Source organism: Limanda limanda, chromosome 14, assembly GCF_963576545.1.
Source record: "Limanda limanda chromosome 14, fLimLim1.1, whole genome shotgun sequence".
NCBI lineage: Eukaryota > Metazoa > Chordata > Actinopteri > Pleuronectiformes > Pleuronectidae > Limanda > Limanda limanda.
Genome location: NC_083649.1, coordinates 9,678,190 through 9,822,368, shown reverse-complemented (window position 1 = coordinate 9,822,368; position 144,179 = coordinate 9,678,190). Strand labels below are relative to the sequence as shown.

The following is a 144,179-nucleotide window of genomic DNA, read 5'->3' as shown; positions in this document are numbered from 1 at the left end:
TTTAGTCTCTCCTCCTTTGTCCCTAATTCTTTATCCCCCTTTTATCCCTTTGGTCCATTTACTAATTTGTTCACCTTTAAATGTGTCCAGGTGTCTGCCTTCCCGATTGCATTCTTCATCAATCCATATCAAAACCATTCATTCCCCCCCTTCCGAATTCTTTTAATGGCTCTTCCAGCTTCTCTCGTGCTTTCCCTCCCCTCCCCCCCGCTGTCCTTTTTTCCCCCTTAAATCCGACATGCCCCCTAGTGTGCACTCCCGAGTCTCATTTGGGGTAGTGAGATTATTCACAGACTTTTAAATTGAAACTATTGTTAAATGTGGAGGGAGCATCGCTTCATGTGCTCGTCATTACTGAAATTCTTCAAGCTGTCTTTTTTTAGTGACCTGGTTTGGAGATGATTCATAGATGAACGTGTGAAAAAACCCTGTTTGGTAAAACTGGTATTTTTTTCCTGTCAAATTGAACAGAAAACGTTCTGTTTTATAGCACATTATATAAAGCCACATTATGCCGTGGCCTGTTACACAGAAGGAAAACATTATGACAGGCCGTATATATATCGCCAGGAAAGAAAAGCTGTTTAATTAATGTGAAACAAAAATCAATCTTTCTCATACAGCAAGATCAACAGGGATTATTTAGGTTTGCTTTCAGCTTGGTCATGCAAAACCACCCACCACTGGGAAACAAACAGCTTTTACATAAGATCGACTGCGTAGCCTTTGGCAAAATACTCGTGGATCAGTGATGCTATGGATTATGCTGAACTCATCGACAAACTATACCCCATGGTAACCTAAACTGTACGAGGTCTGCGATGTCTTCAGAGCTTTTTTGTTTCAGTCTAGCACAAATTAGCGGACTGTTTTTCCACTATGTTGTGGGTGGTAAAGGAAAACTTATTTCAACCACAATCTTTCCCTGAGCGTAACTGTGAATGCCTCAGTGTAACCATTAAAAATGATGCTGTCATCTACAATAAGATATTTAGGAGGCACAGTTGAAAGGATGCGGTTACTCATAATAAGTCTGAGTCATGAGGACTAATGATATGTACTAAATAATAACTGTGTTTGTTGTTACAACCATGACAATTAGGCTCCTCTAACATTTAAAAAGTACTTATTCACATCAAACAGGGTTAAATAATGCATTGGCTGGGTGCTATTTTCAGTAGCAGTTCGTTAGCAACACAATAAAATTAATCAGTTTGTTTTAAATATAACAAAACAGACGATCCCAAACCACAGAAGGACCATAATACTGATCATGATATACTGAAGACCATACATCATTGTTTTGTGCCTTTTTCTGGACCGGGTGTGCAGTGGCCTTAAGAGTCCATCATATTTGTTTCGTTTTATCGGAGTGAGGCAATCGGGAGGCGCTGAAAGTGTTCAGGCAGACGAGGGAACCAGTCAACCAAAGCAACCAATGCCTTGACCCTGTGACACAACTGTCCGGTCAAGGCTCATCATTCACTCTGAGGTTTGTTCAGAGGGAAGGGTTATTCTGGTTCTGTATTTCAGATCGACCACCTTCTCGATATCATTCTCTTCTTAGACACTATTGAAATTGCACTGTCCTGGAGAAACCATATTTCATTCGACACAGCATAGTTGGTCTGTTTGGTTAGAACACACACACACACACACACACACACACACACACACACACACACACACACACACAGACACACACTGATCACTGAGACAAAACCAACCAACCATATATCCATGAATGTATAAATGTATAAATGTATCCATCCACTCATCTATCCCGTCCTCGTCCCATCATCCATCCACCCACCCATCCACAGGGCCAGCCAGCCATAGCTAGCCATCTGTTATTTTCTCTCTCTCTCTCTCTCTCTCTCTCTCTCTCTCTCTCTCTCTCTCTCTCTCTCTCTCTCTCTCTCTCTCTCTCTCTCTCTCTCTCTCTCTCTGTCTCTCTATCTCTCTCTCTCTCTCTCTCTCTCTCTCTCTCTCTCTCTCGCTCGAAGCCGGATCTTGTGAGCAGTGTGCTTTTTTATCCCCAGACATTCTGACAGAGAGAGAGAAAACCTTGGAAGAAGACTTTATGTAAGCAGTTCATTAGCTTCTCTGCTTTGGACCCCCCACACTCACACGATAATCGGAACTGTTGCCATGGTGAGAAATTAGACTCTGAAAAATATCCATTTGACATGCAGACAGACAGACGAAACTCCAGCCAGACATGCAACGCAACTGTGAACCTGGTTTGTTTGGAGCTGCAGAGGTGAATGCACTGCTGGGCAGAAAATGCCAGACTGTTGATTAAGAGGACAAATTAAAAGGAGCTTTATTTTACTGCTCTTTTTAAACTGTCATTGTATCCATAGGAGTCACATCCCACTCTCACGTTTGGGAACCCAGCACTGGGTTATGATGGAATTTGATTCCACAGCAGAGGGCTGTTACTGTACCTTACCTGTCACTTGCAATGGAAAGCAGTAAGCAGTGGTGGTTGAATAAGATGGAGAGGGGGATATTCAGCCACTGGGACATTTCACTGCTTTCCACTCATCTTTAAGTTGCTGAAGTTTTTCCATAAGTAAAGGATCCAAATACTTTTTGAAAATTTGGTTTACAGGACCCAAATTTCTGACATGTAGGAGCAGTGAAGAGTATTTATTAAATATCCAGGTTTACAGTTTGTGGTAGGCAGGTAGACAAACATTAGGAAAAGCAAACAAAGTAGAAAACAGCACTAGCACAAGGCAAGACGAACAACGACAAGTTGGAGGACAGGCAAAACTGGGGAGACAAATGGATGAACTGACTGGGAGCACAGGCCTCAGGCTGGTATGACGGCTGGCGCCAGAACATTCGGCTGCAGGTTGGTGCCGGCCCCACCACAGGGAGACCACTGTGGTGGGGCTAGGTGACGATGGGGACTAACGGCTGGAGGCCAGAAAGGACAGGAATGGATGAATGGGAAACAGAAGCTGGATTGGCTTATTGGAAACTGGTGATCAGGAGCTGGTAGCCGGCATTGAGGCTCAGATTTGGGATCAGGACCTGGTGTCAGCTGGACCACTGCCCAGAGATCAGGACTAAATGTTGGCCAGACAGTCAACAGAGAATCAGCAACAGCAATTAGCCATGACCCCCATCAATGGAGCAGAATGGACATAGGGTGGGACCACCAACACTGGAGAGTAATAGATGTTGGCTGGGACCCTTGATGAATGAGCAGAGTGGATGTTGGCCAGGGTCTGGCAGGCTGTCAACGGGGGTGCTGGGCGGATGAGGCTGTGGAGTTCTGGACAGCTTGAAAATGTAAACGTGACATTAGTTTAGGGGTATTAGTTACACGTTGGCCTATAGTTAGGACTCTGTTAGTAGCAGAATAAAAGTGTGATTGCTTGTTTAGATAATATTCAATCACTAATCAATTAGGTCCACATGAAGTGTCTTTCCTCAAACGGTCGCATTGGTTCATGTAGGTGAAGTTAATAAGGCCCGGATGCTCAGACAGAGCTGGTGACCTTTATCACCCATGGCACAGAAACACTCCAGAAAAGCCAGATTTCTTTCCTTCAGCAAAAATGACAAATTCAATAGTCCCCTTTCTTTCTGACCTTTTCTTTTACCTAAAAGGAAGCATTGTTTGTTTGCTACAGTTGATCAGAGCCGGTCCAGTGAACACTGAGTGGGCATGTCTTCTTCTCACTGTTTCTGTATTCTATTAACACGTTCCTCAGAATTGGATTCCAGGGAAAGTGAACAGCATAAGATGTTGCTGCTCGGGCGAGAACACAGATCCTGTGTGGCCATAACAACAGCAGCTGGTACGAGGTGTGGGAGAACCGAATCGAAGTTAGCTGAGGAACAGATGGACCAGCTGGTCTCTTCTGGTGGGTTACCATGGTAATGTGGGTTTGACCTTATTTATGTCTAATATTTTGACCACCACCACACCATATATCAGATTCTTTCTTTAATAAGATAAGGCCTATATCTCCATATTTATGCACACTTGTACTCATATTGATATCCACTTAAATGCACATTACTCAGCCTTCAACAAGCACACACACACACACGCTTTTGCCTGTGCGCCTACACACATACTGTATGTACACACCTTTTTCAAGCAGAATCAGGCAGCACCTGCTGAGTCTGGAGTTGCTGTTGCCTTTCCTCATTCAGTTTGCTTTCTAAACCCAGGGGAGGTCTCCCGTGTCCCTCATTAGCATAGGCTCTGTCCACAGCAGGTAGCCTGCCATCAATCTTCCACTTAAGATATGCAGACACGAAAAAAAAAAAAAAAAAACATAACACAGAAGACAGTAGGTCCATTTTACACTTCATTTGCAGTCTTTGTGGATTTCCGTGAATGGATTTAAACGAATTTGCTTTTTTCACGTAATCCTGGTGGTTTTGTGGCTTTGTGTACAGAACGGGACAAAGTACCTGTAATAAAAGCTGGTTAGAGTGTCACCTCTGGCCAGGCAGCGATAGCATTTAACTCTACGGTACATGTTAGTGCTTCATAAAGTCATAAAAGAGCCATTAAGTTCTATTCTTCACACCGATAAAGGATTCCTGTGGCCACACCGCTGATAAAGCGGGTGTATTTAAATAGCCTGTTATACTTTAACTGTTGTTATTTAATGAACTTCCAGCTCTTTATCTCAGTGATGATTACCTCTTTTTTTCATTCTTACTTTACTGGTACTAAACTCTCTTTTCCCTGCATCCTTGCTCCATTCCTTCTCAACACGCCTTCTTAATGGCTGCAACAAAAGACTCCCTAAGAAGTAAAAAGCTTAATACATTGATTTGAATTATTTCAATGGAGTTCTAACTTCTAATAGGGCAGGGGGTTTTCTGCCAATTTAAACTTAATTTAAAACCATTTCACCTCTTGTTCTCATGGATCTGTGACCACTGATGTGCTTGAATGCAAAAATCATGGCCCCTTATATACTGTTGGGGGCTGTAAATTCCTTACATAGCTGTTTATATACTTTATATATACTCTTTATTTACTGTAAGTGCTGGACAGATTAGAGGATGTGTGTATACTTTTACCTATTCCACATGTTATTATGCTTGTACCAAAGTTATATACATTTATATGTATAAATATTCAAACTATATCCAAACCAATACATTATCTATAACACATCAGCCACTTTCTTCCCTGTTGTTGTATGGATTAATAGTCAAGTGTGCCCATGGTACTGTCTATCTCCAGTATAATCTAGATGTTGAGGTCACACCAAGCTGCTTAATAAAAGTGGTTTCTCTGTAAGTACAGATCGGCTTTTACGTCATGTGCGCCATCTCTCTCTCTCTCTCTCTCTCTCTCTCTCTCTCTCTCTTTCACTCTCTCTCTCTCCACCTCTCTCTCTCTCCACCTCTCTCCCTCTCTCTCTCACTCTCCCTCTCTCCCCTGCTGTAATCCTCACAATGAATGTCTTCTGCCTAAACTGCAGTTCCAGGAGAGTAACACTGTGCTTTACACTCTGAATGAATGTGGGATTATTTAGGTGCACCAGTTAGAGGGCAGGAACAGAGTTAATACATAACATCCCCGGGACAAGACAGTTTGTTGCGTGATGGATTGCAACCTAATGAAAGGTATCTCAGTTAATCTGTTCATGTATGTAATGTTGAATTTTATAAAATGATTTTATTAAACCACGTGGCGCCACCAACTATTCCTAAGGAAACATACAAAATGTGAGTGATAAATGAAATGAATGAAATCAAATACTTAATACTGATAGTAGGTCTTTTTGGCTTCATCGTTTAGGATCAATAATACCAATCAGGCTTAAATGCTCCCATCCTCACCAGCTCTGTGATTCTTCTCATTAAGACCAAACTGGGAGTCAGCCATCGGCACCGTGGAGCTTGACACATCGTCAATGTGACCTGTCTCTGTTGACACATATTCACAGTAGCAAGCTCTGTCTTTGCCTGGAATATATCATAGAGAAGCATTTCATTTGATTTAGCTTTTCCTGTTTGTGGTAGAGCAATTCAAATATATGTCCTTTTTTTGGGTTTGTCACCCGGTTGCTGCTACCTTGTGTCAGAGAACATTTGTATAAAAAGTTGAAACTTCACTGGGGTCACGCCGCTGGCCTAATTTGAGTCTTGACTCATGGTGGGAGGCACCGGGACGTTATTTCAAGGTTCAATTAACAATGAGTGGCATCCTGTGGTGCCTCTGGTGTGAGTGTGAACAAGCAACACATGCAATATCAGAAAACTAAAAAAGAGCCTTACAAATTCAACAGTCAATATAATTTAAAATATTTCTGTTATCATGTATTTTATATGTTTAAAATGTTTTCTGGAGCAACTTTTCTCCCCAGTATGGTTAAGTTTGCAGGCAGAAAAAGAAAAAGCAAGAATATCGTTGTGGTTTCCAATCCTGAAAATAAAACCTGACACATTGACAAGTTTTAATAAAACATATATATATATATAACACAGGCTATACAGGGGCTGGTGAGAGCAGATGTGTCCCTGTAATGTCAGTGAGTTGACAGGCTTCTGTTGCCATGATGTGATTTATACAAATAAATGTCCATTTCTATGACTAACTGTGAACAACCTCTGGAGGAACTTCGTCCACCTCTTCACGAGTTTTAGGATCAGTTTTTTACACTTTACCTCACAAGCATCTGCAAGTTTGATGCATTTTTACATTATTCAAAATGTGTAAGGTTGATTATACAGTTGTATTATTTTGCCTCATTTGCAGCCTAAAACAAACACAAAGCCAAGTTGTTCATCTGTAACGTCTTGTTTAAAGAAGATGCTTTTGACGAGAATTCAGTTCACCAGTCACCCAGGACTGCATCTGTTAATCTTTCCCCATAAAAACTCTTCGTACAAACTGCAGCAACTTTCATATTCAAACTATAGACTTCAACTCAAATGAATCTGATACACCCTGTAACCAAATGTTATTTTGTTACCCCGGCATTCACAAGCTATTTATAATACTTTAGTTTTAATTAATTGACAAAGGGGCTTGCTGAACCAATATTTGTTAATTGTGCTCTCAGAGTAAAATGTATGAAACATGAATCGCCCAGGGAGCAGATAAATTAAGGTTTTTCACGTCTCCTCGATGGCAGCACAGTCTTGTATGAAAGGTGTTTGTGAAAGGTGGTGAGAAAGTAAGAACCGAAATAGCAAGTCTGAATGTTGACTGAGAGCTGCGGAGTGTCAGGAAAAGAATGGCGAGAAAGTGAGCAGCACACACACAAAGACACAGATGCGTCGTGAGTTATTGGTTCGGAGGAGAGTACGAGCAGGATGCAGAGGCATGTGCAGAAGTTGAGATGTGACCTTTCACCTGGCAGCGTGGGAGACCCAGCCGCTGGTTCCCTGTCATCTTCTCCACGAGCTGCAACTGACCCCGTGCGATAAGAAAAAGAAGTGGTTGCTATGGTATCAAGAGATATTTTAATGATATGCTCGGGGGCGCTGCTATAGAGAGACCAGTTTAATGTTGCCTAAGAGTGCACAGTATCTCCATGGCTGCACGGCAATAGGTTATAGGAACTGCTCCGAGTGATTAGAACAATGCTTTGTTGGAATTGGGGCCCAGCTGCTGGTGCATATTGCTTCACACTCTGTATGGATATTGCACAGAATATCATCTAGACAAGAATATCAGCTGGTTACACTTAATAAATGTAGGAACATAAATTTAATACAAACACCAATTTTATTGCAAAGCATTAAACATATATATTTTCCCTTGACACCAGATTAATGGGGTTTGCCAAAACCATCACATCACTTTCATACCGACAAACAAACACAGATGCTGTTTGCCATGTATTTTAAAATGATTGTATTTTCTAAAGCTGGACTTATAATTAAGGATATTATATAAGGGCTAATCATTTTAATTATGAGCTCTTCGGCTATATGACAGCGCCTGGATGTGCCTGAAGACATTTCTCATACCAAACTGTTACATATCATGGCCAAGATGACTGAGGCTATTATTATTATTCTCAGTTTACCAGAGGCTAAGTCCAGTTTATTAATCATGGTTGAAAGAATACTTTTATTAATGTGTTTTATATTTTGCAATCAGAACTTGTAAAGGCATATATGTCAATATTAGAAGAATAAACAGCAGAGCAGCCTATGTGACAACATGAGTCACAATTGCAATGTGTTTATTGATTCACATGGTGTTTGTGTGAAAATAAGAAACTGGAATGGAGCAACAATTGCTTCTATCAGTTTGCAAAAGCACCATCAGTTTGATATATTGTCTCTACAGCCTCAGCTGAATGTCAGACTTGCTGCCTCAACTCAAATACGTGTTGAACGCTTAGAAGTTTAGCACAAACTTAGAAGTGCTCTCCTGCTGCCTGACTCGCATGCAATAAAGAATGTGTAGCTCGTGTTTTAATAAATGGAGCCTGGTTCAACTTTGTAGTGATCACCTGATATAATATATTCGTAACATGCACTGCACAATGATAATTATTCCCTATATCTATTACTATGCCTGAAGAGAACAACGGACACATTTAAGAGTTATAATCTATTCAAAGTCTATATTTTGGATCTGACTGGAATCCTGAAATTCTCCTCATTTTCCCAGGGTGGTATTTCCATTCCAGGAGTGTGTGGAGCTCTGGAGTGGATTGAAAGAGGTCGTCTGTCACTGATTCTCTGGTTATTTTTAACCGTCCCCCGTGTGCAGGTCTAATCAGAACAGGATGTTCCTCATCAAATCAAACAGGAAATATATTTTCATGAGACGTGACTGGGTCTGTACATAGGCCCCACCGTGATGGAGCAGACTGAGCTGAATCACACAGGAGGGTTTCTGGGGCTAAACGCAGACCATGGTTGAGTTTTGCAAATTCTACACTAATGGTTTAGAATTGTGAAGATTTAATAATTAGTTTCTTTTTTTGTTATTTCATAATGGGGCGAGAACCCAAAGAAAAAGTCACATTTTAAATTCTATGTTGAGTTAATTATATTGATTCTTTACACAAGTAACTGAAAATTCAAATTAGGAAAATGCAGTTTAATTCCCTTTATTACTAGCACCCCCCCAGTATTAGGACATTTAGGACAAGAACATACAAGTCTTCATGTATGACGCCAATTCTCCCCGCTGGTGTATTATCAGTGTTTTCCTTCTGCAGTGGCCAAAGATTAACTCCAGGGGAAATTCCCATGTTTTTGAAGGAAACCATTTGTAAGACTCATAATTGATGCTGTCATCAGTCTAAAGAGGAAGCTCTCCCTTTCTTCCAGGTGAAGCCCTGAGAGTCACTCAGGTGTGATGAGTTCCTTCAGATATTTGTGTCACTGAGTATTTTCTCCCTGGGTCGATGAGACATCGACTGCATAAGGACCACAAGCCTCACCGGATCAATGATCTTCAAAGCACTCTCAGGCCCATATGTTTTCCAAATGCACGTATCAGCCGCTGAGATGGGATAGCGCCATTCAAGACACTCTGCTTCAGGGGGAAACCTCAAGCGTTGTTTCATACACTGTACTGCGAATAAGCAGCAAATGGAATTTGAGATCGGCGTGCATGACACCACATTACATCCTTCAGAGGAAAAAGGAGATGGAACGAAATGAGATGCGATTCAGCCGGCACCTCCGAACAAAACACCAGCGCCAGAGTTTCTGTGGTTCTGTCACACAGACACAGAAAGAAGCCTTGAGTATGTTTCCCATCTATGTGAGTCTCTATGTGTTTCTTCTCAAACATCTGTCAGTCACAAGCGAGCTGGAGTTCTGCTCCTGTGCCCCTTTTCCTTATTAATTTTTTCCAATCCTCTGTCCCCCTCCCTCCTTTTACTTCTTTATAAATCACTCCTTCTGTTTTTCTCTCCATCCACTAGTTAGTTTCCTCTCCTACTTTTCTCTCGCCTTTTTCCATCTTTGCATATATCCTCATGTTTCCCTCTGCCTCCGCCCCGTCTCACCCGGGTTGACGTTGTGGAAAGTTGATGAATCACACTGCATGTGACGAGCTGGCATTTGAGCGAATCTCATGGAGTTAATATGGTGTGTGCTGACAGCGCTGTGAAAATCGTTACCAGTGGAGGGGCGCTGAGACACAGCAACGCCCGCACTCACTCTGCTGGCTGTGTGTGTGTGGGGAGCATATGTGTAGATGTGTGTGTTTGTGCGTGTGTGTGTGTGTGTGTGTGTGTGCGTGTGTATACCGGATTTTTTTCCTGGCGGTCAAAGGTCAGCAGAATAAGCCGCCCTCCTTTGTCTCTGCCTACACGTATCATCCTTGTTCTAACACCTATTCCTCCCAGAGTTGCATCACCATGACTGCAGAAGCCGAGCACCTTCACAGGATGAATTCAAGTGATACATATAAATTGGGCTTAAGAGAAAAACAAGATACAGTTTAGGTGCTTAAAAGGGTCTTCACTTAATGATTCTATCTGGGTAACTTTAAATTCTTCTGAGTATAAATTTCACTTTAACACAGTAAATACTGAGCAATACTTTTGCATTAAAAGAAAAACTTGTTTTTAAAGCCTTAGACATGAGATACTCTTTAACCTTGCACTACAGATTACATTGTCATATTTATTTCATTGTAGACACTTAAATGTGTTGTTTTATTGTTTTGTTTCTTCAGTTTGATAACTTTGACTTCAATTAAGTACTATTTTTTTTTAATTGTATAATTTATTATAAATAACACATTATTAATACAAATTGAAATGTTTTCCTCGTTGTATACTATGTATTCAATTTAATAAACAGGTTTTGAGTTCCTACGGTAAACTAAATGATCAATACATCTTGACACCAAGATTTATGCAACGTTATTGAGACAGATTATCGTGCTTCACGGTTGCTTGACACAAACATGACAAATGTTCTCGTTATATTTGTTTATCTGTGTAACTCAATTCGAGCACCGATTAACCATCAAATGAGTTTTGCATTTCATTAATTTGATGATTATCTCTGACTTGTGAGTATTTGTCAGCTTTCGCATTGGAATAAATCCGTCTGCTGTGATTCTGTGCATTTCAGTGCTGCGTGCGTGCTCACATACACACATGCAGCGAGACGTCAGTCAGCGAGTGTACGTGCGGTGACAGCGTGTGCTCAAACTGTGATTCTTTTCTCTGTGCATGTGTAAAAACATATGGTGAGTCAGTGTGTAGGAGTCGAGTGCCAGCGCGTGTGTGGGAGGAGGGAGATGGGATAGGAGGTGATGGAGAGGAGAGGGAGAGGATTCAGGTTGTGCACCAATAGGTGGCACTCTACCCTTTTGTGATTGGCTATGGTGACCCAGACTAAGAGAGGTCTGGAAGCACATGCGTTTGCATCAGAATAGAACAGGAAGTTGGATGATAAAATGTCCTTTTTCGCCTTCTTTCTTTCAGATCTCCGGTTATTTCTGCCTGCCGGCTGCTCTTAGTGTGGAGGAATGAAAGCAGAGTGAGAGGATGTGGGTTACACCACTCTGGGTGGATGAATGGAGACTTAACACTGCTGGGGTTAGAGACTCACGTTCCCTCAGGGCTAAATGCCTCTGTGGCAAAAAGCTCCGGCCGACGCAGGGCATGCACTCCTTGTGTACGTGTTCGTGTTTATATTGCAAAGTAAAAAAAAATGTTTGTTTGTGTGAGTAAGCGAAGTAGTAAAGCAACAAACGCTGCAGGTTTACTGAAGTGTAACCCATTCAGAGAGAGGAAACAGAATGAGTTAGTGAGTTACATAAACACGTGAGTCACTGACCACAAACGACACCTCATATCACATCATTACTATGATAATTGCAAGTAAAGGAGTCGTAGCATTCATGTGTGAAATGAGAATGATCATACTGTGCGGTGGATGATAACAAGTGAAAGTGGATCATTTAAAACAACTGTGAGCTTCCTTACAAAGACGTGGTACAGTAATTATCCAGAAATGTAATCGGGTTTATGGTTGTTGTTGTTTTTTTTATCCATACATGTCACACAACACAAATAGAGGCAACAATAATAAAAAGAACACACGGCTAAGGAGGCCTTCAGAGACTGCATCTTCACTATCTTACAACAAAGACTGTATTTGCAAAATCCCACTAGGAGCAGAGCCCAGCTTGTTACTTTAAAACACAGAATGGTAGTTTTACACAAGAAGACTTGGGAGGAGAGCAAAAAACGTAATTGTCTTTATTGAATACAGTAATATACAATTCTGTGGGAAAAGTGAGTAGGAGCTAATTTAGGCGATTTATTTGAAGGACTATATTTTATCTTCTTCATAAATTCTGGGGGGCAAAACACCTGAATATGCAAATAACTTTTTTAATGTTGCAACAAAGCAGGCTTTCATCGTGACAATAGAAACTATTAGAGAGCGACGTGTACACAGAGCACAGGGGGAGGAACTAAACTCCCACATTACAAAAGTTGTGGTTTGTCATTCAAACCAGTATGGCTAACGCAGATCATCAAGCAGGGTTATACAGTTGGAATACAAATAGCAACCTACAGAAATACTTAATAATATTCACAAAATATACACAAAGAAAATAACAACGATAAGCATTCATTGTCTTCTAAATTGTGTCCGCAGTTTCTAGGCGTAAGGACAGTGTGGAAACGAATTAGAACCCGGCTAAATGAAAGAATCGAAAAATCTCTTGCCTGTGGAATGACATGAGACGAGGTGACTGAAGACCGGTTTATGGCTGCAGTCACCATAGCGATGTACTTCTATATTCCTATGGAGTTCACAACCTTCTACATTCAACACCCCTAACAAGCAAATAAAGGGCTGGAGGTCATGCAAGTGCGCTTTTCCCAGTGGTGCGATGGAGCTGAGCAGCTAGGCTGGGGGTCAGAGGGCAGATCAAACGGGTCGCTGATAAAAGCAAATGAGCCCAGTCGTGTAAAAAAAAATACTGCACACACGCACACCCACACAACCACACACAGCTTATTTCTCTTTTACTATTCGACTGAAGTATGTCCTGCAGAAAACACACCACTCCTGGAGGTGGGAGGTCGTCAGTTTTTCCAGGGCTCCACTGGGTGGTAGAGCCGGCAGTCGTGTGGCGGCCTGAGTTCAGCTTTTCCCACAGCAGAGGCTGACACACAGGGCAACACGAGCTGAGGTGCCCTGTCTCTTCAGCCTCTGCCTCACAGACGGAGGGAGAGGAGGGTGATGAATGGAGCGGAGAATGAGGGAGGAAGGGTCACACAGTCTGACACCACTGTAATATTTGAGTCCCCTGGTGCACACATAGGGGGAGAAGTAACATGCGACAACAGGTCTTCAAAATGAACAAATCCTCTCTGCGCTCCACAAACTGACAACACAAGGCCATCGTTACACTTCATTCCAATGTTGACTCAACAAAGTTTCACAGTCGTGTGTCCGATAATAAGGTGAGATTTTCATTGTTAACCGTGACCCCTCCGAGTTTCAGTGGCGTAAACTAAACTTTGCCTTAGTCACATCATTAGCTGCCATGCACATAGATAAAGAAAGCGAACAATTTAAAATCCTTGGCACTGCTCAGTTTTTACAGATTTGTCAAATACGTACGGTCTTGTCTGGCGATAGAATTGCTTGCTTGCGACCAGACCATTAAAGCTTTGCAGCATCAGTTAATGGTTTGAAGCAACAGATCCCAATTTTGACTCTCCAACTAGAGTCTATATTACATTTATTGATTTCATTGCATATATTTATTCTTCCAAAAAAAAGAAGAAAAAATGATGTTTAAGATGACCAGTTGTAACCATGCACTATTGATCTATCACTGATGTTGAACCATGCTTCTCTGTTCACAAATCAAAGTGCTCATGAGATGTAAACATAATTGCATTACCACAAATGAAAAGATGAATTCCCCAAGTAGAATTAAACATAAAAATCATAATACTCTATTAAAGAAGTAGAAAACAAAACCACTTCGTCATCGAGAAAACAGGGGCCCTTTCCAGTCACTGTACAGTTGTTTTTTTATAGTCTGTGTGACAATTCTTTCAGACATCAGCTGAAGAACCAGAGGAAGTGCACAGATTCCAGGGCGTGTGTAATCCTTTGGCACACTCTGCAGGCTTTTCATTTACAAAAAAAGGTGCCTGTGTTAATAAGAGACACCTTTAATGAGAGCGTCCTCGTGGATGATGGATGTCATGAGGAAGCAAACACGCAGCTTATATTTAGACGCCACATGGCTTGAACATGTTACCCTCTCTACTTAATTGGAAACAGTGCATAATCATATGCAAATCCACCCAAGTGGATTATTAATGAATACGTTTTGGCATTTGGTATAATTGATGATGATAGCTTTAGCTTTCTGTTTAATGCAGGTTTTTCTTTTTTTTTTATGAAGAAGACCAGAAGCCAGAGCTTCCATCTCAGGAGATAATGATTTAACTCCAATTAAGATGATTACAATGGAAACAATTAAGATATAAAGAAAAATGTATCAGTGTTGGAATGAAAAGGCCTAAATCTCTCCAAAGACAGGTTACTGCCGAGATAACCTGATGCTTATGGTTTTACACATGCAGTAGATTACTTTCTGTCTTTCTCCTTTGTATGCAGGTAATGCATTTTTCAGGGTTTCTTCCCGAAATGGATCACAGCAGCTTTTAGCTGTAACGACTTAATTAACGCTACAGGACATAGAAACATGTTAATATGAACATTTCAGAAAAAAATAAAGAGTAGGTGATGTGTGTGTGTGTGCATAAAACGTCTATTTTTTTATATTTGCATGAGCACATTTCTCCATAATGTTACATACACGTGACATTGAATATTTAACCCGGGCCAATTTATCTGCAGTACACACTGTAAAAATATCTTTGAAGATTTAGCTCCACATCCTCTGTACTCCATCAGCAGAGGGAAATTAAACCCATGAACCAAAAAAAGAGTGTGTTTTTTTGAGGGGGGGAAATGAAGAGCGGAAGGATGAACAAAGAGCGAGAGAGTTCTTTTGAGTCGGTCACACTGACCGGAGTCGGGGCAACTGGTACACTCTCTGCCTCAGATGCCAGGGAGGGGAATGCGTCATTTTAAACACGTGCAAATTTTGTTGTTCTGCTCATTGCACGCACACAGAATAAAAAAATCACAAAAAGTTCTCTACCTCTGGTTCTGCAGCCTGGCTTTCTTAACTTTTACATACCAACCTCCCCCTCTCATCCACTTTAGCAGGGGACCAAGGATGGACATCCAACTTTTTTATCTCAAATACGTGGGGATGAAATGAGAGGGAACGAAGAGAGATGCAGTACCTGTTTGAAATCGTTCCAGAGCCTGGTTCCCACAGGCTGCGGGCTCCCGGGTCAGGTTGGCAATAGGAGCTGGTGCATCTGCCCTCAAAACACTCACTTTCCAAGATGTAAAAATAAAAACAATGCACTGAGGCGGCATGAAAGAGTGCTTGGCAAGCGTCTGTCATCTATTTATTGTGCATGTAGTATGTGTGCATGTAAAGTGTGTGTGTGTGTGTGTGTGATTTCCAGCAGGAGAGGTTTAGACGGTATCCCTGTTAGAGAGAAAGAAGAGAAACAGAGGTAGAATAAGTCAATGGTGATAGCTGTGTGTATCATGTGTGTTAAAGAGAGGCAGAGGGAGAAAGACGCGGCCCTAGTATCCTGCCTTACAGGTTTCCTCTTAGAATTATGGGATACATTTTAGCGTATTCAAGCATGTGTATGAATACAGACACCTACACATACTCCTACACCGTTTCACATCTGTCTACATCTGCAGGCACAAATGAGCACTGGTATGATGTAATACTGCGCTCCTGCTCAGCCTGGATGCGAAGGCTGGCAATCCGTTCCGGGCTGAATTTAAAATATGAATTTATTCGGTCCCCCTTGCTGCCAGAAATGTTCGCAAAAGATCTCATGAAACTTGTCTGGGAACCTCTGCCAGATAGTTCACACCTCCACCTCCTCCCCCGCCTGATGTGGTAATGCAGGAGATACTTTTGACACCACTCAGAGGCATTTCTCCTGCCAGAGGAGCTAGCTGCTGGCAAAATTAAATAACTAGAATAATAATGATAATGATAATAATGAATGTGAGATGTCTGTGGGTTTTTCGGTTGGTAGGTAGTCGAGAAAGGCAACTCGGGACGGAGTTGGCAAATAAGCTCAATTATGGCCAATTGTATTGATTTCGGAGATTTCCATCAATTCAATTTCTACAATGCATGCAGCTATTGCAATAATTATTTTTTTATATCTGGTATCTAATATATGAAAAGTTTCACCTGCATGTAACATATGCATGAGTGTGAGACTGTGTGGGAATCTTGGCTCAGCAAGAGGCACCATGGTCATATGCTCATTACTGTATCTTGACTTATAGAGCAATAATTTCTATTAATATTAATGCAGGACACTATATCGATTCCACTTGCTGGATTTTAATGAGCCATCTAAAACATTTGTGTCCATGTACAATGATAAAATAATACTTATTAATTGCACTTCAGGAATGGATCGGTCTAAATTGATTCCATAGCAACAAAGAAAATCAAATCAAGCTTTTTTCAAACATAACAAATCTTCCCAGTAGACTTAGAAACAGAGGCTCATATGAAATCGATGAACACTATAGTTTCATCGAACCACAGATATTTTTCTTTGTTTGATGCAGTAACACATGAGCAATAATACAACACAATTAAAATAATATTCTCATGAATACAAACACACACAATAATACACACCGCAGAAGAAGAAGAATCCATTGGCACAAAGTGCATGAATTTAACTATACTTATAGATTTCTTGCTGTTTTGCCTGTGAATCAATAAACAACACATTCGAAAACAAGAACTGTCGATATTATTCTTGTGTGTTGAGTTTTTCAAACTGTTAACTTATAAGAATTTGTTTTAATGATGCTTCCAAGCCAGGTAGAGAGATGTCATGCCTGTGCTGTTCTGTTCTGCAGTGTGGTCATTGTTCATTACACCTCTAGATTATTCGTAACTAATACTTTTATTTAGGATACTTAAAGGTTCAGTGTGTAGAGTTTAGTGACATCTAGTGGTGGAGTTGAATGTTGCAGCTAAATACCCCCTCACCTCACCCTCCTCTTCCAAACATGAAAGAGAACCTGTGGTAGCCTTCAGTTGTCATACAAACTCAAAAGGTGTTTAGTTTGTCCAGTTTGGGCTACTGTCAAAAACATGGCGTCCTCCATATAGACCCGCTCCTGCATTTAAATATAAAGGGATCATTCAAGAAGATTGAAAATATCACTAGGATTATTTTATATTCCATTTCTGCCAATAGACCCCTTTCACCTATATTTAACACTGGACATTTAAATAGTGAATAAGTCATAACTGCATCTGGAGTGACTGTAAGTGAGCCTCTTGCTTTGGGACTGGAATTACACCCTGTGACAGATTCACGTCGGTTCTTGCAGCGACTGAACTTGTGACTTTTCGTTGATGGGACCATTTCTCTTTAGACAAAGCTGCTCTGCCACATTAACTGTATTTTTTCCCAAGTCACCAGATTGCTCACACACACGTTTACAGAGGGAATAAACACAACAAAAAGACACACACATTCCTACACAGACATGATTCATCCTTGCTCTGATGTGGTCGGACGCTTAATGTTGAGTAGATGAGGTAGAGGGACAGCACTCTGCTTGTTGGGCTGTCCTGGCTTATATGAGAGAGGGAGCAGAGTACTGGCAGCTCACCAGGGGAAGCAGAGAGAGATGGGCGTGGAAGGGGGGGGAGAGAACAGACACAGGAGAGGGGGAAGTAGAGGGAGAGAGGGAGAGAGTGTTTCTGCAAGAGTGACACGGAGATAAAGTGAGAAATAGAGGAAGCAATTGAGTGTGAGGGATGGTAGGAGAGGGAGACACGGCATGTATATGTTAAGAGTAAGACTGGAGCAGAGAGCAGGTTTCTGGTGTGATAGCGATTTGTCTTATCGGGATTTTCCAAACGCCACATTGATGTTCATGTAAATTCAGGGACACGCGTGTGAGGAGTGCATCGATGCGAGCAAACACAAACGAGGTAACAGAGGCGGATGCAACAATTCCCACAAGGCCACCGAGAGAAATGTGATAGATAGGGGGGGTCGCTGTTTATATCGGTCTTCATTGCTTCCTGACTGAGTGGCCCGTAATTGAATGATCATTACACCAAAGTTATGGCCGCGGCCCCACATTCGAAAAAAAATAGGAATTGGGCTGGAAACGGCGTTTAGTGCCTTTGATTTATGAGCAACAATGAGGAAGTTGTTTTCCAAGCGTGGCACTCGGATGGGCAATAAAGAGGAGCAGAGCTTATCGCCCGCTGTACCTACTCTGACACACATACACCAGTCAGCTTGCCAAGCAGCCGGCAAACCAGTCAGCCAACCAGCTGGGACCCTCCATGGAAAGGAAGTGTTCTGTGCAAATTTGTTTCCTTCATGTCTCGCCCTGAATGGCGCTATTCATTTAGAATAGCCTCCAGTCGGTGGGCACTGCTGCCACGGCACATTTATACACTCGAGTCCTCCCAGAAGTAGACACACACACACTTCCACCTGCGTACACACTCTCACAAAACACACACTCCTTTCGTCTGGTCCGGCTCCTCTTTGCAGGAGGGCCCTCTCTAATAAAAGCAAAGTTAAAAAGAGGGACTAAGGGTTTGTCTACTACAGCGTCATCTGTTTTCAGTTGGGGTCATTGGAGCCGTGTATTTATGTCTCCGGTGTGAAAAGGACTGGACGCTTTCATTTGCTAGTTGTGATATCTGGTTTGTGTTGGATCTCACTCAGAATGAAGGGGTCACCAGTGTGGGTGGTGCTAAGTAAAGGCATTGATGAAATACAATGATTTAACTGTGGACGTGCAATTCTACGGCGTATTCAGCTATGTTCGATTGCTGCCTCCAAATGGAACAGAGCTGAGCCGCAGTACAAAGCATAAGGCTTCACACTTCAACAAACACATTATATTTCATTATTATCTTAACATAATGTGTTTACTCCAGTCAGCAGGGCTCTGGTAATGCACCTGGAATGATTCACTCATTGTCATAGGCTCACGCCACCGACTCACCCATACAGATCATTAAGTGGATGTGGATCAGATGAACAAGAGCACGCTACACCACACTGCATATTTAATATAAATGAAAGTCATATATTGAATTTGCTGACCCCCTTATTTCATGCCATTTTATTTGTAATCTCTTAAAAAAAAATGAATTTGCAGAATCTGTAGTCAAGGGAAAAGAGTTTGGATGCCCCCGAAATATTGGCACAAAGAGGGTGATAGACTCCAGATTCCTCCATTTTATGAAGAACTGATATATTTGGTAATTTTCCTTGACGTATAAATGACCAATACACCAACATGGATGGAGACTCAGCCGTTGGATCACCAGGCTCATTGGGGGCCGCAGCAGAGTCAGAGTGAACTCAACCGTAAATTCGACCAGGCAATCTGCAGCCACCATATCTGCTGACAGCTCAACATGCCAGATATCTTGACTTCTACACCGAGGTGAATGTGACCACAGCTGATCACAGTGACAAGCTGTGGTCGGACCGTTTATTTGCTCTGACCCATTACCACCTCTGGGAGTTTCAGCTGGCTGCCCTGGGGCCCTGTGTGTGATATCACCTCCTCTTTTCTTTCATCGCTCCCCCCACTCACTGCACTTGCTCAGTCATACAATGAATGCATCTGCAGAGCGTCCCTGTATTTAGAAACACACATTCATAAGAAGTGTGATCTCCTTATTTTAATTCTTGTTTCTTGTATTCTTGTATCACTGAGCCTTAAGGCCACGACTTCCGCTGCTTCCTGTCAATCCATTTGTCTGGTTCTGCTTGTTGCTCCCGGTCCCTATCAATTAATTGAAACAGTTAAGAGAGTGTCACAAAGAGGGTTAGTCACACGGAGCTATCCCAATGGCTGCAGACGCTGTCATGTCATCGGACTTGTCTCAGTTCAGGCCCCAGGGCTTTTCTCTTATTAGAGAGAGAGCAAGGTGGGGATTGAAAGAAGCTGAACCCACACAGCTGAAAAGCCTCAAGAGTGGGGGGGCACATTGATAGTGTGAACACTAATGCACACGCAGGCATAACCGTCTGTTTAGAAGAAATGGTTAGGACAAATCAAACACACACACACACGTACACACTTGAAAATTGATTTCTCTGTCATCAAATAAAACCATCGACAATCTGTCAAAGTGTCGAAGCCCAAAGGATCCAACGAGGTAATGAGAACAACTTTATGTCATCGTTATATTACTACGTGATTTCTTGACAGATTTTGTTTTGGTTTTTTTTTGCTTTAGACTATTGTGCATATCTGTTATCAATGACTAACTGAGGGTCATGTAAATAGAATTCACAATTTATCTAAAGAACCACTAGAGGGGTTTTGTTTGTTTGCTGATTCAAGTGATGTAAACTGTTTTGATTATTAAGCACTAAAATAGTTCAGTGGTACACTCTTGTTAGTGGTGTGGATTACAAGTAGAGTTGGGGCTTGAAGCTACTTCATTGATCTATCATATAAAAAAACTTTATCGCTATTTAACAACTGTAAGACAAAGATTTATCTAGTATCTTAAATCGCATTTTGTTGGCTGAGGATTGGAAATTCATATTAAATAAATGTCAGACTTCCAATGGTCCAATATTTTCTGGTTTTTGAGAAACCACAGTGGTTCGGACCAGTCAGTGTCCGATGTGTGAGCGCCTGCTGGAGGCTCCGGGCGTGTCTCAGAGGGAGAGGGCTGTTCATTCACAACAACAGCTGCTCATACATAGGTTAGCTATAGTGGATTCGGCCTCAATTGTATCAGAACTGGAGATTATTCCTTCATTGAAAGAAAAGCAAAGAACGGCACTGAAGGCTTTTCTCAATCAGGAAAATGATTTCTCTCTCCTATCCCGACTGGCTTTGGCGACTGCACTGACGGCGACGGACAGATGGTTTTTCCAATCACCTGCCAAGCATACTTTTTCCAAATAATTCCCAACTTAGTTCTCCCGGGTAGTTCAGTGAAATGAACCATCTGGTGAATCAGATTGATTTTCAAACTGAAGCACTAGAAATCTGAGGACTGTTGTTAGGACTATTTGCTGTTCCACATGGCATCGGGAGTGTGCTGTCATTCATTAGGTCAACAGCTTCCGACCAAACTGAAGCATCTCAAAAAACAGGATGGATGTGCTCAGTGCAGATCAACAAATATATCTTAGTAAAATGCATTTTGCATAAAAAAGATTACCGGACAATATTTTCTCTTTGAGTAGGCTGAAGTTAGCCTTTAGCACAGTTATGTCCTGGTACAGTCTTATAGATAGCTATTACGTCTGGTAATGTATGACCATTAGAAAGTATTCCAGTGTTGCCTGAATATCTGGTTTTGCAATTACATCTTAACTGCTTCATAAAGCCTATGATCACACTTCTGATATATTTAGAAATGCCGCAAGGCAGATAAATAGACTTCAGCTAAAAGTGTGACAGGTGTAGCTGCTGAATCTAAAGTATATCTCACACATGCATGAAAAGAACACGTATGATGAAGACACACACAGACACACGTGCGTACAAACCCTCCAAACAAAAGCTGCTAAACGAAGCCAAGTAAATCTGTAACATAAAACCTGCGAGTTACACATTTTATGTATTTGATTCTGAACCGCGTTATGTGCTTTGAAATGTGGCTTGAATTATTGATTCTTGTGCTCAGAATCTACACATATATTACACTCAGGATCAGTCAAACACACAGTATGTGCCCCAAAGTACTTGTATACAAACTGAAATATATATGTATGTGTATATAGGCTTTCACTGATTACATAAGTCCTGCTTTCCCCTCCTTTAACAATTAATTTTTATTATGTTAAATAATAAGCTTCCAAAAGGGTTTTTTGAAATCATCAACATCCACACCAACTGTGTCAATAAGCTTTGTAGACTTTGTTGTATTCTATGGCTCCAATTTAATATTGCATTGAGCTTTAGATAATCACAGTTACTTGTGTTAAACAAATTCTTCAGGAGTTAAAAGTCTGCCTCTGTTTCATTTCACCCAATTGTCAGTATCAACCCATCTGCTAGGTCCCTGAACGTACAGGCTGTTCTAAACAAGGTCTTCCTATTGGAATAATGGGCTACAACAAAGCTATTTAATGTACACACACATGCAGAAGGTGTGCATATGTTCCACTGTTTCCTGCCTGAGGTTGTGCGAGATTTAAACAAACTAATTATATTCTGTAAGGAGGAAGCTGCACAGAAACAGTCACGCCATCGCCGTCTGACTTATGCAATAAACACTGCCCTTCATGTTCTTTCGTGTACAAGAAAGCAAATGCTGGAATGGGTTGTAAGAACCATGCCATCTGTTCACCTGGACAACTCCATGGTGTCCTTGGTGAGATACACGATCCAGTAGACCAGGTTGAACGCGCCGAACGAAAGGGGGAAGAGGATGCGGGAGTATTTGTCGATGATGCTGGTGCCGGTCAGCATGGTGTTGTCCGGTACAGCTGAGCCCTGCTGCAGGAAGGCCTGGGCATTGACCGGTGGGTTGGGAAAGGTTTTGGCCGGGCGGTCGAACAGCGGAGCCGAGTTCATCCTCTTCTTCAGCACACTAGAGGAATCCACCTAGGAGAGGCACAGGGGATACAAAAACATAGAAACTGTGAAAAGAGGTTTCACATAAAAGAGAATATTGCATGATGTAATATGAGGGTATTAATAATAAAACTGGGGCTGTGCTGTTGTACTCTGACGCTCGTTACGCATTCGCACAGCTGTGAGTCTATCGGTGAGAAATGTGTGCGTCTGCAGAAAGCGACGTCTCGCATAACAATGAGGACCACAGTAATTAAGCTCAACAAAAGGAAATCAATGGGGTTTTTCCCTTTGATTTGATGTGATTTCAGTCAAGCTGCTTCATGAAGATTGATGCAGTTGTGGGAAAGCAAACCAAAGCCATCAAACACAAGAGGTTCGCAGCGTTTTGACACCCGGTTAATGTTGTGCCTCATCAACTTTCAGGAAACCAGTGTGGTCATCGGCACATGGCCGCTGCTCCGATACTTGTAAAACAGACATAGTATGTGTGGAGAGAGAAAAGGAAAAGCACATCAGGGAAATGGGTCGGGGAACAGCGTGCTGCCTGTAGGTATAGAGTGAAACTAAACAGAGAGAGAGCAAACCTCTTTCAAACCAAAGTAATTGTAGAAAGTCTAATATCGACAGGAGGACCACGGAAATAGACCTGACTGTAACTTCTATATCCTTTGATTTGTGATAATGTCGTCAGGAAATGAGCTATACAAACAATTAAAGAGAAACATTACTGAATATATTTATCATGTCCGGTAAGTCCTTATAATTGCAAGACGTACGATTATTCTCTATATTAGTTTTATTTAGATTTTCAAATGGATTTCTTACGGATATTTATGTGCTTATGCTCATTCGGTACATTTGCCAAGGCGAAACCAGAACCATAATTTAGAAATGAACCATACTTTTGCAGAGTAATGTTCAGAGTGTGATTAATAGTTCACCGACTGGTTCAGCCGCACTGTTGGACTCAATTCAGAACACGGTGGATTTTTTTCCAGACTAGAGTCTTGGAGCCAAAACGGATCTTGCGAGATTTGCGTTGGATTTGTCGGGCTACAGGATTACACGCCCCTCTACAGGTTGAGAAACTATTAAACTGTAACAATCCTCTGATGGAGGGGAAACCCTTCCAAAACGGCACAGAGGCCAATCGGAAATGAGATTAGATAAGTCCCTGAGTTCACAGAACTTGAAATATTTTCCGATGTAAGGGTTTCAACCAACAGTAAATGTGCAATTCTGAATTGTGCAGAATGTTTAATAAAAGATTACACTGTTATAAGTTTGACATTTCCTTGATGCTCAACTCATCAGGTGTTCTATAAAAGCTATGTCGAAATGCACAATTCAAAATATCATGTAACACGATAGGTTTGATTATGTTGAGCCAACCTTATTATTCCATTTGACAGTAAGCTGTCAAAAGCATAACCAATGACACATATAACGGAGGAAAAATTCCACATAGAGAATTTATGTTACCTCCGTCAAGGAGTTTATGTAAACACCTCTGTCCGTTAGTTTGTTTGTTGGTTCAGGGAAGAACAAATACAATTTTGGAGCAGATCGGAAATAGGGTGAAAATCCAGGAATTGTATTCCTCTTTAACATTGCAAGATCAGACGTTTTTCAACATTTACATTTTTTTCCCAAGGGAATGATTCATGCACCCCCACTCGCTCGCTATGCATCCAGCGGGGGGGGATCCCCTGCTGTGCTCACACATCGACTTCTCCTACATTTCTAAAGACATTATACACGGAGGTCAGGCGGATAAAGTCGATAGAACCTGCAGAGTGTCTCACTTGGACATTTGCGTTCACACATTCACCTCCTCCGTGCATGTCTGAAAGCAGCTTAGCAACCATGACAAGAGCTGGTCGAATTCAAAGTTTTCTTTTACATCTTTCCTTGATCTCATGATGTTTTAAATCGTGAACGAGGACAATTGGTGCGGAAATTAGATTTTTGGAACAAATACAGAATGTCTTTCTTCCTCTCTGAGTAACTATTGTAATGATATCGACCTTCACTGTGTTGTAGCACTTTGAGTTGCCAAGTGCGAGTGTGAAGAAGAGGGACGACAAAGAGGGAGAGGAAAAACGGAATCTGCACTGCGATTAAAACATTTAGATTTTCAATTCTCTTCAGGCGTCGTTAGTGTGAGACGTTTCTTTAAGGGACTGCAATCATCGGTACAATAATCATATATCTGCATTCTACTCTAGAATAGACACAATGGGAAATGTTTTTGGGTTTGAGTAATAATAGTAAAAACACATTGACAGAGGTAATAGCTGTGAGAGGTGATCTAACAGCTGATCAACCATAGAGTGTGTGCCCTGTGACCCTGAATGTCTCCTGCAGTCGTATCACTGTTTATTTGTAAGGTCAAAGTTAATTTGAGTATTGGAGGATTTGTGCTCGAATAGGAATTTGGCTGCTCTTCAAAATGTCAGCTACCTATCACTGTAATGGTTCCTACACATTGACCGCATTGTGGTGTGCCATGTGGTGTCCTCTGCTGTAGGTATGTACAGATAATCCGATACACAAGCTATTTTTGATAATGAAAACAGGCTTTTTCCTGGTCAAATCCTGCAGGGATCAGCTCCTCTTCTCTTTATCCAACTGCTCTACATTCCGACCGACTTGACCAGTGACTGACGGATGTATGGCCGGTGTTTAGGCGCAAATGTTCACATGTGGAAGCTGGGGAGTGGGAGTGGCTGTGTGTTTATGTGTGTTTAATACTGTGTGTTACACCATCACTGCGCACTACCACTATGCTTTGCATGCGAGTTCACGTCCGTGGGTGTTGAGTGGGTGTACATACGCTTGTGATTGAATATTGCGAGGCGGCGGAGATGGATTTCATGTAAATGTACTATTTGAAATCATGTATTTAAAGCAAGGCAATGAGTTTCCTCAAGATAGCTGCTGTAAGAATATTCACTTGTTGTTAAGGTGTTTTAAGAGAATAATAAAATACACAATAAGTATTAATATGTGTTACATATACGTAGAATCATGTGAAAGGTGGAATGAAACTAGTTGACCAGACCTAAATGTTAAACTCCACTCTTAACATGGAAAAAGCTTCAACTTGATGAACTCATTTATCTATAGCCACTAACTTGCTTTGTAACTTGATCCCATGGAACTGTAACATTTCTAGTGACAACACCTCTTTGCCAAATCAACAAAAAGATTAGGTCACTTAGTGATCCCCGAAGGAAGCATTGGAGAAATATCCAAACAGAGCAGTAGTGACTTCTTGTAAATATAAAACAATTGCCCGGGGGCGAAGTAATTCTTAAGACCAAATATTGGATTTAAACATTGATTCTGACCGGAGCAGATGGAAACACATCTGTTGTTTTATTAAAACAGCTTTTCGAGATGCAAACTGCTGCTGCTTGATAAAGTAAGGTTTTAATTTGTTTAAAATATGTGTAGGGAACACTGTGTGTCTGTGTGCTCTCCGGCAGAGGTCATTAATGATCCTCAGCTTTCATTATTGTAATGTGGAATAATGAAAGAATAATGAAAGAATGGCTCTCAGCAGATTGCAGACCTCCACCAAGGACCAATAGTTCCCTTAAGTTCAAACAAGCTGCAACCTATTTGCACACACTTATACATATCATCAAGATTTATGAATTATTCCCTGGGAAATCAGTGAAAATGTCAGAAAACAAGGTGACAAATACTTCTATGATCCTTCCTGTAGTTTTTGTGCAATCTACCAACAACCCATCAACAGACAAATGGTCTGAGGTGAAAACACAAACCCACGTGCGGCTGCAAGTACGATGCTGAATTAAATGTCAACAGCGATGTTTCCGGAGCTTGAAATTCATTCCATTCATTCAGTCTAATTATGGGGACACTGGGACGCCAGGACAAATGCATGAAAAATCCAAACTGTCCCAATTCAATCAGAGCGCTCCTTCAGCCAGGCAGCGATCACTCCTCTACCTGTGGCTGGGCCAATAAATAAAGTTCCCTTCTTTCTATCGCCCTCTCTTCTCCTTCATTTCCTCCCACGACTGCTTTATTTTCTCTTAATTTCCTGCACCACGCACTCCGCCACCCACTCACACACACACACACACACATAGACAAACACCATCGACAATACACCCAGCCCCCTCCTGCACTCACTGGTAAACAGCCCCTCCCCCTATGCAATGTCTATATTTGATTCACTAAATGAACCATTGAACTTGTGCTGCTCTGAGCTTCCTGGTCCTGTCGTGGTTTTACTTGACAGTCACAACAGGTCGCCGTGTTTTTAGAATCGTGACGGAGGAGCAGCTATTTCCAGCGATACACCATTGTTTTGGGTTTTTTCTCTCTTTCTTTTTTCTCCGTGTAAATGGAAAGTCTTCCCTCCTACATATTTGGTGAAAGCAGTCATTTTTTTTCCATGATGCATCCCTCCCACTCTCTCCTCCTCTCTGTGTAACTTTCCCTCATGCACACACACAAAAACAAAAGCACGCCGGCCCCTCGCGTTCCGTCTCCTCCATCTTCGCTCCACTCAAACGGACTGGGCCAGCTTTCTCGCCCCCCCCCCCCCACCCCCCACTCCCACCCCCACCCCACTCTGCATCAGCGTGGTGGCCGCCCTGCTGCTTGTGAGCCCGCAGTGATCTGCTGGATATTCCCTTAATCTATGGCTCTTACATAATCTGTAGCAACATCGTTCACAGAGCCACTGGCTGTCTCCTCGTGTCACTCTCTGTGGCTATCACACGGTTACAGGGCAGAATAGAGGACCAGGAGAAGAGCGATGGATGATAGATACACCGCGGATGGATGGATGGATAAGACATTGTATAGAGTAGATTGCACGAATGCGAAGGCCATCATTTGCTGCAGATTACATGTGTGCATATATATATATATACGTGCCTGTATGTGTTTGAGTGTGTGCTGCAGATTAAGTGGGGATGTGTGTCCTTGTGTGAGGGCAAGCGTGGATAAAGTGGAGATTGTGTCGTTCCAGTGCGAGTGTGTAGTTACATTCAAGAAAAAAAATAGAGACGCAAAAGAGGGATGGTCAAGAGATACTGGGGGGGTGCAGAGGAAGAGCACAGCAGGAGGTCACATAGATGAGGCAGAAAAAGAAGGATAATGTTGAATGTTGCATTTTTGCGTGTGTGTGTGTGAGGGGGAAGACAGGAAGGAGGGATGTGGGGGTTTGAATGTATGTGATGTAAATGAGATTATGGTTTTCTTTGCACGTGGGATTGCAATGGGAAAAGGAGAAGGGGAGCTGCAGAGGGAGCAAGTCAGAAAGTAGAGACAAGTCACACACAAGTCATGTAAACAGAATCTAAACCCCCTCGTCTGCTGAGTATTCGGTGCTTTGTGGAAATAATACCACGGACACAGCCGGGAATGACCTTCACCATTCGTCCTGAGAGCCACACAACTATCTCATTCATCGGAGCATGTGAAAGAAGCCTTAGAAAAGATTCCAGGACACAAGCAACCGAAGAAAAGAGAGTGATCGTCGAAAACAAACCCAGAGTGAACGGAGGCAAGATTTTAACCAATCGCAGTGTAAAAGAAAATGAACCACTGATTGATTCGATTTGTTTATTTGAAATCTAAAAAGATCATCAGGTGCATGTAACTATAAACTGGAACTTCCACATTCAAGCTGTGAGTTTAAAAATGTAAAACCAAGTGAGATAAGAAATATTAAACGCTTCACATCTCTGATAGATGAAAAATATTCTTTATTTGTGTTTTTATTAATATTTGTGTGTATTTTCATATTTCTTTCAGTAAGAATCGCAACTAAACTTACATCCCAGGCCATCTACGCTCTGGCCACATTTTCTGTCAGTTTATTTTTAACCTCTCCCATTGCAATGATGCTGGTTGTATCAAACATCACATTCCTTCTTTTCTGAGTCATAATTCAGCCAAACTGAAATCAATAATAAATCAAACACACGTTCTAATAGAAACTCTTACAAGTGATTGCAGTGAAACCATCAGCTTCATGTAAAACATCATAAGTCATGATGCAATTTCATCAAAACCCATCAAAAAAGAGTTTTTACACATTAGCTGAAGATTATTTATTTCTTTATTTTCTGTGGATTCAACTTTCTACACATGCGTCAATGTATTCTATTGTACAGGTAGTAATAGATCATTACTCTGACACCAGGAGTGTGGGGGGTAAGCTTACTGACGTTTTTCACAATATGCCTTTTATAATTTGGACATTTTAAGTAGGTAAGTTGTTTTTATTAGATGTTTGTAAGCTCGAACAGCTCAGAAAACGGGTTCTGACGTCATGATGACAAACTTCCAGCCACAGACTTAAAAGCTCTGAGTAGAGTCAAGCTGTTTAGCAGCTTATGTCTGATGTTAGGATGTTAATACATTCATTGTATTGTCAGGTTTTCATAAACTTTCCTAACAGTACTATCAAGAGTACTGAAGCTTCTCAGCTTGTGTTTCAGAACTTTAACAGTCCTGCACTTTGAGGTTTGCATATGTTTGCATATTGAGAAAGAGGGAAAAATGACTGGACTGGCAAATGCTTGGTTTTCTCTATCAAGTTTGGGAATGTGAATCGGCAGCAGGAAAGAAAAAGTTAAATCTGTGGATCCCGGATTTGTTCCTTTTTAGCTTCTTTCTGTTCCTATCATCCCTCTAAGTTCAGAAAACGTATTTAAACTGAATCGGTTGAACATTTGCATCTTCTCCCGGTTCCCTTTCCTAAACACAGAGGTATTACATTTTGCGTAACATGCTAAAACAACAAGTGTGAAACAGACTTACCGAGGAAACGTCTCCGTCGGTCCCCGTGGTCGCAGCCGGAGCCGCAGCTGCAGCCGCCGCCGCCTCCTGAGCCGCCACCTTCATAGCTGCTGCCTTCCGCAGCTCCCTGTTGGCTTGCAGGGTGGAGAAGTAGTTGACGGCCGCAAACTCAATCAGGGCGGAGAAGACAAAGGCAAAGCAAACGGCAATGAACCAATCCATGGCTGTGGCGTAGGAGACTTTGGGGAGGGAGTGGCGGGCGCTGATACTGAGCGTCGTCATGGTCAGGACGGTGGTGATACCTGCAAACAGGGACAGAGGTAAGTGGTCACAGGCAGTTTGTTGGTGGGAGCTTCTATTTCTCTCAAGTTAAATATACATATTATGAATATAAATGCGTTTTTTTTGCAGAGAGTTAAATAATAAAATCAGTATCTACAACATTTCTACTTCTATACTTAAAATCTATAGCCCGAAGGTTGGCTCTCTCCAAATTTCAAAATATTCCTTTCATCACTACGAACAGAGCTCCCCAGGAAACTACAACTTCTTCATTTATTCATTTTCCGTTTATTCTACATTTATATTTATGTGAGATCCAACAAATAACATATAACCTGTGAATAATCTTTCTTTAGAGGCGCACAAAGGCATCATACGCCTGCAGTGTTTATGTTAACTTAGGCCGATTGCCTCTTGGCTCTGAATTCATATTTAATGCTCAGATATGAGTGGTATCGATCTTGGAAGCGGATACGCATATTCTCTGAAATGTTTTCCTCCTGCCCCATCTCTGTGATGGGGCGGAAAAATATCAATGTCTTCTGAACATGGTTCTTAATGTTTCAGGGATGTTGGTATAATCTTTATGAAATAGCAGAACACAATTCTGCAACAATACTGCAAAGCATGAGCAGAGAATACATGGATGGATAGTAGCCGTTTGCAGGAATAATACAGTCACTGGTGTGTGTGTGTGTGTGTGTGTGTGTGTGTGTGTGTGTGTGTGTGTGTGTGATTCTTTCAATCCTGATATATATAACTCAAGGTCTGTAGGACCATTGGTCAATGAAAACCAAAGGCTTGATTGTGAGGGACCGCTGCAATCAGCTTGATTAGGACACAGACTCTAGATGCACACACACACACACACACACACACACACACACACACCACACTGTGCAATCTTACCCCAAAGTTCCTCAACAAAGCTTACAGATACATTTGCTAGCTCATGTTGAATTGTTTTTCCAATTCGTTCTTGTAGAGATATGACATATAATTTTGACAATCAGTTTGCAAATCATTATGCTGCTTTGTGAATCCACGATAACAGGTAAAGTGAATTGTCATAAAATAAATGTTCTTGCAAATTTACAATATTTTAATATTTTAGTGGCAAACAAAAGCTGCAGAATCTTCTTGGAAGTTACCAGTTCAACCATTTTACCAAGAATCACCATTTGCCAACAAACGCCTGTGATCCTTTCAGCTCTGCACAGATTGCAGCAGTGGTAGCACTCGTGCTGCAGCTGCAGTGATACAAAGCTTCATCGGAGGACTTGGCGTGCACTACAGTCGATCATTGACATGTGTGCTGAAAGTTATCAAGTTAAAAATAGCCTTTACAACATTGTGCATAAGCTGTTTATAGTATAACTGGGTAAGCTCTGTTCAATGGTTTATGTCGGGTGTCAGGACATTTCAGCTCTGCAAGGTTTGACCGACTTCACTACAGGGGACGAGAATCTGTTCACATCCGCACTGGCACATCTAACAAAGATCAAATATCTGTAAACTGTCTCGAGAAAACCATCCGGTGAGGTGAGCGCACAAAAGCTCCAAAGCATCGGCTAATATTGTGTTGATCTGTTGATCACATCATGAGCCTATGAGGAATAGAGCCGATAATGCAAGTGAGGAATGATGAAGATTATCGAAGAAAGAAAGAAAGTTGTGGGTTGTACCGGGGGAGAGGTTAGACAGTAAAAAGCATTTTTTGAACTTCCTCTTTAGATGGAGTAAACTAAGCTTTTCAGACGTCTGTAAAAACTTCCTCCGAACTTCTGGCCACGGCAAAGAAAATCAAGCAGTGTCTTTGTTTATAGACTCAAAGTAAAGAAAAGACTGAAGAAAGAAAAACACTGTTTAGATCCACGGCTGTTCATACCTTCTGTTAGTAACTGAGAGTGCTCCACAATATATTAAACATCTTTTAGTCTGTGTTGCTAAAATTCTGTCCTTATTAAGTCAGACAAAGATGCTGACAATCCACATCCCCTTTAATGGCCAATTAACAAAGTACGTATCTAATTCACTTTCATCAAGCTGAAGCATAAGGGGCCATTTAACACTGCTGTCCATGCTTTTACCAAATGTGCGCTGTAGCTGTGCACTTGCCATTAGGATCTCATGGGGGATTTAATGCACCCAGCAATATATCAAAAGCATTTTCCACGCGCCACTTTAGCAGTGGAAGTCAACGACTCTTAAAGAGAACCTCCTCCAGGAGCCCGGCCGGTGCCGACTGTCTCAAGCTCCAGCAGAAGTTAAATGATTGCGTAGGGGAGGAGGGATGAAAAGCTGTCAGGGTGGGAGGGAGAAGCACGAGAGTGAGAAAAGAAAGAAAAGAAGGAACGAGTGTAGGAGGGAAGGGGGATGAAGTATAAAGGCAGGATAGAAATTAAATGCTTTGGGGCATTTATGTGCTTTTATAGGGAAAAAGCAAGGTACAAATTAGGCCACACTCAATTAAGTCTGTGAGACTTGTGCTCAAGGGACTTTGAGCTCTTAGAGAAGTTGTTGACAATCCAGCGCACAACATACAATGGCTTAATGTACTGTCAGGGTCGAGCACATCTATGTAGCTACTTCTCTCCTCTTCTCTTTTCTCCTCTTCTCCTCTCTTCTCCTCTTCTCCTCTTCTCCTCTTCTCCTCTTCTCTCCTCTCCTCCCATCCTCAGCATTAATAAAACTTAGTTAGATAATGGATTTCTACAACACTTCCTGTAACTCCCGGATACTTTAAGAGCACTCTCACAAGACACTCTAAATTTAGACACAAACTATATATCGCAGTTTGAACATGATGCTCTGCCATTTGTGATGACAAATCCAATCTGATTTTGCCTTTTATCACCTCTTCTTAAATACCGAGCATCCCTGGCGTTCACCCAGAGCTCCTATTCAACGACAGCCAATCCAGAGATAAAGCCCTTTTTTTTATCGTAAATCCAATATTGAGCGAAATGGAAAACAGCAGGACGAGTGAGGTTAATGCGTTGCCACAGATGCGCTTGCCACATGGGGGCCTCAACTTCCACGCTCACGCTAATGATTGGTATCTCTTCGCCGAAGAAGTGCGCAGGTTAGCCCGAGCGCTGGCTGCCGTCCAATCACAAGTGCAGACCACAGAACCGTAATCGACAGGGGCCAGAAGTGTCACTCTGATCAGCTGCAGCTTGTTGGAATTTAACACGTGCGGAATCAAAAGTGTTTTCAACGGCCTAATTTGACCCATTTTTTCCCTCCTTTGTTTTCGTCCCAGTCTTATTTGTCTACCTCTTTTCTCGTAGCCTCTCTGTCTTTGTTCAGTGTCTCTCACACTCGCCACTCCTGAGGCTAGAGCTTGGTGGCAACTGTAGCGTGATGTAATGTGAGCAAGCGGAACCTGTGAGTGCTCGGAAGAGGGCCAAGTAAACATCCTCCCCCTCTCGGCCCTTCCATGACCAATTTCAAAAAGGGACATTTATTCCCAATTAATTCAGCTCCACCACAGTGGAGGAGGAATGGAGATAATGAGGAGAGGTTAAAACAGACGGTGATGCCTGAGTCGGTCTTTGTTTTTTCCTGCAGGAGACTGTATTTTAGGGGCCAATCTGTGTGGTTTTAAACCAATCTGCAGAAAATGCAGAACTACTTTAAGTTTCCCAAGCTAGAGTCACAGGGAGGTCAAGCAGTGGGTGGGGAGTCGATAAATAGAGAGATATTTTATTCACATTTTGGATACATGCAGTAAAGAAAGTTGAATTTAAAGAGCTTAAAACTTGTTGAGCACAAAGACTCATGCAACTCTTGCTAGACACTTTATTCTAATGGGTTGTGTAACACAGTTTTGAGCATTCTTGTTCTGTTTAGTGAACCGACTTGATTTCCCCCACACTATGCTACTCTTTTAGGTGATTGCAATCATGCAAAACGGCAACTGAAAAGACCGTTTTGTTGCAATTACCATTTCACCAGTAATGCACTGTGCAGTGCGTGTTCTCATCCTCGCTTTGCACTTGAGACTTTCGAGAATAGGCCTGTAACTTGCAATGGTATATTTATAGACCATAATGAGTACAGTGAGTTTAAAGAGAACTTACCGAACACAGTCCGAGCTGGAACTGATTCCTTGTTTATCCAGAAGGAGACTTGGGCCAAGATAACGGTCATGATACAGGGAATGTAGGTCTGGATCAGGAAGAAGCCCATCTTCCTCTGTAGGTGGAAGTGGACTGTCATGATGACATATTCACCTGAGAAAGAAAACAACAAAGACATGTGATCAAACATTGGAAAATAGAAGGACTGCCCCAAAACCTTTTTTTAAATGATGCTGATTAATTTATAACCGTTTCAATATTACAATAATTTGCTTTCATGTCTGAGTTATGTATTAAAAACTTCACATCTTTTTTTGTTGTCATCACAAGTCATCATATCACATAACCTCAGAAAAACCTGAAACCAGTCAATGGTGTTCACAATATCATCACAACAGCAACGTTATTGTCTCATTAAATACTTCACATTGGACCTGCAGAGAACTTCCTGGAGTGTTTTCTCACCTGTGTTGGACTTGAGCATCTCGCTTGAAACCGTCTGACCAATCAGGTCGTACTGCAGCAGACTGGAGGATTCCTGTGGCACCTCCACGGAGGAGAGAGGACCTTTCTTCCACGTGTACACAATCTCACTGATGGGGTAAGCATCTGGACGGGGGGATGAAGAACTGTGTTGAAATCATTTCATTAAAGAGTTTGTTCTTTATTTATTATATTCACAGCTGCAGAAAACCTTTGCATTTGATTGATTCAATCATTACATTCACTCTTTTGTTGGTCTGGTTCTCTTCATAAATATCGGATGACCAGGCAAAGGATTTGTTGGTAACACCAGATAACACATCCCACTTCTAACTGTGGAATTAAGAAGTAAGTAGGGGAAGCATTCAATTACAACCCACATAACCTATTCTTACCATTTAATTGAAAAAAATAACAATTACTAGGTTCCTCCTCCATCATTAAAGGTAAGCTACTGTTGATCTACTTTTGCTGGTTTGTTTAATTATTACATTAATTTCTTTCTCATTCTTACTCCTCAGGTGAGATAAGAAACTTTCTATAATTATGCACTTGAGGACAGTTTGTTTGTTTTTGACTCCACGCGACGTGCACCTTCAGTCGATTATGCTTGGCAGGGTCACATCTTCACCTGTTTATTTCATATCATACAATGCAGTCTTGATAATAAATCTCTACAGTGTGCATCTAATTATCTTACCATGATATATACCCTAATAAGGATAAGGTACTTTAGCTGCAATACTCTGCTTAAACACTATATGAGCAAAGTTTTTTTCACCATATTTTACCCTGTAGAAGTCTAGTATTTACATAAACAATTTATTTATCCCTTCCACTAACAGGCCCAGTTGTTTTTCCCTTGTTCCCCCATGGTTTCCTTCTACTGTACCTCGTGAGCTATTGTTTTTGTACCTGATTAATCCAACACTGTAAATCCGTGGATCGTATTACAAAGTGTGCATTGTGTATATATTTTTTTTTTACAGTTCATCTAATGCACCCCGTGTGAAACTTCAAATTAAAATCTTCCGAAGTCCTGTCAGGCCGTCAGTTAGGCAGTGACAGCGTGATCATTTGATAGTGACACCATCTGTCAGAGCAGTGAGGCTGAAGGGAAAAAAAACAAACTCACAACTCCCAAACTTGAGCGGGCAGGCATGGCCGTCCATCGGGAAGTTCATCAGACGCATCGGGCACTCTGCATTTATAGTTAATCTGTCAGAATAGATACGGGTTGAAAGACATGTTTGATTCATATTTGATTCACTGTTACCGCATTGGCTAAGAAATGATATGTTTTAGAACTGGATCCAGGCGCTTTGGCACAATGGCGAACACATTGTGCCACTGAACCAGAGACTCAAACCAGAGGTATCTAAAAATTGGAGGATTACTATGTAAAGATCAATATGTAATAGTCATTATTGTTATACTTCTTTCTGAAAGGAAACTCAGCACCTCTTGCAAAAGGTTACTAAATAAGAAAGTTAAGAATAAGGATTGAACAAAGCTGAACTAAATCAAATGTTTTAAAGCAAAGTAATTTAATATATTAATCTAATTATTTGAGAGAAACTGATTCTGTGCCATCAGTAACTCCGGGGACGTGGTTTTCCTTTTGGAACAAACTGGAGTCCTGTTTGTTTGAATTGCTTTCCAGGCCTGTTTTTTTCAGATGGCACATATCTTGTTTTTTTTGGGGGGGAATGGCCCTCCTCATTTCTTTTAATGTCTCGGATGCTTGTTTGTTTGATTTGCTATCCAGGTCTGTGCTCTGTTCCGGTGTTGGCTGGGTTTGGAGCTCACTGTCCAGCACTGTTACCTCATGGTGTACAGGATGGTTCCGTTCTGCATGATGCGGAACAGCTTGTTGGGGGTGGTCATGTTGTGAGAGATCGACCTCTTGCCATTCCGGAAAAAGGTGTCCGGCGTCCAGATCTTGCTGACCATCAGATTGTTGAGCCGCAGGATCTCAATGGGACCCTCGAATTTCAACCGCTCGTCGATCCACGTCTGACGAAAGAACACGTCCATGGTGTATTCCTGGAGGGACGAAGCATTTGTTTACTACTATGTGAACCACTCCTACCACTGGTGCTGCTCCTGCCGTTACTATCTCCACTACCCCCAGAGCGAATGGCAGATGGGTTTGTGAGCCATGGTTTGCTGGAACCTGCTGAAGAGAGCACTGGCAATGTGATGAGGTTTTTTTTTTTTTTTTTCTATTTCTGGAATGCTTCTATTATTGCTGCCAGTACTAGGGACATTTTAAAGTTAGGTTTATGCATTTCACAATCAAGAAATGTTACTTATTTTAAGAGCTGTTAAAATAGTGATTTTTTTAGATATTATGTGGGAGACAGACTTCTTCATAATAGCAATTATAATATGTGGTTTTATAAAGTTTAGTAAGTTCCTTCAGAAGATGATGCAATTTATACTGAAGCTCAAGCCTAAGATATATTTATCTTCTATGTTTTTATTTTTATTTTTATCCCTTATTATATTAACTACCAGGTCTAGAAATGAACCGACTGAATCATCTGATTGAGGTTGTGGTTGTGGTTGTTAACTATGAATGTAGATGACTTCACGTACAGCGTCAGCATACAGTCAACAATACCATCCTGGATGCTTTTAGATGAAATGGAAGCTCCTGCTGCTCTTAAGAGCCTTTTACACGCCTCTCTATAGAACGGCCACCAGCGTATCACATGGCCGTTCAAGTAGGCTTTAGATGCAATGAAACAGTATCTAAAGCCTAAAGCCTAAACAGTGTCGAGTACAACAGACGTACAGAGTTCAGCCTATCCCATGGCAGGAGTAGTCGGCCTGTCCTATCCCAACATCAGCCAGATCTCTCCCTCTCAGACGAGGGGGGGGGGGGGATTGTCAGCCAGATTAAAGTCCTAAGCTGCACTAATGACATCCTGCCCAAATGCTGGAATAATGAAGGCTAGGGTGACTTGAAGCTATATGAATTGAATCGCAGGGGAATCTGTACATAATGTCTTAAGTGTGTTGACGCGGACTCTGTAAACCAGTATTATAAAATCAAATGTGTGTACAGTAAGTGCACGTCAGTTTAGCCTCTGCATCCCGTATCAGTCTCAGAGGTCAGAGGGGCTTACGTACCATCTCGACATCTGACACTGGTCCAAAGCTGGTGACAAAGATGTCGGTTTTAACCTCTGTGACTGGACCTACAGCAGAGAAAAGGGAAAGGTTGCTTTGGCACAGAAACTAAATACAACTTTGGATTGAGTGGGTTATCATCTAAAATCAGGCATTATTATATTTTATAAAAAAAAATACATATAAAGCAGTTAAAGCTATATTGAATGTGCAGCTCATACACAAAGAAAAAATGCCACTGCAAATCACATTCATTTACAAACCTGAAAAGAACATGGCAGTGACAATAAGTAGACATTTTTTGTTCACTTGTAATTGTGTCATAATTGTGTTATAAAAAAAACATGTAATTATAGCAGCACAGAAGCCAAATGGACAATGACGCACACAACTGCTGGAGTCAAACTTTATCCACCAAAAAAAAAAGGGTGCTCTATTCAATCATGCTTGAGGTAACATTACATAAATAGTGATCTGACTCGGTCATTAGCATACCTCCAAATCCAGGTCGCAGTCTGTTGTCATAGCCATCCAATAATCTGTCCAATATACGCGTGATGTTATCCAAATAGATGTTGGAGTCACCGTTAGGACTCCCCCAAACACCGCTCGCACTCAAACTAAAGTACACAACGCACCGATGGAGAAAATCACGTCAGCACATTAGAAAAAAAAACAGTTACAGAAAAAACAAAGAGTTTCTCCAGCGCACATTCATCCACGGTCGTTTGGTCGCCGTGCGTAAAAAGTGAGGAGAGAACATGGAAGGGAGAAGAGTTGCCTCATACTCACCATGACAGGAAGAAGCAAGTTAAAATGAGAGCCATGCCTCGCAAACACCCCACGACGAGAAATCCCTGGTCAACTTTTAAAATCAGCATGGTCCATCATTTCAAAAGCATGATTGGAGGCGAGGGTCGCTCTTCTTTGGAGTTGTGAACCGTGCGAGGAGGATATCGCGCCAGTCCAGCACGACTTGACTTCCCCCTCTAGTGCGGTTGCGCCCGCCTCAGCCTGAATCCGCTCAGTTGGAAAAAAAAAAAGAAAAAAACCCTGAAGAGTTTTTAAGAGAGTGAAGAGGAGGGACGAGGGGGGGGACATTCACGTTAAGCGAGGAAGGGGTTTTCTTTTTTTACGCGCACAAGGGTCTCTGGTGTCTCATATTTGGAAAGAAAAAAATGTTTGTGCTTGATGGAAATATTGACGGTTTTACTGTGCGTGTTTGATGAAGAAGGTTGTAAGGGAGAAGCGATGAAGAGGAAGAGAAGCAGAGAGGGGAGGAGGCGAGGGGGGGGGAGAAGCTTGTGCAAATACAGGAACATCATATCAGTGGACTGTGGTGACACTTTGAATGCAGTGTACTTTTTGAAAATGATTTCAGCCGTGGCAGCTGTTGACACCTTTGTGTGTGTGTGTGTGTGTGTGTGTGTGTGTGTGTGTGTGAGAGAGAGAGAGAGAGAGAGAGAGAGAGAGAGACAGAGAGACAGAGAGAGAGAGAGAGAGAGAGAGAGACAGAGAGAGAGAGAGAGAGAGAGAGAGAGAGAGAGAGAGAGAACAGCGATTTGCAATGCAGAGACAGAAAATTGCTACTAGAGATAACACATGATGAACTATGATTCATATAGTGGTTGAGTGGAGTGGGCGGTGGATACATTTAGTGCAACTTCAAACTCACAATATCTATAGAGTGAGAGGGGGGGGACAAACACACACACACACCACAATGTCAAAAGTCAGCTGTATCCCCAGCGACACCAGTTTTTCTCTGTTGCACAAACACAATAGGAGAAATTGCATCATTTTCTCCCGGTGCTCATTAGAGGCGAGCCGGCACAGTGGCACATCCAGCAGTGAGCCTCGGCTAACGGGTTGCGACACCGAGCCAGAGCAAATGTTAAACCTTGTCAGCCAAGTACAAAAGTGGATTTGCTTTTTCAGTTGCTGTGGTTTAAAGGTTGGGGAGGGAAAAAAAACTGCTCCCATGTTCAATTATCAGCCGAGGAAAAGGTTGGCGGACAAATGAGAGAACAGGCACGTAGCAGATCTTTTGTGACTTAAAAGATCATTTTAACTCTCGTGCTAAGGACAACGCACCGAACCCCAGCTTGACCTTTCAGCTGGAGAAATAAATAAAAAAACATTAGAGCAATAGGGAAGAAGAGTCGTGGATCCAGTGTTTTCCGGCGTTGCAACTTCAGGGAGCGTTTTCTCTTTGTTATGTCTCCATTGATCAATGAACTAGAATACTTCATTCCAGCACAGCATTACTTTTTCATTATAAGTGGTATCATAGTCATGGTATCAATAATTCACGCGAGGGAAAGAATATAGGATATTCTTCTGACAGCATTAAAATGTGAAGAATGATTACGCAATCCACCCCATAAACTCTATTTTCTACTCAAAACACAAGTTATATAATGATCTCAAAACTACGAGTCAAATCGCGGATCGCTTTAACTTGAAGTGAATCGATTCTCGCTGTTTTTTTTTTGCTGTCCCGTGGCAGATTTATCTCTAAAATCACAAACAACACAGCAGATTTGCTCAAGTACACAGAAGGTAACCGGAATCTGTGTGTTTTATCGTGTTCGACACAAACAGAAGAACATATGTATTCCTCTGAGAAGTCGGTGAAATCGGATGTTATGGTGCAACACTACAGAGGAGCTGGACGCTTTGGCCTGTTGTTCAGGGACTAAGAAGCTTCATGAATCCTTGTTGGGTGTGCTGGGGATTAGACCCAAAGATCGTTTGATATTTTTCTTCTTCTTCTGTATTCTCAGCTGGCCATCCGGGTAGTGGAGGCAGGAGCAGGAGTAGGAGTACAAGAGGCAGGTGTAACATTATTTTAAATAGCAGTGTCGTGGGAATAGTGGAAGTGGGAGACACAGTAGTAGCAGTTGCAAAAAAAAAAAAAATATCATAGTGATGTTACGTGTTCCTGTAAAAAAATATTTCTACATTACATCATTTGATATTTGACCTTAATGCTGTGATCAACTTGATCTCGTCAACTGTGAGGTCATCTCATCTGACCGAGCGCGATGCACTGACCATGAACGGCCCCTGACCGGACTCACTTAGCAGGCCACTGGCCGAGGATGAGTCGCTGCTAGAACGAACCTATCCCGTTCATCACTGGTACAAATGTGCTTAGCATGCTATGCAATGGCAAACACACACACACACACGCGAGCAGAGGCACACACACGCGTCCACAGAGTCACACACACGCGTCCACAGAGTCACATGGCACAAACAGGAGTCATTAATCCACCTCTATAGCTCTAAGAATAAAGGCACGAACGCACCTAAACGTTATTAAAGCCTGTACAACATTCAGTGAAGCAACATTCATCTCTACTTTTCTTTAAATGAATCATGACTTATGAGTCTGCACTTGAATACATCTCCCTGTGCACTTGTCCGTCTGTTTACCCAGCGTGAGTTTAGTTGAGTATTGTCCTCCATGTTCAGGTTTGCAGGCTGATTAATTGCCTGACAGGCTGGCTAAACGGCCAGTTGATAAAAAGGCTGGCTGAGTACCTGAATGGCTGGATGACCGACCGACTGACTGACTTATAGACAGCTATTAAAATCGAATGCCCATCTTCCCTGACTGGTTCACTGTCTTCCTGTACACCGAGCCTTGAAGGAAGCCAGCTCCCCAGTCTCCCGGCCAATAAGTACAGCACAGAGCCCAGAAGCAGATGGCTGCACTGGCTCAAGCCGGAGCTATGGAAATGCCAATGATTATATGAGAGAGATATGAATCCTGCAACCTGAAAGTCGGTGGAGACGATGCCCGGCTCAGGTGACTCTTTCAAGTCCCGTTTATGTTTCTCCTGCCACAGCCAACATGTTCCAACATCTCATTCTCTCCCCAGCTCGTACCTGCTCTGTAATTGGTCATTAGGGTTTTAAAGCCCATGTCAAGTGAACAATGTTAAATTATGGTGGGCCATTATATCTAATAGACATTATTTCCACAAAATATAATCGCCGAGCCATTCGTTAGACTTAAGGTCTGCAAAGAGATGAAAAGGCGCGGTGATTGTGATGGATCACAATTAGCTACGCTTCGCTCCTCGAGAACAATTCACCTCGTATTCCAGGATGGGTAGCAATTCAATTGCGTCAATGCAGGAAGCACAATTACTTTGGGAAGATAAGGGAACATACTTCGAAATACAATGTCCTTTGACGGAGGGGGTGGGAGGGAAAACTTCAGAAGGAGTTTGTTAATTAGTTCCTTATTCAACAAAACAGGGATTTAATTAAACATTGCATGATATGTAACTCTGGGTTTGATTCCACGCAGCACATATTGCAGCCTCGTAGGCGGCTGCTTGCGGAGCTTGCACATTTGCCGTAAGAAACTTTCCAAAACTGGCTGACCTTTCCAGGGGAGAGGATCTGTCAGACGGCAAAAATCAGAGTGAGTGTGTGTGAGTGTGTGTGTGTTGTTGAGCTGTGGAAGTAATTCAGTGTTTTTCTGTGGGAAACACTGGACTGTCACTGACACATTGAACGTGATGGGAGAAGAAGAATCAGGTGCAGAAGCAGGATGTTTTATTCTGCAACCCCCCTCCACCGCTGAAGTGCTGCACACACGAGTCCAAGTTAAAATACTCGTACTGGTTCCTCTTAACCACTGCGGCACTTCATCGCATATTATTAACACCACGGAGGAAAAAAAAGCTTTGTCTAAACTCATTTCTGGCCACACCACAGTGCTTCTATAAATACACGATATCTCCCACGTGAGATAGACCCACTGTACTTCATGAGCCTCACCATGTGGTATCTATGGTAACCAGTTACAGTAGGAGAAACCGAGCTTCTCTGTGTGTGTGTGTGTGTGTGTGTGTGTGTGTGTGTGTGTGTATTTTTGCACTATTCTAAATGTCTTTAATAGGAATAGAAAGGTGATGAGTTCCTGGTCAGCGCTTTGACATGTGTGGGTTTGGGGTGAAGTAAGGATTAAGTTTGGGGGTGTAGGGTAAGTTCAGGTTAGCTGGTATGTGTGGGTCATGAAATGTAAGGATTCTATTTTAGTAGTGATAGAGGGTCCAGTGTTATATGTTAGAACATATGCTTGTTGGAGGTTTGGGTTGTTTATTTGCACCCGTTAGTGGATGGATGAACGTAAAGCCTGCACTTGTGAATGTGTCTGTGTCAGTGACCTTATTACTTGACATCCCATTTAACTTAGCAATTTTAAAAACTTTTGTAAAGTTTCTGATTTGAAAGTCTTTCTCCCTCCCTCTCAACCCCCTGAAAATCCCCACAAGCAAAACACTGTAACCACACAGCACTACTTTAAAATCTCTCCTCCTCAGACATGATGTGCTGCACCACCTCTAGTGGATTCGATGTCAGGAAAAAAAGATGAAAAAAAACGAGATTCCTCTGCAGTTTCCATGGATACCAAACCATATCATAGTAAGGTAAAATAAATGTTGATTATGAGGAAAGAGTTGTGCTCGCTGCCTCGGCTGACCTCTCGCCTGACTGCAGCCAAAAGCTTCGCGATGAACTGTGCTGAACAACTGCCAAGCGCCTGCAGAGAGAGAGAGAAAACAAGAAGTCAATCAAAAGGAAACAAACAACTTTATTGCCTCAAGGGCTTTGTTTGAACAGTAAATGGGGTAGAGCGGGTTGTCCACTAATCACGAGGTCGGTGGTTGGATCCCCAACTTCTACATGTTGAAGGGTCCTTAGGCAAGACACTGAGACAATGAGTGCTTTCTCTCCCTCCCTTCTCTCTCTCTCTCTCTCTCTCTCTCTCTCTCTCTCTCTCTCTCTCTCTCTCTCTCTCTCTCTCTCTCTCTCTCTCTCTCTCTCTCTCTCTATATATATATAGTGAGCACTGAGTTAGAGCACTCTATCACATCCTGTTCACTTACTGATGGAGCATGAATGTGTGTATGAATGTGTGTGCGAACGTGTGATTGTGAGTACAGCAGTGAGATTATAGTCGTCATTAAGACAACATAAGCAATAAATAAACGCTTTCTGTTTATCTTTTATGCAAATTACACCAAACAGTCAACACAGACAACTGAAACCCTCTTTATTTTATTTATTAATTTGCATGTGTAGGGTATATGTGATCCAACACAAATCCCCTACGCACATAATGGGAGCAGATGAAAACAAACGTGTTGGTAGAAAATCAATTTGTGCTGCAATTTTATTTTGGTTACTGCCTCAGCTCACATAGAATACTGCCGACAAAAACAGCAGGGAAAGTTAAGCAGCCGAAAACTGCCAACAGCCCGCAGTGAGATACAAACAAGACACAACACAAGCTGAAATGAACAATGATAACAACTCTCAGATAAGGACTCTGCCTTTAACAGTTGATATATTTAATGGAATCTGGTGCAGGGGGGCGAAGGATATTTTTAAATATATATATAGAATGTGTATGTTGGTTTTACATTACATTTCATTTAGCTGACATTTATTTGTGACTTGTGCTCTAATATTTAAATACTGCATATGCGGCACCCATTCATTTAAGTCTGTTTGTTCTTGCAACACAACTAGAATGTATTTATGTAAAAAATCTGTATGCTCAATATAATATATACACACCTTTCAAACAGTAAACTGCCAGAACCTACAGGAGACTCATACATCCTTTTAGTCAAATGCTTTTTCTTTCAGTGTGTATTTCTTATATAATACAGATGCTATATTGGTGCCCACTTTTTCAAACATTACTGTGCCATACTGTAATATTTCTTCTTCTACACATGTAGTAATAGAGGGTTAGTATTTAGTCTCTATGCTAACTTCTTGTAGCAATGGGAAAAAAACATCAATGTCAAGTCAAAGTCAGCAGGTGTGCAGAGGTGGCACTTGGCCGACTGTCTTCAAACTGACTTGATCCGATTAAGCTTGACCTGGTCTCACCAGCGGGTTGTCAAGGTTACAGTACACCCCCCTTAACTTCTAGTTAAAAAAAGAAATTAGTTATATTTGTCATATTGCACCACTGTCAAAAGGAACAATAAACACCTTGAGAAAAGAGTTTGGAACTTAAGGTCGAGTAGAAAGTGAAAAGTTTGAGAGTAGGTCTTAGTTTTTAATGGCCATCACAGTATCTCTTCTATAAGAGCAAGGCCTCTTTATCTGAATTGCTGACAACCCATGCTGAAACCAAAGTGACTCTTTGAGTGCAGGTCTCGCTGTGTTACAGCCGCTCTTGATCTTTGTAATCCGCAGGTGGCCCAGTGGAATGGCAACACCAGAGGCCAACTGCTGTGTCATCATCCTGTGTCACCGACTAAATCATCACTTCTGACGCCAAGACACCAAAAGAGGGGCTTCTGGCAGAGGCCCTCAAATAATCCTCCTATCCTTCCCTCCTTCGTTCCGCCCGTTCCAACTGTGGCTAAAGCTGACACTCGCCCCGGCCCCCTGTCAGCAGCTCTGGCAGCGATGATCAACGTCTGTCAGGGGTTACATCGAAAGACGGAGAGCGAGAAAGATGAGGGGCGAGGAACTGAGGAACGGACCAACTGTCTGCAGCCACGGGCCGAGAAGGACACCGCGACTTTGAAGATAGCAGGTGGCGCCTCCGCTGGTGGAGGGAGAGTAATGAGGCATAGAGGTTGGTTGATGGACTTGTGTTTGTCCAGCTTACGCCTCAGAGGTCACCACCACCACCGACGTGATGTTTTTAATGGGACAGGTGGAGATCCATGGCCAGCAGCAGTCCTCTGGTGGTGCCAGGACTTGTGTCCTATCCAGGGCCGAGGAATTTCAAACTGGTGAAAGGTTGTTCTGCCTTGAGTTAGTGAGCAGTGACGGATGGATGCCACACTGGTAGATAACATAGTGATCTATGAGGGATGGGGAGAAAGAACGGAAATGGTTGAAAGAGTCAGACCGTCAAGGCTTCTTTGCAGGAAGAAAAAAGTATAATGTATCTGGATTGGATGATTTATAAACGATTTGTCACTAATAAATACAAGTAGCTAAGGAGGAATTTGAAAACTCTGCTTGTTTTTCTACACCAGAAAAGACGAATAAGAGATTATATATAAACCAAAGGAATGTATCTGTGTAGGCTTCATTTACTGAACTGAGCCCTGACCTGAAGGTGCCAAACATATGTTTTATTAATTTAATCTTTTATGTTGACGATTCTGCAGTAAAATACATGTCTTACAGATCTGGATATATTCGCTGAACTTTGGGCACATGTCAAGTATAGCAATATTTTAATCAAATTTTAAATTCTGCTTTACATTGTGTAGTTTTATCTTTGATTGTTGCTCATTCAAATATTTAATGTCCTCAGATTTGACCAAAGGACGCTTCTTTGCAATGGAGTATTTTTATGTTATTGTATTGAAACAAAAATCTGCCCTTCACTACTGCACAACTCTGAGTATTCAGTACAAGTATTTCCTTCCTCAGTAATAAATAATATATTAATTATATCAATCGCTTACCTCATCAACTATAAATACACTTTCCTGGTCATCAGTGTTGGGGTTCTTGAATTCTCATTGACATAAATATTCTCCTTGTCAATAATTAGGAAGGCCATAATTCTAATGTGCCTTTCCCAGACCTTTAACAGAGCCCTCCTGTTAAGTTAAGGAGCTCTAATCAGGGATGTCATGGCTGTAATTGCAGTACACATAAAAGAGAAATACAGAGAGGCGTTTTAATTACAGGGAAAGACAGAGGGCATTTATTTCTTTTTTATTTCTAGCTGACAAATTGTGTTTGATTATACTATAAATGTTATGTACACGGCCGGTCAAAAGTTTGTGAACACCTCAGTTTTACTGATATGAATCGAGTGGGATGTTTCTGAAATTAAGACACAGAGCAGCCAAATACAATCCTTGCACTCACAGGATGTTTTACTTTTACCATTTGCCCAGTTCATCCCAAACCGGCTGCAGGGGGTTAAGGTTTGGATATTGTGCTGTTTCTGCCATCATTTGAAGCCACAGTCTGGTTCTGTTCTCCTAATGCTTTGTGTCATTATCTTGCTTTATGATGAACCACTGACCAGCCAGCCCGTCTTCTGCCGTTGCTGGTCTTTTTCTCAGCGATCTGACAGAAATACATCGTACCCTGCAGTCACAGTGTTGTGCTCTGATTGCATCAGAGCGGGTGCGAGTAGACAGTTTGAAAGTCAGCACCTTTAGGAACCGTTTGCATCAACTTTCAAAGCTTCATTTACGGCTGCAGGAAGGGACCGAGAGAAATTTGCATTCTTGTCTATTTTTAGGTGACATTTCCATTCATTGCAGGACTTTTAAATTACTGAACCATTAATCTTTTTATTAAAAAACGGGAAATTTAGAGTGCTGTAAAAAAATAAAAAAAATAAAATAATAAAAAAATAGTCTGTAGATTTAAGCATTTGTTAGTCATTTTTGATTTGACAGTGATTTGAGTACAAAATCAGCAAATTTGATGGATGGATGGATAGGTGGGTTAATATATATGTTGATATGATAGATAGATAGATAGATAGATAGATAGATAGATAGATAGATAGATAGATAGATAGATAGATAGATAGATAGATAGATAGATAGATAGATAGATAGATAGATAGATAGATAGATAGATAGATAGATAGATAGATAGATAGATAGATAGATAGATAGATAGATAGATAGATAGATAGATAGATAGATAGATAGATAGATAGATGGATGGATGGATGGATGGATGGATGGATGGATGGATGGATGGATGGATGGATGGATGGATGGATGGATGGATGGATGGATGGATGGATGGATGGATGGATGGATGGATGGATGGATGGATGGATGGATAGATAGATAGATAGATAGATAGATAGATAGATAGATAGATAGATAGATAGATAGATAGACAGACAGACAGACAGACAGACAGACAGACAGACAGACAGACAGACAGACAGACAGACAGACAGACAGACAGATAGATAGATAGATAGATAGATAGATAGATAGATAGATAGATAGATAGATAGATAGATAGATAGATAGATAGATAGATAGATAGATAGATAGATAGATAGATAGATAGATAGATAGATAGATAGATAGATAGATAGATAGATAGATAGATAGATAGATAGATAGATAGATAGATAGATAGATAGATAGATAGATAGATAGATAGATAGATAGAAAAAACTCCCTGTGGCCATTTCAAAGTCACATTCATGTCAGTACGAGTGGATGAAATGATGCCACTCTATTTTGGCCAGGAGCTCTGGCACATTGCCGCTGCGTCTCCACAGGGCTGGATGGATATCAGACAGTCGATCCGTGGGAGGCGTTACCTGCTGAGAACAGACCAGGTGCAAACTCCACAGAAAGACCACAAGCTGTAGAGGTTTATTAAGCACTGCTCCGTAATCCGCCCTCTTCCCTTACGTCCCTCTGGACATGCCCGAAATGTGTGAATAACTAAGAGCTGATTGCGTTTGCTTTAATAGTTTAACAGCAGCTTCGTAAGATTTAATTGAGGACAAACAATTCTTAAATGAGACATGTAATTGGTAGAGGGAGAATTATACACGAGCCAGTTTACATGGATAGCCCCCCCCCCCCATCACATTGGGTCTGACTCTGACTCAAAGTGTGACAGTGAATGCCAGCGTTTCTGTGTTTTCTTCATATTGTGTATTGCAGAAACAAATGTCGATGTCATCGCAAACAATGGACTGAGATGTTTTATCTGTGTACTCAGGAGCACTCACACACACAAACACACATACACACACACACACACACACACACACACACACGCACACAAATAGAGCGATGGTGAGCCTGCTCCCCACACATGCACATTTTCCATTAACTTTCATCTTGCCAAGATGCCAGCAAACAAACCCTTGTTTACTAACATGAAATGACACAAATACAATTTTTTTCCCTTCCAAACAGACTTAGTGGACATCCTGTTATATTCATAAGCAAGGAACAACCTGAATATTGCACCGGCCAAAATGCATTTACAGAGAGACTCAGAGAGGCAGTTATTATGTTCCTCTTAGTGCAAAGATGCAGAAAGACATACGGCGCCTGTGGAGAGGGAAGAGGAAAGCTGCTCGAGCCCTTTTGGGAATGTTGAACAATGCAGTAAATCAAGCATTAAGAACAGCAGGGCAGGTCAAAATATTTGTTTGCTTGACTCAGTGCCAGTTTCAGAAGGATGTCAACATCCACCCACTGACATTGAAGGGTTACAATGCTACTTCCCCCCACCCTCTCTACTCGCTGTGTTGCTATTGGCGAAGCATTGGTGTGGCTCCACCATCTGTTTGCACTCTGACGGAGTAAGATATTAAAAAAAACACAACAAAGCCACAGTTTTTTAAAAAACACAGATTTACTGTGACGGCGTCCTTCACGTGCCACACAACTAAACATGTACATTACTTAAATAGATTGGCTTTTCAAGTCAGTCACTAAAAATCTGCGCCGCATGCAAAGCAGCTATATCGTGAGTATGATTCTCATGGCAGCACCCCCCACCCCTTTTTTGTGGTTGATTACATAATTGATATAAGATAAGCTGGCAGGCCCATTAGCAATAGATATAGCAAATGTCACGAATGCTTGGCATGATGCTGATCCCACTGCGTGCCCCGGAGCAGGCGCAGGAACCCACCAGAGCAGGAACCCACCAGAGCTCTCGGTGTTCCACAACAGAAGGTGACCAGGTATCACAACAAGTACTCAACACACATCCTGTTCATCTGAGTGCACGCTATATTGAATTAAATTAAATATGTGCTCTTATCTTATAGGTTGGATTCAAATTGTACACAGGATGTTAAATAACTTCAACAAATGCCTTATAAATAATTTGGTATTACATATAAATTCAATGGAAGGGAAAAAGCGATGCAGACACAATTAAAAATGTAGGTTAGTTCTTAAGTAATTCAGTCTGAATCTTTGCTACAATGACTCAGTAGATCCCCAACCTCCGCCAAGGAACTACAGTCCCTTATGAAACCACATTTATATTTACTAGATCCAGTTTTTCATAGGGATCTGCACCAAACTGCACTCACTCATATCATCAGAATATCAATCCCCTAAACATACATAGTGTTTTCCCTCAAGGTGCATGAATTATTCTCTGAGAAGTCAATGAAAATGTTGAAAACACCGTATCTTGCAATGTTTATGAAAGTAAGAATAGAAATTCTGGATCTGCCACAAATTTCCGCGGTTTCTTCACCTGACCCCCAGGTTTCATAGAAATCGCTTTAGGAAATCTTATGTAATACTACTAGATAACAAAAGAGTAAACAAAGAAACTAAACATACAGATGAAAACATAATCTCTTTGGTGGAGGTAAATAAAAAAATAGTGTCATGTCATGTTTAAAAGACAAATGTCAAAGAGTTTATGTCATGACCCATTTTAATATGTGAGTCCTCTGTGTTTGGTTTGGGCCAAATAATCTGTGCAGGTGCCACGGTTTTAAATTTATCGAACAATTTAATTTATCATAGAAAACAAACCGGGAAAACCAAATTCTAAGTATTAATACGCGAGAAAACAAATTTCAGTAACTTTTAATTGTTTTTTGACAGTAATGTGGGTGATAAAGTAATTTAAAATCCAGAAATATTCAGCACCTAAACCAATCATTGACTCTCAGTAATTTCATATCAACCCCCTGCTGATAAATCACCAATTTGTTTTCTGAATCTTAATCTCAGCGCCTCCATCAGGTCAAAAGCGGTATGTCACGTTTTAATAATAGAATGCATTTGAATTTTTACTGTCCAAAAATCAATAAAATACATCTAATCGTTTTTGTGTTTGCTTTTACAGTGGCCCACATTTAGCTCAGCATCCCTCCTGTTCTCCTCCTCTCTCTCTCTCCCTCTCTCTCTCTCTCTCTCTCAGATACAGAGCTGCTCCTACACGGGGCTCACTTCTCTAACATCCGCCTCTGATCCCACCACATCCACGATCAGCCGCGTCCGACTTTACGCAGTACAGCGCACATCCTGCTCCAGAGTGCGTGTGTGAGTGATGCGCTGAGTGTACAGGCTCTGGCTCCATACCGCCCTGCTCGATGCATGGATACCGCTTCCAGCCCCGAGGCACTGGCAGCACCGCGCCTCTCGGGGTCTTAATCCAACGCTCCTCGTTTTAGTCCGAGGGGCCGAATGCGTGGAGATCAATGAGGACGAGTGTTGGTGCAGTGACGCGTTAGCAGAAGCACAGACAGCCACAGGAAGTGAGTGAATTCAGCACCATGGACAGAGCCACTGACTGAATTCAGCACCATGGACAGAGCCACTGACTGAATTCAGCACCATGGACAGAGTCACTGACTCAACACTTGATACTGGGTTTCTTTCTTTCTTTCTATCTTTCTTTCTTTCTTTCTTTCTTTCTTTCTTTCTTTCTTTCTTTCTTTCTTTCTTTCTTTCTTTCTTTCTTTCTTTCTTTCTTTCTTTCTTTCTTTCTTTCTTTCTTTCTTTCTTTCATTCTTTCTTTCTTCCCTTCTTTCCTTCTTTCTTTCTATCTATCTCTAAGTATCTATTGGAAAGGGAGTGATCATGTGTAACTGTTCCCTCCTGACTCTCCCTAACAACAACTTGATCTCCCTTTGGTATAGAAGTTCACGCCAATTATACACGAGCCACTTTACATGGATAACCCCCCCCATCACATTGGATCTGACACTGACTCAATGTGTGACAGTGAATGCCAGCGTTTCTGTGTTTCTTCATATTGTGTATTGAAGAAACAAATGTCGATGTCATCGCAGACAATGGACTGAGATGTTTTATTTGTGTACTCAGGAGCACTCACACACACAAACACACACACACACACACGCACACAAATAGAGCGGTGGCGAGCCTGCTCCCCACACATGCACATTTTCCATTAACTTTCATCTTCATCTTCTTTGGTATAGAAGTTCACGCCAATGCACCAAGAGTCTGTTATCGTTGATCAAAATACAATAACAAAATAAAAGAACAGGATATTGTTTAATCAATGATCCTATGATTTCATTTTGCCATAAACAGCAACCGTATGCTAATTATAGAACCAAATCTGTCTCATTATCCTTGTATGGGTATTATTATAAATTGGGAGTATTCTGTATTCTACTCCTGCGTTAAAGTCAAATGTTTTCATCCCTGTTCTGCTTCGTGCTGCCCACATGCCCAGTGGGTGTCCAGTCCACATTCCACAGCAGCAGGGTTAAGTGCCTTGCTCAGGGACAACTAGCTGAGTTGGTAGGACGGACTCGTGCGTAACACACTGACAACCACACCCACATTTTTCTTCTTCCATCTCCGCGGATTCAAACCAGCGACTTCCCCCCCCCCCCCCCCCCCCCCCCCAGCAGAGTTCCGGCTTCTCCAGCAATGACACTGGTTGTAAGGAAACCGGGGATACACCCGTGTGAGCCCCCGAGTAACTTCTAGTCCTGATTCCCCTTTAAATTTTCCCAGGCTGACTACTACCCCTGCCACTACCATCAGCAGCAGCGGCGCTGCTTCTGGATGTTGTGGTCGGGAATACGCATGCGCCCGGCATTGGAATTACTGCACTGGAAAGAATAAGTTGGACGCCGTGTGTCTTCACTAAAAGAAAAAACAACAACACACAAGTAAAGTATGGCAGTGTTCAGAATACGAAGAATGCGGTGTCTTTGCGTGTGGTCGATCTGCATCTTCGCGTTCGTGGTGTGCGCGCAGAGGTAAGTGAACGGGCTCGGAGGATGCTCCACTCGTTTTTTACCAAGTGTGACAGTGTCGGAGACGGCGTGGAGAATACTTGGACACTTTGTGGTGATGGAAGAATAACGTGTGATCTGATCCCTGTTCTCTGTGTGTTTCCTTCTCCAGCGCCGCTGTTAACGACCCTAGCAATATGTCTGTGGTGAAAGAGACGGTGGATAGACTGTTGAAAGGTTATGACATACGATTGAGGCCAGATTTCGGAGGTAAATGAACTCATGTTATCGCACAACTCGGCTCCGGTGTGCGTCTTGTCAGCCTGTATAATAGCACGGGGGGTGGGTGGGTTTTTGAAATCGCCACGGCCATCGCGGATAACTCAGGGACTGTTTGGGGAAGTGAAGAGGAGACAGCTCTCTCTCTCGGCTCCGTGCAGGTCTGACATCCTGTGAGATGCAGCCGAGGCAGAAGATGTGGGAAAATCAACCCAGAATCCGCACATCGTGGACGGGAGAGAGGGATGTGATGCTCGGATTGATACAAAAAACCCCCACTGCAGCTCGTTTATCTGAATGACAAATCACGACAGTATGAGAAAAAGGGGGGGGGGGGGGGGTAGGCTGTCAACCCCCCCGGTTACACGTCTGCTGGAATTTAAGACAAATAGATGTGTTTTTACAGATGCACACATGTTCAGTGCTGGATGATTTTTCCATGTCAACAACTTTTCAGGCGCATCAGAAAAAAACAAAACCCTAACCCTGTAAACTGTTCTACGGGCTGACAACAGCTCCATTCTCAAGTGTTGTGACCTGATTTGCACGTATTACATATTAACACTTTCCCCATAAAAGGCTGCATCCGCTGTGTTGTGTGTCTGCTGCTCACGGTTGTTCTCTATCTGCCTCTAGGTGCCCCGGTCGGAGTGGGGATGAATATAGACATAGCCAGTATAGACATGGTGTCAGAAGTTAATATGGTAAGTTGGCTCATCATCACCTTCTATACACCTTTGACAATGGCTCCCCCACTGCCTGTGCTAATGGCCCCCCTGCTGTGCACATGCCCACCAGGGGGAAACACCCTCTCCAAGCAGCGGGGGAAACCCCTCTGAACGCCGGTGTGTGTGTGTGTGTGTGTGTGTGTGTGTGTCAATGTGTCTTCCCCTCCCTCCGATCCCTCGCATCGACTCGTGTGTTCGAGAGCTCAAAGGCGACGGTCGTGTTATTGTTTGAGGGGTTGATGTTATGAACCAGGGAAAAAAAAACCTCTCCTGGGGTTTGGGGATCGATTGACACGGATGGAGGATGGAAGATGTTTTTTTTTGGTTTTATAATTTGCTCAGCAGATACACACAGGCTCCCTGAAAGCATCCATTTAAGGGGGTTCAAGTTAAATCTGCTCATCTTCTAAAGGGGACCCTATCCAAGACCATTAGTCCAAGTGTCAACCTCCATGGGCACGTTTCACCACGACATGCAGCACACATGTGTTGCTTCAGGAGACATGTTTTTGCACTGGGCTGTCAGAGCTGCTCTGTAAATGCTTTAGTGACAGTGGAAGAACTCGAGGGCTGTGGATGTGTGTGAGTGGAGATCAAGTTTTGCTTCATACAAGTGCACCTCCTAGTGATGAGATGCTAGAACTGCACCCAGGTTTGCAGAGAAATGCTGCATTTTATCACGATGGAAGGTCACATCTGCCACTTTCCATAGATTTGACAAAGTTGAGCAAAGATTGAAAGTAATGGTATTACTCGAGGGATTTGAATAGGTCAACTGTCCCGCGTGTTTTATTGTTTATTGATATTTTTGTACGTGGGGTTGTTCTGTACTCTTGGACTTGTCAAATTTCCATCAGCAGCGTCTTCATGCTTCGCACGGATGTGTCCTGCTGTGGCGGTTTGTTTGTCTTTTCCTATGATGTGAGTCATGTTGTGATATCAGGGAGTGATTACATGCTGGAGTATTTTTGGCAGCAGCACCCAAAGGCACGTTGCTCATATTGTTATCTGTGTGCTCCCGTTGAGAAGTGGAGATGAGGAAAAAGAAATGGATGATGCCATGTCTATTTCATGCATTCACACAGAAGATCTGCACAACCATGGGTGCACACAAGCGCTCGTGTAAACAACGCAGGTCCACAGAGCCCCTCCGCTGTGGCTTTGAATCCTTAATTAAGGGCAAATCTTCCCTGTGTAAACAATGCACAAGCTCCAATCCTGCATTGCATTGTGTGTGTGCATGTGTGTGGGTGCCTGCAATTGTAGTATGATTACTGTAAGTGTGTACACAGGATATATATCTCCAGTAATCAAACACAGGTATTATATAAGTCGTTATCTGTATCAACATCCAAATCACGTAATGTGTTTGAGCTTATTCATGCAATTTACATGGAGCTTTTCTCACACGGTTCCTTCTCACAGTCGAGCTAATCAACAAATACATGTGGATTTTTGGAGCTATTTGCACTTAACAGATTGTGTAGAGCAGAGTGTGACATCCCAAACGGGACGAGAGAAGACTGCACAAACTAGATTTGGATCCATGGCGTTGCAAACATATGATGTACAGCAGCAGTTACACACGTGAGCCGTCGGGATACTGCAAAGTTCAGTGGATGTTGTAAAGTATTTTCCCCCGGCTCCTTTCAGAAAGAGAAGTGAATTCACCAGAGGTACATTGGGGCTGGTTGGTTTTACATTCACACACACCCACACATGGCCAGGAAAAAGAAAATCTCCATCCGAAAACACACAAAGCCAGCGCCGCACAGCTTCTTTGATGGTCCCATCCCTTTGTCGGCACTGGCCCACTAAACGCCCTCTAACGCAGAAAGGGGAGTCGTCGCCACCTGACCCATTGGAGTCTCATGAAAAAGAAGAGGCCACATGTGCGCCTAATGGTTTGAGCATCTCTGATCTGCTCCCCTTCCTACAAATGTAACCACTTTTCAGGATAGCAGCTGGTGTAGAAGCACTTTCCTTTCTTCCATTTCCTCTCCCCCATCTGGCTCTCTGTCTGCCACTTATTTTGGTGAGAGGATAGAGCCGCCCTGTGTACTTTCTTTGGGGAACAGATAAGGCCGAGGGGCTGAGGATAATGGAGAGATGTCACCGAGGAATGTAGCCAACTGTCCCCCCCATTAGCCATGAGGGCAGGGCCAAACATCTTCTTTTCCGTCACTCATTAACCGCTCTCTGTGCAAGGTCTCACATTACAAGTAGACACGTGAACGTTTGATAACAGCGTATGCATGTTATTTTCTGGACGAGCCATTAAAATAAAGCAGAGAAAACAGGTTTGTCTTAAACCATCTGCTTCATCATTGTAACCAAAGTCCCAGAGCAGAACGCCATTAAGAAACAACACCGGCCTTTGCCTCACCTCGGATGAGTCACTAAAGTACGTCTGCCAGCCTTCGGGTGCGAGTGGCCCAGAGGACACGGACTCCTCTCAGGTCTTGGTCCCAGGAGCTGTTCCCATGTCCAAACGCACCGTGTTTGCAAGGTCTTAGCCCGAAGATCTGTTTCCTCAGTGAGAAGTTAGTAAATAATGACTGTGTGATATCAGCACACTGCTCTGTCCTGAGTCACGTAGCATGTAGAGAGAACGCTGCATTATATCACGGCATTACATACATGTCACCGAGGCCCAGAGCCAGTTAGGAAAGGAGGAGGCTGGTGTTTGTTACATTCCCATGAAAGGTCATTTGTTCCAGGGCGTTGGAGCCAAAGTCCCGAGCCTGCGAGGGCGGAAAAGGGATGGGGTAAGATTGTATAAGACCGAGGGGTCAAATCTCCCACTCCTGTGTCTGTGAACGAGAGAAAACACACACACACACACACAGAGAGAGAGAGAGAGAGAGATAGAGGGAGAGCTCTGACTAACAAGTTTCCACGTGGAGAGCCAGCAGTGGTGCTGGTGTTGGAGGGAAGGTCATGTACCGAGTGCTGCTGAGGGTTCATTCTGCATAACTCAGAGGTGGACATACAGAGAGGGGCCTACACACTGAATACCAATGTTATGTTAGACATTCACCCCGAGGCAAGTGGCTCGACAAGCCTTGGCTCGTGCACTGGTCAGAGGGAGAATGGGAAATATAATGCACGCATGTACAGGCACGGGTTGAATCCTTTTCTCTGTGCAATTATCTTCTTGTACACTTCCTGCTCGCTGCTGTTTAAGTCTCAATATTTGCTCTCGCTTGAGCTCCTGAGCACTTGAATCCTAAGCCAACAGTTTCCACAGAGGCAAGATATTCTCCTGTTTCACAATGAACTGAACTTTTTATCCTCAACCAAAAGGCAGAAATACCATTATTGACGCATATAAAGGTCAAAAGGAGCTTATTGATCGTCGGAGTAAAATGTATTGCCCCCCCATCTTACAGTACCCAGTTATTTCCGCCTCCCAGCAGAGGATGCACCCGATGGTATGTCGGCTGTTAACGCATCAAGATTGCATTGAAAACTAGGCCTATATTTTACATTACACCGATATGAGACATCATAATGGATGGTGGATGGAAGCCAAGAAACTATTACTTGCCATTTGATAATAACAGAGGAAACCCGAGCGGTGGAAGCACTTATGTGGTATTGCATAATATCTCATCCGGACCTGAGAGCTTTCAAATCTTGTAGCATCTGCAGTCGTGTCAAAATCGATTCAACAGCTGCCGTCAGCGTTGTGTTGTTGATGCCGGCACAACTGTCAGTTGATGAAGTTGATGCACATTTACTGCCCAGGAATTAATGGCAATGATGAGGAAAGCTTCAACTCATTTTAATGCTATTGATACTCATCAACACATGGAGGACGAAAAAATAGTCTTCGAAGATGATGAAAGGGACTTAATTGAATCTTCTTTAAAGATTATAATGACGCCATTAACTGCACGCTCACTTTCGTCCAGACCAGGCTTCACCAAGATCATAGACGTGCAGTGATCACTGGACTCTTTATTAGTCCTGAGATTGTCAACAAACCCCTGGCAGGCGACAGTGGTGTGGTGACTAATGAGAGTGCAGAGAGGCGGCTCCACACGTGGAGGGAAATAAATAAAGAGAAAGGTGCTAAACTCAATTAAAATGTGAGAATTTATGAAGACACACTTTTTCGGTCCGTCCTGTTGTAAAAAGAACTGTCGCATTAAAATGATCTCCATGCTATATTTATACCTCATAACAAGCTAATGAGCAAATGGGGATTGACCCCAGTCCGCAGATGTAATCCTGGGTGATAAAGTATTTAGGAGACAAGTACAGTTTAAGATATTAATGTAACATGGGCCCAAGGGCTGTTGCTGGTTGGATTGTGTTTTGTGTTTTGGTGGTTAATTATTTGAATAAATATATATATGTACAATACAATATATATATATATATAGTTGGTTGTAAAGGGTCTTTTTAAAATACACTACTGTATTCAAAGTTACCGAAAGTCCTTACAGTGACCCCTTGTATATTAAGACAGGCAGCATATAGGACAGACGTTGACATACAGTACTTGTACTCTTAGGATGTCTCTAGTAGGGACGTACACTGCCTCTCTGTCTCCCATGTACATACACACACACACAAATCCTAATCCCCTACCAGTCTTCTGTCATTGTTTCTCATTATCCGCTATGCTAACATAGCCCCGGGGAAAGTAGCTGTCCAAATTACGTAATGGACGGAGCAGAGACAAACCCAACCACGGTTCAGGGATGATTTGACTTGCTGCTGTAATGCAGAGATCTAGAGAACAGTTTATTGTATGAAAATAATCATCCTGTAACGATTACAGCATTGATTTATTACAGCGGCGCAGGAATAGATCATCAGTCTGACTTAAAGGACGGATGTAAGGGCTCCTGCTTTAAAGGGACTCTTACCTTTGTTGCATTTGAGAATTACAGCACATTCAAATCATCCCGCCTTCCTCCAATGCCCCACCCCCTCGTTCCCATCCGCGGTGTTTTTTTGAAGAAACTTTATTTACAAGCAGACTTACAATTACTGCCTCCGCGCACGCACGTGAGTTTTTGTTTACCAAAGCAATGGATTCGGTAAGTTATATACATTTACATTCACATGCCGTGATGACGCGGGCCCGAATGCGCCACAAGAAGCAAACGGAAAACCTGCATGTCCATGCAGCAAACAGACAGGTCTGTCGGCCAATAAGGTCCTTCGGTCCGAAGAATTTTATTGGTTGAAGTTTTCACTAAATATTATGAGAGTGAAATAATTGTTTGTTTTTACTCCTGGTGGGTCTGTCTTGCATTTTAGAGTGTCATTACCTTATTAATACCAATTTAACCTTATCCAAAAAAAGTGTAAAAATGCAACAAAGGTAAGAGTCCCTTTAAGACAATTTCTATTCAAATTGTACTTGAATGGGACAGAGGCATGAGTGATATTTGCTTAAGCTGCATAAGTTGTGGCTTGTTATGATGATTGTGGGGATTATTTAACCTCTGTTCTCACATCGGCAAGTTTACATACATCAACCATAACGGCCCATATAAGTACATGTTAGACTGACTATGAATAGTTTCATCATTTTGAGAGTATTATGTGGCAGCCAGACAAATATCTGGATAAGTAGAAAACCAAATGGACGTTGCAATATAGGTTAATGAGTATTTGCCTGAGCCTGGTAACCACAGCCCTATGCCTATATGCAATAGAGTTTAAATCAGGGAAGCCAGTCTCTATATAGTAAAGTGGATTTTTCACTCAATTTCCAGAGGCATGCATATGTTATTTAAAGTTCAGGAAAAAGAAAACAGGAGACAATTAATAGTTTTTTTTATTGAAGCGACAACTCAACCATTAACAACTCCTTGTAAGACTTCATATAAAGTATCTGTCAGCATGTTTTGCATTCTTCCACATCCACCCAAAGCAGAGCACCCATTATAAGCCACCAATGACTGAGCGTAAGTCCAATATTCAGTCCTCTTTTAGCCCTGCTCAGGTATTCATGAACACCTCTGGGAAAGATCAGGCTCTTTAGCTGATAAATGTTGAAAACAGCCGGCTGCTGCTGGAAAACGCAAAGCTGGGATTGCTGAGAATAAAAACAAGTTTTTATCCGGGCTCTAACCTTAAAAAGATGAGCGGAAAGATGTGTATATTTACATATGAATGGAAGCAGGGATTTGGTCAATTAAGGACTTCCTGATTAAATGTCAGACACTGTAGTTGTCAAAGCAAATTCATAGTTTCTGCTATTGCAAAGTCTGCTTGGTTTCGCTATTGTCCTTGTGACGTAAATGTCTTCCTCCTTCTGTGTCTGCTAGGGTGCACATGGACTCCTGTGTGGACATCCACGTGCAGCCCAAACTCCGTGACAGCGTTGATTTCATGTTGATAGACACTTTCCAGGCCAGTTGGTTGCACGCTCTTGGTTTGGTTACAACATGGATGCCTGTTTTGAAGAGAAGCTTTACAGAGAGATCTGCAGGTTCCCCACATCTGTTCAGCTCTGATTTAATGGAACAGAAGGACACAAAAATGAGAAAGAACTTTAGGAGAGAAATCAAAGCAAATGGTAAACAACCTAATTGTACTTACCACATACTGGAATGCAATGGAATGTAACATAAGGTCCACCAGGCCGACATGGACCCTCACTTTAAAACGAAGGGTGTGACTGGAACGAGCATACTCGGTGTGTTTTCAGTGCACTATTATCTTTTCCACCTGACTTCTTCTCTCCCACCTGCAGAGCTCGGCAGTGACCTGCAACAGATTCATCGAAACTAGAAAAACATATACACAAAAGCTGTATATACCTTACATGCATACATACATATAAAATACAACATTGCGCAGAGGACAATCACAAGGGATGGTTGGGGGGGGGGGGGGGACTGGATGAATTGTTTGAGAGCACTGAAACAAATCATTCTCCCACATGTATTATTCATGCCGCAAGGTTTAGATACATACAGCGTGGCTCCCTATAGAATTTTAGTAATCCATTTAGACACTCGATGTGCCACTTGAATGCGATAAAAGAACTGACATTAAGTGGATTGTGTATATCATGACAGGAGGATTTTTTTTCAGTCAACAGTGGAAACACATCACATATGGGGAGGTGTTTGCTCATTAGCAGAACCAATTAACCTAAAGTAAATGATACTGAAGGTGGCGTTTGTGTCACCGGTGTGGAGATGTGATCGAGACGGGAGGAAAAAAAGTGAATAAACAACAGTAATTCCAGCGAATGGACATAGATGAAGAAGGAAAGTGAAACTCAGATAAATATAAATGAGAGTGGGAGAACTGGACATTCATTTTAAAACTGTTATTGTCGTGCGTGAGTGTAAAATGGAAACTTACAAGCACGGTGGTTCAGCCTGTGAGTCAAACACATTAAGTCCAACATTCTCATCAACACACCACGAGGCGAGTTTACCTCTGCAGGACTGAGAGCTGCCTGGTGTTAATGTTGTCTACTGTTTATATCCTGGAGCCAAAACATCGGAGGCTTTATCGAATCAAGCTCACTCCCCTGTGCCAAACACCAACATGATTGAATTAAAAACCTAAATATGTCAATGATCCACTGTGGGTGAAACGTTGAGCACTTCAGTTTTGAGTAGCTCCCACATAGTGTAAAGTCTCCTGCTGCTGTAAACACCAGCAAATGCTCTTTTAGTTGTGTAACTTTGTTACTGTAGAATTTTGTCCGGCTGGCTTATGAGGTTTCCGAGCCTTTATTAAAACAGGTGCCTCTCCAGTGAAGATGCTCATGCTCTACAGCCGGGTTGGTGAATGGTTTCCCATCAACAGCCACTTCAGTTTTAATAACGTCCTTCCAGGGCCATGCTGTGAATCACACTTAGTTCTTTGTTGCGATGGCTGCATCTGCATCTCTTCAGCAAGGCGGCTGATGTCACATGGTAGTGATGATGATGTTATAAGCAGCTGGTTTTTACAGGTTTGCGTCAGTCAGACCTGTGAGTGACACTGAGTCTGTAGCAGCAGTCATTTGTCCCCCAAAGAGCAAGGCTTCAGTACACGCAGATTCAGAGGGAGGCACATCAACTGGTTTCATATCTGACAATTAGAAAACGTCCTTGGTTCATTATGTCTTTTAATGGAGTTAAATCCTCTCGCTGGTGAGGAAGAGAAGTTTATATTCACAACAGGAGGGAAGCATTAGACCGCAGTGTATCTCTACTAATTGCTAGTAAATGATGTACAGCTAGATGTATATTCCCCACAGAAATAAATGTTATAACGTGTTGATTATCTCACTCAGCATCGACCTTAATTATCCGGTCAATATTTCCAATTGCTCAACGCTTTTGCTTAAAGAACTATCAGTTCTTTTATTTCAATTTTATTGCCAAGTACGTTCACACATACAAGGAATTTGGTCTGGTAATTGGTGCAAACAATGAACATAGAAACATAAAAACGCAATAAATACAACATGCATAGGAGAGCAATAAAAAAAGGGAAACCAGTATATATTTACTGAATATTGAAGATGGCTGACATAATCAACCATGTGTTTTTTTCTTTCCAGTAAAATGATTCATATCCATAACTAACCAACGGAGTACACACACACACACACACACACACACACAGACACACACACACAACACACACACAGACATAAACACACACACCCACACAAACACACACACACACACTCACTCACACACACACACATACGCACACACACACACACACACAAACACACACACACACACAAACACACACACACACACACACACACAGACACACACACACACACACACAAACACACACACACACACACACACACTCACTCACACACACACACATATGCACACACACACACACAAACACACACACACACACACACACAACCACCCACACACACACACACACAGACAAACACACACACACACACACACACAACCACCCACACACACACACACACAGACAAACACACACACACGCACACACTCCCTCACTCCCCTTCATAAAGCAGCGAGGACTTATGGCTTACATCATTATTAATGTTTCAGACACTGCATATTGTACAATTAGTAACACAGCTCTAAATGTCAGGGGAAGGGAGGCGTGTAATCAATTCCCCCAGGTTAGACCCGCTCACTGGTTAGGCATCTGATTCACTGCAGCCCGTGACAGTGAATGATGGAGTGGATGTTTAGGCATCAGACAGCCCGCCCGCTCCCCCCCCCCACCCCCCCGCAGCTGTGGGTCTAACTCTCCAACAGCAACATCTTGTTCTCGTGTCGGCGGTCGGAACGTGGGGTAATTGACGCCATATTGCCTTCGCCGCGTTCGCTCGTTGCCGGGCCGATAATTTCCACACCTGTCCCACGTCAAGCTGAAGTTGCTCTCCGCTCTGTTTATATTTGCTCCCGGTGTTTCTCTCCCCTCCGGTCTCTGTGGTTCTCGCTCTCGAATACTCTGTGGCTGCTCGATAATGATACAAGGCTAGGGCCCTGTGGCGGGTGGGTGGGTGGGGGGGGGGATTAGACAGAGTTACAAATCGAACTGGGTTAATCGGCTCGGCTACCGTTTCAGGAGGCATCTCTCAGGTCACTTGCCCCACTGCTCTATTTGTTTGTGAGCTACCACTCAAACTCACCTGCTCAAGGGTCTTTTAGGGAATAACAGGAGAAGAGATGGAGCAGGGGACAACACAGCCTCGGATATTCATTATTTCCCAGAGGCCCTTGATTTCTTGAGTGTGTTTTGACCCTTCAGGTGAATCTTGTGAATTAATTTCAAGGATGAGGAGGAGAAGGAAGAAATAGCAGGATTCGTTTTTTTAATGTAGCCTATGCAAATGAAGGTAATAAGCTTATTCGCACATCAAATAGACTAATGTTTCTAGACAGTTTTACTAAAATTAATTGGATTAAGTAAGTGAAGTTGTCAACACATCAACTATTGGGTCATTACGTTTTATCTCACCGATGACGGGAGCAGCAGTTCACTCAGCGTTGGCGTGAAGGACCGAAGACGAACTGAGAAGTCTGGAGAAAGTTTTGTTGTTGAGAAAAATGTTGCAGGAATGGTTGTCGGTCAACTTGGTCTTCAGCCGCTTTCTGTTGAGTCATCAGAGAACAAAATACTCAAATACTTCACCTGCACCTCCTTAAAATGAAACCTGGCCTTTTCCAAACTCCGCTCAGAACTCTTGGAGGAGGAGAAGGTGTCTCCTCAGAGAATCACCGCGTTGGAGTTTAATGATCTCCAGTTGCATTCTCTCATCGAACTTCTGCCACGTCAATGGAAAAGGTTGGAAGTGAAGAATTTCTTTCTCAAAGGCTGCAAAGTTGTGGGAGAGCTGATTGAATTCTGTCAGAAGAGATATGATGGACACCATGTTCCATCTCTTTTGCAGAGAGGGCTGACATTTGGGAGACAGTGCGGTGAGCCGGGACACATTTCAGATTCATTGTTGCGTCTCAGAGAGACATGTAGTGCTTTTAGGCGCGTGTACATTTGAGTCAGCAGCTGATCTCTGCCTCTCAGAATCTCTTTTTAGGTTAATAGGTTAGGTTGATAGGCTTCACCACAGTGTTCATCACATCACTGGGCTGCCTCGGCACAGAGCTCCTCTTGGTGAATAACAGCCTCCTAAACCAGCAGTGCAGTATTTTAGTAAACAGGACTCGATGGTGAATGTCCCTTGTAGGTTCGAAGTTCTTCTGCACAATTTAAATTACCAACAACCAGCAGATGTTAGCAGATGTGAGCGGCCGCCAGCAGATGTCCGGGACATAACTTCCCTTAGCGCCTTAGCATCATCAAGTTTTTTGGCCTCGTGTTTAAAGACAAAGGTCGAATTAGAAAGTACGCTGAGGCTAAAGGTCAATCTGACTGGCTACTGGCTTGTATGGCAGTTGTATGAAAGCTATGTGGCCGCTCGGTAGATCAGACATCATTACCTCTTTGTCTTTTTAAACTAAACACTGTCCCATTTTAGAACATAGACCCAATGGAGAATATCCCTTGTATGTTTTACCGCAATTAAAGTACTGAGTCAAATTGAAATGCATTGGCTTTCCCATGTGATGACTAGGCCTCAGTGTTATGTCTGGCTGTTTTTTCTTGACATGCTAACATCAGCTCCAGACGATTCCAGTGAGGAAGGATTTTCCTTTTCAGGACAATGAACCGAGCTGTTTTAGCCAATGTGGTGAACGCTGCTGCTGTTTCAGCCTCTGCCCCAGTGTTTAATTTTCATCGTGTCTTCTCACTTTATAAAACATTAATCACTGCAACGGATTCTTCGCAAATCAAACACACTTCCTCTGGGGTTTTCTGATGATAATCTTCCAACCAGGTCAGAAATTTTCGACAATCCCTTCCTTAATTTCTGTCTCTTCAGTTCCACCATGTTCAATCAATTGAGGTCAATATTTTCATTGGTCTAGTCTAGTGAAACAGCAGCAACGGCTTGTGTTAAAACGCTTTAGAGTTAATATACATATAGTACAATAATGTTAAAAACTGAGAGGCCTTATTGCCCTTTATCTTTAAAATTGTCACAGCTGTTGATCGGTGAGGGTCTGGGACAAAGGAGGTAATGTGAGTATGATATGATTTCTTCTCAGCCAAAGCAATAACTGAGTCCTTACAGACTAATTCAACAAATTTGTCATCTTTTCATGAGCTCCAAAATATTGCTTCCAACACGCTGATGGATTTTTTTATCACTCCTCTGGTGTGTAAGTGTCCCTGCTCTGTGTTGTGTAGAGGAGATAACACTCATCACTGCGTGGGACCCTATTTTTAGACTGTTAATCAAGGTAACATGTTCAGACTGACACACTCAGCATGATATCCCATAAAGTGTGAGTTGAGTGAGATTGCTTCATTTCGGCTCATCCACCTGCAGTCAACCCAACAGAGGTCAAAGTGATATGTGCGTGTGTGTGTGTGAAGGGTGTGCGTGTGCCTGTCTCTGTGTGTGTGTGTATGTGTGTGGGAGAAGGGTGTGAGTGTTCAGGCAGGTTTGTGTATTTGGTTTATTGTCTGTTGTCAAACAACAAATAGTGGCTCGCGGTCGCCAACAGTGCAAGCATTTGTCAATGACAACATGGGTGTTGTTTGAAAGGCTTTAGTGCCAGTGAGCAATCACAGAGAGATTTGGGAAGTTAGTAATTGGACAACTGCATATAAATGGTTTCATGTTTCATTGCAACCATTTGCTAAAATCAAAAAAGTTCATTTTATTTCCCATTAATGTACACTCAGCACCACATCTTGACAGAAAAAAACATAAATGTAGAAATTTTTGCAAATGTATTAAAAAAGAAAAACTGAAATATCACATGGTCATTCAGACCCACGAGTATTCAGACCCTTTGCTGTAACACTCATATTTAACTCACATGCTGTCCATTTCTTCTGATCCTCCTTGAGATGGTTCTACTCCTTCATTGGAGTCCAGCTGTGTTTAATTAAACTGATTGGACTTGATTAGGAAAGGCACACACCTGTCTACATAAGACCTTACAGCTCCTGTTCCCTGGGTTTTACTTTATGAAGAATGCTTTCAAATATATCCAACAATCCTTAAAATCTTATCTGGTAAAAGGAGAAATTGTGCATTTTTAAAGATCTTTGTATGTGACTTTATTTGTGTTTTAGAGTTTGAAGTATATTCTGGTCGGCCGAGAGGTTGATGTGGTTGTAGAAGTTAGATGATGAAGGAAAGGACCGCGGACCCAGTACTTACAAGTACAATAATGTTTATTACACAGAAGTTTCACAGGTCAGACGGATACCATGGTATACCCGGAGACATCACAAGCCAATAGTGAAAGTCTGTCTTGTCCCAGACGTTTTATAGGTGGGAGGTGGGACCCCAAAACTAGAGATAACATTACATCACACAACAGGGCCTTCAGACTAAATAAGGGCATGTTTAGTATCTTGTAGTGTGAGGCGTCTTCATGGTAAAGGTCAAAGAGTATTCTCTGGAGGAGAGGGTTAACGCATACCTTCCATACCATATGGGATAGTATTTAACGAGTGTGAGAATTTGTGAATCAACACACCGAAGATGATAACATGTCATCGTGGTTTATAACCATGTTAAAAGGAGTTATTAGCTCAAATCATTAACTCTAGTGAATACACGACAAGTTCCACGTGTCTCGACCTACGGGATGAATAGATTTCCATCCGAGGCCCCGCTGCCCCTATCATCTCGGCCTTATTACAACTGGTCACGTGGGTCACTGTGATTTGTCTCATGTCTGGGACTAACACAGATTTTACAGTGCGTGGAACCTCATCCTGCCAGCTGTTGATGGAGCACAGGGCTGGATTCTGCTTTGTCACAGCTTGTCAAAATACAGGAACTTGATAATGGCCAAACCGGAGAGGCGGCGGGTGTGGATTGGTTTTCACAGCAGCCAAACACGACACTGAGAGCTGATAATGGGATGTTGTTGAGAGATTTAATGCAGCGCTTCCTCTTGTTTGGAGTGATACTTTGGCCATCACTTCACTTTCTTCAGCTGGCTGTGCATTGTGCTCATATTTCATATAGCTGAATTTTAACAGTGTTCATTTTGCGCTCTGAGTTGAAATATCAATTATTTGTTGAGCAAAATCTAAAAAAGAAAAAAATGAGTGTGTTCTGATCCTCGTTGCTCGAGGTTTTAAAAGCTTCCCTCTGTCTTTTGATTCCGTGAAGTAGCACAGTTGGGAAAATTAAGCCGGGAACGAGTGCTGCTGTGAGACGCTGTGCTATTCTATTGAGTTTCCAGCTTTTTGAAAGATCCAGTGTTAGAATTTTACTACTCATGGAAAAGATAAACAGAAAGAGAACCTGGATGAGAGGTAGGCATGAGGTTTGAAATGCTCTGCTCTCTTTAATGCTGATAAATGGCCGTCCCTCTCCTATTTGCATTTGAATAGATGGTCCTGTTCTTTGCATTATTTTCTTGTAAGTAGTGGGAGACCTTGTCAGGAAGAAAGTGGAAGTAGTCTTCGCATTTGTTTTATCACCTTCTGTCCAGACAGAACAATACGATAAGGTATGTTTTCTGCATGATATCAATATGAACCCAGATCCCTCTCCATTGATCAATATCAAAGTTTACGAAAGAAATACAGCTAAATACTGTTTGTGTTGTTTTTTGCTGATAGATTTGAGTGAAAACAAGTCAAAGTACTGTTGGGATTGTAGATTCTGTTCTGGGCCGAGGGCAATGAAACGAAAATCAGGTCAATAATCTCCCTCACCAGTTAAAGAGGTCAGATCGGGTGAGATGAGGAGAAACAAATGACCCGGTGAGGATTAGTGTTGTTCACGATGTTTGCTTAGTTTTGTGTGAGATGCTCTTTCATTTCCGAGAACTGTGGGTATTAAGGCTTCTTCACATCAAGTTGTTATTACTTTTTTGTGACATGTAGGAAACCACTAATGTTTGTCGTATAAAGTTTGAACATGAAATACAATCAGAGCAACTTAGTGCTTGACAATGGACGAAAATATCGATGAAAGTATTATTGTTATCAATCCAATCAAAAAGCTGATTGTGATAAAAGGATTAAGTTCTTTTAATGTCCTGTACCTTCAGGTTTTATTGCAAACCTCTGCCACAACCCCAACAGAGTGGAGGAGAATGAGATTTTATCTTTGGTGTTAAAAGAGCCGAAAAGTAAATGGCAGTAAATGTCAAATGTTACGGTGGAGTTTCAAGAGTTTATTCTACACGAAAATATAAACTTTTACAAGAGTGTTTGACAATTTCCCACCATTGATTGTGTCACAGTGGCCACCACGTTTACACACAGTTTATAAGTCAATAGGAAAAAAAAGCAGTTGGAGATTTCATGGGTTTTCATTCAAGCAAGTTTGAATGAAATATATATTTTTTTGAACCTCCAGTTTCATATGGTTTAATGATGTAAGGATGAGAAGATGAAAAGAAAAAAAGATTGTTTTTGAAAAATGGCTCCAACCCTTTCTTTAATGTCACATCCATCAATATGTTTTTGTGTTGTTGAAGGTGCTGTTGTGAAGATGAACCAAATTACTTTCCACAATAGCATGTCTCTATTGTTGCTCTGTCATTGCCACTCACACACATACACACACATTCACACACACACACACACACACACACAGGCATGCATGCATCCTGAAGTTGACACCTTCCTAAAGCGCCCCTGCGTCTTTTGTAGGTCAGTCCAGCTGTGAGGAGATATTGCTTCTTCGGGGGTGTCCTTGCCCAAGGAGATCCTGTATACAGGCCATCAAACCTGAACTCACGCACCAGGAGAGGCCAAACACCGAGAGACACACAGACACACACGAGTAAACTGAATTTGTGGTTTAGATACAAGGACCTGATAAATCGGTTTTCTGCACTCGCTCGGGCTGTAGATGTGCAATCGATCCACAGATGTCCATATATTGCATTATCTTCTGATTGACAATGTGGAGATGTGCAGTGCGCTTCTCGCTACTCTCTCTGAATAGCAATCGGCCTCTTCCTCAGTTCCCTCACTCTTACATAATGCATGAGGATTCCTCAGGTGGATCGGTGTGTTTTTTTTTATATGAGTTGTATATCATCAAAGGACAGCTGTCCAACATCCTAAAGCAGCAATTTGGCGAGTTTGTCATAAAAGGACAATACACCTCTGCATCTTTAGGGGAATAATGACTCAAACACACACATACAACCACACACACACACACACACACACACACACGCACACACAAACAAACAATTGTTTTATGCAGGAGAAGCGGTAAGTGTGACCTTTCGTCCCATGTGAACGACAGCTGAGATTGAAACCTCCCTCACCTGCCTCCACATCTTCTAGTGGGATAGAGGAGCCGAATAATAATATGCGTACCGTTGTCCCTTCCCCCCCCCACAACCACAACCACCTCTGCCATCACCCGCCCTTTCCGTATTGCCACTCTACTCCACTCCTCTCCAGGGACACAAAAGGGCCTGCAGATGCTCCAATCGACTCTAATAAATTGTATGTAGTCAGTTAAGCTGCCCGGCTGCCAACTGGCAGAGCTGTGAACCTCTGCTTTGGGAGAGCTCCGAGAGAAAAAAGGAGAAAAAGAAGGTTCCTCTAAATTTGATTCACCTTCAGCAGCGAGGTCTCTTGAAAGCTGTGTCCAGGGCAGAGTAAATGATGAAAGAGTATGGTGGGAAAAGGGGATATATATATGTGTTTATAAAGAAAGAGAGAGGGGTGGGAGACACCAGGGAAGGAAGGTAACCAAACTACGTCTTGGCTTTATTGAAATCCATCATCTAGTTTCCACCAGTAAATGGTCTTAATGGAAGAAAACACAAAAAAGTGTAGTCAAGAGAGTCTGGGTCAGAGTAATGCCCTTGTTGGAATTTAATCCTAAAACTCAAACCACAGATACAAAAGCAAATCCTCTTTCAAATACATATACAGATACATTTAAAGGGACTCTTACCTTTGTTGCATTTGAGAATTACAGCACATTCGATTCATCCCGCCTTCCTCCAATGCCCCACCCCCTCGTTCCCATCCGCGGTGTTTTTTCTTTTGTTTCTCCCCCTGGGAGCGGCTGTTTCAGTACGCCGTGGACCACTTTGGTCTGCCATCGTCAGTCGCTACGGTCGATACGGTCGCTACTCGCTACTGTCTGCCGTGGAATCAAAACAAACCCTATAGTTGAGGACGCGCCTTGATGACGCGGGCCCGAATGCGCCACAAGAAGCAGACGGGCTTCCTGTCTGTTTCCATGCAGCAAACAGACAGGTCTGTCGGCCAATAAGGTCCTTCGGTCCGAAGAATTTTATTGGTTGAAGTTTTCACTAAATATTACGAGAGTGAAATAATTGTTTGCTTTAACTCCTGGTGGGTCTGTCTTGCATTTTAGAGTGTCATTACCTTATTAATACCAATTTAACCTTATCCACAAAAAGTGTAAAAATGCAACAAAGGTAAGAGTCCCTTTAATTGGAAATCAATAATTCATTGATTGTCTATTTGTTGTTTGATTGATATTTTGACATTTGACAACCAGACATGTGATTGTTCTCTGAACAGAATAGAATATAAAGTACTTTTCAAATTTGTCTTTGATTACATGTGCAAAAAGTGCTATAAAAGATACTTTAAAAAACACAGTCACATCCAAACAGACATATTTACAAGATAAAGTTTCATAAAGACACTTTCATTAAACACAACAACCCGAATAAAATTGATTGATGAAAAGTTGGAACCACAAGGAGTGACTGTCTTTTACTGATTCGATTATTTTGTGGGAATATGGAAAAACGATTTCCTGTGGATGGTTTTCTTTGCTCTGGGGACTCTGGCTGTGGTCGTCCTTTGCAACCTTAGCGTTGATGGAAAGACGATGCAGTGACACTGTTTGAAAATCACCTTAGATATACTGTCCCTGTCACGGATGTGTCTTGTTATATCTATTCAGATATACGTGTTTCTTGTTTAAGCTGTCAATCCGACCGCCGGCCTTATTTATTCTGGAGCAAATGGGCCAAATGCAACCCCTGCAGCCGCCCCTGTGTGCGTTCCTGTGGCAGATTTACTCCACGCGGTGCACAAGCTGTTCCAGATATGGATCCGAATCCTAAGGACTCCATCCTCACAACCCCGCAGACTGGGGGAATATATGTCACTCAGCTCTGTGGGGAACGAGAAATGTATTATTAGGCCTCTTTTGCAAATTCTGCGCCCCCCCACGCCAGGTTCCTCGTGCCCTGGGGCTGACGGCACCGAGTACAATGAGAGACGGGAAATTGAAAGGCACTTGGTGATGTTGAGGGGTTTTCTGTGGAGATCTTAAATAGGTGGATGATAGAGTGCAGTATGGACATATGGCTGAGTGGCGGTGGGATCAGATTTCCTCCCCTGCTGACGGTATTTCAAAGAGAGGAGGGAAGGAGAGAGTGAGACAGACGCAGAGAGGATGGAGGCGGAGGAGGGTTTCGGAGGCAGGCTGCATTAAGATTCAGCCCCACTCTTCAAGGTCACTGCACTATAGAAATCATTTAAAGCAGCAAATACCCTCGTTCACGTTTACAATTATACCCCAAACAAACAAACTGTTATTCAAGATCAGAATCAGAATCAGAATCAGAAGTATTTTATTGCCAAGTACGTTCACACATACAAGGAATTTGCTCTGGTTATTGGTGCAAACAATGAACATAGAAACATAAAAACGCAATAAATACAACATGCATAGGAGAGCAATAAAAAATGGGAAACCAGTATATATTTACTCACTGTTTACTTCTTATTTACTCACTTTTTACCAATTTTTTATACAAAGTAACATTTATTTTGAGATAAACATTTCTGAACAAAAATATATAAAAAATATAAAAAGTTAAGTAAAAAGTGAAATGCTAAATGCAAAACAGTGAACAGTGTCAGATTGCAATATGCAATGTAATGCAGTATAATATAATATGATATGATATAATGTGTTAATTTAACACATCCTAGAGGTGTGGGGGTGGAATAAAAGTCCGAGTCAGGTGGGGGTCCCGGGCCTTGTTGATAAGGCCAACTGCAGTCGGGAAGAAGCTGGTCTTGTGGCGGGAGGTTTTGGTCCTGATCATAACCACGTGGTTTGTTAAGTCAAATATCCATCATCCGGTTGATTGGCTGCCCTTTTAACCTCAATGAGCCATTTTTTGGACATATATTTATTGGTTTTATACATTTACATCAATTTACAGATTTACAAATATACAAGACCCTTCCCCAACCTGAGCATATGGCAGCATAAATGGAAATAAATATTACAAAAGTCACAGAAATTGCTAAGATATGATTCCAACATAAATTCAAATACAAACATTACAATGAAACTACTAATTTGTTTAAACTAAATTAAAACAAAATTGAATATGTAAAATAGATTTCAGTCACTAACAAGAAACATAGCACAGAACACATCTGCCATGTTCTCTACAGCCCGGCTCTGTTTAGTGGTAATGATCGAAGCCATTCACAGTCTCCTGCAGTGTGTTCCAGCATCTCCCCCCCCATCGACACCACATGCAAATAGATGCAACAGGAGCTGTGTGCGGAGCTGGAGATGGAAAGATGAAGAGGGGGATAGATGGGGCAGATGAGGAGAGAGGGATAAAAGAGAACGGGGGGAGAGAGAAGAGCGACGGGAGGTCATTGCATGGCGCCGAGAACCGGGGGTCCTCGGAGTGGAGAGCCGCGAGAATAAAAGCAATTTGCATCATCGTTCAACTGAGCTTTCCGACGCCTTTCATTTACAACCCCCCCCTCCCTCCCTTCCTCCCTTTCAGCCAACCCACCCCACTGTACCGCGGCTCTCAAATTGAGAACTGACTTCAAGGGCAGTGGGGAAAGAAAGAGGGAATATAACCAGCGCTCGTTCTCATTCTGATCGCTCTCTCCATTCTTTCTCCCCAGCCTCCGTTCTTTTCCTCCTCCCTCCTCATCATCATCACTGTCTCCCGCCAATCATGCCTCATCACTCCCGAGCATTTACTCAACTGTTTTTTCCGCCTCTCTCAATATTTCCTTCATCTCCCTCCTCCGCTTCCACTCGGTTCTTACACTTTGCTCTCCACTTCATCAAGAGACGACTTTGAGTGAAAACCCACAGAATCTGTCTTTTTGTGAAAAAAATGCCCCAAGGTGGAATATGTTGATTGGATAATAATTTAATTATATTGAATTATGAGCTCTGGCACAAGTGGCCTGACATTGTTATATGATCACAGAACCACATGAGGAAGGTTGGAGTTTGTATCAATGTTTCTTAATCTCTTTTTATTACTTTTTTTTAATCTAAAGTATGATCCAGCCATTAATAGCTCTTTTTTGGCCACTCGGGGGCAGCAGAAACAATGCTCTGAATAAAACATTTGAATGTTATTAATCTTTAATCAGATTTACAAACAGTCACTCTTTTACATATTAGATAAAGTCCAAATGTAATTTATTCATGGTTATGACCTGGCAAATGTAGATGCAGTGGTTTCAGTTCCCTCTCCTCTGCCGACCAAGTGAAATATCTGCTATGAAACAGTAAGAAAGTCGATGTGAACTCAAACCCAAACAGTTGTTCTCTCTCCTGGAGATGAATTGGCGACTCTATATCGTCCGTGGGTGTGAACGTGAGAGTGAATGATGGTCGGTCTCTGTATGTCGGCCCTGTGATGTCACCACATGTCAGCTGGGACGGTCGCCAGCCGTCTGTGACCCTCCCAGGATCAGCAGTTTATCAAATGGATGGAACACGGATGGATTTCTTTGTTGTTTTGTATTTTTGTTTCTGTTATGCTGAGAAAATGGTTCTACAACAAGCTCATTCAATTCAAGACACGGTTGAGTCCTTACAAGTGAAATCCTACCAGCCTCTGGCATGTTTATTTGCATATAGAGCAGATGGTCACAAGTGGTCACAGGAGACTTATTCAGGACGTATTTTAATACCAGGTATTGATCGGATCTCTCAGGACAGATGTTAATACCAGATGTGAGCAAGCTGAAATTCACCATAAGGAGCTCAGTCCTGTGTTTCTTGTTTCATTTCAATCTTAATCCCAAAAGTTTTACTGCATATCAACTAACCGAGTTCTTCACCTTTTCATTGCTGTAAAACATTTAGTTTTTCTCATCCAATGTTTATTTTCCAGTACAAATATCCATATTTGAGAGTTGAGTTGCCGAGCTGAGCTGAGAGGACCTGAGTTGAACCTCACCTACTTTCAGTCAGTTCTAAATATAGTTTACATTTGCAAGTACAACTCAATATTGCAGTAGGAATACTCTATTCAGTTTGCAGTACCAGGTTGTTTTGGCAGGAGAGGTCTGGACAGTCCCGACCTGATGTAGAACGCTCCTGACGTGATGCTGGGTGGAATTCCAGGTTCTTCTCTTTCCTCTTGGCTTTTTCCACTGATGTCTAGCTACTCGATTCCCTCTATATGCCGTTCGTCGACCTTTCCCTCCGACCGTTACTTCTATCCGTTAGGGAGCAATCATATCACTCCCTGACACATTTTATTGGGTTTTTCTCAATTGGAAATCCAGGACTTGGCTGCTCAGCCTTTTCTAATCATCCTGCTTCTCCACTTTATTGGTTTGGACCTCCTTCTTGTCCCTGTTCCCAAGTCATCAAGTCCCCTCAGGATCTACCTGGTTGTTGTTATAGCCTGGTCATCCATTGAGCCTCTCTAAAGGTTAGTGGTTACCAGCCCTCTGGGTTCCTTGTCTGCAGCTCTTATGAGTACATTCATCCCCTTGATGAATAAGAAGGAAGAAATTGTGATTTCCTTTTTCAGTTCCTGGCAGCGGGTGGTGAAATGGGTTTTTTGAATCCTCCAGATTAGTGAGTGATCGTTCCGTTGACACGATCCGTAAAAACAAAAACACTGAACAAGAAATCTTCAAAATGAGCGAACACAGCAGTTGAGCTGCTGGACATCACTTGATGGTCACAAAGGATTCTCAGGTTCTGATGCAGCTGTGAGTGTCTCTGGCAGCTTGGCAGCACAGAGCATTCAGCATCATTCTCCCGCATCTCTCTCTATCTCGTTTTCCTTTTTCTCTCTCTTTCTCTCCAACAATTCGTTTTTGGTGCTGATGCTCATTATGACCGTTGTTATGACAGCCTCCCTTGCACTTACATGCACACAGCTGCTGCAGCTATTCTGGTGATTTACACCACCCTCCACCCACAGAGAGATAAAGAGAGACGTCCACTGTAGATGTCTTTATGGAGAGCTTTATGTTCACAGTAAACTGGCCACAGTGGTACCTCCGCGAGGCCGGAGCCGCAAAGCAAACCACTGGGCGAGCAGTAATGGGCTCTCCGGGACGACAATAGAAACATTCACTCAGTTAAATAACTCGACTGTCACTTTATTCCTCTAACTTTTTCACAGCTAAGTACTTCGAATAAAAAAAGGCAGAGGCTGTCATGTGGAGACTTGTGCGTGTGTGTGTGCCACCACGGCTGATGACTCTACCGAATTTGTATTTTTTATCTAATATATCTTATCTCTGCTGTTACATGTTGCAAAAGGATTGTATGACCAGGAAAAAAGTCTTCTGTCCCTGTTCGTGTTTTTTATTAAGATACGTAAAGCAGTTCTTGAGGTATTTTTGTCATCATCTTTGATGTCCAAAGCCCAACAAACTAGGAGTAAATACTGTGAGTGCATCTGTGTGGACGTGTGTGTTTGTGTTCCTCTCTGATTCTTATGATGTGTGTGAAACGACGAGTGCAGAGGAGATAGTTTTCGGAGGACGGCATGGCAACAAGCATCTCTCCAGCCACACGTGCGGTGGTGAGCGGCGAGCGGTTACATAACCACAGGCCAGGGACGCAAGTGTTGGGGAAGGCAGCACGTGCAGTCCAGAAATCATTGGTGCAAGCGTCGAGCCACCGAGATCTAAGAATTCAGTTATGTGACGGCTGATTGCGCTAAAACCGAGAGAGCGAGCGACTTTAAAGTCAAACACAGACATTTTTTTGCTATTTTACGCCGGAACCTGCCGCCTCATTTTTTTATTCTCCCACATCTAATTAAACCTCTACAAATGTACCCCATCAAACTGTCCTAAATTAGCCATTCCGGTGTTTTCAAGGCTGTCAAAATGAAAGTTGCATAAATCCCAGACTGTGTTTGACCCCTGGATTTTACTCAGATCATTCTTTTCCCATTCCAAGTCCAATTATAGTGCTGCGTTTCAGAATTGCCACTTTACTATTTATGTCTTTGAAAAAACTTGATTCTCAAACTCCTGGTTGTCAGCACCCCCGTGCCAAATAAGATGCCAACAACAACAACAACAACAACGTGACAAAACCTATTTAAGTCAGACAAGGATTTCTCTGAGAAAAGCTGCTCCCGTTTCCCCGACTCCATCCAGTCAGTCGACGAGTCTCCGGTTCCCAAGGTGCTGCGCGATGTCAGATCTGTAGCCGACGGGCATATTCAAAAATGCATGTTCAGCCTCTTTGCCAGGAAGTGGATGTGCCAGTCATGACAAAAAGTTCCCTGAGACAGCAAGTTTATTTAACTTGGTTTTCCGTGGATGATTGGTAGGCTTCTTACATCAGTGAGCTACATGAGTGCCGTACTGCTGGCTGGACTCTTTTATGATGTCCCAGATTTATCGTCTGGGAATTCAGCTGCAAGATATCAAACTTCCTCTATTTCCTCTATGAATGATTTACCCACTGTATGATTTTTCGGAGTGTGCACATGTATCAGAACAGTACGAAAAAATAGCATGTATGTGTGAATCCTATCCTGGATGTAGTTACAATCAGTGATCTGACCTTTACCAATTAGTGCTTATATATAGATATACAGATAGTATGGTCAGGATTGGGGGTATAGATATGTAACAGTTTGTGGAGGAAGAGACAAACAAACATAGCAAAATAGTCTTGATAATAATTCTAATGACATAACAGAAAACCTAGTTACACAAAGACACGTTTTTTGAGGAGATAAGATTGAGTATAAACTTTTTAGGGTTGTATATATTTTCATGGGGCTTCATAGGATGGGTTTGGTATTTTCTTTTATTTATTCATTCACACATTTTTCCGTTCCGGTCTTTTTCTCCTTCTCTGAATTCAAAATGAGAGTGAATTTACCGACCTGAGTAACTGACCTATATATCAGGAGTTTGTAGGTTTGTTTATATGTTGTGTCTGTGACGTTCAGTGTATTCTGGAGTTTGACGAATGCATTTCCTTCTCCCGCAAACATCTTCAACACCGATTTCTTGAATACTCCGAAACCTGCATCGCTCTGATTATATTTTACATATTAGCATTTGAAAGTTAGCCGTTTGGCCTTTTCTCCATCATATTGTCAACACAAATTGACCGACTTGCGTGTGTACGTACGTTCAAAACCTTGATTCCACGCTCGTGAAGCATGAGACGGTCAAAACGTCCACAGGGAAGCAAGTGCTCGGACAAGCTTCATCCTCGTCCTCACCCTCCCCATCCCTGGAAAAAAAAAGACTTCTCATGTTCATCTCATCTTCAAAGGAACCTTGTACCACGAGTATAATAAGATATATTTCTCTCATTTGAAAGTAACATGCATAAAACGTCCAGGACACTTTGATGTCTGCCTCTGCCATGTAAAGCAGACAGTCCCTCAGAGGCAGATGGGCTGCCTGTGCAGGGTAGACCCCGGCTCTCACATTGATGTGATGTGAGAGCCCGGGTCTACCGTTCCAGTTCTGGAGGGAACAAACAGAAGAAAATGGGTGAATATGTTATGCGAGTGCAGCTCATTTCACAAACAGTGCTTGATCCCGGATAGACAGCCACTGTCAAAGCAAGTGGAGCATGTAGAGTTCGGTTTGTGAAGCAGATTCTCGAGGTTGCTCCGAGGTTTTTTTAATTTGTCTGAAACATGTGGCGTCTCTTGCTCTCTTCAGCTCCCCACTTGTGTGTTTGCACGAGTGTCACACATGCACAAAAAAAAACACACAGAAAACAATCAGCATATGTTTGTTTTCTGATATATGAACAGACAAAAACTGACACACATACACACACAAACAATCACAAACCAAATCCTAACCATCTGTCTCTCTGTCTCGTCCCCTCTGACACAAACACACTCTTTCACACTGTCTGGCTAAAACCTCGTGTTCCTACGAACAGAAGGAATTCCCCGCTGCCGTGTACCCAGAGTTTTTCTGACCTGTGCTGCGACTGTTCTGTTTGCTTTTAAGTGAACTTCATCCAATATTGAAGCCCGGTCTGGTCTAATTTGAGAGTGTGCAGTGGAAACATATTACAGAGCAGCTGTGTAAAATGGTTGCTTTGGAGAGTAACTGTCCCCTTTTCTCTTTTTGTCCCCCTTCCCCCTCTTTCATCCCTCTCTCTTCCTCCTCCTCCTACTCTGTGTCCTCTTCTGCTCCCTCTGTGCACTTTCCAGGACTACACTTTGACGATGTACTTCCAGCAGGCCTGGCGAGACAAGCGGCTGTCCTACTCCGAGATCCCACTCAATCTGACCCTAGATAACCGGGTGGCCGACCAGCTCTGGGTCCCCGACACCTACTTTCTCAACGACAAGAAATCGTTTGTCCACGGTGTCACGGTGAAAAACAGAATGATCCGGCTGCACCCGGACGGCACCGTGCTGTACGGCCTGAGGTGAGATATCGATCTCTTGAAATAACTCTTGTGACAACGCAACAAGACCAGGAGCTCAGATTCAAGATTCAAGATTTTTTTATTGTCAAATGAACAGAGATAACATGAAGTAGTCACTGTCAATGAAATACTTGGGTCACAGGCTCTCTTTAAGCAATGCTCAGTAATTTCAACCCAAAAAAATAAAATAGAAATAGAAATAGTATAAAATAGAATAAAAAAGAATAAAATAGAATAACAATGAAATAGAATATCAAAAATTTAAAATAGAAAATAAAATATATACATCTAAATATATATCTGTAGAGATATTTACATGTACAATCAAATAAACACACAACTCCCACCTGCTGTATGAGAACCACACCAGATAGTGATCGACTGTGCGGCGCAAATTCTAGTAATTTACGAGTTGTCAAACACTTAATCTAGTTTCTTTCAAAATCCAAAACAATCAATCCTCTACCAACTTTATTAAACAGTGAGTCAGGCAGTAATTGTCTAATCAGAGCCATGATGGAGAAAAACAAATGACGTGAGCGGCAACATCGTCCCTGAGTGGAAATTATGATGTTGATGAACTGACCTACTTGTGTCCTCATTAACAGGACATGCACAACCTGCCAACTACAGGCATCTGTATTGGATTCAACTTGTTATAGTAGCAGATATACTTCAATAGGTATAAAATCATACATTAAATCAAATTTTTTTAATGATCAAGCAACTGTTAAACCAATATTTACCAGTTAAAAGTGCTGCCCCTGCTTATAACACTGTATGGGTGAAAAGTTGGGCGTCTGCAGCACTAACAACAGTTTAAACACTTTTTTTCTCTATTTGCAAATGTCGCGTTAGGTAGTTTAGACCATAGACATATATAAAGAATAGATGTCTCGTTCGCCGGAGCCGGACGTCACCACATGGTGGCCATCTTGCTAGGGGGCAGCTCGCTCACCCATAACATTGTGTTGGTAGTGGTAAATAACCATAACTTGCTCAATTTTCAACCGATTTCGAAACGGTCTGGTTTGTTATAAACGTCAGAGATGTAGATATGACACTGCATACTTATGAATAATTATGTTATTTAAAAAAAAAAAAAAAAATTAATGCAGTGTCATAACTACATCTCTGACGTTTATAACAAACCAGACCGTTTCAAAATCGGTTGAAAATTGAGTAAGCTATGGTTATTTACCACTACCAACACAATGTTATGGGTGAGCGAGCTGCCCCCTAGCAAGATGGCCGCCATGTGGTGAGGTCCGGCTACGTTGGCCGCCAACGCAGACGAGACATCTAGCCTTTATATATGTCTATGGTTTAGACGCTGGTGTGATGGCTACGCTTCAGCACCACAGCTCACGAAACACTGTCCGCCCATGGCTTCTAACTTACACTGGTTCCAGGCCCAGTTTGTTTATTCCTTCCATCTATTCCCCTGTTGCTGCTGCTCGGTTTGCAGGGACCCCTCACACGCTGAGATGAAGAGAGGAAGACCTCATTCGTTTTCTTTCTTCCTTTCAATCATAAAAAGCTATTAGCAGCGTGTTGAACACTTGACAGTGTCTCCTGACTGGAAAATGGCATCACTAATTTTGATTTGTTGCAGTTGAAACATAAACCTGTCAGAGGATCGAAACATCCATTCGTCTCAGTCACTCGACCGACCACAGACGAATAAAAAAAAAACATACGCTTGTAATTTTGACTATCTTCTCAAACACAGTGTGATGGATGAGTGTCTCAGCTACAAAATCGTGGAAGTGCAACTTTAAGAAAATAATCAAATCTTTCCCCAAGCTCAGACATTTGCACATGTTTTATGTTCGTACCACGCTTCCCACCTGTTTTTCCAAATGCCGAATCCCACCACACACACAAACCCATTCTACGATTTTGAATTGATCGCCCCGCTCCGTGGAGCTCCGACCTCTCCGAGTTAACATGATGACTTTTCACTTCTCACACCTCACTGATGCCTCATCAGTTCGTTTTCCAAATGGGCCTCGGATGCACAAACTCTATAAAGAAGTTATTGAAAACCATAACGTCTTAATGGCCATCACGGCAGCGCCTTGGCACCGGTGTGGGAGAGTGAAATTAAATAGAGGCGGCGAGAGGAGACGCTGAAGGAGGCAGAGCAGCGTTAAGGAGACGGGAAGAGAGAAATCTTCTCGGTATAGCTCTCTTCGGTCGTCTCCATCAATGTTGTCCATCTTCATCGCCCTCTCACCGCGTTCAGCATGTTTTCGATTTGCTCAGATTCCTATCAGAAGGGTTTGTAACGTCTCTCTCACCATCTTCATGTAAACCAAAGAAACGCCTGCCAGGATTGAAGTGCGCGTGGTTGTGATTCCAAAAGAAACACAAAGAAGTGTTGTACAGTCACAGCAGGAGACGAGGTGGAAGAGGAGCAGGAGGACGACCAATCTTATAAACTGATAAAGAAAAGCAAATGATATTAAAGAATTGAGAAGTATTCAGAAGACAAACAGCAGAAATTCCTATGGGCTGCCATTCGCCTTCCAAACATGAGAATCAAATCCTAATCTCTGTCTCCCGACACAATCATTTTATTTATCATACTGAGGCCTTGAGTTTTCTTAACAGAGAATTAATCCCTTGGAAAGATGCTGAGCTACATTCCTGGATTTATCTTTAAAAAACCTAACGACTTGTCCTCACACGTTTTTTGACAATTGTTTCTTTAGTACATTATACAAAAAATAAAACAAAAAGCAATCCTCATCTCAAACTTAACTTTGTCTCTTTACTGGCGTAATCCCTGTCTCTGGATCATAGCTGGGTTAGAAGAAACATGCAGACACTTGATTTGATGAAAGTCACATTTCTCACAGTAAACACATCATCAAGCAAAGCGATATCTGGGCTTTTAGGACTTTGATCTTTTAAGATATCTTCAGGTTTATATCAAAAAAAGAGTTTGTGTCATTCCTGGATATACTGTACAGTGGCTAGTCCTTTAATTTGATGTCCCAGTCCCCTGTGGGACGTTAAACATCACATTCCTACACAGAGTAAATACAATATCAAGCAAAGGACTTTATGGATTTTGAAGTTGATTGATGATAATTTTGTTTCGAACTTTTGAGGTTTATCACAGTCAGGGAAATAACAGAAACATTTTTAAACAAAGGTGTGTCCTTCCTGGATATACTGTACCTTGGATCATTCATCAGACTGAAGCTCCAGTCTCCTGGGATCAGTTTGACACATAGTAAAGTAATGTCTTCTTAATTAAGTGTAGTGCTTGATTGTGGATTTAAGTGTGTTTCCTTTTCTTCACTTCCGATTGTCGAGAACAGTAAAACATGGACAAAAGCCCCAAAGCACAAAAAAAGAAATCTGTAGCGGCAGCGGCAGATTGCGAGGGAGAGATTATACTGAAATAGTTCAAATTGTCCTTGTGTCAGGACATTTGAGTTGAGAGGGATAATGTACAGTATCAACCCGAACAATGAATCCAATATGCAAATGAAAAAATCTATAATCACTTGGAATATGGGTCCGGACATTTACGTTGGCCGAAGTCTGGACTCAAAGTCGGCACAAATATTACTTTGGATGAAGTGGGATTAGAGTGAAACTGGGAGAAGAAATCTATCACCCTGGACACTCAATATCATGTAAGTAGGATGACCAGATTTTAACAAATCCTAAATTGGGTCATGGGATCTTCGGCATGTCTGCGGATGCTCATAAATCCAGGGAGCACATGCAGATACAGCATATCACTGCCCTCCGCAAGTCTAATACAATGTATGCAGCTCACTCTAATTTATTACGTCAATAAATTAGAGTACATTGAACTTATATGGTCCATGTGATGGTAGTTGGGTCATCGCAGAGTCAAGTCGTAAAGTAGTCAAACATGATTTATTAAAGGGGGTAATGTCAATGATGATTCCTATCTCTGACTGGAGAATAATTTTAAAACATTATTAAAACATATGTATAGATTCATGGCTCAAGAACAAGGTCAATTAGGTTGACATTTAAGGAAGAGTTGGACATTTTGGGGGAAGAGGTGATTTGATTGATGGAACCAGGAGAGAACAGCCAGTGTGGCTCTGTCCTACGTTCAACAATACACCTGACAGCCCCTCTAGAGCTCACAAATCAACATCCAGCCATTATTTAGAAGACACACAAACAGAAATGTAAAAAACGACAGTCTGCAGTTTATGAGGAGTTGCGTGTCGGAGGCTATTTATGGGTGAAAGACAGCCTGACAGAGTGATTTCCTGCAGGCCAGTCATCACGGAGTGGTCGTAAAGTATTTACAACACAACACTCCATGACGAGCACTGAGTCACCCGCCAGAAAAACACCCCATGTGGAAAATCACTCAAATGCAATGTGTTGAAAATTATCTTTCTACTCTAAAAAAAAATGGACAAAATGTCCTAAGATAAACTTCAGCTACAGAATTTGGATTAAACATTTTAAAGAAAATTATATTTATTTATGTTTTCTGAAGTTGTTGAGAAGGACAAGACAGGAGCTGCCACTTGACCTATGACCTTTTGGCACACAGTGATGCAAACAGTAGGAAAGTTAACTTTATAAAACACTTTCCACAGAGTAACGTCACCAAGTGACTCAGAAATAAGTGTTGCAAAATAAACAATGACAAAAAAAACAGACAATAAATTTGAACAAATTAACTATCGACTGTTGACTGTGATGTTCACATTGTCTCTGCAGAGACAATGTGAACATCACAGTCAACAGTCGATAGTTAATTTGTTTCGGAAACACAGTATAGGTCCTCTAATAAGGAAACGGGGGCCACATTATCCATGTACACAAACAGCAGGATGCATTGTGAGCAGGAGAATCTTTTCATTCAGGCTGTTTATTAGAAAATGTGATTGGATGCAACGAGTCCTTGGATGCTGATAATAGGAAACACACAAACACACACACATACACACACACACACACACACACACACACACACACACACACACACACACACACACACACACACACACATACACACACACACACACATACATAGAAAGTACAAACAGCTGATGAATATTTACCACACATATTTACTTTATGTGCCATTGAGCTGCAAATTAATTCAGAGGATCCATTATCGTGGTTAAAAAGGCAAAAACAGCACCGACCCTTCTTCTTGGGCTCTCCCCCCCCCCCCTGCTGTGAATGAGCGACGGCAAACAGCAGACATTGACTTGAGGAAGTGTAATAACGTGAAAGACAAACGACAGAAGTGGCTCTCTGTGTTTCCCGGGCAGGTTAAGCTGGGGACGGCTCATCCAAAGGAGGGTCCTTGCCTTTGTTATTTATAGGTGGTTATTTGCCGGAGGACAGGCTTTAATTTTCTCCGCAGAACTGACAGTGGAGTTTGTCTCTGAGGATTAGGAAGCACAGGGAAACTGCAGGGATATTGCAGAAGTGAACAATGATATCAATCAAGTAGATGAATCGACCGACTTAAAAATCAATATCGGGTCGAGGGGAAACATCCGAATTAAACGGCAAAGATAATATTTTGCCTTCCGTCGCTCAGTAATGTTGTGTTTTGCGATTCAGCGTTACAGCATCCAAGTGATTTGATTCCGTGGGCATCCTCCTCCCGATGTTTTCTTGGCAGGCTGTGGGTGGGAAGCAGCTGGCGGGGGGGTGAGTGCTCTCTGAATGCTGCCATTATCTCAAATATCAGACAATGCGGCTCTAGGAGATCACGAGTGTTTTATGCAAAGGAAAAGGTGGAAACAAACTTTTTTGTTTTTAAACAGATCATGCATTCATGTTCAGTAAAATAAAGGATTTAATATACAGAAAGACCTATTTTAAATGGTCTGGTTGTTTGTTGGTTTATGGCTTACTTTAACAGCTATACAATATAGTTGAGATAAAGGTTAATCTGTAACGCGAGAAATCAAAAACAGTTCCTCTGACTTCAGTGATTCCGAGTGATGGTTGAGACAGGTTTTCAAAGCCTGTTCCAGAAAGTGTTTTCAGTGGAAACTCTGAGTTTTTTAACCTTGCCATGGGAGAAACTCTGGGTTTTTCCATTCCAGGAACTGAAATGACTTTACCTGTGAGTCACGGTAACTCACTGTGTGAACTCACCTGCCTGCTGGAGCGTTTTCCTTCAACAAACCATGAGTTTCTCTCCGTCAGCTGCCTGAGCCTTCAGGTCCTCACTCATTCAGGAGACATCAGAGTCCATATCGGAGCACATTCATTTTGCAGAACTTTATGTTGGGAGATTAAAGTTAACGATTGGACATTCGTTTGGTACCTGAGGTCCTATTTTTCTATCACGACCACTCTTAATATCAATCAGTCATCAGTGAGAGGACAGAGACAGAGCGATTGCTTTGTCCTCGTGTTCAACTATCCCTGTACTGCAGATTGGAATGATAAACAATGGTATAAATATAATGAAAAGTGAGTGTATTATTTTTAAATAAAGTAATAAACGCTGAATAGTCATTAAATGCCGTTGAGGAAGATTTTAAATTTCCTTAGTCACTTTTTCTTCATCAAATCATGAGGTTGTTCTTGGATTAGACCGTAAGATTGTGAGTCTATTTTAAAGTCTTTTATGTTTCATCCATATTTTCATATTCGGGTGCCAGCAGCACTTTATCCCCATCGGGTGACAGCTGAGAAAAACATATGGTTGAACATTTAATCTAACAAACATTAAGATTTCAAAAATAATGTGGTTTATAAAATAACAGTTTTAACTTATTGACTCTGATGTCTTTATAAAGATACATTTGAATCGCCACAGGTTAAACTTTCTACCTCCAAAGGTTTAATAAGGCAGCTCTGGTCTTTATTTACCTTTTGGGAATCACTATTCTTTGACCACACACAAGTTAAAGAGTGAACACAAACTCAGAGTTCTGTGTTAGGTTGAGATTTTGTTAAACCTGCTTCCTTAAACCGAACCCTGGACTAATTTCAACCGTGAGCTTCCTGTTGTGTTAACAGATGCAGCCGAGGTATTGGAGGCTTGGAAAATACCGACTAGAACAGAATTGGAGAGAATAAAGTGGATTTATTGTGAACCAGTATTTGAAATGTCCTGAGTTACTGCTCCGTTCTGAGTGTGTGACCCGACAGTCAACACATTGCCTCGGCCTGAATCCCAATGACTGCTGGAAACCCTCGGGGCTACTTGGCCCTGATTTGACCCCTACAAGTTTTATCCGTGCAGGAACAGAGTCTCCGAGCAGCGTCTGGTAAATATGGCGGGTCACTGCAGGTGATGCAACATATGGGGCTCAGTCGGGGCGGCTGGCAGTGTCCTTGGGCAGTATCCAGGCAACCAGGGGGACTACACTAAAACAGAGCGAGAAAGGCGGCTGTGCATCATTTAATGGATGGGACGAGCGGGAAAGAACACGAGGGGAGACGGAGAGCCAGACTGCTGCTGCATACGTCATTGGACACTTACGCACAAATCCACCTGGCAGCGGCAGCGGCACACACAAACACAAACGCACACACGTGGCCCAAGCGCAAACGTGCACAACCTATACCTTCACCGCATAATCCTTTCAAAGACTCCGCCCGAGGCTCCGGCTCTCGCTCTCTTGACACAGAGATCAGAAAGTTGCCAGGAAGTGACCGGCAATTTACTCCTTGGTTAAACACTTGGAAGCCACGCAGCCGGCAGTGAATCCATCAGAGGGAAATAAACGCTGACAAAGACAGAGGCTGAAAAAGGGGAATCCATCTAAACCTCTTAGGCTCAAACAGCCTTCCTGTCTCACTCTGGGAGGTGGAAACCCCTGAGGTGTATAATATGAAACAGAATGTTAATGTAAGAACTCGTCCCTTTGAACTCCTCTATTGCTATTAAAGTGCAGAGACGTTAGTCCCCTCTCTGTCTCACCTGATGTCCTCCGTCCTCCCAATGTTGTTCTGCTTCTCCTATATGCTCTCTGGTCACCTGACTGCCCTTCCTTTATTTAAAGAGCCCCAGGTTTATATACCTAAGTGACTGAATCTGTTTTTCATTCAAATGTTATAAGAGTAAAAACTACTTAGGATCAATAAGGCAATTTGACTGAAGGAGCCTGAAGTTGCTGAGCGAGATGCTTTGTACTGGACATGAACACAAGGTCCTTGAGCAAAGGACACATTGATGGTGTTCATTTTCTACAGAAGACGATAATTATTCAACTGAAGAAGCTGCTTGCGAGGAAACAGGAAGCCATTTGACCTACATAATTATATTTTCCTTCCTAAGGAACCTTAACCCTGTGAACTCTGCAGTAGAACTGGTCCGTCGGTGCCCACACTGATATTTTTTCTTACTTTAAAAAATCCTTGATGTCTCAAAAAACTTTACCGCCTAAGCTCAAAGGTTAGAACAAAAAATTCAGTCTTTCTCTTTCATCACTATTTGCCAAATAAACACTGAAAACAAATTGATCCAAAAGATTTTGAAATACAGAAACATGAAAGTATTACTTAACACACCACCAGTTATTAGAACTTTTTTTAGTTTTTGAGTTATGCCTATTTTTCTCTGCTCCTCTCCTGTCACTCTCTGGCACCACCATGCATTATCGATATGTTTTGCACTGTGCGCAATTAAATGTAATGATAGAGTGACGAAAAAGGCTGGGAAATCTGTACTTGGCATCAGCCAACTTGCTTCATGAAGCATGTTTCCGACATCTTCTTTGGAACACTGAACACTGTATTTTGTTCAGGAGGCAGCAGGAGGAGGTACAGTGTAACTAACTTAATTGTTTATAACAAAATACCATGACAAGTTTCTAGTACAGCAAAAATCCAAGCACTGTGAAATGAAAAATACTAAATTTATTATCCTTAGCACAGAGTCTGTTGTGGTTTGGGTCGGTGTGGTCCCACCTGTCTGCCATATGGTGCCTGTGGTGAACCTGGACTTGGATAAATACGGTTTAAACACAGAATAGGATATTTAACAACTGACCACAATATAGCTTTGTGAGTGTAGTTTCACTATTTCAAAAGCTTTCTGCCAATAATATCACGTATAATATTTTGGAAATTGTCCAATATGCAAGTGAATGAGTCTGCTATGGACTGGGGTTTAGAAATCCATAAATTATGAGATGCAGGAAACGATTGGCGCTGCGGCGGCTGTTGGTCCGAATAATAGAAAAGAGGGAAGAGAGGGAGAGAGAGAGAGAGAGAGAGAGAGAGAGGGAGAGAGAGAGAGGGAGAGAGGCAAAGAGGGTGATTATCTCTGCTGTGTAACACAGAGGATTGGACTCAAGATGAGCCGCTCCTCTGGCACAAATGTATCTATGTTGTCAGGTGTGCCTAGACGATTACCCACCATGCTGCGCTGCTCTGTGGCAATTCCCTCGGTGGGAGTCAAGTTCTCGAGCAAGACCAGAGCCGGGGAGAGAATGGCAGCCTATTACTCACAGCCCTGTCCTCATGTCCCCCTCACAAAGTCTGAAACTGACTCATGGCCGGCTCCTGTTATTCTCCTTTACGAGCCATCCGTGTCCATTTGTTTTGATGGCAAGTGGAAGGCTTACTGCTGTTATGCTGATGTATATGATAGAGGCACAGACGCAGGAGGCCACAGGCCTGTGGTCACTGCTGTTTACAGCTATCAAAACACTCATCGTGGAACCTTTCATCTAGTTTATTAGATTAGGTTTATGAGCAATCAATTATCCAGATTCAATCTGCTCAATTTTTTAGTTGCAAAGCAGGTCTGACAGTGTGTGTACCTGCTTTTAATACATCGTAAGCAGGTTTCAAGTAGAAATATGAATATAACAGATGATGACTTTGACTTATTATTAAAAACACTTGCTGAATTTCCTGACAAAGAGTGTCAGGAAAGTGTTTTTAATAATAAATATTTTAATTCTTCTAAGGTCAAACCATGAAGTTTTTCTCATATATAAAATTAAATCAACTCTGGGTTTCATCCTTTATAAAGTACCAAAAACATATTTTACCTTTCGCTCATCACAGACTGTCTTCAATAGGAGTTCACCATAGACCATTAGATTCTGCGACAGAGAGAGAGAGAGAGAGGGAGAGAGAAGAAAGTGAAGCCTCGGGTGTCAGCGTCACGCTCCAATGTCCTGTTTGCCTCAAAGCTCTTGTATCTGTCTATACAATCCCCCCCCAGGCCGTCCCAGTTGAAATGAAGATAATAATCTACAACCTTATTGATCTCTCTCCCTCAACACGCTCCATAGAGTCGGGTAGTGTTGATTTGCGGCGCCACAGGTGCTGGAGGAAACAGCCAGATTCCATTTCAACCTGCTGCAGGATAATTCGATTCACATTTGTCATTTAAAGTACGTCCTTAGACGCAAGTTGTTAGCAGAAAAAATAACTCTGAGACCTTTGGCGAACACTATTTGGACGAGATGGATAACGTTGTTAGGGCCCTATATCCCATTGGTCCAATGCTATACACAGCAAAAACAACTCCCTGGATTTACACGGGCCTCAGGACGGACCAGTCCGGCTTCTTTTGCGTGTGTGATACATCCTGTATTCCCTGAATGCTTCGGCCATTAAAGATCATCGGTGTCTCGAGATACAGAGGGGAGATCATTTCAGGAGCTTAAAGATCAAGCCCTAATGAAAAAGCCAACGCCTCACACACACACACGCAGCTCTCAAGTGAAAAGTATTAGATAAACAACTTAAACAGGAGCAGAGCTTTGATTCAAAGTGGAGAAACACATGAAAGAACCTCCCACCATCTCTTTTATTCCTGTTTATTTATACAACCTTCCACACTCGGCAAAAACAAAGAGATGTCAGTCAAATCGAGGGAGGGAGGGATGGAGGGAGGGAGAGAGGGAGGGGGGATGGACGACTTTGACGAAACTCTACACTCAACAGAAGCCTTGTAAATCCCACGGCTTGGAGAAAGCACCGTGACAACGAGGAGATGAAATATAACTGAGGTGGCAGAAGTTTGTGAAGTGACCACACGCTGTTAGAGCTCAAAGATATATTAGCAGGCTTTGTGCTGCTGCCTCTATCTCTTAATATTAGTAGCAGAAGATGTTTTTATCACTTTCGATCAATAATCTTGAATAAAAAAGCCAAATATAACTTGAGGTTGTGATATGTTCCCGTCTCCTACGTGTTTCCTGAGGTCATGACACACACTCGTCAGAGCTCAACCGCTGCCACCGTTATCTCCGGCCTAGTGATGTCACCGCTGTCCCACCGGGTTTCGATTCTTGTAGCGACTCGCGTCTCAGGTGGGGACGAACACGGGATCCGCGGGATTATCCTAACAATGCAAAAACTGGGACATGAGGATCAGCTTTTGCCCTGTAATCCCAAATGGAGTCCCCACTGCCACCAGCACCACTTCAAAACTTCAAATGCATTTTCCCTGTGGAGTTTTTCAGGACGTTAAATCTTGCTTAGTGACATATGGTTGTGTGAGTAATATTAAAGTGCATCAGAATCCCTGCGTTTGGGTAAATGAGGGTTAATTTCACTCCCATTTCTTCCATAAACATCGATAAACGTAATTGATCTAAAATTGAAAACATGTTTCTGATTTAGTTGTCTTTGTCTTCTAATATCCTCAAGACAAGATCCTGGAGGTCACTCCCATTATTTTAATGAAACCAATAAACATCCAGTTTCCTGTCCGATCCAACCTCATCATTGCGTCATGTGTGTTTTTGTTTTTTTTACAGGATCACGACCACTGCTGCTTGTATGATGGACCTGAGAAGATATCCACTGGATGAGCAGAACTGCACGCTTGAGATTGAGAGTTGTGAGTAATTAAACTTGATTTAGTAGCAGTGCTGAATTATGTATATTTCTTAACCCACTGTATTCTTGTAAGTTTAATACATAGTTTTTCACATTTACCCAGTTTGACACATCCTCTGCTCTGATGTCATAGAGCTTGTGACACTCGGCCTTCACAGGGTCCCGACAATTTGTGTTTTACTGCTCTGCAAGGATTTACCCAGAATGGTATTATTTCCAACGTAATCCTTCCCATCCAATTTGCAGTATTTCCCCTGGTGAAAGGAGAGACCCTCTTTCCCTGTGACTATGTGTTTTGTCATTTTAAAACAAATAGTACACAGATCATTTTGTTTTTGTATATATATATATATATATATATATATATATTTAAAAATAGAGGGTATTTACATAAATTGGTGGTTAATCTAATCCCGGTTTGGTGCAGGTGACCAATGATAAACACAGGATAGTCCACATTAAATGAGCTACTTGTCACAGCTCAGCCCCCCCCCCCCCCCCAACATATACTGGGATCTCCAGCATATTTCAGTTAAAAGATGAAAACCTACAGTAGATTCATAATATATTCCGCTATATTATTCGTAGAACTTAAAGTAAAATCTTCCCGATTTCTCTTAAATAAAATTACCTTGTTTAGAAATCCACAACTGGGGCATATTGATCGGCTGCGTGATGTGACTGATACAAACTTTAAAGCCCCAAATCTCTGTGAATGCAGCCAAGTGTGTGTAATGTGTAGAGGTGGCTGAAGGGCGTTTTGTAAAACTTGTGCCACTGAGCTGCAAGGTCTGCAGTCGAGGGGGAACTGGAGCGTGAGGTGCAAGGGAGGTGGTTGAACAACTTTTGCAAAGTGAAGAGAACGACAGAGAAAGTTTGAACAGGGAAGTTCAGCAGAGGCCTGATGGTTGGATCAATGTGTTTGTATCAACAGAAAATGCCTTTATAATATAATTACTGTGTAAAATAATACCTCAGTACTTTCATGATCAGATTCTCTCTGCTCTAAAATGTGAGAGTAGAACTTTCTATGTACAAGTCTTATGTTACTCGCAGCTTTACTGTTCACAGACACAGGCCATTAGTATAAAATAGTATTAATACAACAATGAACGAACCACTGTAATGTAGAAAGGGTTAGGGTTATTTGTCTTGGTACATGATGCACACATTAGACCCAACTGCCCACTGTAGATTCATTGGGGATTATAGAATTTGATGCAAAAGTTTGTTGATATCAAAAACTAAACTAAAATGTACACTATGGCCTACAAAGAAAGTCAGACTATAGCCTAAGACTATTGACTTTTAATTGACATTCTTTTGGCAGAGGATCCCTAAATCTCTTGATGATCAGTCAAAACAAAGTCACCTCCAGGAAGCAGAGGGTGTCCATTGGCCATGACCATAATTATTAGGGAGAAACAACATTTTGTCCGTCACATGTATGGGAAGAAAAACCAGGGCTTCTTCCCTTGGGCCTCGTTTTCTGCCTCTCACATTTATAAACACCAACGCCGCACTTTAGGTGACAGAATAAGGAGACAGCAGTAAAGTATTGAAGCAGCAGTAGGCCCGTTCAATCGTTCAGAGGGTGACCTTCATGCTGCCACTACACACACAATCCTCACTTCTCATCCAGAGTTTTCTCTTAGTTGAAGGAGCAGCTAGCGAGAATGCCTTAATCAAATCTACACCTAACTGGGGATCTGATATGTCTCTGGAAAGATGGTGCAGAGCTTGTAACTGCAAATGTTCTCTCACACTGTGCCAGTCAAAGTACTTGTTTGAACATATAGTTCAGGGAGCGGTGATGGGAGACAGAGAGGGAGAATGGCTGCTCACAAACGAGTGCACCTCACGACGCAGCTCATCAGCGACCCGAGCACACATCCCTCTCTTTTAATTTGGTGCCTGGCCTTTTCCCATTAAGTTTAAAACACACTTGCTGGGGAGAAGCAGCTGTGGCTGTGTGGCTGGCTGTGTGTGTGTGTGTGTGTGTGTGTGTGTGTGTGTGTGTGTGTGTGTGTGTGTGTGTGTGTGTGTGTGTGTGTGTGTGTGTGTGTGTGTGTGTGTGTGTGTGTGTGTGTGTGTGTGTGTGTGTGTGTGTGTGTGTGTGTGTGTGTGTCTGTGCATGCCTGCATAGATTTGGGTATTTGTGTTTGTGCCTGGCAGAAATCTCATATATTTAATCTGAGCCTTGAGAGGTAAAAGTCTCGTGGAGAAGCAGCATGAGGAGGATCTCTGTTGTTTTGAACTCTTGTAGATCTAGTGTTCTCTTCAATGTCTCCACTCTTTGGTAGAGATGGTTGATTTTCATGCGGCTGTGTTCTTCCCCTTCTCTGAAGTGGTGCCTGCACCTCCTCACTCCACGGCCCTCCTCCTTGCTCCTTCTTTATTTGCTGTACACCTCTGTTAATACTCCACCCCTCCCTTTCTCTCCCTTCACTCATTTGCGAGTGTCATTATTTCATACTCAGCTCTCTGTTCATCGGTTGGCTTGTTTCCAATGAGCTAGATTATTCTAATATCCCCAGTATTGAGCCGCCGCCTCTGATTTAATAGGATTTGACAGGTTGAATAAAACATCCAGGAACCTCCATTCATGGATCAGACCTCCATCCCTTCACACTGACCTTTTCTAATTATTTCAGGCAAAAGTTACAAATCGCTGACCCTGGTTTCATTGCTAACTTTTAATCACATAATAACAAGCTGTTTGACTTTAGCGGTTGCTGTGTCAGTCTGTTTTTTTTTTTATGTCAAGAGAGACAAAGACACCATATTGATTTTTACTTCTACAAGAAACTTAAAAATCAAAACGAGTCATTTAGAAATGTTCTTATCCCCTAATCTAAACGATTCTTCTAGAAACAAAAGCAACACATCTCAGGCCACACGGGAAAATTAGCTTGAAATATATTTATTAAATATAATGTTTTTTCCATTATAATCGTAAACTCACCTTCACTGCAGAGATATCAGATGCTCATCAATTCAGGGGAACTGGAAGCTACCATCTGCTCAGACATCCACAGGATGATTCAAAGAACTAATGTTAAACAACAAAATATTTATTCAAGATAACCCTGTCACTAATATTGGGACCGTAGACCGTATATAAAGGCAAGATATCCCCCAGACAAGTGTTGTTATCATGCACATTCAGAGCCAGAGTGTGCGATGTAGTGATCTCGGTGTGGAGCCAAGGTATCGAAGTCCCGATCAATCAGGATGTCTCACCCCCGTTTTTATGGCATTAAATAACCAAATAAAACCCCTTGGAATATGTGATAATATTAACTCCCACCCATTAACATGGAGGGTTTACGACCTATACTGCAGCCAGTCACCAGGGGGCTGTCAAGACGTTTTGGCTTCTCTTTTTGCGCAGCCGTCACGTCGTCCATCTTGATATGCAGCCAATGAGTGACACATTCTCGAGAAGCAGTTTATCTCCTCCCACATCTCAACAGCGCTGTCCCTCACAGTGAAGAGGATCTACTGATACAGACCTGCCTCCACTAACCCTGATGGAGCCGAACAGCAGCAGCAGCAGAACAGTGAAGCCCCGAGGACCTGGCCCCCTCAACAGCCCATAACCCTGTGCTACACATTCTGACACCAGAAATTAATTATTAACAAAGAGCAGCCGGGTGAAAATAAGGGACCTGAGGGCTTCCTTGATGGAAATAAATGAATTAGAAAGTCTGTAATATTATCGTGGGTCCAGAGGCCCGAGGTGCGGGTTCAACGGTTAACAAGCTCCTGCTCTGTTATTTGTATAAGCTGACTCATAAATTCACTATGAATTAACTGGAACACTGGACTGAAAATATTGATTACATAAAATAGAACTGTTAATCTTGGGAAATGAGGACGTGGCCTAAAGCTCAACACAGCAAGGATGATGTTGAAAAGCACGGTGTGCGGTCGATACTGAACCTAAAAGTTCTCGCTCTTAATTCAGCTTTTCATCTCGTCTCATTCCAAGTTCATCAAGTAGTTAAGCCGCTCCTCGCGACTCTGAATTCAGCGTTGTCTTATCTATAAACATAAACCATAACTGGAGTAGAGAGTGGTGATAAGAATGACTCTGCAGAAATGAGACCCGTGTAAAATAAGATTTAAAAAATCAATTCTTTGTTCATGAGATATTTGTGCCGCTATTACTCCAAGGTCTTCATGGCACAAATATACCGCGGCTGTTTGCAGCCTTGTTTTTATCATGAGGCAAAGTTAACTTGACTTTAATACCACACTAACCCAGCGCTCACGTCCAGAAACGGTGGGAGAGGGTCGGGTTTGTAACCTTTCAAGCGCGGCCCTGTCAACCCGCGTTTGTTTTGCTGTAACTTGCTCAGCATCTCTACGATGTAATGCGTAATTCAGCACTGCAGCGTAGTAGGTCTTCTACCTCAGAGCAAGGAAATACCATTCGCTGCATTATTGAAGCAGGTTAAGCCTGTGACGTTGTGGGTCAGTGTTACAGTGAAGCTGTTTACTATGTACATTACACACACCGCTGTGTAGTTGCTCTACCTCCACAGGAAGCAGATTCCAGTAAAAGATGCAACCTTGGCTGCATAAGTAGCAGCTGTGCATCTTTTCAATAAATCATAACAGGAGTAAGGTCACTGAGCTGTTGAATAGTGAATACTGCACAAGAGCTTTTCTGTCCTGATTAGCAGTTTTATCTTCAGCATATGTGTGGATTGAGGTGGATCTTCTGGAGACAATGAATTCAGGGAGTTTAGGTGAAGCTGATACACAAGTGAGGACAAACCTGCAGCCGTCGATATATCCACATCCTCCGCGGTCGTCAAAACCGATGTTTATTCAGGGGAGTGTTATTTCACACAGTGGCTCTGCACTCACCATAAAACCATCATTCCATTACGGCACCTTTACCCGCTAATGGCTATATTTTCTGCACCAGCGATCCACATCATATGGACAGAGCCCACTTCCGCTCTCCATCCCTCTCCCGCTATCTCTTCCCATCGCAGCCCATTTTTAGAAAACTGCACACATCCTCTGGGGTGTGAACGGTCTCCACACTCGGGCTCGAGCGCGGCTTATTTATTTATCTTGATCTTCAGATGTTCCGTCCCTGTCCGGGCGCGCAGTCAGCCGCGGCTCACTGTGTACCGCGAAAAAGGTTTGAAGACATTTTTTTTAATTGGACACCAGGAATAACATTAAAGTCGCTTTGAAACGCATGGAATCAAAAATTCATCACAGACATATTTAAGAGTGGAGCAGGCAGTTGTTCAGGGGGGGTTGATTTGATGTAGGTGTGAGTTGATTTTTTTTGTGCCTCCGGGAAGATTGACCTGTGTATTAGAAACACAAATAGACAGTCTATCACAATTTTTCTTTTTCACACATTCCTCGAGGGATCTTTTCAGCTAAAGTTGGCGCAGCAGTAAAGAAAATTCTTGATATTACTCTTTATAGGGAATAAAGTAGGGAGCTGTGGCATCTTTTGATTATACGGTGCAGTTTTTTGATGAAATTCTTAAACAGTTTGTTTGGAATTCTATCTCTTCTCCTTTGAGATGGAAAGAAAGTTGGATTGAAAAGGTTCTTGAGACAGGTTGTAGTGTTTTCATGGCCTTTAAAATATTTACTACACTCTCTACAGTGTTTATTACATTGAGTATTATTTTTAAAGTTTCGTTACAGGTAGTAAGTGTAAGGAAAAAAAATCCCTGACTAGTTTTGCACGAGGCAATATCAAAGCCAATGTTTTATCTCCCTCCAAATTCCTTCTTTGCCCATTAAAACAAATCAACTGAGACATTATTTCATAAGCCTGATAAAAAGGCCTGGAGTCAGATTTGGCCGGGAAGATATGCCAGAGTCCCAGTTAAATAGCTTTGGTATTGTATTGCTATCTCCTCTGATGCTATCGAGAACAATTTCATTTATTTCTGGCCTGCTCACGCTCCCAGACTCTGGAATCCACGACGGCAGCCTTTGTGTTAGCGTAAAATACATATTGTCACATTCATAGATTTCTCTTTCTTTTCCTTTCTTTTCTTTTTTGTATTGAATGCCAGAATTTGCATCTCATGCCACCGGCGAATCAAAGGGCTAATTCAATTATTTTCATTCCATAATTTCAGAGTTAATAAAAATTCTCTCACGTCTGTGATGTGCTGCCAATTCGTCCTCCCTTTCACTTAATTTGGGGTGTCAGGAGGATCCATCTCTGCCAAACCCGGTGATGTAATACAGTCATAACAAAAGCGCAGTAAGGCAAAATCAATAATGTAGAAACAATGGAGGACAAAAGTATCCTCACAGAACTGATAAATAACTGATATTTGCTGGGTTTGCTGCAAGTGGTCAATGTTTTTGTGTGTTAGCTGTTGCTCATGACAGGAGTTAGCTCACATGTTGTGCAGTATCCACAACACCCCAAGCTCTATAGTGACCATTTTACTTTTGAAGACCAATAGGGTCTTTAAAGGCAAGGGGATGTCTCCATGGATATGTCCTAAGGATTCATCCTTTGAGGAGAATGATTGTTGTAAATATGATTGCAGTCTCTTACATTTTGATATATCCTGTGTAGAATTTGACTCTTCCTCCATTGGAGGCATTAGAGGGAAGGTTACCAATAAAATGAGCTTTCCCACTCTGGGGATGATTCCCCGGGACTAAATGTATTGTCGTAACTTTTAAATTTGAACCTGCAGTAGAGGAGGTTATTCAGTTTTATCACTTAGGAAATGTATCTAAAATTGAGTTATTCCTGTCTGCCCCTGAACCGGCCTTTATTTCATCCCATCTCTACTAATAGAATTTCCCTACACTCGGACACTTAGTAAAGAAGCACTTCATCGTCTGCAGTTTGTTCAACAAGCAGCTGCTGGGCTTTTTTGCTGGAACACATTAATCTCATTTTGCCATTTCCCCTTTTTTGACTTATTGGCTTTGGAAATACATTCTGGAATTCAATTGATTACCTCTTATGGAAGGTGATGCGGATGATCACGATATACGGTTACCCTAACCGCCTGAATCATTTTTTAAGAGACAAAAAACGTTGGTGCATTTCAATGTGGAACACACTGGATTCCACTTTCATTAAGAGGAAGAAGAGATGTCAGAGTGTGAGGCTGTTGCCACAGAAGAGTCTGCTTTAATAATTCAGAGCAACTAAATAGGTCACACAACTATTAATTAAGGAGAAAGAAGTACAGAGGGAGAAGGAAACGGGGGAGGAAGAGTGAAAGATATATAGTTATGACGGAGAAACAAGCGAGAAGAGAGAAGGAGAGGGATGTAATCAAGCGGGGAAAAAACTGGTGGTGGGAGAAGAGAGGGAGAGAAAAAGACGCAGCAGCAGAGCACCAGAGGAGGAAGAGGAGGAGAGAGAGGAGGTGTGATATAATGGTCCACATTTTATGCACTAATCAATGGAAGAGCGTGGGAGTTCCCTTTAAATTGTTCTGTCAAACATGCTTTTATTCCTCATCCTGCCCGGCCCCCGTCATCAGCGCCTTCCCACACACCACACACACACAGTACACACACACACACAAACAGTACACACACTCATACAAATCAAACATGTTAATTCACTTCCTTGCTGTTAAACCCCCCCCATCATCAGCATTTGACAGAGTAACAGTCATGCAGTCTAATGGAAAACAGAAGTCAACTTCCGTGCGTGCAATCAGACGATATAGCAATAATCACTCGGGCCAATTCTACAAACAAGCATGCAAATCCCCATTGCAGCGAACATGCAGTCTGAACAACCACTGCAACCATCACAGATGATTACTTTAGTTGCATGTTGAGAAAAAACACATCACAAATGTTGTTTAATCCGTCCCCTGCTGTTCCCTTAAAATGTAAAAAGCCTGCCACAAAGGTACCTTGAGAGAGATTAGACGTTTTTATCAGTTTTATGAGGTTTATTTATTTGGCTGTTTGTGCAGAGGCAGGGAGGAGTACTGCAAGTCGTGGCCCTCCTCCTTCACAGAAGAGCGAGTTCACACTTCAGTTCACCCGTCGTGACGAGCTGTCAGAGCTCTAAGATAATCAACCACTGCTAGCTTGCCATGTTTAAAAAGAAGATACAGCCTCCTACCCACGATGCAGTGCAGGGTAACAGGTTTTGTGTAGTTTAAGAAAGTGGATATGGAAAGTAATGCTGTAAATGTCTTAAAAACAAGATCATCGATTTACATGAAGACGTCTCGTGTGATGCAGAAAGACCCAAAAGGAACTTGAGCTTAAAGAGTCATTGGACACATGCACCCAGTTTCAGTGGTCAAACTTCAAAATAGTCATTTTTTGGTTTTATTATCCCTTTTTCAAATTGCTGTTTTGTAGTAATTGTAACAGAGTTTTAATGGTGAGCCCCCCTTCTGGAAAAAGTCCCCGAACACATCTGCTTCCCGTCCCTCTCCGTCTCCTCGCTCCTCTTCTGCCGCTGAGACCAGAGCCTTTATGCCCTGGAGTCAGCAGACATGACAACTGCACCCGGGCAGACAGTAGGCGGTGGATTATGCAATAGCCGAGTTTCGTGGTCTTTGGTTGAGATTAATATTAATGGGCTCGCTTCTTGTCCCTTTGCAGAGTTTTTATTGAGTTTTAGTGGTGAAAATTGAGGCCAAGCCTGGTTATTTAATCATTCTTGTGCCGGGTGTTAATAATTTAGTTGCTCATGGGATGAACATAATAGAGTCGACTCATATATATATTTAGTCATATATGTAAAGGGTTTCCACCGGTTACTGTATGGAAGGTTGTATGTTTAACAGCATTTCATAATTGATGGTTTTAACAGGCTTTTTCATTATTCAGTCATTGTCAGGGTACAGTAGGCAGGCATCAGTGTGCCTTGCTCAAGGGTCCCTCGAAAGGATGTGGCTTCGAACAAGGCTTGCTCACCCACTGTTGTGTGTGTGTGTGTGTGTGTGTGTGCGTGTGTGGTTGTGCTTGTGTGTGTGTGCTTGTGAATCAAGTTTTAAATGCACAATTTGTCCCGAGTGTTTCCAAGGTTATTGGATGATGAAGGGTTCAATATGAGTGGAGAGCACACAAGTGGATCATTTTAAATCTAAAATAATAATAATGATAACAGGTGATACAAGTCATGCAGGTACTTGGTGATACAAAATACAATAGAGACGATTTTTGAAGCACCCTTGTCAAGTGAATAATTATGAGATCGCTTCTACTTGACAGTGTCAGAGAAATTAGTTTCTCGTCCTGACCTTCATTCATTTTGTCTGATCCGGCACTAACCAGAAATAATAATAATAAAGTGTATTTAAAGTATGATTTCAGCTTAACGAATATAAACAGGACTTTTAAATAAAAACTGTATATCAGAGTCATTCTCTCCTTGTTGTTGTTAACCACATATTTTCAATCAGTGAACCAACGACCAAACGCTGTGTTGTCAAAATGTGAAATGATGACAAACGCAAATCTAATCACGCTAAGTGATGAATTGACTGAACTGTGCGAGATCCAGATGGGACGTGGTGATAAACATCTCCAGTCAGACCTTTAATGATGCCGTTCTCTGTCTCAGATGGTTACACAACAGATGACATCGAGTTCTACTGGCGAGGAGGACACAACGCCGTGACGGGGGTGGACAAGATTGAGCTTCCCCAGTTCTCCATCGTGGATCATAACCTCATCTCCAAGAACGTCGTCTTCTCCACGGGTAACGTCCTGAGCAGATTGAAACGCATGAATCAACACAATCGTAAAAGAGACAAGTGGCTTTTGTTACCAAAGGCACCAGGTTGAAAACACAACACCAGTAAAATGTATATAATGCCGCCTAACATTATCATCACTACAAATATTATCTTGACGTTTGTATATTAAATTTAAGTAGGCCCTTATATTTCTTTGACATTATAACGTATATATTGTGCTACTATTTTATTACATTCCGTCAAAGAAGAAAAGAAGTAAAGCAAAAAAATATGGGAAATTGCAATTCATATCACACTTACTGCAAAGAGAAACAGCATCTGCTAATTTTTAGGATTGCAAGATGTTATGTTAATATAAACATACATAAACAACCTTAAAATGAAACGACTTATTTACCGGCAATAAACAAAAACACTGCTGTCTGATGCAGTGACAAAATCATTTCTTTTGCATATTCCTGAATTTGTCATGCAAGTAAGCAATTGTAAGTGGGACAGCGGTTTTGCTGAATAGTTTCTGTGGAGGCGACTGTATTGAATAAAAGTGAAACATTAACACAATAGGAACAAAGTGGCTCGAGCTACGATAGTCTGTTTTCTCTTCAGGGGACACACACTCAACACAATGTTATTAAAAACATACAACATTTAATGGTACAACGTGTACCATTGCTTAGCATGCAGGTAAGTCATTTCAAAATGTGTCCCTGCAGTGTTCCCCATGTTATTACCTAATGCAGCGAATATGGTGGACGGGGGGATTCCTTTTTAACTCACTGCCTGTTGAGATATGGAGAAACCAACCTGGAGGTCACGCAGAAATGCCGACATCAGCACAAGAGCTGGAGCATTTATCCAATTTAAGTGTCATACATGTCGTGTTTCACTCCAAGGATAAGCAATGTCATTGTTGCCCTTATGAATAATAAATATTCACCAACCATTTCAGGAAGTGGTAGCCTGAAATATACTCCATTTTTATCATTCTCAATTAATCCATTCTCATTTGTTCTCCCTCTCCAACAATCTTTTAAGAATTCTATAACCCTATATTCTTCTTAAATTTATCTGTACTTTCAAGATTTCCATTTTATCAATCATGTAATTGTATGAGTTACACTTGAACGTAAAACAAGCTTGTTAACTCACAGTAAAAGGATAAAATAGATAAACTAGAGTTCTGCAGAAAGGATTAAGCTGCTTGATGGATTCGTCTCCTTGGCTGCTGCCCAGGCAAAGCATGCTTCATATATGTGATTCTACTCTTGCAGTTCCACTTGTCGATCACTCACCTCCTTTATGTCCACAACGATCTCAGATTCTCCAGCCACACTCGCTCCTCTGGCTTCCCTCGACTCACACCGGCCTTACACCGGTCCGCCCGGAGGGGAGTGGCTGATGTTGCCAGAAGATCCATGCCCCAGGGTCGAGTGTTAAGCTCCTCATAAAATCCAGACTTTAGATCTAAAATTGCCCATTTAATTTGATTCACAGACTGACCTTCAACATTTGTGCTTACCTGCTTCACCCCAGCTATAACAGTAGGTGGCAGCTAATTACCCGTGGTTCACCTGAAGATACTCAGACAGTGAACACCCTGTTCTGTCATGTTCTCTGGAGCAAAGCGTCAAAGATGTGAAACAACAGTTTTGTTACTCAAAAAAAACAACTATATCTTATTTTGTATACATCAAAACTTGATAAAAGTGTGAAGCAGAAATATGAGATCTTTAACAGACCAAGTGACTGCACACCGTATGTTGCACTGTATGTGTGTTCCAGCTCTTCTTGTGTTGCCCCCCCCCCAACATCCAGTGGTAATTTGGTTGAGCAACTAAAATAAAAACACAGCCCAATTCCCAAAGGAGAATAATGTGTGTGCTGATACAGTTTTCCCTTCACCAGAACCCTGTTGTAGGCTTATTTCAAATAGAGCAGAGATAAGCAGAAAAAAAAGAAGAACTCTCAACAGACAAACATAGAAACCTCAAATATTGAGCATAAACACAGACTGGGGAGAACAGGTAATTCTTGCGAGTGCTGATGCTTCAGTTCAGTGCAGACAACAAATATGGGTTTTTACTGAGAACTTCTGTAATAGACAACCCATGAATAAGGGATTATACTCAGAGTTTCTCTCCTATTGTACGTTATTATCATTTAAAGTATAGGAATCTACGTTTAGGACGTCATACACTTATTGCAACACTGATAAATCTGACTAAAGACAGTGTTAATAGTCAATCAACTGTTTTCTGTGTGGTCATTCACAGAGCAAAAATGTCAAATGTCTCTGAAAAGTGAGTGAGTTGACACAAGCCGTTTGAAAATATCCTCAGGCTAAGGGAAATTGCAAGAGGGATTTTTCAATATTTTCCTTTAAATCAATTCCTATCCAATCTCCTTCCAACAACACACTTTTGTTGCTGGTTATCATCAAAACAAACAGTCTGAGTTTACCACAGTGGCCAGAAGCCATCAGCAATTCTCTGACACATTTTTTTTTTGTAGTTTGCTTGGATAACTTGATTTTCCCAAAATACACACCGTCTCTCTACAATAACACAATTCAGAAAACATTCAGTCCCGGAGACGTAGCATCTGTGGCAAATACTGTGAAAATATTTCCCATAACACCGCCTCCACTTTCTCTCTCTATGTGTCCTCGCCTGTCCTCTCTCTGCAGGTGCCTACCCCCGTCTGTCCCTGAGTTTCAAGCTGAAGAGAAACATTGGCTACTTCATCCTGCAGACATACATGCCCTCTATCCTGATCACCATCCTCTCCTGGGTCTCCTTCTGGATCAACTATGATGCCTCTGCTGCCAGGGTGGCTCTAGGTGAGACCCGCTCACTGAAATGCACAGACCTTGGAAATCCATTGGATATATAGATATATTTTTTCACCAATTTCTCCTCTTAACATTTCATATGGGAGGTAAGAAATGTGTTGAAGAAACCTTGGATGAAAATTTGCAACACAAAGAAGGAAAAAGCTAAAAACTTCTTGATCCTCCTCTAAAAGAATTTCTATCAAACAGCTAAAACCTTTTGTCTCGCCACAGATTCATGTGTCAGGCCCGTGAAGGACGTGACTAAACTTTATTCAATTTTCTTTTTTCAATTTCATTAATTTGTGATTTTTCTCATTTATTAATTCACTGTTTTACTCTTATTCAGTTCCTACAAAAATAACTGCACCCATCCAGAACTACTTTACTTCCTTTACAATAACTTAGGGCGTTAACACTGTGATGGAAATCTGGAGATACAAGAGGCTAAAAACAACAAAGTTATCTACGTGTATTTAATAAGGGGCTTTCTGCAGAAAGGATCAACACAGGGAGTCCCAAAGAACTCAGAGTGAAGATGCAGAACAGTCAGATACACAGATCTTATATACCAGGGGATAGGGCTGTCTCTCTGAGCCAATCCAGACAGGTTCCCATAGGTGGGGGAAGGACAGGAAACTAAACATAACAGCTGATTCACATGTGTTCCCTGAGGTGATAAGAATAGATACACTCCTTCCTTTGATGGGTAATTAAGTCGCACAAGGTCTTACTATATTGACGTCATAAACAGTTCCGACCATAAAACAGCTCAAGTCATCAATAATCTGTTGTATGTAAATACAAGTCATAAAAGTCTTGAGAAGTCTTTAAACACTTATACAAAATACTTTTTCAACCTTGCTGAGTTAATTTTCTACTACATTTCCCTCCTTTTTGTCATTTATTGACAACATAAGAGAGTTTACAACTACAGTAAAACATCAAATACATCAATTCACCAGGATTTCAAAATGCATCATCATCATCACTGTAGTGTAAAACAAACTGCCTTTGTTGTGGACGGTATGCGTCTTTAAATGGGAGAAAGCACTGATAAAAGTAGATTAAACAGACAACACAACAATATTACATTCTTCATCGATATTAAAGGGTACTGGGGAGGAAACCAGTCAGGGAGGGGAAACACATCTTACATTATCGTCACTGTAAATCTAATTGGCGCGTCATCTGGCGGAGCAAACCATCGGGACACAGCTGGCATCCCCCATAAACCCCAACAGTAACCAAACTGGGAATATAAAGGTGCAGTGTGGGGGAGACATACGTGCGAAAACAGGATGCTTGGAACCCAACAAATCAAACTGGCATGGGAGATTGGATTGAATGTTTCAAAAACGAAATTCGTATCAAGAGTTATCAGTCAGCGGGGGATTGATGTCATCAATATTGAGAGAACAGTTCCTCTACTGCCACTCCGACCCAGCTGACTGAAGTGATGCCACGGAGGTCGGTGTTTCATCGTCGCCTTCTCTGCTGTGTGTGTATTATGTGATTCTCCGAAGCAACGATTACCAACAGCTGTGCTGGTCAGCACTGCCCTCTCTTCACCGATCCTTTGTTTTAATTATTAAGTGTGGGTGCAGCAGGTGGATGGTCTGGTTCTGGGACTCTCTTGCAGTGACTGGCATGAATCCACGTTGTCCTCTCAGCGACCTTCACAGCCGTGTAGGTCGTTAATAGGATCTGGTACGGTCCTGTCCAGCGTCTGTGTCGCCAACTTTTCCGCCTTAGGTCTTTCACTACCACCCATTCGCCGGGCTTCAGGTTATGAAGTGGTCCAGTCGCCGGGGTAGGGAGTGCGTCTTTAACCTGTTTGTGAATGGCAGATAAAGCAGAAGAGAGATTTGTACAATAAGACAACATTTCATTATCACAGAGAGTTGTTGAGGGCAATTGTCTTTTAACAGGTCCAATGCCCGTGTTTGCTGGACGTCCGAACAGAATCTCAAATGGGCTCAATCCATGTTTTGGTCTAATTCTCATTCTCATCTGCATGAGAACAAGTGGGAGAGCCTTAGTCCACGACAATCCAGTTTCCTCACAGCATTTAGCCAATTTGTTTTTCAGCGTGCCATTTTCTCTTTCCACCGCTCCCGCACTTGCTGGGTGATAGGCACAATGTTTTCTCAGATCAATGCCCAAATATTTACTCATTTGTTTTAGTGCCGCACTAACAAATGGAGTTCCGTTGTCACTGCTGATTTTGCTTGGGATTCCCCATCTGGGAATAAGTTCAGTAATCAACGCTTTAGCTACGGCACCTGTGTCTTGCTTTGATGTGGGGAAAACTTCGACCCATTTAGAAAACATATCAACTATAACCAAGCAATATTTTTTTCCCTCACTTGGTGTTAGCTCAATAAAATCCATCTGTAGATGGTCAAATGGTTTGTCAGGTGGAGGATGTGCAGCTTGTGGGGCCTGCATTCCTCTACCAATATTGTTAGTGGCACAAATTATGCATGCCTGACAAAACTTCTGAGCGTAGCTAGAAAACCCCTTTGTGAACCAATGTTGTGAAATAGCAGCCATCATCGGTCCTTTTGAAACATGATCCTTCCCATGCGTTAACTTTGCATAATGGGGAAACAGATATTTTGGCAAACAAGGTTTCTCATCAGGGCCCACCCACACCCCATGTGTGTGTGTGCAACCACTTCTCTTCCAAAGTCCACGCTCTTCCACTGTTGCTCTAAGTTGAAGTTCTTGTAGGTCAGCCGTGGGGGTGGTGGGGTCGACCTGTAACAGAATGTGTGAAGCAGATAGGGGCTGACGAGCAGCTGCTTTCGCTGCTGCATCTGCCCTGGCATTTCCTTGTGATACTGGGTCATTATTAGAAGTGTGAGCATCACATTTACATACAGCAACCTGTTTGGGGAGGAGGACAGCATCAAGCATCTGAGACACTAGAGCATGATGTGCAATTGGTTTGCCTGATGATGTAAGGAATTCTCTGTGCTTCCAAATCGTGCCAAAATCATGTACTACACCAAATGCATATCTACTGTCAGTGTAGATATTCACCCTTTTCCCCTTAGCCAATTTGCATGCTTCAATGAGAGCAGTGAGCTCTGCTGCCTGTGCTGACAGGGAAGCAGGGAGAGGTCGTGCAATCAATGTATCATGTGCTGTAACCACAGAGAAACCAACTTGATTCGCTCCTGTGTCTGAATTGCGAGACGCTGATCCATCCACAAACAGTTCATAGTCTGGATTCTGCAGTGGTGTTTCCTGTAAATCTGGTCTGGGGGAACAAACTTCAGTTATTGTTACTACACAGTTATGTTGTTCACCATCTCCTTCTGTTGGAAGAAGAGTTGCTGGGTTAAGAACATTACATCTTTTCACAGTGATGTTAGGCATTTCCAACAGAATAGCATGATAACGAAGCCAGCGTGCAGCAGACAAATGAGATGTCTTTTGTTCCAACAAAATCATAGACACAGCATGTGGAACCAACAGGGTGAGTGGGGAGTATCCTACTAAATCCCTGGATGCCAGTACAGCCTTCTCTGCAGCTGCTACAGCTCTGAGACAAGTAGGCAGGCCTGCAGCAACTGGATCAAGTTTTGCTGAGAAAAATGCAACAGGTCTCTGTTTACCCCCATGTTCTTGGAGCAGCACTGAAGTCATGTAGCCACCCTTCTCGTCAACTGCTTGTGTGAAAGGTCGGTCAGGGTTCGGTAGTCCTAAAGTCGGGGTCGTTTGTAAGGTCAGTTTCAAGTCAGTGAAAGCTTTCTCCGCGTCATCAGTCCATGTCACTTTGCTATATGCTTGCAAGCCTTGCCCGTGTGCGATTGCGCTAAGGGGCGCCTCGAGGACAGCATAGTTAGGAATAAATGATCTACAATAAGAGCACATTCCCAGGAATGACATCACTTGTTTCTTTGTGACAGGTTTTGGAATATTTTGAATTGCTAATGCTCTCTTAGGGGAGAGGGATTTGCCCTCTGCTGTGATCACATGCCCTAAAAATGAAACTCGTTCTTTTACAAACTGCAATTTTTTCAGGCTTGCTTTGTGGCCTTCTGCATCTAAATGTTTTAAGAGAGCCACAGTATCATTTTCACACTGTTCTTTAGTTGGAGCACAAATCATTAAATCGTCAACGTATTGTAACAGTGCACTTCCTGGTGTGATCTCTAATGAGCTCAAGCTGTCTTTTAATGCCTGGTTGTAAATGGTAGGTGATTCACAGTAGCCCTGACATAGGCGTGTGAAGGTGTAACTTTCTCTGTTGAACTCAAATGCAAACCAGTATTGGCTGTCTTTATCGATTTGAACGCTGAAAAATGCATTTGCCAGATCAACAACAGAGAACCATTTACTATCCGGCGGAACTTGGGAAAGGATTGTATAAGGATTTGGAACCAACGGAGCGCGCTGCTGTACTGCAGCATTGACAGCTTTCAAATCTTGAACAAATCGCCAATCGTCAGGTTGTAATTCATCGCGAACTTTCTTGACCGGAAAAATCGGAGTGCGCACCGGTGAATCCTTGCAAGGAACAATTACACCCGCCTTCAATAGAGAGTTGAAAACTGGCGTAATACCATCGATGGCTTCCTGTCTTAGTGGATATTGAGATTGATGTGGTCTATAGTCAGATTTTGGTTTGATGACTACAGGTTTCATGTTTCGAATTAAACCCACATCATGATTGCCTTGAGCCCAAAGTGTCTTAGGGACATCTTTTAGAGCTGGGTGTGTTTCTGAAATGATGTTTGTGTTATTTAAATATGCATGTGCATATTGGGTGTCTGTGTGTGTGTCTGGTACCAGTTGAACAGTTCTGAATGTGTGAACAACAGACGTAAATCGTTTTCTATACACTTTCAAAAATGGATTATACTGAACCACAGGATCTGATGTTTTTTCCCAAACGTCAGCATTGATACATGTTTTTATCCACGGTCCCAAGTCTTGCCATTCATCATTTTTGTGCTTCGACAGTGAGACATGTGGATAGGAATCAGGAACGTCAAAAAGGGAAGCAACCTCTGAATATCTGTGAAGGAACTTAGAGGGTGACTTATATTCTGCGTTAGGCAAAATTACAGAAACAGCACATCTATGTTCATTCCAGAACATGCAACTTAGCGTTAACTTCTCTCTCCAACAACTTTCTCGAAACCATCTTTTCTCAAATCCTGGATCTTTCCCTTCGTGTATGTGTGCCATGCAGTGTAAATCTTCTGGAAACATATATGTGGTGTCTGTTCCTAGTGTGACTGAATGTGCCTTATCCACTAGATCAGTGTTGATTGAGGTGACAACAGATGAGCAGAGCTTCCATTCATACGCATATAGCAGTGAATCAGCATTATACTTAATGCATGTGTAAATCTGTGGGGGATCCAGATCAGTCGTTCGGATCACTACTACTCCTGATGGGGTGGAAATTAGAGAAATGCCCATAAGACACATTACGTCTCTTCCCATCAAATTAATTGGACAACATGAGGATAGCAAAAATGAACACTTAAATTTTCCTGTGCTGCTATCACTACATATTAAGGGAGTAGTGAATTTTTCAACCACGGTGCTTCCTGAAGCGCCCACAGATCTAACAAATCGTCCACTCATTTTAGGAGGTGTTTCAAACATATTGCTCTTGATGACGGAATGTGTTGCTCCTGAATCTACAAGGAATGTAATGTCTTTCCCTAGCACTGTGAGTGTGTGCATTGGCATATGAGCATAAGCATCTGATTGATACTTAACATATGTTTCTATAAGTAATTTGTCTTTCTTTTCTAAAAAATCTTTTACTTCTGTGTTTAGTGTTTGTGTTGGTGTGGTGCATTCACCCTCTTGATGTGTGATGTGTTCCTCACGGCCTCGTTCTGTGTCCAAAGATGCTGGTTCCTCCCTCTCCTCCGTCCCCGCCTCGGTTCAATCAGCCTTGTAAGGTTGCTGTCTGTCTGGACAATCTTTTGCCCAATGTCCCTTCTCTCCACAGTAAAAACAAATGTCCGGATCATAATTCCACATTTGGTCTCCCCTCCTTCCTTGAAATCCTCCTCTTTTCCGTCCGCGCCCTCGGCCTCTGGAGTACCCGCGAGGTGTACCTGCGAACATGGTCAATGTGGCGTGATGCAGATCAGTCTCTCTTTTGTCCTTCTTCCTCTTGTCTCCATCTCTGATTAGCTTCTCAGCATGCACTGCATGTGATTCAATCAAGCTGAGTTTTCCAGAGTCCCACTGGATGCATGTGCGTTTTAACAGGCTGGCAACATCAAGTCTTAGGCCGTTGATGAAACTATTTCTCAGGTGGGCTTCCCATGGTGTTATTTCTGCTGCGTTTACATCAGGAGGTGGAGTCAACCCACTGTGAGTGTTGTGAGCTTCGGTTAAGCGAGTCAAGTAGTTGTGAACTGTCTCATCTTCTTCTTGCTTACACGCTGAAATCTTTGTCATGTCCATTCGCACTGGGAATGCGGCTTCAATTCGCCCATTCAGATTATTAATGGCATTCATATACACAGCATTTGCGGCATTATTCCAGTCTGGATGTGTCATCCTAAGGTCTTGTTGTGGGTACCCTGCTGCTATTTTTGCCCATCCATTACCCATTTTAGCCATGAGCAATCGTCTCAGTTCAAAGCTTGTGGGGCGGAATTCTCTGCAGAAGACAAGCAGCTCCTGTGCAAACTTCACTCCCCCTGCATTTGATGGGGAAGGGAGGTGACTCATTGCTGCTTGGATATCGCTGGTTGTCCATGGCCTGTGCACAAGTATGGCATTCCCATTTGCTCCTGCCACTTCAACCATCGGGAGGCACAAAACATTGTGGGCCGGATCCTGTTCCGGTCCGTATCGTCCGCCTCGTCGGGTGTGAGGTGGAGAAGGGGGTTGAGGGTCTGGAATGTTGTATGGTGGAGGAGATGGTGGAAGAGGTGGTAGAGGAGGTGGTGGAAGAGGTGGAAGAGGTGGAAGAGGTGGTGGAGCTTGGGCTCCTGCTTGTGGAGCACCCGCTTGCGGTGCAGCTTGGAGCTGTGCAGGTTGTTGTCTTCTTGGCGGGGCAGAGTCGAGGTCGGAATCCTGCATTTTGAAACACTGAGACACTTGTGAGGGTTTATCTGTCTTTACAAATGTTTGTTTTTTGTCCCTACGTTGTGCTTCTTCTAACCACATTCCATATCCCTTCCATTCTGCCTGAAATGTACGTTTTACTCTTTCTTTCTCCTCTAGCTTTAGTTTCAGCTGTTTCAGCTGTCTCATGCTAAAACTCCCCCCCTCTGGAAACCCACATTCATTCATCCAAACTTTCACCTGGCTAAGTGCTGTGTCACCATAGTTCCTTCGCATGAAATTCATATTAGGACTACTCAGATCAGTTCCATCAAATTTTTCTTTACTGTTACTTTTACCCATATTTAAAAAAAAAATTATTTTAAGTTTTAGTTATCTTCAATCAATCTCCAAAACACTTTCGTAAGGAGCAAAATAGGAAACGTAGTAATATTAATATCCTCAAAATACTGTCGTATCCCCTATATAATAATCAATAGTAATTTCCTTATAATTACTTGGTCAATGGTAATTTCTCAATTCGTCTCTTTTTTTTTTTTTTTTTTTTTTGCGGTTTAATACACTTTTAAAAATCCTGCCTAACCAACATAAAGCATAGTGCCCTAAAGAAGTTCTCTACATAGCGCGCTTTTTTTTTTTGAGTTGCCTGACACAATGCAAATACACTCAGTATTATGTCCTCTCTGTGGTTGCAGTCGAAACAACTCCTTAAGGTACCTCGTCAGTCTACCTTCCAGGTTTCTTCTAAACCTTGGTTAAAAATTTACGGGGCTTTCACCCGTCTTGAGGATCCCGTTCCTCTTAGACCAACTTCTCTATAACACTATGTTCTGCTGGGATAAATTACACTTGAAATCTCAGATTCTCACCGGATAGATCGCAGCGCTGAGACGATCCGGCTCGGGTCTAGGTCCCTGCGTCTCACCCGTGGGGAGGTTAAGGTTGGAAACTTTTTTCCAAGATGATCAGTCAACCGTAGACACCGAGTCCAGATGCGTCCAGACGTGCGATCCCACTTCTGACACCAAATTTGTGATGGAAATCTGGAGATACAAGAGGCTAAAAACAACAAAGTTATCTACGTGTATTTAATAAGGGGCTTTCTGCAGAAAGGATCAACACAGGGAGTCCCAAAGAACTCAGAGTGAAGATGCAGAACAGTCAGATACACAGATCTTATATACCAGGGGATAGGGCTGTCTCTCTGAGCCAATCCAGACAGGTTCCCATAGGTGGGGGAAGGACAGGAAACTAAACATAACAGCTGATTCACATGTGTTCCCTGAGGTGATAAGAATAGATACACTCCTTCCTTTGATGGGTAATTAAGTCGCACAAGGTCTTACTATATTGACGTCATAAACAGTTCCGACCATAAAACAGCTCAAGTCATCAATAATCTGTTGTATGTAAATACAAGTCATAAAAGTCTTGAGAAGTCTTTAAACACTTATACAAAATACTTTTTCAACCTTGCTGAGTTAATTTTCTACTACAACACGTTCAAATATCCGTCCCAAGACAAGAGCTGGACTAACACATTACCCGCTGACATATTATGATGGATGACAAACTTCATTTGTTTCCACTCTGAGTTGATAGCCTCTGTGCTTTTCTGAAAGTCACAGTTCTCCCCCCCGTCGTCCTCAATTATGTAAACCCTCTCTGTGCTTTGAGGTTTTTCACGAGCTCCTGACTTACCCCACGTTTATCTGAAGGTCCCTGTCTTCTCCTCACCAAATTCCATCCAACCAGCTCCGCCCATGCTTCTACCCGCCCCTTGCTTTTGTCGACAAGGCAATTTCACTGATTGACGACTGAGCTGCATTTAGTGATCCAGGGGGAAGGCGTGCATGGGATTTAATGAAAAAAAAAGAAAAGAAGGTAATGCTCCATAATGGAGCCGTGTTGGCAAACACGCGGTCACCCCCCAATCTTCGCCAGATTCAGGAACCACTTTCCTCTGACCTGGTTTCGGGCATTAAAGTGGACCTGTAATAGCTGCAGCACATGGCCACGGCGCTGCAGAAATCCTTTGTTGTTATTGCTAAGCTCTTGCAGCAACAGCTTGGAAGAATTGCCTGAATCCTATTTTGAGCGGTGGTCACCTGACAGCTGGGAGACAGCTGTATAATAATTTAGTAATTGTTTACTTAGACTCTCGGTGGAAATGTTCTTAAATAATTGCGCTGTGTGTGTGTGCGTGTGCTTTCAAAGGAGAAACAAACAAGTGCGTGTGGGAGGATTCATGAGCTGAAAAAAATAAACCCCATTATTTAATCATGTACGGAAAATCATATTTATTTAAGCATTAAAATCTCCCTCCTAATGCCAATTATAATTCAGACGTATAGATTATACAATAGACACACACACTGTTGTAAACACAGTTCATCCACGAGCCAGGGCTTTACTAAATACAGCAGAAATATGAAAATTAAATCAATATTAGTAGGAGTTAGGGTTTCACTCATTAAAAGCACAAATTTCAAACACATTGATGTGCCAAGTCAGTCTGACAGTAACTAACCCCACAGCTTGCCTGGTGAGGCTTTTGAAAAATTCTCGACAACTTTTCTCAGTCGGAGTTCTCCACTAATGAACAAGACCAAGGTTGACATTTGAATTTCAAATTGCTTTCACGGTTTTAGGTGCCCCTCTTTTTTAGCTTTTCTACCAGTGCCTGGTCTGAAGCCATGGGGATGAAACCCTCTGTTTGATTGGTCCTGACGGGTTTAATCAAGCACAGAGTCAAGCTGATATGTTGAAGATATATTGCAGGATCAAAACTGTCATAAAATCAGTCAGAAGAGTCCAGCCCGGGTTTGATATGATTAATGCTATGGATTTAATTTGATACCCATGTATGAGTAAAGTAATGACTGCGGTCTTTCACTCTCAGGTATTACCACTGTGCTCACCATGACTACCATTAACACCCATCTGAGAGAGACCCTGCCCAAAATCCCCTACGTCAAGGCCATAGACATGTACCTCATGGGCTGCTTCGTCTTCGTCTTCATGGCCCTGCTGGAGTACGCGCTGGTGAACTACATCTTCTTTGGACGGGGGCCTCAGCGACAGAAAAGGGCGGCGGAGAAGTTGACCTTAGCCAACAATGAAAAGATGAGAATGGATCCAAACAGGGTAACAGTATTTTTCTCTGTGTCTGTAGTATGTAGACCTGCATTTTGTTTTTCTTTTGAAAGAAAAGGTCTGATGAAGAGGCAAAGACTTGCGCTGGATGAGCTCCAGTATTCTCAAACTTTCCGTTCATTTTTTAGATTCACAGTGTCACATGTTTTTAATAGTTAGCGGGACAATTTAATTTAATTATTCATGAAGCCAAGCAGGGAGCTCGGAATAGTTATTAGCAAAGAAAAAGAAATGTCACCAAATCCAAACGGAGGGTTGACCTAATGTTTCCTGCCCTCTGTGCCAAGCAAAGCCAGGCTAATAAGCTTTCCCGTTTTCTACTCCCAGCTGAAATGAACTGATTGCTTCTTAGAAGAGATGCAAAATGCCCCATCATAACACAAGTGCATATGGACGTGCTGATATCACTTGAATACAAAACACTGAGTAAACTGGGGGGGGGGGGGGACTGTGGATGCATTAATAGGCTGTGTCATCAAGTGAAACACAGACATTTCAATGCACTGAAAGAGGATGCATTATTCAAGAGCAGCTGTAAAAAAAAATGGCAAAGTTTGTGTGCACAAGTTTTTTGCTGTTACAACAAGGCTTCAATAGATTTACATTATTTCCAACTAACACAAACGTGCCTCTTGCCATGATGCTCGATTTGCTCAAGTAACCGTGGAAAATTCTGCTCGCTCGCCTGCAGTGGCTGGTGGGGAATGTGGTCGGCCGAGACGATACCCTCTACGCAAGAATGAAGCAAAGGGAACTTGATGGTCACGACTCAATGTGGGAGCCCATCTTTGTGGATGACGGAGCAATGGGACTGGGGGATCCGAGGAATAAGGTATGGTAGAAACCTAATTATTAAATAATCAATCTAATGCAGTATACTTGAACTTCACACACTTCCCTTTGAATTCTAACAGACACAACAGCAACAGCATTTCTTAGCGATGGAGTTGTGTTTTTTCTATATTATAACTCCCAAGGACAGTTTTCCACTTGTGCTCGGGAGGTAAAACCAAGACAATAAACCGAAAGACACAAAGGCACTAGATTCTACAACTAATAAAATGATTCTGTACTGTTTTTTGTTTCCTTAAACAGATGGACTCACATGAAAACATCCTTCTGGGAACCTTGGACATCAAGAACGACATGGGCGTTTCAGAGCTGGCTCTCGGCCTCAATGATCCACGGAATACCATGCTGACGTACGACAGCTCAACTTTACAGTACCGCAAAGCAGGGCTGGCCAGGCACAACTTTGGCCGCAATACACTGGAGCGCCACATGACTCAGAAGAAGAGCCGACTACGGAGGCGCGCCTCACAGCTCAAGATCAACATTCCAGACTTGACTGACGTAAACTCTATCGACAAATGGTCGAGGATCATCTTTCCAACCGTCTTTTCCTTCTTCAACATTGTCTATTGGCTCTACTATGTCAATTAAGAAAGAGGAGAGATCATCAGCAAAGGCAAGAACACACAGCAAAATATGTTGCTCATTTCTTGTTTGTGTCTGGTTTGTGTGATTTTTATGTGTAACACTGAACTGAATTACTTCTGTACATTCAGGACTGGGTCCATCGTAACTCGGAGTTCGGCATTTGCTGACTTACACGTGAAAACCTTATAGAAGAGAGATTACAAACTTATAAGGTGCCTGTTCCTGACTAATTATTTTAAAATTTTACATATTTTGTGTATAGTGTATCCTGGCATTTTTTTTAAACGTTTGTTTGCTAATTTTTTTATGTTTTTTATTACTTAGGATTTTCAATCTACCCAATTATTTGCCAAAATACTGTAGTTAGATGAAAAAAATATACAAGTTGACGTTTTACTTTTAAATGACAGTTTCATTAGGAACTAATTAAAAGTGCTAATGATCATTTTCTAAGATTAATTATGTCAAGAAAACAAAATGTATTGTTGCTAGAATTCAAACCTGATATCCTCAAGGTCCTCAAGTTCACAATTTACTAAATCAACCTTTTTTGTTCTTTAACATTTCAGAAGTACAATTTAAAAAACCATTTCTAAGCATTTTTAAGTTCATAAACTATCAAAACTAAAATTAACTAAACTGATTCAAACGGGATTAAGTTCTATCGACAAACATCATTCCAAAAAGTCCAGGTCTTAATTCAGATTGCACTCAACGAGCCTGCTGAAGGTCCAAAAAGACGCATGAAACTCAAACAGCCAAATCCAGATCTGTTATTCCTGTGTTCTGGGTTCAAGATGTTGAAAGAAAAGCTGTTACAAATATTTATGATATTCTTTTCTTTAAGAAATTTGGATTTTCTTAAATATTATTATAATTATCAACAGTGGAATTTATCCCAGAGTGCATTTCCATGGAATGTCTTTGGGAGCGACTGTGTCTGAAGAAAGTGGTTTAGCATTTATTTTAGGGAAAAAAACGTAGATAGTTGACAACTGCTGGAAAGACACTTTATTAGTTGATATAATTCTTCCATGGTTCCAGAAGAACACAGACGGTGACGCTCAAATGACTCGACAGGTCCATAGAAAGGAGACATCGCACAAAAAGCACAAAAAACATCAAATATCAGGTGATGACAATGTCATGTTGTTGGATTTTTTATTTATGCAGATTTTTTTTTTTTATATTTGTTTCTTAAGTTGATACTCTGTCTGAATCTCTTGTAATTACACGAGTAAAAACCTTTAGTCATGTATTGTTTATAGATTTACAAAACTGGTTTGATGATCATAAAGGATATAGCCGTGAATCCCAATATGAATTTACAGATTATAATTACAGATGATTTACTGATGACGCTGTGCTTCTGACTGTCTTTACAAAGGATTTTGCACACAAGGCGTAGGAAGCCATAGCGACTGTACCGTAGTTCTACTGATACCTGATGCGGGTCGCGGCTGTCTTAAGAGGAACTTCATTGATACAACTATTATCAGTTAAGACTCCGCGGTTAAGTTACAAGGTTAAAATGTAAACATACAACTAGGGCTGAAACACACAAGTGTGTCACATCCTTCCCCCAAAAATACTGTCTTTTTGAATGAAACCTCTTCTCTGTATACGCACTCAATCATTAATCAAAGGGGTAAATGTAAAGAGGTTGTGCCAACATGGGCTTCGTTAAAGATGTGGAAAGGAAGAGAGGGCAACTACAAATAGTTAATGACGTACATTCCATTTCTTGTCTCATATGTAAACAACAAAAATGTAACGCAAAGGGATCATTCGTCCTGATGTACCAATTGTTGGATTGTGGAGGTGTGAGGGACCATTTAAGCATTAATATCCAAATTATTAACTTAAGATGTAGCCACCATCATTTATGTGTCACTGCATGCTCTGTACAGTAATAGATTATCTATTTTAGATCACCTTTTTCACAGAATTGTTTCCTTTCATTTGTGCTTTTATGTTCAATTCACCTTAACTAAGTATACGTACATATGTAATTACAGTAGTATAAAAAGTATGTTTGATTGGAACTGCAAATATTGATAATATATATATATATAAATATATATATAATTTTTTTAAGTATTTATGCAATAGTTACAACTATTTCCAAAATAACACATTGATTAATGTTCCCTGCCCAAAAACTGATCAATGTGCAAAACATACAAAACATTCAAGCCCAGTTTGAAATGTCGCCTTTCACCCGTGTTTACGTGTTGATCAGCAGAATTAACCATCTTCACACTTTAAGCTAGGTATTGAAAATTGCACATAAAAAAATGTTTTTTTTCCTGCTGTTTGTTTGATATTTCTGGTGATTAAGTTAAGAAAATTATTCTACTTTTTAATTTACTTTCTTCTCAAATGTTGATTTTGTAAGTAAATTAATAAATACACGTGTGTGTGTGGAGATATCGGAGATCTGAATTCTAATATGAATTTGATGATTGCCATTGTAAATTTTTCTATAGATGAGCTGATGAACTTAAATTATGATTCTTATCCCAAAATAAGTGTGTATATACCAGATATAATATTTATTAATCATCAATTAGAGCTTATTATTCTTGTACATACCTTGTAAACTTTCTATGGAAAAGACAAAAGGACATTTTCAATATCATTTATACTGTAATGTAAAGAGAATGCAAAGGGTGATGTGAAACAATGTAAATGGTTTATTTTAGTGTCACTCGATCACGTTTCTTTTTTGGGGTTTTCTTTGGTTTTGTTTGTCAAAGCAAATTTCCTTGGTTTCGCCAAAATGTAAACATGTATTCATGAATGTAGTTGATATTCTTTTGCAGCTTCTACTTGCTGTAATGTGTCAGCAGAACTATAACAATTTCTTGTACCAATGATCTTCTAAATACAGCTCAATGTATACCACCTTTTCACACACACACACGCACACAGACACACACACACACACACACAAAGGGTCCAGTGATAAAGAGGCGAGTGATGCCTTTGTATCTGCCCGAAGTTCAACCATCTCAGGTCAGCACAGTTCACACTACAAACAACACAACAACCACAAACCACAACTTAAAACCCAAGAATTGTACCTGAGGAAAAGTACCTAGTGAACTCAATTCACAAGTTTTCTCTGTAATTCATTTGCTTTTTCTGTTTATACAGGTCCCACAGAACCATGTACAGTGCGTTTACAGCACAAATAGTGTCTTCTTGAGCATAGGCAGAATCTAAAAGGTAAAAAATATTTTACAAGTCATTAAGGTACAAAATCCACCTTAGCCATAGACAAGTTTCAAACTACCCGATATAATATATTTACTAATTTTCAGAATACTACTGTACATGATATGACGTGGTCTGAGTGTGAGTGTGTGTATGTTGCCCCGAGAGTTTTTCCAAAGCACATCGGCAACTGGAAAGAAAGGTCTGCCTCATAAGTACACTTTGAATATGTGTTTGTACTTCACAGCGCTTTTTTTGTTTCATATACTGTATTTTTATACTTCTATACTCCTGTGTAAAAAAAGAACAAAAAAAATACACTGCGCACACTGTTGTTTGGCAAACCTTGTAAATCCAATTTTGGCAATTTTCACATTTATACTATACAGAATGATTACATTGTCCACAGGGGATTCTGCAGACTTACTGACATTTACGTTTCTGAAATCCTTTCATAGTCCCTTGTACACGGTTGTAAATGGTTTGAAAATGGCTTTTTTTCCCCTAACTCTCAGAAAAGGTACGGTTTTTGGGACATGCAAGGTTGTCATCAGACGGTAGTTTTCTCTGGAGAGCAAGGACAGACTTCCTAAAAGCCGAATAATGACACATGTTGGTGACAGAGTATGTTTGCACACACTCACAGAAGAAGCCTTAGCCTCCTGCTGCCCCGGACTTCACGCCAAGCAGCATCAATCCTTCTTACCCCTCTCAACACCCTCCACCTTGAACAAGTCCTTGTATGTGCCACTCACGAGAACATTCCTAGAAACCCTGAGCTGTACCCTTCTTAAAGATAAACCATGTAAAAGTCAGTGTCCATCTTTACTATGAAAACCATGAAAATTAATACATTGTCAATAAATATTGTATACAGTTCTAAATCTGTGTGTTTATTTGGAGCTAATTTGAAGAAAGAAGAATCACATGAATCCTGTTTCCAAGTTTTACAATTTGATTTGTTATGTATTATTGTTAAAATGTGTTCTGCTTCCTGGTTGTTGCCTGGGTACAAATCCAAGTTCGGGAATATGATCGTTCTCGAAAGTATCTATGAATATGTTTAAATTACAAATGTCCACGCTTTGATTAAGCTCTCGTAGTACTTTGTGATAGTTTCATTACTTCAAACCCTTTTTTGATGTAGCCTGATTACATACCAAAACTTCATGACTTTCACTTTCACCTTTTACTGGTGAATATTGTAGTCAAATTAGAATCAGGTCCAAGCATAAGTGCAGCCTCATTTATTATACATTTTCAGAACCAAATCCTGTTTAATCAAGTTATCACAGACGAGCACGTGCATTCATTAAAACAGTTTACACAATCCATCCGGGGCCGTCTGCCACCACCAAATCACTTCTGCAAATTAGAGGAAACCAAGTAGTTGCCAAAGTATTAAAACTGACAAAATAAGTCAGAAGTATAACTTTGCAGAGCCATGCACCAGTAGACCGGAAAAAGACAGCTCCAAACTTTACAGATGAAATGTTCTCACCTTATTAGTCACTCTAAAACTGTAGGTGACCATGGTAACCTCCTAGGTATGTGGACATGATAAAAGATTTAATGTTTGAAAAACCGGCAACACTGCACCCCCAGAAACTGTGAGGGTTTTGGCTCCAGACAGAGTCATGTGGTGGGAGAAGGAGACAGAACATCCCCGGTTCATATGCTGCTGCGAGCTGAGGAAGCTTTTAATGAGAGAGAGAGGGAGCAGTTTCTGGAAAACAGCTGTCAATACTGACTACTGATACGAGGCAGCGCCATGTTTCTGCTGCACCTCTCGAAATATCTGAATTCCACTTCTGAGGGTTTAACACCAGGATGAAGGAGATCTCTCAAACGGAAAACTGAAAGTGCTGTCGGACAAAGACACTGAAACAGTCCCAATTTCTGGTGGAAGCTCTTTGTCGGCAGCCATTGTGTCGCCTCCAGCTTAGAATGCGTGTGTTCAAAATGCATACGTAGCGGCTGTGTAAACCGGCTTAATCAAAAGAATTTGCATCGCATGGCAACAAAGATCTTTTCAAAACCTGCGTTGTCTTTTTCCGTGCGAGCAAAGTGTGTTGCTGAGGTTTGATACCGAGCCAGGGTTGTGTAGAGATAGATCTCTGGCTGCTCTGGATAGGAGGACATGAGTCATGACACAGAACTGTAGGCAGAACTGGCATTACAACAAAGACATGAGAGCCTAATGCAAAATGCTCCTTTTCATCTTTCCCCCACCACGCTGCTCTTGCTCATCACCCACACCTTGTGTGTTTGTCTGTGTGTTACCCACGCCGTTATTCTTCTTCTACATCATCCAGTGTTTCAGGTTTAACTGACAGAGGGGAGCAGCGTTTATTAAGCCAAGATGTTCAAAGGCCTCATTGGAAAGGATGACTCTCCTATGAAAGATTCTTGTAATTTAAAAAGCGAGTGAAAAGGATGTGGGCTCAAAGGGATAGTTCACGGGAAAAAATGAAAATTCACTCGTTATCTTCATTCAAATTCGACTCGAAACGGCAGCATTTACACCATGTTTGATGCCGATATGTCCACTACCGGAACTGGAAATGTTACACAGCTCCAGAGGAGGATAACCGAGGACGTTTAGGCTAACCACACGATGTAAATGACGTTATTGTTAAGATCACGGTGATCTAAGACTTTTTACTTTGTGCCTCCTGCACGTGTTTTGTTATCTCATGTGTTTCCCCCTGTTTATTTATGTTGTCATGTGCTTGTTGTGTTTATGTTGTCAGGCCATGTGTTTTCTGTTATTGTCCGGAGACTCCGCCCTCTGCTGCTTCCCGCTCTTTGTCCCCCTCACCTGTTCCCTATCATCACCCTGAGTGTTTGCCTCATTAGTTCACCTGTGTCTTGCCTTTGTTCCTCCTGCTATATAAGCCCAGTCTTTCTGTTGTCCCCTGTCGGATTGTATCGTTTTTGCCTGTGAGAAGCCATGCCAGGATTCTGAGTTTTTGAGGTCTGTTATCTTGTATTATATTTGACATTCTGATTTTTGATCTTTGTTTTTTCCCTTTTTGGAGTTCTGTTTTTTGCCAACTATTGAATTGGATTTTCTGTTTTTGCTGCTGTAATTTTTGCCCTTTTGGATCCTTGGTTTTTTCTTTGTTTTGAAATAAATAAGTATTTTTGGATCTTGGTCTGCGATTGGGTCCTTATACTGAGAAAGCCTAACAGCTATTTCTAGTCAAATTTGTACGTCGGGGCTTACGGACACTTGGATGAAACCACAGCAGCAGTATGGAGGCATTTTATGTTTGAAAAGTCGATCACCAGTTACTTCAGTTGTATTGGATCTGGCTGCACTTTCGAAGTTTACCCCGGAATCTCCAAACGTATTTTGTGGACTCAAACACTTCACCCACAACTTTACATCGGTATAGTGGTGATCAGATATTGAGTGAAGTTTCGTTTTTTGGTGAACTATCCCTATAATGGGGATGTGCCACCACTGAGGCCCATGTTGATGCCTCGTCATGTGAAATAATCACAACTTAATGATGCATATGAAGCAACTACTAATAATTGGTCCATTTTTACGTCGCATAGCCAATTTGTTGGTAACTCAGGAAGCACGTAATTGATGCTCTCTTTTCGGCTCTGATGGAAAAAGATCACATCAGCCCCTTGTCTTGATCATTCCTTGTTTCCTGTTTGAAGTCATCAGAGCTTATGATGAGTCAATCTAAAATGCATTGGGCCTCTACTAATAATCCTATATAAATAAATTGGATTTTACCAGTGCAAAGTTGTTAAAGACTGATCAATTAGTGTTGTACATTCCAGTGGAGCAGCCTCAGCCACGGCTCCCTGCTAATGACTAACACAGATGCACAGGAAATCAGTAGCCTGTGTTGTTCAAAGCCTCCCTGTTTCCTGTTGGCTTCACTTTGATAGTGTCTCATTGGTTGCTCCGTTTCAATAATTTCTTAGACACAAGTTAACTATTGACCCAACTATGAGATAGAATCTGAAGTTTCATGTTGTCGTTACCAGGTAATTACCAGGTAACATGAATGTGAACTCATTCTTGAGTGAGGCTAACACAGCGTTGTAAACTAGATGGTGTGAGTCAATAAACTTTAACAACTTCTTCCAATAGCGGAGAATGGAGATTATTTAAAACATGCAAACACGACACACACACAACATTTTACATTTAAAGGTCCAAACTACAGGTTGTGGTTGACTCAGTTGTGCTTTCTCATTCTTACAGGAGCTACAACACAAATGGCTTGAACAGGATAGATTAGACGGGTCAATATGAACACACAGCTCTATAATAAACTTAATTTATGTTGAATTTTGTCGACAAAACAAGGTTGACATAATAAAGCCTCACTTGTTACAATACATCTTACACAACTTCAAGAGCCATCTTTCATTCCTGCAGTTCCGCCTCACTCCCTCTGCAAGTCTGTGTGCCGAGTTAATTAGGAGGAATATATGTTAATGGGACGCTGCTAGCAGACTAATTAAGATTCTGATTAGAGCAAAGATACTGTCAGCCGGTCCCGGTGTGTGTGTGTGTGTGTCTGTGTGTGTGTGCCTGCGTGTGATTGTGTGCGCCTACGTGTCTTTCTCACTGGCTGCTCGCTTGTCGAGGAAATTGCCCGAGCTCAACCACACACTGGATGAACAGATTACACAACAATACTGCATCTGTTTGGTTTAAAAATGAAAGTGATTGAGATGGAAGAGTGTGGACAGTCCTACAACTGCAATGTGGCTAAGGGAAATGGCTTTGTGCCTTGCCTTGGAGAAATTAACATATGTGGTCAGAGGGAAAAACAGTAAATTCAAGGAAATATGGGACACCTTCATGCAATTTTTGGAAAGCAACCAAGTGGAAATTAATGAGTGAAACAGAATAAAATAGCAGCACCTAATGGGACATATATTATTTGTAACTAGCTAATATTATGAATAAGAGAACGTTATTTTATCTAGGCTTTTGATTTGATTGATTGGAATTTCATTTTATTTATTTGTATAACTATGTCTTTATTTACTTCCATTTATTCTTATATTTTATATATGTATTTTTTTATATATTTTTTTATTATTATTTTATTTTATCTTATTTTAAGTTATTTGATTTCTGCCTCTTTTTCTTTACCCTGAGTGTTTGATTGTGGGTTGGGGGGTGTTCATAAACGTTTGTATGTTTATAAATGTTTGAATGTATGTTTCTTATATGCAAAACTCAATAAATATATCATTAAAAAAAAAAAAAATGAAAGTGATTCGTGAATTATTACGTTATTTAAAAAATATTGAGCTTGATTACGACTTGGGTGGAGAACATGGAGTTGGTTTTGTTGAGCAGGGGGGTGTTGACACCAGGGTGCAGTTTAAAGTCTGGAACACAGTGATCTAAAAAAATGTTGTGTGCGTTTGTGTGTGTGTGTGTGTGAGGTCGTGCAGCTGTTTCTGCCTCTCCTTATTGTTTGCGACTGCTTTTGTCTGTGTCTTTGCCGCTTTGCTGTGTCGCAGGCTTTGAACCTTTACACGCTGCCGCATGCAGACAAGCTATGTGTGTTCGTGGTTGAAGAAAAACCAAAGATTCGTCTCTGATGCTGCACATCCGCCACAGCCACAAAAAAGTGATATTAGCGATTCCTTCTGTACGTGGCTTCTCTGTCCTGCCGTCTCCCCGTCCGTTTGTCTCCGCGTCTCCGTACCCTCGTTCTGTCTCCATTTCTCCCCCTCTCTTTATTTCTGCTTCTCTCTTCATCCCTCTCCCCCCCCCCCGCCTCTTTGTTTCATCACATTTTTTGTTTTTTCTAATGGCTTTTTCCACTGGGTTGAATCTCCAGCACTGCCCACATTCTGCGTCATGTGCATTGCGAAGATGAAGCGAGGATCCGGCAGCATATGTAGGTTGTGAGAAAGGGAGACGCTGCTCCGGTGCAGGGGGGAGTTCCTCTGTATGGGGGGGGGGGAAAGGGAGTCGTCACTATGTGCCTTCGCAAGTGACTCACTCATACAGTATGCACATTATGATTGATGCGAGCATTGATGTGTGCCTTAAAGAATGAACTAAAAAGATGAGATTAATTCATGGCAGGGAGATATGCTTCGCTAGCCGCTGGGAATGAGAGACTTTCATGTCGAATGTAGCAGGGTGAGATCTCGTGCTATGATTAGTTGTGGAACAGAAATCATTGTTTGAAGTGACTGAAATGGACAGAATTAAAGCGTTGAGTCTATCTTCCTGTGTGTTTGTCGTATTGTTTCAAGGTTGAAATGTTTGTGGCAAATTCTAAGATTTTTCCATGGAACGTTATGCCACAGGTGAAGATGAATAACGGCAATTTATGTTAAGTATTAAGCTGAAAGTATAGATTTGTGTTATGATCAGCAGCTATTGCATTAACCGAACATTTTAAGGTTTTTAGAGGAAGTCCTTTGATATTGTGGAGCCTAAATGCGCCGAGGTAAATCAAACAAAAACAATAAAAAGTACATGTGTTATTTATGTTTTGATTTCCATAGAACTTTGTGGAGGAGTGCGGCAGGAGCCAGAGAACAACCTGTTCAATTGTAGTACAGAACAGGATCAGGGGCAAATCTAGGATTCTTTTTTTTACTCACTTTCTGACATAGATATTTTTTGATTTCTAGGAGAATAATTTATGGGTTTTGATGAAATAGATCAGACGTGTTGAGGAAACTGATGTTTATGAGTCTGTACAATTCGGTTTAGATTGGACCCGATGTGCGTTACTCAAATTAAGCTTATAACTTGGAGTGGAGGAGGTGAAGCAACAGTTTTTGAAGTCTCTTATAAAGATGCTTGTTTCTTTAAAGAGATAAGTTATCATGAAATAAGTGAGAAAAAGCTGCATGCATTTTTATCCATTTCCCATCCGAACCATCTTTTAAATGTTTGGATGCAGCACCACTTGCTCCATCCCTGAAACCCGCCAAGGTCCTTACAATAAAGTATTTGAAATACAACTCACGTTGCTGATGTATACTATCCAAAGTAAGCTGAAAGACAGATAGACAGGCATGCTCTGTATAGTAAATGGAATACAAGGTAATGATTGCACATTTTTCTCTGTGAAATAATGAAATTCTGTTCTCCTTTCTAGGCCTTCCCCAGCTGCAAAGCTTCATATGGGAATGTGCATTTAGGCTTCGCACAGAGATGGATTGTTGAATTGATTCATTTTAGTTCAGACAGCATCTGAAAAACCTTGGGTGGCTTAAGAGATTGATCTTCGCCTTGTATTAATGCATGCACACATGCACACCGGCTCATATACCATTTAGAAAACAGGCTGATTGAGAAAAATACATTGTTTCGAGGCTGAGATAGGGGACGTCATTAATCACGAGCCATCAGTGCACACCTTCTTTCCTAGCTTTTATTAGAAGTGCACTATAGTGCTCTGACAGTTTGGTGGATGAAAGACAACAGTTAAGTGCAGATCTGCCCGAACTGCAAACGTCCTTGTGTGGGAGGCTCGGAATTACAATGGACCAAGAAGAAATATCTCAAATTTGTTTAGTCTGGAAGGAGAAACTCATTTGCTGGTCCTTGAATGACCACAGGGCCATTGTGTGAGAACAAATAAATTAAAGTGTTAAGTAGTTCAAGGCCAAAATCCAAACACACAGTGGTGGTAACATTGTTTTACCTGAGAATTTGAAACGACTACTTTTAGGGGATGTAATGATATCAAAGTCTGGAATATTAAAAACAATAAAAACAGAGCTGTGATCATAAAATGTTATTGATCAAAACATTTTCCTATGTAATATATGTTCTGTGTGTTAGAATATGGTGGTGAATAGATAATATAGGATGATACATATGGACTATATATAAAAATAGTAAATGATAGTAATTATAGGAAGTCATTGATGAAAATTAACATATTTTTGGCCATTTTCCATTGGAAGTGACTGTGTGAATCTCTCCTGACGTTTGCTCTGATAACCTCTATGTGAATTCGTTTGGATGGCGTTAAGAGCAGCGGGTGTGGATATGTGCTGCTGCTCTCTCTCGTAAACACTACAACATAATTGGCCTTATTCATGCGACTCAGTAATCTACTGGAAAACCCATTTTACCTCTTGACGCATAACCTCTGTGGAAAGTGAAACATGGCCCCTGTCCATCTCTGAGGAACGGCTCTCTTACGGGTTCAGTAATTGTGCGACGCATAAACAACGAGTTGTGAGGAAGCACAACAAAGGCAGATGCTTCCATAAAGGAAACGACAGCTCATTGATTGGTTGGAGGAGTGATGTGAGTCATACTGTAAAAGATGCTTTACCGTGCAACCCAGAATCTATATATTGATGATCTATGGAAACACATTCAAACTCAGAACTTCAGTTGTTTTTTTATATATGAAGGAACTATAAGGGTTTATTGTATTTTTTTGTATCTTGCTGTTTTCTTAATTTAATAATGTTGAAATGTTATTGTTGAGCAGAGATGTGTTTTGTTCATGCCACACAAACAGCACAGAGCACAACGTGCACCTTGCACCCTTGAGCACTATTAGTGTCATGTGGCCAGCGCTAATCCAAAAACAGCTTCCATTAGGAACTGAGAAACCTCCCACTATCTATTCTTTAATGATCACACACCCTTCCTCACACACACACACACGTCACGGCCACACTTCGCCTTCTAGTTATCCAATGATGGCTTCTTTCTTTTCATTTCTTTTCCAGGGGAACAGGTTTGAAGTCGTGCTGTCTGTCACCAGGTGGCCGTCACAGCCATTTGAAAATCTCCACTCAGAGCCACGCCACTCATCTCCTTGACTCGCTCGTCGGAAAATAGAGACGACAGGAGATGATGATATAAAAAGGCTTCATATGGACTTTAATACCTGTATGAATTTCAATAAGGGTAATCTGCTCTGTTCTAATTACCTAGACTTCATTAAAATCGAAGCAACAGGTCTGATCCGACATGATAGATGAGCCCGTATTGGTATATCCTCTTTTGGATGGAAGCCAGTGACCAAAGCCAAACGCCTATTTATCAACCGAGAGCAAGAGGGATTACAGGGCAAAGAACACACACGCGCACACACACACACACACAAGCACACACACACACACAATGGTCCTACCAGTCCAGTTTTTACACTGTTTCCATGAAGCGGTGGACCCCCTTTCCTGTAGTGGTCATGCATATTAATCGCCTGCCCTTTGATGTTAAACATTTATAGTACAGCACGCTTAGTTTCATGTATGTGCGGCCACCCATGGAAGATTGTTGCTCAGAGTTTATGTAAATAGGTCATTCCAATTGGAAAAAAAAGAGAACGAAAGAGGAATGGAAGAAAAATGGAAATAAATGTTCCCTGCTGAGAAGCATGGACATACAGGAGAAAAAACACATGAGTCAGGATCACTATGTTCATAATTTTTGTCATTTATGCATTTATATTATATACAATTTCTTTCTAATTCAAAGATAGAAAAAAATTGATTTCCATCTTTCTGGTTTATAATTACAGCAAATATATTATGTTTATACATTTTGAGTAAAGACCCGTATTTCGTATAAAAACACATATATTCATGCACATCAGGCAGATTTTAATTACACAAAAAAAAAAAACACACGCTGAGTAGAAAAGGTTGTCCAGATTGTTTCTTCACGTCACGTCACCATCTGCTGAATTCACCCACACAAACACACACCTTCAGGATCAGTGCACTCACATTTGCTCTGGTCTTTGCCAACAAAAGCGTATGGCAAGTTGCATGAAACTGAACATGAGGTTTTACCTGGCCCCCTCTTTTCTTAAAATTTGAGTTTGAAATGTCATTACAGTACAATAACGTTCACAATGTAGCTTAATATGAAGTTTCCATTCGCAGTGCTGAGTGCTGTGTTTCTGTATTTAAATGATATTTTTATTTTATATATATATATTCCTATTTTAACTTTTTTACAAAATCTTTGTACCCCCTTTTTTTAAAAATCGGAATACTTCATGATGTCAAAAGTCATTTCCTTTCATTTTGGTTTACAATCAATCTACATCGAGGGCTCTTACAATCCTAATGATGCATGTGTGATCAGATATCTACACACGTGCAGTTTGAGTTTTATTAACGATCCAAAAAGATTAACTTTGTTTGATTTATTCACGCAAAAATCTACATACCTGGATTGTATAGATACATGTTAATAATTGTGTAATCTTATATTCTGAAAGGAAGGAAATGGATATCAGAGAGCTGATTAAAAATTGCAAATATATCAAATCAGGAGAGATTTATAATTTGTTCACATACACACTAGTATGTTCCTCTGGGACTTCCTCTAACCTCTAATTTGTGAGAAATCATGTTTAACCAGAACCTATAACAACATAAAGTATTTACATATTAGGAGTATGCAGGACACACTGTCACTTGTCGTGAATGTGTTTTGTTTCACTGCAGTGGAATCACAACAACACAGCGTAACCTGTATTCTCCCAGTACACAAATAAAGGAATGGGATTTTAGTTAGTTGACAGGTGTCATAATGAAATGTCAAGCCTGTCAACAGTAATGATAGGGAGACTGCAAAATGTATTCAGGAATAAGTCAGCGTTAAATTGACTTTCCATGCACATGCACTGTGTTTATTGAGCTCCAGCAAGGGCACAGAATGGGTCAGGATTACTGCAACACAGATGCAAAACATGGTGGGGAGTTTGATGATCATCATCAATAATAGAATATGTTTGCAGGGCAATTTCAGACAGACAGTAATTGGGTGCCCACACATTTCCAGAGGATGGTGTACCCCAGCAGTAGCTCTACATAAAACACACTATATCACACACGCTAATGTCATTCAGTCCAAATTAAAACTGGCCACAAATATAGCACAGATGGAAAATTACATACAACCCTCCAAACACCGTCTGGCCCTGCTGTCCAGAGCAGGCGTCAGCGATCGTTTATCGCACCTGTGTACAGTATATAGTATGAAAGCCTATGGGGGTGCTGGGAGGATGAGGTCATCATTCAACATGACCAGCACTTCCTGCGAGTAGCATGTGCAGAGGAAGCGAGGCGCTGTGAAAGCCACACCGTGGGCCGCGTCTGCCAGGTGGATCCCGCCGGGCGCCCGCGCTGTGCACAAATGTTGCATAATTACATGTTAATCAGCCCGTGTGGATCGGAAAGACGCGTGGTGGAAGGAGACGACACTAACAGGCTGGACTGTCTGTCAAAGCCCAGGGGACAGCCACATTAGCCACATTAGCACTAAATGATATGGCTGGAGCTGTCCGAAATAGCTTCCCTTCCACTTAACAGCATGTGAAAGAGACATTAGTTACTGAAAGGATGAAGAACACACTGATTTAGTAGCTCTTGCAACTGTGTAATGACTACTGATGACTACATTAACCAATGCATTGCTTCGTTAAGCTGCAGTTACGATAGAGTGTGAGAATCTTATTCTGCTCAAACAACTTCTATTTCTTTTGTTGGTGAGTTTAAGTTTTGGCGAACATCTTTGCTCGAGAAGGATCATCTACAAATAGAGACGACACACACCCGCATGCATTTGTGTTTGTTGTCCCTAATCTGCCGAAGCGTTTGATGCCAAGAAGTGAACACACAAGCAATTCTATAATTATAGAATCCTTTTACTCTGCCAGAAATATATTTCAATAAGTGAGCGTTTTGTGCCTCTGATTGATTCCGTTTCATTTCAAACAGCACTAAATGGAAATGGTTGTGTGTGTGTGTGTGTGTGTGTGTGTGTGTGTGTGTGTGTGTGTGTGTGTGTGTGTGTGTGTGTTTGGGGGGAAGATGTGCAGTCTCTACATTAGAATGAAGACCGCATAAAGAAAACATGAACAGGATTATTTTCACTTTCATTTTTTATTAACATGAATAGAAAATCGATTTTCTTCAACAAACAAAAGACAATGCAATTATTTTTAATAAGTTAGAAATAAAACATGCCTACAGTATATGCAGCTTGCGTAGGCTTGTTTTGGAAAAGAAATGTATATTATACATTGCTCCGCATGCAGTTGCATACTGTATGCACCCATCAATATACTGGTGGTGGACTTTGACTCAACAAATCACAACTTAAATACATGCAAATGCTGCTTTCCGTTTTCTGTTTCCAATTGAAAGTCAACATAATTTATTTAACTGGGTTTTCATGCCAGTATCGTGAAAGTGTCCTGTATGGGTGTGCAACATATTCTACTCGTCAAATCTAACTATCTGTTTCAGGATGTTCTTGTCCCATTTTGAGGCTAATCCAAACCAGATTCTTTATGGATGTGTTACGGATGTGTAATACGCAGACTTGAAATGATTGATGTTTATTTATTCTTGCAAATGAACAGGGCGACACTTATTAGGATTAATATAAAGTAAAATGGGAAACAGATGGATTTTGTAGCACAGCATGTGGCCTCAGTCTCAGTAAATACGATTCTAATTCACTCAGTCTATCTCTACACATACATTCCACACGCACACAAATAATTAAAACAGCTATTTCTTTCCCAGTTTTAAGACATTTCCACTGTACTTTGATTGTGTTATTTCTGCACGAGTGATGTAAAATAGGCCACATTCCCAACGCCAGTGACAACGGTATGTTCCTTTGAAAACTGCAGGCATAGTCCCTACATTATTAAAAACCATTCATACATGCACTGATGTGAACATGTAGCAGTATATTGCTTTCATTCCATTTACTGTATCCTGTGGAGTTTCTGCATAATGCATGACAGCTTATCAGAACTCAGTTGAAACACAACACAAATTAAAGCGTTTGATCCCAGACTGATTTTTTGACATTCATCATGTGCATGCAAACAGCTGATGTGGCAGCAGCCTGGCGGTGCCCGTCAGTCTGTGCGTTACGAGTGTTAGCGCCACTCGCCTTATATAATATATTTCATTACCTTCCCAGCACATTCACGCACTGTAGCGATTTCCTGAACGCAGGTCGAATCCCTGACAATGTTTTATTGGTTCTGACACTTTGGGAATTCTCTGAGCAAAGAGTGGACATGAAATTAAACGTAAGGAAATTGATTTTGGTTCTCTGTTGAGATTTGTTTCATTACTTTTTTGATTTGATGCTTTGTCTCCAGCTGGCTGTAGTTTGACATCCATGATGATTGGAGGGATCGTATTGTTTTTCTTCTTCTGATTATTCCTAGAGACGTGACAGATAACAGATGTAAAATGCCAGCGTTGCATCACAGCCCTGCCACACGTTCCAGCACTTCCATCCCCGATCAGTAAAAAGCAATGTAACAAACAGGTTGATGTGCTGACACGTCACAAGATGTAGAGATGCATGTGTTCTGAAAGCAGCTCTGATGGGAGCCAATCATTCCCTAGGGAAAGAGAAAGAAATGCAATTAACGATTTGTCTTTGTGTTTTACTTTCTCTTCTTCCATTTATGTTTGAGTACAGTGATCCAGTGCATGGATGTATTATATATATATACCATCAAAAATAAACACACTTTTTGGGTGTATTTATTGTGGTGCTGACATTTTAAAAGAGTATTTAATTGTGGGTTGTCAGTTTTCCAATGGGAAGAGATAGAAGACAGTAACAGCATATTCATGAGAGCATCTTAGATTTGACAGGTAATAATGCAGAATAAGGTTAAACTTTATTTTTTGAATATCATGAAACTGACATATGCCTTGTTAGTTCCTACTTGGTTGCAAGGGAATGTGTATATTGAAAAGTTTTTACACCCATTCCAATGAGGGAGTAGCACTGCATATGGCTGGAAATAACTTGACTGCATATACTTCAACCATAACACCAAACACCAGGATTTTAACTTTTTGCAACAATGTTTGTTTATGAGAAAGGATACAGGATGGAGGTATGAAAGATTTAGTAAAACAAATGTTAAGCTGATCAATTAATTCAAGTTGTGCTTTGGAGGCCGGATGATATGAAAAAGCTATGCAGGCACCACAGAGTCTGGATGCACAAATAAAATGTGGAAGTCTGACCCTTTGAAATGTACTGCCACCCAGTAAACACTGATTGTCTCCCTGCATGTGAGGAGGTGAATCTGCTCTATGGACTTTACATGCATGGCCATGTGGCAAATTCAGAAATGCACAATGCATCCCCCCCCCCAACAGCATCTAGCCTCATGTTTGTGCTCTCTCTGATTAAACCCTGTGATTGTGCAGGATGAGTCATTCACTCGGTCAGTTAGCCAGCCTCTCTTGGCTCCTCCTGAAGGCCAGTTGATTACTGGATTCCCGGCCATCTAACCGGCCAATGCTGCAACGGCGCCACTGCACAGACGGTTTCTGCTGAGCGCCATCTCTGAGCTCATCAGTGGCAGCAGGCTCTCATCAGCCATCGCTTCTGCACTCCCGCTCAGCATGTCTGCGTCCGCCAGGCAGGGACTGCACAAGGCTGAGCTTCGGTTATTGGTTATTACCTATTTATATGGAACTCAGTCGGACGACATGCATGATGCACAGCGTTAATCACATTCAAGTTATTAGTTATATCTCAGAAGTTTACAGTATGAAAACCTAAATGGAGCTAAAGAGAAAATGAATGAATCTGATGCATCTAAATATAGTAAAAAAGAATAAAGATTATCCCGGCACAGTGTCATCAACACCCTGTCAAGATTCTACTATCACACAACTAATTGTCATTTGTACAAAAGCAAATAAATCGTGTGGTGATCCACACCAGCACTTAGAGATGTACTAGATTTACTGGAGTGTCCACTCGAGGGTTTCACTGAGCTGTCCGTCACTGTGTCTGTATCAGCGTCTTATCAGTGTCAGACAGTAGATGGTCGGCAGTGATCTCGCCCCAGACCCCTGGTATAGATCGGCGTGTTGGAAAATGGCAAAGCACCAAGGTTGATCTGATAAGGTTCTGTGGGACTTTGCAGCCCAGTTACATTATAGTGGGAAATACAGTAATTAGGGCAGTAAAGGACAGGGACAAGGAGTTCATGATACTGCTCAGTGTGAGACGGATGGGACTCCTCGCTGTAGCTGTCTGAAGAAACACTGAAGGTACATTCTCAAGGCATTTACACATTGAGACACATGGTTCTTTGTGAATATGGACTATACAAATACATTGATTGATATTAAGGACTTAGGGCTGTGATGTTTTTATCAGAATTTTATTAGGGCCAGGGTATCGAAACGGTGGGAGGCCCTGTAGAAATTGTAAGGATTTTTCTTAGTATTATTTCCCTTTGGGGGACTTTTTCAGGGTCTAGACATGCTCAAAAAAATAATGAAACTTTGCAGGAATTCAAGACCTACAGATATTTTATTTTATTTATAATTTGTATGGTCAATCGTTAAAATCAAACTTATCTTAATGTAGTTCTAAATGTTTGCGAAAGACAAAATATGAAAAATTGGTAATATAGATGAGCTGGAAAATGAGGGAAACACTGGTTTAGTTTTGCCTTTTAATAAACCTTTAGCCACTATCAGTCAGCGGCATGTGGCGGCATCGAGAATCTTTCTTAACTATGTCATGGTGTAGGTGACCTATTTTTTTTACTGTTATGAAACCATGACACAGCAGGAGGCGTCTGTTTTATTCTCAATAAAGATTTAAGACTGGAATATCCATCACACAGAGCCTGTTATAAAAATGCTAATCCTTATTTACAACGACAGCAGAACATTTACGACAAACACAAGCTCAGATGGAAAACACAGGACCGAGGCCGATGGAGAAACCGTACAGGAAACTAAAGCACTGCAGTTTAGTTTTTCATGTTTCCCTGAAACATCATGAGCAAGAGAAAACAGCTTCCTGTCTCCAATTTTAGTGTCTCGCTCGAATTGTCAAACTACGTTGGCAATATTGTGTTTGTTCTTCGGGGTGTCATGAGAGTCTGGGATGAGAAGTCGGGGAAAAGCTTTCAACCAGAGGTCTTACACAGAGAAAATCCCTCGAGTGGATTGTCAGAAAATTGAATCAGAGCCCACATTTATGGGTTAGCGCCATTGAAATATTTCTAAAGCATTACGCATTTCGAGCAGCATTTAAAATGCAAAGGGGCCGCAGTTGCAGGTCTCGGAGGGCTGAGGTGGAGAAGTACTTAGGGGATCTATGGGTTTTAATGGGATCCGTCACATCCATCCCTGGTTGTTTATGTAAGCAGTAGCAGAATGGCCTCGTTACATTTCCTGTATGCATGTAAGAGCACATGTAGTGTCCGGGTTTCTCCTCTGTTATACACAATCAAATGCAGAGAATGTATGTTTATTCAGACAGAGAGTGAAAGATGATATTTTAGTGTAAGCAGCTAAAAAGTGGGTTGGGGAGCAGGGCTAATTGAGGGTTAGGGTTAGAATACATTTGAATGAAGAACATTATTGAAACCAGATTTAATTGTTTAATAATGTAAATGATCGAATTTATGTGTTTGGTAAATATGTAGATACGAAGATATTTTTTTCCACCAAAATATCTTAACATGTAGCACAATATCTATTCGTAAAAGTTAGTTGTATATAAATGTAATTTCCGGTAGAGCAGGTTGATGTAGCACTTAGCAGATTGAAAAAGTCTTCAGAAACATAGAATGCATGTTCGAGTAGCAATGCATTCGACAAAGTCCAAAACCCTCATCAACCGAATTGCAATTGGCTTCAAAGGGATCAAAGTTGTTTCATTTATTTTTGAAATATTCCATGTCTTCATTGTGCACTAACAATATTACACAATATATGTATTCATTGTTTTTTTTTTCTTGCGTCAATATCAGATTTACAGCATGTTCTTCTTCTCCCTCTTATCAACATCTGAGTGAAATCAAAGAATAATCTGTGTGCCTGGGTCTTGATTAACATTTAACTGAGCACACTCTCTTCAATCACAAATAAAACATTCTCTCTTTGTGTAATGAGCCCATTTTACTGTTGAGACTTTCAACTACATTTGTAACAATTGGTCCAACTGATTTATTTGGTATTGATTCTCTGTGTCAGGAAGACAACTCAATGAAAGAGAAGTACAAGGAAAATGTTGTGAACGAATTATCCATAATGTGCACAAACGGCTTGATTCAGCAAAATGTGCATTTCATTAAATGAAGTGGCTCTTTTGTGATTCTTTCTGACGAGCCCTTATGGAGAGGAAATTGCTTCACAGCACATCAGGCCTGGTATAATTTTTCCTTCTGTCACACGGCTTTGTGAAACAAGAGGTGACCTTCAGCTTCCTACTCATTCATCCTTCATTGTGTCCCTAATTTCTCCCACTGCAGATAACCAGTCATTTGATGACCACTGAACACAGACTCCTGTGACCAGACCAACTCCTTAGGGTCACATAAAAGAGAGAGATTGGTCGTCTGGGCAGCAAAACACGGACCTCCCTTCCTTCTCTGTACAGTCACAAAGGTCATCAGCTCTTTTTGGATCAAGTTAAAATGCTGGTGGTGTTCCCCTCACACGGTAAAATAAAGAGAGTTTAAAACAGTCGAGTCCTGAGTTGCAAGTTGTTTGAAATATTGGTAAAATATTTTGCTTATAAATTGAATGCTATGTTATTTTTACATTTAAAAATGTTTTGGACAACTAACAGGTTGGAGGTAGAAAATATAATTTAGAGGGTGCATTTAGAGACTGAATTACCTTTGTAACAGCTGACAATACCATAGGGATACAAGTGGATGTGTCAGTGTCATGATATTAAAATATAAATATATATTTTAACCGAAAGCACAAAAACATTGATCAGCAAGGTTTTAATTTATCCTCAGGCGACAAAGTATAAAATCCTGTCTCAGTGCTAATTATACCATGAAGCCCATCCATGTATGTTGAGGGGTGGTGGTGGTGGTGGTGGGAGCCTTAAAAAAAGAATCATGTCCAAGAGAGACTTTAATTAAAGCACATGTGAGGGGAAATTCATCAATCTACTAAATAAACATCTAACTTTGATTAATTGGTGAGCTCATTCATTTCACATTTTAATTGGAGCGTTACAAGCCATGGGGAAATGTTTGTTTGTAACATAAGAGCGGGTTCTACTCACTCTAACAAACTGCTGAGGTGCTATGGGATGGTGTTTTTTAAAGTTTTTGTGATATTCGGCATCAAATATATCATAACACCAGCTTGAACAATCTAAAAATGTAAAAACAAAGCCTCAAAATCTTGTAGATTTCCATCAGAGCTGGGTGGTGAGGGAAATGAAACCAGGTGGCGCCTTCCAGTGGAAATTATTGATGTGCTCCAATTAAATACAAGCATCAGTACAATCAGCTGAGCTGGAACACGGCCAAGTATGCTATACTCCATTCTGCAGCTTCTCATCAACCTGCAAGTGCCCACATCTGCACACACACAAACCCAATGTACTATTTCTGTTGGATAAATATGCTCAACAATTTACTTTATCATGGAAACTAACCAAAAAAGGACCAATCGGAAAACAAACCATCCATATTCACAGTTGCAACAAAACCTGCATCTAGTACTCTCAAAGTGATCTTCAAAATGGGGAAATGGATTTTACCTGACTACATGGAACTCGAGCGTTGACTTGGAGAATCGTTGTGTTTGATGCTGGCCACCTCCTGCAGATTCTGATAAATGAACATGTGGTTAAAGACAGTGGAGACTGATACACAGCACGCGATGAACGCCAAGGTTAAAAGTTCAACGTTGTCTTTAATTCTTTTAAGACATTGTGTAATCCCCAAAAAGGAGTCGTTGCAAAAGTGGTTCTATAAATTGTGATTAGTGAGGGTCATGTTTCACAGCATGGGTGTGAAATTAGCGTGCCGTGTCCACCCTGATTAACCCGGCCCCATGTGGACACAGTTGTAAAAATCCTAACATTCTGCCGCACCTCCTCCCCGCCTTATGGAATCCAAGTCCCTCAAGCAATTTACAGATATGAATACTGACACTGCTCTGGGCAGCCGGCTGGTGAAGCAAGTTGAACCCCCCCCCCCCCCCCCCCCCCCGACCTACAGCCAGTGGCAGGGGCTCCCCTGTCTCCAGATGAATAGGCTCTATGTGTATGCACCGTGGAGGCGTCCTTGAGAAAGACATTGAAGGTCTACCAGCTGCAAAAGAAGAATATTTCAGTAGTTCCTCTGCAATCTGAGGAATAACATTGACATCTTTTATCAACCTGCTGACACCTGAAAGAACTGATAAATGCAATCAACCACAAACAACCTCCTCACGTGTGGTTCCATGTTAATATAATGTCAGGTCTGCTCTAAGAACATCTATGTCATAAACAACACACAGAGATCCTGGGATCAGCAGCATATCCAGAATATATTGCTTTCTTGAAGCATACCAGTAGATTGTCTGTTTTTTCTGCTGCACTTTTGACTGGATGTTGAAGAGTCTGGAACTACAGGCTTCCATAATTGGCAGTGCACTGGTTTCCTATAGACTCATAGCCTGTAACAGGCCTTAGCCTCCATTTGTCATTGAGGAAGTGTCCACACAAGGAAGCCGTTAAAATATATGTTCTTCTAACGGTACGACAACAGAACCTGAGCTTATCTGGACACTTTTATGTTGATTGTCATAACTCACTACCTGTAACATGAACATTACTGTTGCTCACTGCCATAACATCCTGGTACTCTACACTCGTACACTCGTACACTCAAGGGAGATCTAGTTACATCACAGGTTAAACACAAGACCACTGGGCTACTAACATGGCTTAATTAGAGTAAGGCTTACATTATTTGTTACATCTTTCCCTGAAAATGAAATGGTGCTTTAAAATGATGGGGACACAATTGGCAATTTCAAAAGGTATAGTGGGGACATGTCCCTGGTGTAAATGAAGCATGCTCTTGGGGCTAAAGTCTGTGGCATACGTAGCACAAATGCAGACACATTATTTAATTATATTGTTTATCAAGACTAACCAATTATGAGCGTTTAGGAGCTGCAATTTCCCTCTTACATGCACAATTTGACTTATAGATTGAATGAAGAGATTTTGGTTAAAGAGAAAGGCAGCAGCTGGGCCTGAAACCCAATTATCCAACAAACTGCTGTTACCTGATTGCGAGTTCAAGGGAAAAATTCTTGTGCTGTCGCCAAACGAATGTGCAGAAGTTTGGCCCGACACCCTGCCTTGTCTGAATAACGCTGATGCGTAATTAAAATGAAGTCAATGTGTAATTCTTGCGAAGGCAGCCTGGCTTCCTGCTGCGTTGTAAATGTAATCTGCAGGTGAGTCTGTTTGTGGGAACACCGGTGTGTGTGTGTTCCTGGTCCCCTGTTTGTCCCTGCTCTGCTCCCGTCTTCTGTGGGGCTCCTCTCTGATCAGGAAGCAGCTGGCCTCTCCAAGCCTATCCCTCCAATAAGAAGAGGCTCGCAAGGAGTCTCGCTGCGTCCTGGGTTTTTTATTTTGAGACGTTGTTATGTTTGGATTCTTTGTCTTTCTGTTTAATAACATCCCATGAAAATGGTTTGTATTAAAGCCCTCTACTGTGGCTGATTTGGGACAGTGGTGGAGTCTTGAATGCCCCATTGGGAGATCCGCAGGTGGTGTAACAGTGTGTGTTACCTCATGCAGGTTGGGGCCATGTTTCTCGGCTGAAAAGCCCTTTACCCAGAAAGAAAAGGTCCCCAGGCATCTGACATGTAATCCTTTGTGTGTGTGTGTGTGTGTGTACTGTACATATGCATGTTTGTTGGCTTTCACATGAACACCAGGGGCCACAGACCCTGAATCCAAACATCCGCCTTATCTCATTCAGGCTAACATACTAACAGACGTCCTCCCAGAGAGTCATCCCTCAGCATGTTTGTCTGTATTTGCTTGTTTATTTCTGGCCAGCCGTTTCTCATCTAATATGCACGTAAGTATGGGTGGCGGTTGTGCAAGGGGCCCCGGGAGTCCCGTCTGTCCCATAGAGCTCAAGGTAAATTAGAGTGTACTGACATTCCAAGTTCTGGAGCAGCAGCAAGGCATACAGATTGTGCTTTTAAGGGATTTATAGGAGTTGAATTAACAGTTGGACAGCCAAAGAGACAAATTAAATTGATGCAGAAATGCAGTTAATTAAATAAAACAGCTTCATAATCAAAACCAAAACAAAATAAATCAACAGATTGACGTTTCTGACATAAAATATGGAGGAAAAAAATGCATTGGCACCTGGGCCTTTGTTTTTTCATGCAATCCAGTTTCAGTTCAGGTCCAAACGTGTCAACTAATGAAAGCAGAGCTGAATCGATGAACCCTGCTCTGTTTCCATTCAAACAACAGCAGGGGTGCATGTTCTGTTTAACTTTGTCCAAACAACACTGCTCACTATTCCAATCCAAGATGTGTTAAGACAACAGATCGACCTATTTGCTTTGTGGTATGTTTTATAACTGTGTGTAATCTCAGGCCTCTTACCTCAGATGAAGTTTAATAATCCAGCCGGCCTCACTGAGGAATTAAGGAAATTTCTATACAATAATGAAAAGATTTTTCATGAAATACTTTCCCGCATGTTGGCAGATAAAGTGGGGAATGGATAAGGGGTTGGGATGGAGGAAAGACAAGAGTAGAAGGGGGAGAGATGAGGATAAAATGTCAGGAGTTGTCATGGTGAGGAATTCCGCCAGGGACTGGGACTGGAATGTCTCAATGAGGCATCATGGCTTCATCATCGCTCTTGTGGTTCCAGTAACGAGGAAGGACGAGAGGAGGTGGAAAAAAGGGATCCAGAGGGAGACCTCCCTGCAGGAATCAATACGGTTATAAAGATCTATTGTTGAGACCAGTGAACACTGAACAAGAACCACATCTTCTGCTGTGCCCAGTCAAATCGCTGGGCTTGTTGCGATTACTTTGCTATTAAAGCAATTTGTCACAATTCCCTAATGACAACTGAGATATTCAAATCCTGTGGTTCAGTATGTTCTAAACCTCTGCACATATCGTTTAATTTAATTAGATCCAATTTAATTAGCCACAAACCTATCTGAAGCCTCTTATCAGTCACTGTCATGGGAGGGGAAAAAAAGAAAAGAAACTTGCATGTATTTGTATGATTCAGAACTATACTATACAGAACTATAAATATTGGAAAGTTTTTTTTTCACAGCTGACCTGTGATTGGACGGATGGTAAGCGAAATGTCAGCAGAGGAAGTGCTTCACCTATTTGAATTCCCCCCTTCTTCATCTCCTCTGGCTGCAAATGTAACTTAGAAGGATGGTGAGGACAAGTGGGACAAAAAAGGGAAGGAGGGAAGGAGACAAGGGACAATGAGAAAACTGGAGGGGCCCATTTAGTGATTTTGGTCCCTATTGGTCAACGCAGTCATGGGGCCTCCCCTGAATAATGTACAGAGGATGGTTCACAGCTTCCTGCGATGAGGAAAGCAATGAAGATGAAAAGAAGTAGAAAGCAAGAGAAGATGGAAGTTGAAATGAGAGAAAAAGGTTTTACAGGAACACGTCAGTAGGAGTGTTGCCGATGCAAGCTGTGAGGCTATTTGCTTGTAGCATGGATGGCCGCATTTGGAGCACCAGCTGGAGGTAATGAGGATGCTCGGTTCTCTCCAGCAGCGCCAGCTGGTGCACCTGTTCCGACTCAGAAGTGCACACTAACACATTTATTTACGTCAAGTGAACTTTAACAAATTCGGGAACACGTGGAGTGGTATGCTTCCAGCCAAGATGGCCAAAAACCACAGTGAGCGGAAAGTACTCGTCTCTGAACGACACGGCAACTCAGTAATATTTGTTGAAAATAATCGTTAGCCCCGGACTCCACAAAGGGATTTGTTGTTTTCCTGTGTACAAACAGAAACGTGGGGGAACGTGACTGTAATGATGTGACAGCTTTAATCACACGCCCCACTCGCCTCCTGTAATAACAGGTTGTCTTGAATATTTTGTTGCCGTATTGACTTTCACTGTGTACAATGGTGATTGGGAACGATTACAATAGAGTTATTGACAATGAACATGTCAATCAAAGCTAAGTCTCATTGTCGGGAGTTTTTGCCTTTTTTCCTTTTAATTGAGCTTGTTTTATTTTAGCTCAGTGTTGTTTTCTAATGCTCCTCATCCCGAGACTGAATTAGTTAACCTATGTAGGAGTGTGTTCCAAAAGAGGAGTATGTTTATGTGTGCCCGGTGTTTGTGTGTTTACAGAATTCATATGCCTGTGTGTAGGGGTTTCACGTATGTGTGTGCCAATGTGGGAGACAATTGCAATGCCTAATTAAAATGCATAGCATCTGCTCCCCTGTGCATTCCACCGGCTCCATCAGACTGTGCTGCACAAGCTGAACATACATTACCAGTGCTTATTTAGAGCGCTGGGATATTATCAGCATAACTAAAGTATCGTTCTGAGGTCAAGCACCCTGCATAATTTTGGTGTACCTCTGCGATGGAAGAATGTCAAGCTCCCACATTGGTTTATTTGAAGGTGTGCCTGCACTAAGCCCACTTTCAATTACAAAATGAAATATTAGTTTAACATAAGTTTAAATTGAGATTCTCTTGAAAAAGTCCCCCAATCTGTTTTGCGTGTTGTTTGCAATGTCCCTCAGCTGTGAAATTAAACTTTCCACAGCAAATTACTGACCATATTTGCTCGGTGTGATTCAGCATGATTCAGCATCGTGCCGGAGCTCCACGCTTTCGCTGAACTCTCGGTGAAATAATTATTCAGGGCTCTCAAAGCATGGTGGGTGCACATTCAGGGGCTTATCAAGTTACCGAGCGTGGAGAAGCAGCGAGCTTAAATTACGAGCTTAAACTTTTAAAAAAGCATAAGCTTGAGTGGTAATGAGATGGATGAGATGGGCTGGGCGGCATTTGCATTTTATCTCAAAACCCGCACCGACCTATTGGGGCGACTACTGCGTCAGGAAATAAGCAAATGAGGCGGTAAACTCCTGAGAAACTATTTTTGACCATGAGGAGGCAAACATACTCAGAAGCAAACCTGCAGTTCAAATGGCTTCTAGCTGCCTCCTGAGACATCCATCCATGAATGCATCCATCAATGCATCCATCCATTCATCATCTATGTCGCCCTTATCCTTTGAGGGTTGCAGGTGGGGAGGATTCCAACCCCAGCCGTCATTGGACGGGGCTGAGATGGAGAGAAAGACAACATTTACACCAACAGTCACACCTACCATCCATTTAAAGCCCTGTGTATTAACTGGTCACTGTCCCAGTTCTTTGTGTTTGCTAGATGTTCCACTGTCTTTACCACCAATACAACAGCTTTGACACTGACTTGTTTGTTGAGTGATCTCAGGGTGTGTTTATCCTTCAATCAGCTGCTAAGACATGAAAATGACAAACTTAACGTATTTTTTTCTATTGTTGTTGTTTTCTTGTTGTTGTTGTAGTCTCAGTTGAGAAAGAGCCTCAGGTATATACCTAGGTGACCTTGTAAAAAGCGAATACAGCCTTGTTGCCTCAAGGCCTCCTGCTCTTTTCCATACAATATGCACTATATATTTACGACGTCTTCCTCGCAGTCTTTTCTCAACCTCCTTTCCTGACTTTTCTCCCTTGTCATAATTTCCTTTTTTTGTATCTCCACTCCTAATCATTCGAGAGCAGTGTGCAATACAAATATTTAATATTCATGACCCTGCATGGCGAAAAACAAAACAGCTTTTGTCATCTTTCAAACTGTGTTTACTCTTCCAGAATCGATGGTTGGTGCCAGAGAGGAGAAGCTTAAGCACTAAGCTTGCAGACACTTTTTATTCAGCATTGAAATAAACCGGCATTTCTCATGAGCATTTGGATCACATAGCCCTTCAGGGCAAAGTAGCAAATTGCACATTTCAGGTTGGATTATCGGGCGTGCATGGCGAATGCGTAGCTACTGTAGCACTTACGTAGCTGCTTCCGCATATATTTATTCTCGGTGCCCGGGGCCGTGCATCAGCTCAGAGGAGTTGACGCAAATTCAAGAAGTGTTTTCAGTGTAAATTAAAGAACACTCGCATGACTTTCATGTTGAAAGCAGTGGCCATGCAGCATGACGAGTGGTTAGTGTTTGGCGGTAAAGGGGTTGGATCAGGTGGTTCGAGGGCAGCGAGCAGAGAGAAGAGGAGTCAAACACACGATGAGATGCTTTGACGATACTCAAGACAAGTCGTCAATGTTTCTTTGCATGATTTTACTCATATTCAGTCTCAGTTGATAGAATCGTCTTCATGTTTTACTTCAACAGTATGCATTTGGCATGCTAATGTTAAAATGTCTCTACATTCATCTAGTCACGTGCTGTTGAAAAAATGTGTTTAAAGTTCTTGTAGTCATCTCTGACTGTCATCACAGTCATGGTGAAGTGGATCATCACAAATTGACATTTAAATTGATCCAAAATGTTTGTCCCGGCGAAATAGAGGAGTTACGCATCGACACTCAGGGGAAGGCTTTGTGTTTTAGTCTGGCAGTGATTTCACTCAGCTCAAGGATCTAAATACACACAGAATCACAAATGTGCCCAGCACCAGTATTTTTTCAGTCGGTCGCTACAGTGTATAGAAATGTAGCAGAACCTTGTTTGTTATTTTATACAGACGTGTTTGCTGTCAGCTGCAGCTGAGTGAATCCTGGAACCACAAACTACCAACTCCAACTACCAGATCTGTGTTTGTTTCAGTAACATTTAAAATGTTTGTGTCTTGCCACTACTGCTGTGGCCATAAATTCCATTGGTTTGTACATGTTGGTTAAATCCTATTTCTTTTCCTGTCACAAGTGACCATCACTGGCCTTGTCATTGTTATTTCAGATTGTATGAAAATATAATAGGACATCACCAATCAATGGTGCATATATGCACTGTTTGTTGCTTTACATTAAATTATGGAAAAATTTAAATAAAAAAATGAATACTTCTGCCACCTTAATATATGACCATGTGCTTTGCATTATTATATTTCCCAGGATGCTGTTGCCTAGACCCTGCAGCTCTAACAATTAACATACATATTGAATTATAGCATTTGAACTAACTTGACTGATTTATTGATGATTGTTTAGACCAAAGCTAAATATTTCCTATGTATAAATAAGGATAATTCAAAGGGGACATGAGTCAGCGGGGGGGTATGTAATTTATTTTCACAGCAAGGATGTCATTTTATTTATTCATCTATTTTGACTTTACACTTGCAGCTCGGCTGGTACACATGTGTCATTTGGGATTCACGTAGTATTTTGAATGCTTTGTGTGAACATGTACATGCTGTGCTGAAACATCGGGTGGTCTACAATCACATAATGTTTGTCCAAACAACATGTAAAAGGTTTTCATGGCCACAAAGACCTCAAGACAAAAGGTTTGCTAGCACACTGACATCCATTGGATTCAAAAAGCTTATTATTAGCTTACTGTAGTTTTGTAATACTAAGAATACTGTTTTTCTATGGATGCTCTCTTGTTTGATGTGATTCTTTTTTCTTCAGCTATGAGAGAGAGAGATCTCTTCTTCTGCAGCGTATACGATGCTCTGGATTCGTCTATATGTCTATTTTGGTCAGCTGTGGACTTCGTTGCCTTGACAATCCACGGAATTTGGTGGTGTGAGTTTGACTGAAGAGAAGGAGGTGTGCATTTGCTCAAATATCTTTTCTCCACATTCCTTTTCTCATAAGTCACTTAA

The 144,179-nt window shown here is 41.7% G+C and overlaps 2 protein-coding genes across 2 annotated transcripts; one reads left to right on the top strand and one right to left on the bottom strand.

Annotated features, from left to right (window-relative positions):
- Positions 1-22,410: 22,410 nt before the first annotated feature.
- gabra6b (gamma-aminobutyric acid type A receptor subunit alpha6b) lies at positions 22,411-38,305 on the bottom strand. The gene is made up of 9 exons (XM_061085958.1): positions 38,217-38,305; positions 37,920-38,044; positions 37,425-37,492; positions 36,112-36,332; positions 35,422-35,504; positions 34,269-34,412; positions 33,804-33,956; positions 29,458-29,738; positions 22,411-22,671 (listed from the first exon to the last, which is right to left on the bottom strand). The coding sequence occupies exons 1-9, from the start codon at positions 38,303-38,305 to the stop codon at positions 22,411-22,413; spliced, it is 1,425 nt and encodes a 474-aa protein (XP_060941941.1).
- A 13,776-nt stretch (positions 38,306-52,081) lies between these two features.
- LOC133019705 (gamma-aminobutyric acid receptor subunit beta-2-like) lies at positions 52,082-114,303 on the top strand. Its single transcript, XM_061086263.1, has 10 exons — positions 52,082-52,164; positions 52,313-52,410; positions 53,056-53,123; positions 78,095-78,315; positions 90,033-90,115; positions 99,680-99,817; positions 102,502-102,654; positions 112,607-112,851; positions 113,552-113,692; positions 113,956-114,303. Exons 1-10 carry the CDS (start codon positions 52,082-52,084, stop codon positions 114,301-114,303), a joined length of 1,578 nt encoding a protein of 525 aa, XP_060942246.1.
- The last annotated feature ends 29,876 nt before the right edge of the window (positions 114,304-144,179 follow it).

Bases quoted from the DNA above. Each gene is read 5' to 3' on its own strand.
- LOC133019705 (XM_061086263.1), top strand. From the start codon at position 52,082: ATGGCAGTGTTCAGAATACGAAGAATGCGGTGTCTTTGCGTGTGGTCG. The intron at 53,124-78,094 runs GTAAGTTGGCTC...TGCACTTTCCAG, and splicing joins TGGTGTCAGAAGTTAATATG to GACTACACTTTGACGATGTA. The intron at 112,852-113,551 runs GTAACAGTATTT...GCTCGCCTGCAG, and splicing joins TGAGAATGGATCCAAACAGG to TGGCTGGTGGGGAATGTGGT.
- gabra6b (XM_061085958.1), bottom strand. From the start codon at position 38,305: ATGCTGATTTTAAAAGTTGACCAGGGATTTCTCGTCGTGGGGTGTTTG. The intron at 35,505-36,111 runs GTAACAGTGCTG...CTATTCTGACAG, and splicing joins ACCATCCTGTACACCATGAG to ATTAACTATAAATGCAGAGT. The intron at 33,957-34,268 runs GTGAGAAAACAC...TTTCTTTCTCAG, and splicing joins GATGCTCAAGTCCAACACAG to GTGAATATGTCATCATGACA.